The sequence below is a fragment of the Salmo trutta genome, chromosome 32, assembly GCF_901001165.1.
Source record: "Salmo trutta chromosome 32, fSalTru1.1, whole genome shotgun sequence".
NCBI lineage: Eukaryota > Metazoa > Chordata > Actinopteri > Salmoniformes > Salmonidae > Salmo > Salmo trutta.
Genome location: NC_042988.1, coordinates 43,519,849 through 43,621,484, shown reverse-complemented (window position 1 = coordinate 43,621,484; position 101,636 = coordinate 43,519,849). Strand labels below are relative to the sequence as shown.

The following is a 101,636-nucleotide window of genomic DNA, read 5'->3' as shown; positions in this document are numbered from 1 at the left end:
GCAGTCTGTTAACATTATAACACAATACTGTCTCTGGGCAGTCTGTATCATTATAACACAATACTGTCTCTGGGCAGTCTGTTTCATTATAACACAATACTGTCTCTGGGCAGTCTGTTATCATTATAACACAATACTGTCTCTGGGCAGTCTGTTTCATTATAACACAATACTGTCTCTGGGCAGTCTGTTAACATTATAACACAATACTGTCTCTGGGCAGTCTGTTAACATTATAACACAATACTGTCTCTGGGCAGTCTGTTAACATTATAACACAATACTGTCTCTGGGCAGTCTGTTAACATTATAACACAATACTGTCTCTGGGCAGTCTGTTAACATTATAACACAATACTGTCTCTGGGCAGTCTGTTAATTATAACACAATACTGTCTCTGGGCAGTCTGTTAACATTATAACACAATACTGTCTCTGGGCAGTCTGTTACATTTATAACACAATACTGTCTCTGGGCAGTCTGTTAACATTATAACACAATACTGTCTCTGGGCCAGTCTGTTAACATTATAACACAATACTGTCTCTGGGCAGTCTGTACTTATAACACAATACTGTCTCTGGGCAGTTGTTACATTATAACACAATACTGTCTCTGGGCAGTCTGTTAACATTATAACTACAATACTGTCTCTGGGCAGTCTGTTAACATTATAAACACAATACTGTCTCTGGGCAGTCTGTTAACATTATAACACAATACTGTCTCTGGGCAGTCTGTTTAATTATAACACAATACTGTCTCTGGGCAGTCTGTTAACATTATAACACAATACTGTCTCTGGGCAGTCTGTTAACATTATAACACAATACTGTCTCTGGGCAGTCTGTTAACATTATAACACAATACTGTCTCTGGGCAGTCTGTTAACATTATAACACAATACTGTCTCTGGGCAGTAATAAACTTCTGGCGTTCTGTTATCATTATAACACAATACTGTCTCTGGGCAGTCTGTTAACATTATAATACAATACTGTCTCTGGGCAGTCTGTTAACATTATAACACAATACTGTCTCTGGGCAGTCTGTTAACATTATAACACAATACTGTCTCTGGGCAGTCTGTTAACATTATAATACAATACTGTCTCTGGGCAGTCTGTATCATTATAACACAATACTGTCTCTGGGCAGTCTGTTAACATTATAACACAATACTGTCTCTGGGCAGTCTGTATCATTATAACACAATACTGTCTCTGGGCAGTCTGTAACATTATAACACAATACTGTCTCTGGGCAGTCTGTTAACATTATAACACAATACTGTCTCTGGGCAGTCTGTTAACATTATAACACAATACTGTCTCTGGGCAGTCTGTATCATTATAACACAATACTGTCTCTGGGCAGTCTGTTATCATTATAACACAATACTGTCTCTGGGCAGTCTGTTTCATTATAACACAATACTGTCGCTGGGCAGTCTGTTTCATTATAACACAATACTGTCTCTGGGCAGTCTGTTATCATTATAACACAATACTGTCTCTGGGCAGTCTGTTATCATTATAACACAATACTGTCTCTGGGCAGTCTGTTAACATTATAACACAATACTGTCTCTGGGCAGTCTGTTATCATTATAACACAATACTGTCTCTTGGCAGTCTGTTAACATTATAACACAATACTGTCTCTGGGCAGTCTGTTATCATTATAACACAATACTGTCTCTGGGCAGTCTGTTTCATTATAACACAATACTGTCTCTAGGCAGTCTGTATCATTATAACACAATACTGTCTCTGGGCAGTCTGTTAACATTATAACACAATACTGTCTCTGGGCAGTCTGTTATCATTATAACACAATACTGTCTCTGGGCAGTCTGTATCATTATAACACAATACTGTCTCTGGGCAGTCTGTTAACCTTATAACACAATACTGTCTCTGGGCAGTCTGTTATCATTATAACACAATACTGTCTCTGGGCAGTCTGTTAACATTATAACACAATACTGTCTCTGGGCAGTCTGTTAACATTATAACACAATACTGTCTCTGGGCAGTCTGTTATCATTATAACACAATATTGTCTCTGGGCAGTCTGTTAACATTATAACACAATACTGTCTCTGGGCAGTCTGTTTCATTATAACACAATACTGTCTCTGGGCAGTCTGTTAACATTATAACACAATACTGTCTCTGGGCAGTCTGTTAACATTATAATACAATACTGTCTCTGGGCAGTCTGTTAACATTATAACACAATACTGTCTCTGGGCAGTCTGTTAACATTATAACACAATACTGTCTCTGGGCAGTCTGTTAACATTATAACACAATACTGTCTCTGGGCAGTCTGTTATCATTATAATACAATACTGTCTCTGGGCAGTCTGTTAACATTATAATACAATACAGTCTCTGGGCAGTCTGTTAACATTATAACACAATACTGTCTCTGGGCAGTCTGTTAACATTATAACACAATACTGTCTCTGGGCAGTCTGTTAACATTATAACACAATACTGTCTCTGGGCAGTCTGTTAACATTATAACACAATACTGTCTCTGGGCAGTCTGTATCATTATAACACAATACTGTCTCTGGGCAGTCTGTTAACATTATAACACAATACTGTCTCTGGGCAGTCTGTTAACATTATAACACAATACTGTCTCTGGGCAGTCTGTTAACATTATAACACAATACTGTCTCTGGGCAGTCTGTTAACATTATAACACAATACTGTCTCTGGGCAGTCTGTTAACATTATAACACAATACTGTCTCTGGGCAGTCTGTTAACATTATAACACAATACTGTCTCTGGGCAGTCTGTTAACATTATAACACAATCCTGTCTCTGGGCAGTCTGTTAACATTATAACACAATACTGTCTCTGGGCAGTCTGTTATCATTATAACACAATACTGTCTCTGGGCAGTCTGTTAACATTATAACACAATACTGTCTCTAGGCAGTCTGTATCATTATAACACAATACTGTCTCTGGGCAGTCTGTTTCATTATAACACAATACTGTCTCTGGGCAGTCTGTTAACATTATAACACAATACTGTCTCTGGGCAGTCTGTTAACATTATAACACAATACTGTCTCTGGGCAGTCTGTTAACATTATAACACAATACTGTCTCTGGGCAGTCTGTTAACATTATAACACAATACTGTCTCTGGGCAGTCTGTTAACATTATAATACAATACTGTCTCTGGGCAGTCTGTTAACATTATAATACAATACTGTCTCTGGGCAGTCTGTTAACATTATAACACAATACTGTCTCTGGGCAGTCTGTTAACATTATAACACAATACTGTCTCTGGGCAGTCTGTTATCATTATAACACAATACTGTCTCTGGGCAGTCTGTTATCATTATAACACAATACTGAAGCTATGAAGTCTATTTTTTCATCATAAAATACTGAAGCTGTGAAATCTATTGTTTTCATCATAACACAATACTAAAATAAACAGATTGGAGAAGTGGTTTATCCATACATCTCCATTTTGGATAGATAACTCTTCATGTTGTTGTTTGTTTAGTGTTTTCCAATTTTCCCAGAAGTGGTTAGAGTCTATGGATTCTTCAGTTACATTGAGCTGATTTCTGACGTGCTGTTCCTTCTTTTTCCCTAGTGTGTTTATGAATTGTTTTAGTGATTAGCCATATTGAAGGCGTAGACTCAGAGTTTTCTGGTTCTCTGTGTTTTTGGTTGGATAGGTTTCTCAATTTCTTTCTTAGGTTTTTGCATCCTCTCTCCTTCTCAATTCAATTTCAATTTCAACTCAAGGGGCTTTATTGGCATGGGAATCATATGTTAACATTGCCAAAGCAAGTCAAATAGATAATAAACAAAAGTGAAATAAACAATAGAAAATGAACATTACACTCATAGAAGTTCCTAAAGAAAAAGACATTACAAATGTCATATTATGTATATATACAGTGTTGTAACGTTGTGCAAATGGGTAAAGTACACAAGGGAAAATAAATAAACATGAATATGGGTTGTATTTACAATGGTGTTTGTTCCTGTCTCTCTCTCTCTCTCTCTCTCTGTCTCTCTCTCTCTCTCTCTCTCGCTTTCTCTCTTAAACACTAACAACTAATATATATATCCATACAACTATACAGCCACCTGACTAATATATATCTATACACCTATACAGCCACCTGACTAATATATATCTATACAACTATACAGCCACCTGACTAATATATATCCATACAACTATACAGCCACCTGACTAATATATATCCATACAACTATACAGCCACCTGACTAATATATATCCATACAACTATACAGCCACCTGACTAATATATATCCATACAACTATACAGCCACCTGACTAATATATATCTATACAACTATACAGCCACCTGACTAATATATATCTATACAACTATACAGCCACCTGACTAATATATATCTATACAACTATACAGCCACCTGACTAATATATATCTATACAACTATACAGCCACCTGACTAATATATATCTATACAACTATACAGCCACCTGACTAATATATATCTATACAACTATACAGCCACCTGACTAATATATATCCATACAACTATACAGCCACCTGACTAATATATATCTATACAACTATACAGCCACCTGACTAATATATATCCATACAGCCAACTGACTACACTGCAAAAATAGAAAATAGGACCTAGATTTGTAAAATAGAATACATTTATTACTTAATACTTCTATTTCACTTACATATTGGTTAATGGTGTGTGTGTTCATGCGTGTGTTTGTGTTCATGTGTGTTTGTGTGTGTGTTTGTGTGTATTTGTGTGTCTGTGTGTTTGTGTGTGTGTGTGTTGTGTTTGTGTGTGTGTGTGTGTGTGTGTGTGTGTGTGTGAGAGAGAGAGGTCTCTGGTAAAGCCATCATGTTCTGACTCTGCTTCCCTGCCAGTGATGCATTGTGGGGAAAAAACAGATGTGTGTGTGTGCGTCAGTGTGGTGCGTTCGTGTGTGTGTGTGAGGGGGCTTCCCATCCCTGCACTGCCCCATCCCTCTTCTCTCTCCTTTACCTCTATTAGTTAGCCTCGGTAGCTCTCAGAGCTAACAACCTCCGCACCTCTAGACACCCGACCCCGGCCCTGCCCTAACCCAGCCACGCTGCACTATGACCAGCCTCAGAGCTGGACGGAGGGCCCTGGCCCTGGTTCTCCTGGTTGTCCTCCAGCTTCAGGCCTGTAGGGGACAGGGTGCTGCTGAGCTCAGGAAGCCCATCTACCAGAGACTCAGACGACTAGACGATCAGGTCAGTGTGTATGGTTTGTGTGTGTGTCTGTGGGTGTGTGTCAGTGTGTGTGTGTGTTCATGTGTGTGTTTGTAAGTCTGTTCATGTGTGTGTCGCCCTTGATGTGTTATTGTTTTCAAAAAATTCTAAAATTAGAACGTTATTATCCATAAGTAGGATACACTAAATGACCAAAAGTATGTGGACACCTGATCGTCCAACATCTCATTCCAAACTCATGGGCATAAATATAGAGTTGTTCCCCCCTTTGCTGCTATAACAGCCTCCATTCTTCTGGGAAGGCTTTCCACTAGATGTTGGAACATTTCTGCGGGGACTTGCTTCCTTTCAGCAACAAGAGAATTAGTGAGGTCGGGCACTGATGTTGGGTGATTAGACCTGGCTCGCAGTCGGTGTTCCAATTCATCCCAAAGGTATTCGATGGGGTTGAGGTCAGGGCTCTGTGCAGGCCAGTCATGTTCTTCCGCACCGATCTAGACAAACCATTTAAGTATGGACCTGGCTTTGTGCACGGAGAAATTGTCATGCTGAAACAGGAAAGGGCCTTCCCCAAACTGTTGCCACAAAGTTGGAAGCACAGAATCGTCTAGAATATAATTTTATGCTGTAGCGTTAAGATTTCGCTTCACTAGAACTAGTGGGCCTAGCCCGAACCATGAAAAACAGCCCCAGACCATTATTCCTCCTCCACCAAACTTTACAGTTGGCACTATGCATTGGGGCAGGTAGAGTTCTCCTGGCATTCGCCAAACCCAGATTCGTCCGTCGGACTGCCAGATGGTGAAGCGTAATTCATCACTCCAGAGAACGCTTTTCCACTGCTCCAGTCCAATGGCGGTGAGCTTTACACCACTCCAGCCAACGCTTGGCATTGTGCGTGGTGATCTTAGGCTTGTGTGCGGCTACTCGGCCATGGAAACCAATTTCATGAAGCTCCCGACAAACAGTTCTTGTGCCGATTGTTGCTTCCAGAGGTAGTTTGGAACTCGGTAGTGAGTGTTAAAACCAATGACAGACGATTTTTACAGGCTACGCTCTTCACCACTCAGCGGTCCTGTTCTTGTGTGGTCTACCTCTTTGCGGCTGTGCCGTTGTTGCTCCTAGACGTTTCCACTTCACAATAACAGCACTTACAGTTGACCGGGGCAACTCTAGCAGGGCAGAAATTTGACGAACTGACTTGCTGGAAAGGTGGCATCCTATGACGGTGCCACGTTGGAAGTCACAGCTCTTCAGTAAGGCCCTTATACTGCCAATGTTTGTCTATGGAGATTGCATGGCGGTGTGCTCGATTTTATACACCTATCAGCAACGGGTGAAGCTGAAGTAGCCACTCATTTGAATGGGTTTCCACGTACTGCTGTATATATAGTGTGTGTGTGTAAGAACTTGAGATTATGTTGTGTGTTTGTTTCTCAGTTCCGTCGATTCCAGGAACAGACCCTGAGCCGGTTAGAGCTTCTGTCCCATATGTCTAACGTGTCGACCTCCCTAGAGGTCAGAGTTCAGAGCCTGTCTGAACAAAACAGAAACCTCACCCAGGAACTAACACAACTCAGAGACACCACCACACAGGTTACTGTTTATATCATTTTAGCTATATTATTACTATAATATTATGTTATATTTACATGTATGTTATAGATTATGTTATATTTTAAATTAAAATATAGAAATACATATGCATATATGTTATATTATTACGTTAAAATTATTGTTATGGTTATATTTCGTTTTAATTTGGATCCTGTCATTGTTTTATCTTGTTTCTGTCCTGTTTTGTTTTTGTGGGGGGAAACATATAAAAAATCTTACCAAAACAACAGGAGCTGGACGGCCTGAAAGACTGGAGCCGTAAACTACAGAAGAAGAACAAGAGGATGGAGGGAAGATTGGCCTCGCTGGAGAGAGGACTGAGAGAGAGACACAGACAGGGACAGGTACTCTAAACAACAGACAGGGACAGGTACTCTAAACAACAACAGACAGGGACAGGTACTCTAAACAACAGACAGGGACAGGTATTCTAAGCAACAACAGACAGGGTCAGGTATTCTAAGCAACAACAGACAGGGACAGGTATTCTAAACAACAACAGACAGGGACAGGTATTCTAAGCAACAATAGACAGGGACAGGTATTCTAAGCAACAGACAGGGACAGGTACTCTAAACAACAGACAGGGTCAGGTATTCTAAGCAACAATAGACAGGGACAGGTACTCTAAGCAACAGACAGGGACAGGTACTCTAAACAACAGACAGGGTCAGGTATTCTAAGCAACAATAGACAGGGACAGGTACTCTAAGCAACAACAGACAGGGACAGGTATTCTAAGCAACAACAGACAGGGACAGGTATTCTAAGCAACAGACAGGGACAGGTACTCTAAACAACAATAGACAGGGACAGGTATTCTAAGCAATAGACAGGGACAGGTACTCTAAACAACAACAGACAGGGACAGGTATTCTAAGCAACAGACAGGGACAGGTACTCTAAGCAACAACAGACAGGGACAGGTATTCTAAGCAACAGACAGGGACAGGTACTCTAAGCAACAACAGACAGGGACAGGTACTCTAAACAACAGACAGGGACAGGTATTCTAAGCAATAGACAGGGACAGGTACTCTAAACAACAACAGACAGGGACAGGTATTCTAAGCAACAGACAGGGACAGGTACTCTAAGCAACAACAGACAGGGACAGGTATTCTAAGCAACAGACAGGGACAGGTATTCTAAGCAACAGACAGGGACAGGTATTCTAAGCAACAGACAGGGACAGGTATTCTAAGCAACAGACAGGGACAGGTATTCTAAGCAACAATAGACAGGGACAGGTATTCTAAGCAACAGACAGGGACAGGTATTCTAAGCAACAACAGACAGGGACAGGTATTCTAAGCAACAATAGACAGGGACAGGTATTCTAAGCAACAGACAGGGACAGGTATTCTAAGCAACAACAGACAGGGACAGGTATTCTAAGCAACAGACAGGGACAGGTATTCTAAGCAACAGACAGGGACAGGTATTCTAAGCAACAATAGACAGGGACAGGTATTCTAAGCAACAGACAGGGACAGATACTCTAAGCAACAACAGAGAGGGACAGGTATTCTAAGCAACAACAGAGAGGGACAGGTATTCTAAGCAACAGACAGGGACAGTTTGGGAAACACTGAGGCAGGGCCACAGTCCTGGGGCCTCCCTGGCTGCACATTTTAGTTCTTGCCCTCGCACTACACAGCTGATTCAAAGTTGGTTATTTGGTTATTTGTGTAGTGCTAGGGCAAAAACCAAAATGTGCACCCTGCCCAAATAAAAATGTCTCACTCTTCCCTATAGTGAATAATATAATGCCAGTTAGCCAAATGTGGTGGCTAGAATCTGTTCTGCTATAACTCTCCTCTCCTCTCCTCTCCTCTCCTCTCCTCTCCTCTCCTCTCCTCTCCTCTCCTCTCCTCTCCTCTCCTCTTCTCTCCACAGGGCAGCAGGCAGACCCAGGAGCAGGGAGAGTCTCTCTCCAGCCTCACCCTGGAGTTCCACAGCCAGGAGGGGCGTCTCGACTCCCTGGAAGCCCAGCGAGAGGAGCTTCTGGTTGGGCTGAGAGGTCTCCAGGAGTCCCTGAGGGAACAGGATCTCCGGATGAGCCGGCTCGAAGGGAGGCTGGGGGAGCTTTTACAGGGGAATGTAGTCTCTTCCAGGGGATCAGAGAGGACAGGAGACCCCTTCACCTCCAACCTCACCCCCCAGGACACAGCACCCCCACGGAGGACCCAGGCCTCCAGAGGACAGAGCCCAAGACAGGACACCCAGACCCAGCCCGGACACACCCAGACATATTACCAGCACCAGCCTCAGGCTAACATTCAGCCTCAGCCCTACTCTCAGCCCCAACCCCAACCCCAGCCCAAACCCCAACCCCAACCCCAGCCCAAACCCCAACCCCATTCCCAGCCAAAACACACCAAAGACAGGAGGATGAGGACAAGACTACAGCCTCCACCTCCCCACCCCACACAGCCTCCTTCTCAGTCCCAGGAGGAGAGGAAGAGGCTGGGGGAGAGAGGACAGGAGAGCCCCCGGCCTGGTCGTCCTCAACATGGGCCAAAACCACAGTCTGTGGAGGAGACGAGAGAGGAGGGAGAGATGGAGAGGAGGAGGGGGGACGAGGTGTGGAGGAAGAGTGAAGTGAAGCGGACAGAGAGGAGGAGGGGAGAGGAAGAGCGGACAGAGAGGAGGGAGGGAGAGGAGGAAGAGGAGGAGATGAAAGGAGAGGAATCACAAATCCAGAACCTTCTCCAGCTTCCAGTGAGACATAAGATCCCTCTGCAGCACATCCCCAGGAGAGAAGCTACCAGTAAGTAACTTCAGATCAACCTCTGTCAGGTGTCAATAACAGGAAAGCAAAACTCCAGTAACTTTACCACAATTCCCAGGTTTTCCATCATTTCTGGTTTTAAGATTCCAGATGTCCTGCTTGTTCCATTGTGGTTCCAGGAATCTTCAAACTGGGATTTCTGGAAACCCTCTGTCAGCACACAACACAGCATCCAGTGATGTAATGCCAATTAAACAACTATAAAATAGAGAGGTGTAATGTGGTGGGACATCACATAGTATCCCATAGAGAGGTGTAATGTGGTGTGACATCCCATAGTATCCCATAGAGAGGTGTAATGTGGTGTGACGTTACATAGTACCCCATAGAGAGGTGTAATGTGGTGTGACATCCCATAGTATCCCATAGAGAGGTGTAATGTGGTGTGACGTTACATAGTACCCCATAGAGAGGTGTAATGTGGTGTGACATCCCATAGTATCCCATAGAGAGGTGTAATGTGGTGTGACTTTACATAGTATCCCCTAATGAGGTGTAATGTGGTGTGACATTACATAGGAGCCCACAATGAGGTGTAATGTGGTGTGACATTACATAGTATCCCATAGAGAGCTGTAATGTGGTGTGACATCCCATAGTATCCCATAGAGAGGTGTAATGTGGTGTGACATCACATAGTATCCCATAGAGAGGTGTAATGTGGTGTGACATCCCATAGTATCCCATAGAGAGGTGTAATGTGGTGTGACATCACATAGTATCCCATAGAGAGGTGTAATGTGGTGTGACATCACATAGTATCCCATAGAGAGGTGTAATGTGGTGTGACATTACATAGCATCCAATAGAATAGTTAGACATTTGTGCAAACAAACAAATATCACATTTAAATAAGTATTCAGACCCTTAACTCAGTACTTTGTTGAAGCACCTTTGACAGCGATTACAGCCTCGAATCTTCTTTGGTATGACGCTACAAGCTTGGCACACCTGTATTTGGGGAGTTTCTCCCATTCTTCTCTGCAGATCCTCTCAAGCTCTGTCAGGTTGGATGGGGAGTGTTGGTACACAGCTATTTTCAGGTATCTCCAGAGATGTTCGATTGGGTTCAAGTCTGGGCTCTGGCTGGGTCACTCAAGGACATTCAGAGACTTGTCCCGAAGCCACTCCTGCATCGTCTTGGCTGTGTGCTTAGGGTCATTGTCCTGTTGGAAGGTGAACCTTCGCCCCAGTCTGAGGTCCTGGAGCAGGTTTTCATCAAGGATCTCTCTGTACTTTGCTCCGTTCACCTTTCCCTGGATCTTGACTAGTCTCCCAGTCTCTGCCACTGAAAAACATCCCCACAGCATTATGCTGCCACCACCATGCTTCACCGTAGGGATGGTGCCAGGTTTCCTCCAGACGTGATGCTTGGCATTCAGGCCAAAGGGTTCAATATTGGTTTCATCAGACCAGAGAATCTTGTTTCTGATGGTCTGAGAGTCTTTAGGTGCCTTTTGACAAACTCCAGCGGGCTGTCATGTGCCTTTTACTGAGGAGTGGCTTCTGTCTGGCCACTCTACCATGAAGGCCTGATTGGTGGAGTGCTGCAGAGATGGTTGTTCTTCTGGAAGGTTCTCCCATCTCCACAGAGAAACTCTAAAGCTCTGTCAGAGTGACCATCGGGTTTTTGGTCACCTCCCTGACCAAGGCCCTTCTCCCATGATTACTAATCAATGGGAATGGGGACCAGGTGTGCGTAATGACAGTTCCGGAGGGATCCGTGACACTTATTTAAATATGGCATTTCTGTTTTTAATTTTTTATAGATTTGCAAACATTTCTAAAAATCTGTTTTCGCTTTGTCATTATGGGGTATTGTGTGTAGATTGATGAGGAAAATAATGAATTTAATCCATTTTAGAATAAGGCCGTAACATAACAAAACGTGGAAAAAGTAAAGGGCTCTGAATACTTTCATAATGCCCTGCATGTGTTTTACATCCATAAACAACATCTGCTGAGCCACGAGAGACCAGACACACACACACACACATCTGTTAAAGGCATTGTTGTGTGTTTCCATTCAGTCTGGAGGGGAAGGGGAGTTGAACCATTACATTTGTCTAATACCAAACTAGCAACACATCTTGGGACTACAAGGTCCTCTACTCTCTAAATAGATAAACAGACAGAGAAGAGAAGGAGTGAGAGAGAGAGAGAGAGAGAGAGAGAGAGAGAGAGAGAGAGAGAGAGAGAGACAGAGAGGATAGACAGAGAGACAGCGAGAGAGAAAGAGAGAGAGAGAGAGAGAGAGAGAGAGAGAGAGACAGAGAGACAGCGAGAGAGAAAGAGAGAGAGAGAGAGAGAGGAGTTAAGTGTTGATAGATGTAGGAAACAGGATATAGTCTCAGTGAGTTTGGACCATCTGAGAGTTAAGAGTTATGTTCACATCTGTAGAATCAATATAACTATATTGTTCACGTTGAATAACCTAAGATAAATAAACCCAGTTAGAGAAACACTATATTCTGTAAGTCTAGAAAGTGATACACACTGCCTTAGCCAAGAAATTCAGAATCATCTCTACACATTGATCAGTCAGCTGGTTATAACTGTAGTCAGTTTGTGATTGACAAGTTGAGAAATGTCTGACAGATTAAGTTCTCTTCAACCTTCCTATAGTCTGAGTACCAGTCTGTTTCCTTCCTATAGCCTGGGTACCAGTCTGTTTCTATAGCCTTCCTATAGCCTGGGTACCAGTCTGTTTCCTTCCTATAGCCTGGGTACCAGTCTGTTTCCTTCCTATAGCCTGGGTACCAGTCTGTTTCTATAGCCTTCCTATAGCCTGGGTACCAGTCTGTTTCCTTCCTATAGCCTGGGTACCAGTCTGTTTCCTTCCTATAGCCTGGGTACCAGTCTGTTTCCTTCCTATAGCCTGGGTACCAGTCTGTTTCTATAGCCTTCCTATAGCCTGGGTACCAGTCTGTTTCCTTCCTATAGTCTGGGTACCAGTCTGTTTCCTTCCTATAGCCTGGGTACCAGTCTGTTTCCTTCCTATAGCCTGGGTACCAGTCTGTCTCCTTCCTATAGCCTGGGTACCAGTCTGTTTCCTTCCTATAGCCTGGGTACCAGTCTGTTTCTATAGCCTTCATATAGCCTGGGTACCAGTCTATTTCCTTCCTATAGCCTGGGTACCAGTCTGTTTCTATAGCCTTCATATAGCCTGGGCACCAGTCTGTTTCTATAGCCTTCCTATAGCCTGGGTACCAGTCTGTTTCCTTCCTATAGCCTGGGTACCAGTCTGTCTCCTTCCTATAGCCTGGGTACCAGTCTGTTTCCTTCCTATAGCCTGGGTACCAGTCTGTTTCTATAGCCTTCATATAGCCTGGGTACCAGTCTGTTTCTATAGCCTTCCTATAGCCTGGGTACCAGTCTGTTTCTATAGCCTTCATATAGCCTGGGTACCAGTCTGTTTCTATAGCCTTCCTATAGCCTGGGTACCAGTCTGTTTCTATAGCCTTCATATAGCCTGGGTACCAGTCTGTTTCCTTCCTATAGCCTGGGTACCAGTCTGTCTCCTTCCTATAGCCTGGGTACCAGTCTGTTTCCTTCCTATAGCCTGGGTACCAGTCTGTTTCTATAGCCTTCATATAGCCTGGGTACCAGTCTGTTTCTATAGCCTTCCTATAGCCTGGGTACCAGTCTGTTTCTATAGCCTTCATATAGCCTGGGTACCAGTCTGTTTCTATAGCCTTCCTATAGCCTGGGCACCAGTGTGTTTTTCCTATAGCCTCCTCGTTTGCTGTTGTTGAATGCAGAAACAGTCCAAGACTGGGATTAGATGGTCCCACTCTGCTTTTAGTCGGTCGTCATCATGGTGTGTTTGACCTATAAAACATGATTGAGAACAAAGCTGTTACCCTGACAGTCCTGTTCTCAGGCCAGAACCCCTATCCAGCCAGTCCTATAGGGACCACCACCCTGGGCTACAGTAGACTTCAGCCTTCATGATTTACTGTCTGCTTTCACTACATTGTCCTGACCTGTGGATGTGAGGAGGGAGAGAGAGAGAGATCTGGGGATATGAGCAGGAGGATATGAGAGGATAGTCGTAACAGCAGGAGGTAGGAGGATATGAGGGGATAGTCGTAACAGCAGGAGGTAGGAGGATATGAGGGGATAGTCGTAACAGCAGGAGGTAGGAGGATATGAGGGGATAGTCGTAACAGCAGGAGGTAGGAGGATATGAGGGGATAGTCGTAACAGCAGGAGGTAGGAGGATATGAGGGGATAGTCGTAACAGCAGGAGGTAGGAGGATATGAGGGGATAGTCGTAACAGCAGGAGGTAGGAGGATATGAGGGGATAGTCGTAACAGCAGGAGGTAGGAGGATATGAGGGGATAGTCGTAACAGCAGGAGGATATGAGAGGATAGTCGTAACAGCAGGAGGATATGAGGGGATAGTCGTAACAGCAGGAGGATATGAGGGGATAGTCGTAACAGCAGGAGGATATGAGGGGATAGTCGTAACAGCAGGAGGTTATGAGGGGATAGTCGTAACAGCAGGAGGTAGGAGGATATGAGGGGATAGTCGTAACAGCAGGAGGTAGGAGGATATGAGAGGATAGTCGTAACAGCAGGAGGATATGAGAGGATAGTCGTAACAGCAGGAGGATATGAGGGGATAGTCGTAACAGCAGGAGGTAGGAGGATATGAGGGGATAGTCGTAACAGCAGGAGGATATGAGAGGATAGTCGTAACAGCAGGAGGCAGGAGGATATGAGAGGATAGTCGTAACAGCAGGAGGTAGGAGGATATGAGAGGATAGTCGTAACAGCAGGAGGCAGGAGGATATGAGAGGATAGTCGTAACAGCAGGAGGTAGGAGGATATGAGGGGATAGTCGTAACAGCAGGAGGATATGAGAGGATAGTCGTAACAGCAGGAGGTAGGAGGATATGAGGGGATAGTCGTAACAGCAGGAGGTAGGAGGATATGAGGGGATAGTCGTAACAGCAGGAGGTAGGAGGATATGAGGGGATAGTCGTAACAGCAGGAGGATATGAGAGGATAGTCGTAACAGCAGGAGGCAGGAGGATATGAGAGGATAGTCGTAACAGCAGGAGGTAGGAGGATATGAGAGGATAGTCGTAACAGCAGGAGGCAGGAGGATATGAGAGGATAGTCGTAACAGCAGGAGGTAGGAGGATATGAGGGGATAGTCGTAACAGCAGGAGGATATGAGAGGATAGTCGTAACAGCAGGAGGTAGGAGGATATGAGGGGATAGTCGTAACAGCAGGAGGTAGGAGGATATGAGGGGATAGTCGTAACAGCAGGAGGTAGGAGGATATGAGGGGATAGTCGTAACAGCAGGAGGTAGGAGGATATGAGGGGATAGTCGTAACAGCAGGAGGTAGGAAGATATCAAATGTATTTATAAAGCCAATCAAAAGCCAATCAGCTGTAAGGGTGCGTGCTGGTGGCAGGGAAGTCAGGCACAGGAGAATGAACTTGGTATAAAACGGAGCAGTTTAATAAGTGCTCAAAAACTCAGAAAACCAAAATATACTAAATAATACAAGTGGGTACAAAACCCGTCGCACACCAGAACATAACTTGCACATAGCTTACAAACAAACACCGACAAGGACAATGAGGGGGACAGAGGGTTAAATACACAACATGTAATGAATGGGATTGGAACCAGGTGTGATACAAGACAAGACAAAACCAATGGAAAATGAAAAGAGGATCAGTGATGGCTAGAAGTCGGCGACTTCGACCGCCGAACGCCGCCTGAACAAGGAGAGGGACCAACTTCAGCAGAAGTCACAAAGTGCGATACAGGAACCCAGCCGAAAACCCCAAACAGCAAGCAATGCAGATGTAGAAGCACGGTGGCTGGGAAAAACTCCCTAGAAAGGCCAAAACCTAGGAAGAAACCTAGAGAGGAACCAGGCTATGAGGGGTGGCCAGTCCTCTTCTGGCTGTACAGGTTAGAGAGGAACCAGGCTCTGAGGGGTGGCCAGTCCTCTTCTGGCTGTACTGGTTAGAGAGGAACCAGGCTCTGAGGGGTGGCCAGTCCTCTTCTGGCTGTACAGGTTAGAGAGGAACCAGGCTATGAGGGGTGGCCAGTCCTCTTCTGGCTGTACAGGTTAGAGAGGAACCAGGCTCTTAGGGGTGGCCAGTCCTCTTCTGGCTGTACTGGTTAGAGAGGAACCAGGCTCTGAGGGGTGGCCAGTCCTCTTCTGGCTGTGCCGGTTGGAGAGGAACCAGGCTATGAGGGGTGGCCAGTCCTCTTCTGGCTGTGCCGGTTAGAGAGGAACCAGGCTATGAGGGGTGGCCAGTCCTCTTCTGGCTGTACAGGTTAGAGAGGAACCAGGCTCTGAGGGGTGGCCAGTCCTCTTCTGGCTGTACTGGTTAGAGAGGAACCAGGCTCTGAGGGGTGGCCAGTCCTCTTCTGGCTGTGCCGGTTGGAGAGGAACCAGGCTATGAGGGGTGGCCAGTCCTCTTCTGGCTGTACAGGTTAGAGAGGAACCAGGCTCTGAGGGGTGGCCAGTCCTCTTCTGGCTGTACTGGTTAGAGAGGAACCAGGCTCTGAGGGGTGGCCAGTCCTCTTCTGGCTGTACAGGTTAGAGAGGAACCAGGCTCTGAGGGGTGGCCAGTCCTCTTCTGGCTGTACAGGTTAGAGAGGAACCAGGCTCTGAGGGGTGGCCAGTCCTCTTCTGGCTGTACAGGTTAGAGAGGAACCAGGCTCTGAGGGGTGGCCAGTCCTCTTCTGGCTGTACAGGTTAGAGAGGAACCAGGCTCTGAGGGGTGGCCAGTCCTCTTCTGGCTGTACAGGTTAGAGAGGAACCAGGCTCTGAGGGGTGGCCAGTCCTCTTCTGGCTGTACAGGTTAGAGAGGAACCAGGCTATGAGGAGTGGCCAGTCCTCTTCTGGCTGTACAGGTTAGAGAGGAACCAGGCTCTGAGGGGTGGCCAGTCCTCTTCTGGCTGTACTGGTTAGAGAGGAACCAGGCTCTGAGGGGTGGCCAGTCCTCTTCTGGCTGTGCCGGTTGGAGAGGAACCAGGCTATGAGGGGTGGCCAGTCCTCTTCTGGCTGTGCCGGTTAGAGAGGAACCAGGCTATGAGGGGTGGCCAGTCCTCTTCTGGCTGTACAGGTTAGAGAGGAACCAGGCTCTGAGGGGTGGCCAGTCCTCTTCTGGCTGTGCCGGTTGGAGAGGAACCAGGCTATGAGGGGGGGCCAGTCCTCTTCTGGCTGTACAGGTTAGAGAGGAACCAGGCTCTGAGGGGTGGCCAGTCCTCTTCTGGCTGTACTGGTTAGAGAGGAACCAGGCTCTGAGGGGTGGCCAGTCCTCTTCTGGCTGTACAGGTTAGAGAGGAACCAGGCTATGAGGGGTGGCCAGTCTTCTTCTGGCTGTGCCGGTTGGAGAGGAACCAGGCTATGAGGGGTGGCCAGTCCTCTTCTGGCTGTACAGGTTAGAGAGGAACCAGGCTCTTAGGGGTGGCCAGTCCTCTTCTGGCTGTACTGGTTAGAGAGGAACCAGGCTCTGAGGGGTGGCCAGTCCTCTTCTGGCTGTGCCGGTTGGAGAGGAACCAGGCTATGAGGGGTGGCCAGTCCTCTTCTGGCTGTGCCGGTTAGAGAGGAACCAGGCTATGAGGGGTGGCCAGTCCTCTTCTGGCTGTACAGGTTAGAGAGGAACCAGGCTCTGAGGGGTGGCCAGTCCTCTTCTGGCTGTACTGGTTAGAGAGGAACCAGGCTCTGAGGGGTGGCCAGTCCTCTTCTGGCTGTGCCGGTTGGAGAGGAACCAGGCTATGAGGGGTGGCCAGTCCTCTTCTGGCTGTACAGGTTAGAGAGGAACCAGGCTCTGAGGGGTGGCCAGTCCTCTTCTGGCTGTACTGGTTAGAGAGGAACCAGGCTCTGAGGGGTGGCCAGTCCTCTTCTGGCTGTACAGGTTAGAGAGGAACCAGGCTCTGAGGGGTGGCCAGTCCTCTTCTGGCTGTACAGGTTAGAGAGGAACCAGGCTCTGAGGGGTGGCCAGTCCTCTTCTGGCTGTACAGGTTAGAGAGGAACCAGGCTCTGAGGGGTGGCCAGTCCTCTTCTGGCTGTACAGGTTAGAGAGGAACCAGGCTCTGAGGGGTGGCCAGTCCTCTTCTGGCTGTACAGGTTAGAGAGGAACCAGGCTCTGAGGGGTGGCCAGTCCTCTTCTGGCTGTACAGGTTAGAGAGGAACCAGGCTATGAGGAGTGGCCAGTCCTCTTCTGGCTGTACAGGTTAGAGAGGAACCAGGCTCTGAGGGGTGGCCAGTCCTCTTCTGGCTGTACTGGTTAGAGAGGAACCAGGCTCTGAGGGGTGGCCAGTCCTCTTCTGGCTGTGCCGGTTGGAGAGGAACCAGGCTATGAGGGGTGGCCAGTCCTCTTCTGGCTGTGCCGGTTAGAGAGGAACCAGGCTATGAGGGGTGGCCAGTCCTCTTCTGGCTGTACAGGTTAGAGAGGAACCAGGCTCTGAGGGGTGGCCAGTCCTCTTCTGGCTGTGCCGGTTGGAGAGGAACCAGGCTATGAGGGGGGGCCAGTCCTCTTCTGGCTGTACAGGTTAGAGAGGAACCAGGCTCTGAGGAGTGGCCAGTCCTCTTCTGGCTGTACAGGTTAGAGAGGAACCAGGCTCTGAGGGGTGGCCAGTCCTCTTCTGGCTGTACAGGTTAGAGAGGAACCAGGCTCTGAGGGGTGGCCAGTCCTCTTCTGGCTGTACAGGTTAGAGAGGAACCAGGCTCTGAGGGGTGGCCAGTCCTCTTCTGGCTGTGCCGGTTGGAGATTATAAGAGTACATGGCCATTAAGGCCAGATTGTTCTTCAAGATGTTCAAACGTTCATAGATGACCAGCAGGGTCAAATAATAACCCCAGTGGGGATCTGTATTCAAATAGTTTTACAAAGTAGTCCGTTTTTGGGATCTGTTTTCAAATAGTTTTAAAAAGTAGTCTGTTTTTGGGATCTCTATTGAAAAACTTTTAAAAAGTAGCAATTTTTTGGGATCTGTATTAAAAAAATTGAAAAATGTGTCATTTTTTGGGATCTGTATTCAAATAGCGTTACAAAGTAGTACGTTCTTGGGATCTGTATTCAAAAAGTTAGAAAAAGTAGTACATTTTTGGGATCTGTTTTCAAATAGTTTTAAAATGTAGTCTGTTTTTGGGATCTGTACTGAAATACTTTTAAAAAGTAGCCATTTTTTTTTAGATCTGTATTAAAAAGTTTGAAGAATGTGTCATTTTTTGGGATCTGTATAGTTTTAGTCCAATGTATCTACAATATTTGTTCCCTCTGAAAAGGAGATAAACCAGGTCTGATGCCACAACGAGTAGTTAAAACTAGTTATCCCAGGTCTGATGCCACAACGAGTAGTTAAAACTAGAGTTATCCCAGGTCTGATGCCACAACGAGTAGTTAAAACTAGAGTTATCCCAGGTCTGATGCCACAACGAGTAGTTAAAACTAGAGTTATCCCAGGTCTGATGCCACAACGAGTAGTTAAAACTAGAGTTATCCCAGGTCTGATGCCACAACGAGTAGTTAAAACTAGAGTTATCCCAGGTCTGATGCCACAACGAGTAGTTAAAACTAGAGTTATCCCAGGTCTGATGCCACAACGAGTAGTTAAAACTAGAGTTATCCCAGGTCTGATGCCACAACGAGTAGTTAAAACTAGAGTTATCCCAGGTCTGATGCCACAACGAGTAGTTAAAACTAGAGTTATCCCAGGTCTGATGCCACAACGAGTAGTTAAAACTAGAGTTATCCCAGGTCTGATTTGTTGCAGTGTTTTTTGTTCCAGTACTCACTGACTATCTTGTCTCTCTCTTTTCTCTCCTCCAGTCTGTAATGTGGACTCCATGCTCCTGTTTCCGTCAGCTTCCTCTGAGAACTACGTCACCTTCTCCCGGAGCTTCCCTGCTCTTCCAGAACTCTCCGTGTGCCTGTGGATCCGCGTCGACGTCGGTTACGTAGGAACGCTCCTCTCTTACGCTACGGAAGACAACGACAACAAACTAGTCCTATACGGACGCAACTCCTCCTCCTCCTCATACTCTTCCTCCACCCCCAGCCGAGCAACCCTGGACTTCGTGGTGGGAGACCCTGCGTACCGTGAGCTCCCTGTGGACTCTGTGCTGGACGGGTCCTGGCACCACCTCTGTGTCCTCTGGTCCTCTATCCAGGGACGTTTCTGGCACTACACCGACCGGCGCCTGACCTCCGCAGGGTCACGGTTCAGGAAGGGTTACGAGGTGCCGGGAGGGGGGTTAGTGGTGCTGGGAGCAGAGCAGGACAGCCAGGGGGGAGGGTTTGATCCCACCGAGGGGTTCGTGGGGCGCCTGGCGGGGTTCACCGTGTGGAACCGGGTGTTGAGTCCTGGGGAGGTGACGGGGGTGGCTATGGGGAGGGGGGTACCCCGGGGGGTGGTGCTCGAGTTGGGGGACGTTGACGGAGTTCATGGGGAGGTGCAGCAGGTAGCCTGTGAGTGCCTGGAACACTGTAGCTGAGACGTCTGATTCCAAACTGACACTAACCGCTCGTCCCTCATCTCTCGTCCCTATAGGCACTCCTAGATCTACAGTGTGGTCCTTTAGGGCAGAGTGGGCTGGTTTTTACTCCTCTGTACTTGATTGATCAATTAAGGTAATTGATTTCCCCTCACCTGGTTGTCTAGGTCTTAATTGGGTGTTATTTAAAAATAAATAATAACAAATAACAACAACCAGCCTACGGGTTTACTTGGGATTCAGCTGTCTAAATGTTTTAATATCAATCAATTAACTACCAGGGAGAATGAAGACCGGCAGAACTGCCCTTCGGACTTAATGTGGACCTATATTGAAAGAGGAACCCTAACACTTCTCTGACCTTAAACAGTGCCACTGACACACTGTAAAATGAGCATGTGAATGAAAGCCATCAATTATTACTTAAAGCAATGTTATATGGCTAAACAAAGACTGTTTCATATCATATATATTGTTACCCAGCAACAGACAGACAGAGAGAGAGAGAGCGCGAGAGAGACAGACAGACAGACAGACAGACAGAGGGACAGACAGGCAGAGGGACAGACAGACAGACAGAGGGACAGACAGGCAGAGGGACAGACAGACAGACAGAGGGACAGACAGACAGACAGGCAGAGGGACAGACAGACTGTTTAACGTTCAGATTGTTCTGTTATAAAGTCAACAGACTAGCTGCTAGTTGACCAACTGACATCTGATGTCAGTTATTATCATGCTAATAAATCAAGATGATGTCAGTTATTATCATGCTAATAAATCAAGATGATGTCAGTTGGAGCTGCTCTCTACTCTACTGGATATATAACAGTCATCATTCATGAGACAAATGATCCTTTATCTATAAACATTGATACAGTCAGTTCGTTTGTATTTGTTTGTATGTCTTTGATATGGACGGTTTTGTCTTGTCAGTATATTATTTCACTTCTGTAGCCTACTTCAACTATTCAATTTCCAAGGTCCTTGATATAAGACTGCCACAAATACCTAGATTATTCAATAATTAACCACCAACATGTAAACCATCAGTTCTTCATAATATGACATCGATATCATTGTCTGGCTCTTATGCTGTAAAATATTGGCAAAAAATGCGTCTTCCTCTCTGTTTTTGGTCTCAGCTGTCAGTTAGAGAACTATAATTCCCAGAAATCCATGCGAACAACAGTTACGTTTGACCCTGTGTGCCACCGGTAGAAACCATCACGAGTTCGCTTATGATTTTAGTCATGTGGATTTTCTTAATTGTTCCCTCTTTACGTCCTCACTCATCTCTCCTTATCTCCTTTTCAAAACCCATTGGAAGAGATGGTCAGAGGGGCGGGACCTCTGGATTTCTCCTCCAATGGGTTTTCAGAAGGAGACGAGGAGAGAGGACGCGAGGTGGTACTTATTGAGATCATCCCATAGGAAGCTAGAATGAGAGGTAGTTATCCAGACACAACTGCAAATTAAAAACAATCTCACTGATTGAGAGAGTGGAGAAATACCACGTGTAAGCATGGCTAATATCACGAAGAAAGTGTCGTGGTCGAGCCGAGGTGACGAGTCCGGTGGCGGCGAGAGAACCCCACTTCTCAACGGCTCCGAAGAAGTCCGATACACCAGACAGGTAGGGCTAGCATGCTAGCTAGCTAAACTAGCGAACACAAGCCGAACTGTCTAACGTTGCCGCTATGTGCCAGCTAGGTATGCATGATGTTTTCTAAGAGTAAAACATTATGTTTCGCTATGAGATTAATGATTTAGTTAATTTGTAGTTCTGTAAAAAAAACGAGTGCGCCGCTTGTGGTTTGTTGCATGCAGGCGTTTGCAAATGCTGCTAACAACAACAAACGTAAACGTCATAGGATGGAGTTGGAGGAGGCTTTTCAGACAAGCACGTTTCAGACGTTTAACACATCGATGCCCATTTAACAATATGCCAAAGACTGGCAGACGTAAGAAAAATAGCTACAGAAATTCGTAATCTTCAAACCAGAGTTTCAGAATAAAACCTAATATAATAACCAACACTGAACTCCGACTATTTTCTTTAATTAAGGTACTCAGGGAATCAGCCTTTAAGCCTGTAGATTCTGCTCATTGTGTCCTTCACCACTTCCTATTAAATTACACTAGAGTTAGTACTGTTTAATACATGTTACGTAAATTACACTGGCATTAAAGCAAACATGTTCACTTGAGTTAGTACAACTGACTTCTAGATGTTAATACATGTTATTTCAATTACACAGGAATTACACATGTTAACTGAGCTGTTAGTACTACTGACTGCTGAATGTTAATACATGATAACTGAGCTGTTAGTATTACTGACTGCTGAATGTTAATACATGATAACTGAGCTGTTAGTATTACTGACTGCTGAATGTTAATACATGATAACTGAGCTGTTAGTGTTACTGACTGCTGAATGTTAATACATGATAACTGAGCTGTTAGTATTACTGACTGCTGAATGTTAATACATGATAACTGAGCTGTTAGTATTACTGACTGCTGAATGTTAATGCATGTTAACTGAGCTGTTAGTACTACTGACTGCTGAATGTTAATACATGATAACTGAGCTGTTAGTATTACTGACTGCTGAATGTTAATACATGATAACTGAGCTGTTAGTATTACTGACTGCTGAATGTTAATACATGATAACTGAGCTGTTAGTATTACTGACTGCTGAATGTTAATACATGATAACTGAGCTGTTAGTGTTACTGACTGCTGAATGTTAATACATGATAACTGAGCTGTTAGTATTACTGACTGCTGAATGTTAATACATGATAACTGAGCTGTTAGTATTACTGACTGCTGAATGTTAATACATGATAACTGAGCTGTTAGTATTACTGACTGCTGAATGTTAATACATGATAACTGAGCTGTTAGTATTACTGACTGCTGAATGTTAATACATGATAACTGAGCTGTTAGTATTACTGACTGCTGAATGTTAATACATGTTAACTGAGCTGTTAGTACTACTGACTGCTGAATGTTAATGCATGTTAACTGAGCTGTTAGTATTACTGACTGCTGAATGTTAATACATGATAACTGAGCTGTTAGTATTACTGACTGCTGAATGTTAATACATGATAACTGAGCTGTTAGTATTACTGACTGCTGAATGTTAATACATGTTAACTGAGCTGTTAGTATTACTGACTGCTGAATGTTAATACATGATAACTGAGCTGTTAGTATTACTGACTGCTGAATGTTAATACATGATAACTGAGCTGTTAGTATTACTGACTGCTGAATGTTAATACATGTTATGTAAATTACACAGGAATTACACACATGTTACCTTGGCCAGTAAAACTGACTTCTAGCAAGTATGCCTAAATGTTACATGTTAAATTGAAGACACACAGACCTACAGTTGAAGTGGGAAGTTTACATACACCTTAGCCAATTACATTTGAACTCAGTTTTTCACAATTTCTGACATTTAATCCGAGTAAAAATTCCCTCTCTTAGGTCAGTTAGGATCACCACTTTATTTTAAGAATGTGAAATGTCAGAATAATAGTAGAGAGAATGATTTATTTTTATTTCTTTCATGACATTCCCAGTGGGTCAGAAGTTTACATACTCTCAATTAGTATTTGATAGCATTGCCTTTAAATTGTTTATGTCACACTCGTCGTAAAGATGGGACCAAGGCGCAGCGGGAATGTGTATGCTCATCTTCTTGTTTATTGAGAAGAAAACGAAACAAAACACTTAATCAAAACAACAACGACAGAAAAACAGTCCTGTGAGACATACAGCTACACATGGAACAACTACCCATGAAAAAACACCCCTACTAAATAGGACCTTCAATTAGAGGCAACGAGGAACAGCTGCCTCCAATGGAAGGTCAACCCAATAAACTGAACATAGAAATAGAAAGACTAGAACGAACATAGAAATATATAAACATAAACCAAAAAACCCCGAAACACATAAAACAAACACCCCCCCTGTCACGTCCTGACCAAACTACAATAACAAATAAACTGTCACGCCCTGACCAGTAAAGAGGTTAACTTGGGTCAAACGTTTCGGGTAGCCTTCCACAAGCTTCCCACAATAAGTTGGGTGAATTTTGGCCTATTCCTCCTGACAGAGCTGGTGTAACTGAGTCAGGTTTGTTGGCCTCCTTGCTCGCACACACTTTTTCAGTTCTGCCCACAAATTCTCTATGCGATTGAGATCAGGGCTTTGTGATGGCCACTCCAATACCTTGACTTTGTTGTCCTTAAGCCATTTTGCCACAACTTTGGAAGTGTGCTTGGGGTCATTGTCCATTTGGAAGACCCATTTGTGACCAAGCTTTAACTTCCTGACTGATGTCTTAAGATGTTGCTTCAATGTATCCACATCATTTTCATTCCTCATGATGCCATCTATTTTGTGAAGCGCACCAGTCCCTCCTGCAGCAAAGCACCCCCAAAACATGATGCTGCCACCCCCGTGCTTCACGGTTGGGGTGGTATTCTTCGGCTTGCAAGCCTCCCACTTTTCCTCCAAACATAACGATGGTCATTATGGCCAAACAGTTCTATTTTTGATTCATCAGACCAGAGGACACTAATCCAAAAAGTACGATCTTTGTCCCCATGTGCAGTTGCAAACCGTAGTCTGGCTTTTTTATGGAAGTTTTGGAATAGTGGCTTCTTCCTTGCTGAGTGACCTTTCAGGTTATGTCGATATAGGACTCGTTTTACTGTGGATATAGATACTTTTGTACCTGTTTCATTCAGCATCTTCACAAGGTCCTTTGCTGTTCTGGGATTGATTTGCACTTTTTGCACCAAAGTACATTCATCTCTAGGAGACAGAACACGTCTCCTTCCTGAGCGGTATGACGGCTGTGTGGTCCCATGGTGTTTATACTTGCGTACTATTGCTTGTACAGATGAACGTGGTACCTTCAGGCGTTTGGAAATTGCTCCCAAGGATGAACCAGACTTGTGGAGGTCTACAATATGTTTTCTGAGGTCTTTGCTGATTTCTTTAGATTTTTCCATGTCAAGCAAAGAGGCACTGAGTTTGAAGGTAGGCCTTGAAAAACATCCACAGGTTCACCTCCAATTGACTCAAATTATGTAAATTAGCCTATCAGAAGCTTCTAAAGCCATGACATCATTTTCTGGAATTTTCCAAGCTGTTTAAAGGCACAGTCAACTTAGTGTATGTAAACCTCTGACCCACTGGAATTGTGATACAGTGAATTATAAGTGAAATAATCTGTCTGTAAACAATTGTTGGAAAAATTACTTGTGTCATGCACAAAGTAGATGTCCTAATCGACTTGCCAAAACCTATAGTTTGATAACAAGAAATTTGTGGAGTGGTTGAAAAACGAGTTTTAATGACTCCAACCTAAGTGGATGTAAACTTCTGACTTCCACTGTACTTTGTTCTTTTCCACAGACATTACACATGTTAACTTAGTGATGCTAAATGTTAGCTAGGCCTACATGTTTACATTGAAGAAACATAGACAGATCTTTCTAATTCTCTGCGCTGTGTAATGTGTTTGGTCCGTAGTTGTCCGGAGACGGTGGTATGTTTCACATAGGCAGACTGAGCACGGTGGATCTGGAGGAGGATATGACGTCAGACGAGGTAAAGTTCAGCTTTCTATCAATGTGACATCTCATCCGTCCGCTGCAGCAGCCTTACACGCTACAAGCCTGACTGTAATCCACTGCAGCAGGTCTATAATCCTGACTGTGATCCACTGCAGCAGGTCTATAAGCCTGACTGTGATCCACTGCAGCAGGTCTATAAGCCTGACTGTAATCCACTGCAGCAGGGCTATAAACCTGACTGTAATCCACTGTAGCAGGTCAATAAACCTGACTGTAATCCACTGTAGCAGGTCTATAATCCTGACTGTAATCCACTGCAGCAGGTCTATAATCCTGACTGTAATCCACTGCAGCAGGTCTATAAGCCTGACTGTAATCCACTGCAGCAGGTCTATAATCCTTACTGTAATCCACTGCAGCAGGTCTAGAAGCCTGACTGTAATCCACTGCAGCAGGTCTAGAAGCCTGACTGTAATCCACTGCAGAAGGTATATAAACCTGACTGTAATCCACTGCAGCAGGTCTATAATCCTGACTGTAATCCACTGCAGCAGGTCTAGAAGCCTGACTAATCCACTGCAGCAGGTCTAGAAGCCTGACTGTAATCCACTACTGCAGGTCTATAAACCTGACTGTAATCCACTGCAGCAGGTCTATAAACCTGACTGTAATCCACTGCAGCAGGTCTAGAAGCCTGACTGTAATCCACTGCAGCAGGTCTATAAACCTGACTGTAATCCACTGCAGCAGGTCTATAAACCTGACTGTAATCCACTGCAGCAGGTCTATAAACCTGACTGTGATCCACTGCAGCAGGTCTATAAGCCTGACTGTAATCCACTGCAGCAGGTCTATAATCCTTACTGTAATCCACTGCAGCAGGTCTAGAAGCCTGACTGTAATCCACTGCAGCAGGTATATAAACCTGACTGTAATCCACTGCAGCAGGTCTATAATCCTGACTGTAATCCACTGCAGCAGGTCTAGAAGCCTGACTGTAATCCACTGCAGCAGGTCTAGAAGCCTGACTGTAATCCACTGCAGCAGGTCTATAAACCTGACTGTAATCCACTGCAGCAGGTCTAGAAGCCTGACTGTAATCCACTACAGCAGGTCTATAAACCTGACTGTAATCCACTGCAGCAGGTCTATAAACCTGACTGTAATCCACTGCAGCAGGTCTATAAGCCTGACTGTAATCCACTGCAGCAGGTCTATAAACCTGACTGTAATCCACTGCAGCAGGTCTATAAACCTGACTGTGATCCACTGCAGCAGGTCTATAAGCCTGACTGTAATCCACTGCAGCAGGTCTATAATCCTTACTGTAATCCACTGCAGCAGGTCTAGAAGCCTGACTGTAATCCACTGCAGCAGGTATATAAACCTGACTGTAATCCACTGCAGCAGGTCTATAATCCTGACTGTAATCCACTGCAGCAGGTCTAGAAGCCTGACTGTAATCCACTGCAGCAGGTCTAGAAGCCTGACTGTAATCCACTGCAGCAGGTCTAGAAGCCTGACTGTAATCCACTGCAGCAGGTCTATAAACCTGACTGTAATCCACTGCAGCAGGTCTATAAACCTGACTGTAATCCACTGCAGCAGGTCTAGAAGCCTGACTGTAATCCACTGCAGCAGGTCTATAAACCTGACTGTAATCCACTGCAGCAGGTCTATAAACCTGACTGTAATCCACTGCAGCAGGTCTATAAGCCTGACTGTGATCCACTGCAGCAGGTCTATAAACCTGACTGTAATCCACTGCAGCAGGTCTATAAACCTGACTGTAATCCACTGTAGCAGGTCTATAAACCTGACTGTGATCCACTGCAGCAGGTCTAGAAGCCTGACTGTAATCCACTGTAGCAGGTCTATAAACCTGACTGTAATCCACTGCAGCAGGCCTAGAAACCTGACTGTAATCCACTGCAGCAGGTCTAGAAACCTGACTGTAATCCACTGTAGCAGGTCTATAATCCTTACTGTGATCCACTGCAGCAGGTCTATAAACCTGACTGTAATCCACTGTAGCAGGTCTATAAACCTGACTGTAATCCACTGCAGCAGGTCTATAAACCTGACTGTAATCCACTGCAGCAGGTCTATAAACCTGACTGTAATCCACTGCAGCAGGTCTATAAACCTGACTGTAATCCACTGTAGCAGGTCTATAAACCTGACTGTGATCCACTGCAGCAGGTCTAGAAGCCTGACTGTAATCCACTGTAGCAGGTCTATAAACCTGACTGTAATCCACTGCAGCAGGCCTAGAAACCTGACTGTAATCCACTGCAGCAGGTCTAGAAACCTGACTGTAATCCACTGTAGCAGGTCTATAATCCTTACTGTGATCCACTGCAGCAGGTCTATAAACCTGACTGTAATCCACTGTAGCAGGTCTATAAACCTGACTGTAATCCACTGCAGCAGGTCTATAAACCTGACTGTAATCCACTGCAGCAGGTCTATAAACCTGACTGTAATCCACTGCAGCAGGTCTAGAAGCCTGACTGTAAATCACTGTAGCAGGTCTATAAACCTGACTGTAATCCACTGCAGCAGGTCTATATGCCTGACTGTAATCCACTGCAGCAGGTCTAGAAGCCTGACTGTAAATCACTGTAGCAGGTCTATAAACCTGACTGTAATCCACTGCAGCAGGTCTATAAACCTGACTGTAATCCACTGCAGCAGGTCTAGAAGCCTGATTTAGCAGTCTGAAAACTTGGATTTAACCATTGCAAAATGATCTGCCAGTGAATAAGACGACTAACCAACAGCCAGTCTTGAGTCATGGGCTTTGTAAAGCACGAGTGTGGAAAATCCATGCCCCGTTTTAGTTCCACTTCAAGCTATTCCTGTGTTTGGCAATCCTGCCCTGTTCTGTTAATCTATGGTCATTCTGAGTTTTACTTCTCCTAGTGGGGGGGGGTTCTCCCCTGGGTTCTGAAATGTTTTGTCCAAGGAGCTCTATTTTAGTGAACTGGTACATTCTAATGCCTTGATTCCATCCAAAATACACAGCGAAAGGTTTGAATACTTTATCGTGTGTACCTCCCAGATTGAAAAAATTTGTTGTGATATTGTGTAGAGACGCAATTTTACAATTTTAAATGACTGCAAACGTGTGAATTCTAGTGATGGGGGGGATTTGATGCAATGCCATTTTGGAATATTACCTTTGACGATATCATGCACCAAAATACCTGATACCTGCACCAAAACCCCAGTATTTTTTTTTCTTCATAGCTCTTTTTTAAAATAGGAAGCACTTTTATTTCCATGATTTGATCAAAACTTGTTTTCCATTGGCTCTCTCTTGTCTCTTTGCAGCTAACATTGCTTGAGCAAATAGTTTGGAACGTCGAATCGCAATGAAATCACAGTATCGAATCGCAATACATATAGAATAGTGAGAATGGAATACATATGGCGTCGGCACCCAGAGTATCTTGGTAGTATCCTGTTGTGAGGTGAATGAATTCAGTGTGTTAGTTGTTTTGGATGGTGTTTAGGTCTGGATGATCAGGACTATTTTCAAAGGACTAGAACTCTTCTCTTGAGATGTTAAAGCCTTGTTTACAGTTTCACTGCAAGATATGAATTGCCACTGTTCTTCCAGTTATGTATTTTATTAAAACAGGAAAAATTAAGTAAATTGCCCACATTATCTTGAAAAATAACTTATTTTTTTCAATTGAACCTTTAATTTATCAGTCTTCAGTATTATATCGTTGTGATTTGACACATGCTAAATGAAGAGAGTATCATTAGGTATGGTCCTATAATTTGTTGTTGTTGTCTGATTCCATTTTGTTTTGACTGATGAGCTAAGAATCACTCTCTTTAGTGTCACTGTCTGGAAAGCTCTGGCGTGGTAGGAGAGCTCTGATGTGGTAGAATGGCTCTGGCGTGGTAGGAGAGCCCTGGCGTGGTAGGAGAGCCCTGGCGTGGTAGGGGTGCCCTGGCGTGGTAGGAGAGCTCTGGCTCTGATGTGGTAGGAGAGCTCTGGCGTGGTAGGATGGCTCTGGCGTGGTAGGAGAGCTCTGGCTCTGATGTGGTAGGAGAGCTCTGGCGTGGTAGGATGGCTCTGGCGTGGTAGGATGGCTCTGGCGTGGTAGGAGAGCTCTGGCGTGGTAGGAGAGCCCTGGCTCTGGCATGGTAGGATGGCTCTGGCGTGGTAGGAGAACCCTGGCGTGGTAGGGGGGCTCTGGCGTGGTAGGAGAACCCTGGCGTGGTAGGAGAGCTCTGATGTGGTAGGAGAGCTCTGATGTGGTAGGAGAGCTCTGATGTGGTAGGAGAGCTCTGATGTGGTAGGAGAACCCTGGCGTGGTAGGAGGGCTCTGATGTGGTAGGAGAGCTCTGATGTGGTAGGAGAGCTCTGATGTGGTAGGAGAGCTCTGATGTGGTAGGAGAGCTCTGATGTGGTAGGAGAGCTCTGATGTGGTAGGAGAGCTCTGGCTCTGATGTGGTAGGAGAGCTCTGATGTGGTAGGAGAGCCCAGGCGTGGTAGAAGAGCCCTGGCGTGGTAGGAGAGCTCTGGCGTGGTAGGATGGCTCTGGCGTGGTAGGAGAGCTCTGGCGTGGTAGGAGAGCTCTGGCGTGGTAGGAGAGCCCTGGCGTGGTAGGAGAGCCCTGGCGTGGTAGGAGAGCTCTGGCGTGGTAGGAGAGCTCTGACGTGGTAGGAGAGCTCTGGCGTGGTAGGAGAGCCCTGGCGTGGTAGGAGAGCCCTGGCGTGGTAGGAGAGCCCTGGCGTGGTAGTAGAGCCCTGGCGTGGTAGGAGAGCCCTGGCGTGGTAGGAGAGCTCTGGCGTGGTAGGAGAGCTCTGGCGTGGTAGGAGAGCCCTGGCTCTGGCGTGGTAGGAGAGCCCTGGCGTGGTAGTGGAGCTCTGACGTGGTAGGAGAGCTCTGGCGTGGTAGGAGAGCTCTGGCGTGGTAGGAAAGGAAACCTGGTAAATCCTTTGGTTTATTTGTCCAGGTACGGTACCATGGACATATCCATCCACCTTCTATGATTTATGAATGGAAAAGGAATGTAGTAAATCGACTTTATTCAGGGAGTTCGAAACCTTTCATAAACTAGTCTACACTTCCATGATTTATGAATGGAAAAGGAATGTAGTAAATCGACTTCATTCAGTGAGTTCGAAACCTTTCATACACTAGTCAACACTTGCTGTTCAGTTGTCGATCAAAGCATAGTAAATAGCCTACAACTATGCATGTCTGGTTATGTGAAACACGCAAAAGAAAATAAATGAATGTGCCAGAAAACAATAATTAGTCTAAGTGGTGGATTTAGACTCATCGTTAACACGTTACATGGGACGTGCAAATTCACCAGCAACATGCTCTCTCTCTTTTAGTGTGAAGACATTTGACTGCAACCAACCACAGCTCACACACATTGTACCCGGAAGGTGGGACAGACCGCAGACTGCGTTTCCCTGTCATCGTTGGCTTTGTGACTGACAGGCACCTATCCTATCAATAGGTCTATAGGAGATGCATATCATTCAGTCTAACGGGAGAGGGCTCGACGGGCTAGCGGATTGACAGGCACCTGTCCTATCAATAGGTCTATAGGAGATGCATATCATTCAGTCTAACGGGAGAGGACTCGACGGGCTAGCGGATTGACAGGCACCTATCCTATCAATAGATCTCTAGGAGATGCATATCATTCAGTCTAACGGGAGAGGGCTCGACGGGCTAGCGGACTGGCAGGCACCTATCCTATCAATAGATCTCTAGGAGATGCATATCATTCAGTCTAACGGGAGAGGGCTCGACGGGCTAGCGGACTGACAGGCACCTATCCTATCAATAGATCTCTAGGAGATGCATATCATTCAGTCTAACGGGAGAGGGCTCGACGGGCTAGCGGACTGACAGGCACCTATCCTATCAATAGATCTCTAGGAGATGCATATCATTCAGTCTAACGGGAGAGGGCTCGACGGGCTAGCGGACTGACAGGCACCTATCCTATCAATAGATCTCTAGGAGATGCATATCATTCAGTCTAACGGGAGAGGGCTCGACGGGCTAGCGGACTGGCAGGCACCTGTCCTATCAATAGGTCTATAGGAGATGCATATCATTCAGTCTAACGGGAGAGGGCTCGACGGGCTAGCGGATTGACAGGCACCTATCCTATCAATAGATCTCTAGGAGATGCATATCATTCAGTCTAACGGGAGAGGACTCGACGGGCTAGCGGATTGACAGGCACCTATCCTATCAATAGATCTCTAGGAGATGCATATCATTCAGTCTAACGGGAGAGGGCTCGACGGGCTAGCGGACTGGCAGGCACCTATCCTATCAATAGATCTCTAGGAGATGCATATCATTCAGTCTAACGGGAGAGGGCTCGACGGGCTAGCGGACTGACAGGCACCTATCCTATCAATAGATCTCTAGGAGATGCATATCATTCAGTCTAACGGGAGAGGGCTCGACGGGCTAGCGGATTGACAGGCACCTATCCTATCAATAGATCTCTAGGAGATGCATATCATTCAGTCTAACGGGAGAGGGCTCGACGGGCTAGCGGATTGACAGGCACCTATCCTATCAATAGATCTCTAGGAGATGCATATCATTCAGTCTAACGGGAGAGGGCTCGACGGGCTAGCGGACTGGCAGGCACCTGTCCTATCAATAGATCTCTAGGAGATGCATATCATTCAGTCTAACGGGAGAGGGCTCGACGGGCTAGCGGATTGAACGGTTTAAAGAGATACTTCAGGAAGCCCTTTATCTACTTCACCAGAGTCCGATGAACTCGTGGATACCATTCTATGTCTGTCCTGTTTGAAGGACGTTGCTAACTAGGATTAGCACAGTGACTGGAAATCTATGGTAACTGCTAGCATGCTAGTAGGTACCATAGCATTCCAGTCATTGCACTAACGCTAGTTAGCATTGGCTCGCAAAACCACCTCTAACTTCCTTCATACTGGATGTAGAGGCGTATTAAAAGGGTATCCATGAGTTCATCTGACTCTTGGGGAAGTGGAGCCAAAATCCCGACGAGTCCCTTTTTAAATGATAAGTAACCTAGTTTTTATTAGGAAGTGGAAAGAGTAACCGTCCGATTTATACGATGGCCGGCGCTAATGGAGAACACTGCAAATGACACCATATTATCCCCTATATATAGGCCACTGCTTTTGGTCACTGCACTATGGACACGGGTCTACAGTAGTGTACTGTACAGGGAATAGATTTTCCTGTTAGGATGATTTGGATTTGCCTGTTTGCGTTGTGAGCCTGAGGGTCAGAAAGAATCTGATTATGGTGTTATTCTGCATGGATCCATATTGGTGTTAGTCTGTAATGATCCATAATGGTGTTATTCTGTAATGATCCATAATGGTGTTATTCTGCAATGATCCATAATGGTGTTATTCTGTAATGATCCATAATGGTGTTGTTCTGCATGGATCCGTAATGGTGTTGTTCTGCAATGATCCGTAATGGTGTTATTCTGCAATGATCCGTAATGGTGTTATTCTGCAATGAACCGTAATGGTGTTATTCTGCAATGATCCGTAATGGTGTTATTCTGCAATGATCCATAATGGTGGTGTTCTGCATGGATCTGTAATGGTGTTGTTCTGCAATGATCCGTAATGGTGTTGTTCTGCAATGATCCATAATGGTGGTGTTCTGCATGGATCTGTAATGGTGTTGTTCTGCAATGATCCGTAATGGTGTTGTTCTGCAATGATCCATAATGGTGGTGTTCTGCATGGATCTGTAATGGTGTTGTTCTGCAATGATCCGTAATGGTGTTGTTCTGCAATGATCCGTAATGGTGGTGTTCTGCATGGATCTGTAATGGTGGTGTTCTACATGGATCTGTAATGGTGGTGTTCTGCATGGATCTGTAATGGTGGTGTTCTGCATGGATCTGTAATGGTGTTGTTCTGCAATGATCCGTAATGGTGTTATTCTGCAATGATCCATAATGGTGTTTTTCTGTAATGATCCATAATGGTGGTGTTCTGCATGGATCTGTAATGGTGGTGTTCTGCATGGATCTGTAATGGTGGTGTTCTGCATGGATCTGTAATGGTGGTGTTCTGCAATGATCTGTAATGGTGGTGTTCTGCAATGATCTGTAATGGTGTTGTTCTGCAATGATCTGTAATGGTGTTATTCTGCAATGATCCATAATAATGTTTTTCTGTAATGATCCATAATGGTGGTGTTCTGCAATGAGCCATAATGGTGGTGTTCTGCATGGATCTGTAATGGTGTTGTTCTGTAATGGTGTTGTTCTGTAATGGTGTTGTTCCGTAATGGTGTTGTTCTGTAATGATCCGTAATGGTGTTGTTCTGTAATGATCCGTAATGGTGTTATTATGCATGGACACTTGGGCTGTGTCTCAATAGTCTAATTTGGCTTCCTCTACATGTATAGGGAGTACGACCAACTTAATGTCCTACCTACCTGTATGGCTCTGCTTCCACCTATCCTGTGTTCTTCCAGATAATATGTGAAGGGGATTAGACAAGGAGAGGAGATGAAGATGCTCCCTGGGCCCTGTTTTAATACTTAACCAATGCACCCTTCCCTCCTTCAGGACGCAGGCTGTCCCAAGGAGATCCCTCACAACGAGAAGCTGCTGTCACTCAAATATGAGGTAAACCCTTGGGTCTGCTGTCTCCAGACCCCTTGGACCTGGTCTGAATGGTGTTCAACGTAGCTAATCAAAGTTTTATAAATTAGAGTAACATAATGTTTATCATATTAATTGTTGTCCCGGTCTGTCATACAAATGATTTCCAAAAACATGAGCGCTATATTTACATGAAATCTGTTTTTGTTTAGTTGGTACTTTTATCAAGAGTCCAAAGTCCTCTCAGGGCACCACATCTCTCTGAGCAGTATAGATTGTGTAAAAGTGAATCGTTTTGTGTTTCAGAGTCTGGACTATGACAACAGTGAGAATCAGCTGTTTCTGGAGGAGGAGAGACGGATGAGCTTCTTAGTAAGTAGAGAACCCCCCCCTACACACACACACACACACACACACACATATTGACCCCCCCCCCATCTCTCTCGTCCTCAGGGGTTCAAGTGTTTGGAGATCAGTCGGTGGGTCATCTGTGGTCTGATTGGCTTCCTGACTGGACTCATAGCCTGTTGCATAGATATCGCCGTGGAAAACCTGGCTGGGGTCAAGTACTTCGTTGTCAAACAGAGTATCCTTCCGCTCAATGACCCACATCACAGAACTGTCATATCCTTCCACACACTGACCCACATCATAGAACTGTCATATCCTTCCACACACTGACCCACATCACAGAACTGTCATATCCTTCCACACACTGACCCACATCACAGAACTGTCATATCCTTCCACACACTGACCCACATCACAGAACTGTCATATCCTTCCGCTCAATGACCCACAGTTCAGAAGGTGTTCCATACTCTGAACTGTCATGTTAACTATTGTCTGTGTAGAAAAAGATGTTGTGATTGTGCACATCCTACAGCGGTGGTCTGTGTTCCACTGTTGTCCCATCCTACAGCGGTGGTCTGTGTTCCACTGTTGTCCCATCCTACAGCGGTGGTCTGTGTTCCACTGTTGTCCCATCCTACAGCGGTGGTCTGTGTTCCACTGTTGTCCCATCCTACAGCGGTGGTCTGTGTTCTACTGTTGTCCCATCCTACAGTGGTGGTCTGTGTTCCACTGTTGTCCCATCCTACAGCGGTGGTCTGTGTTCCACTGTTGTCCCATCCTACAGCGGTGGTCTGTGTACCACTGTTGTCCCATCCTACAGCGGTGGTCTGTGTACCACTGTTGTCCCATCCTACAGCGGTGGTCTGTGTACCACTGTTGTCCCATCCTACAGCGGTGGTCTGTGTACCACTGTTGTCCCATCCTACAGCGGTGGTCTGTATTCCACTGTTGTCCCATCCTACAGCGGTGGTCTGTGTACCACTGTTGTCCCATCCTACAGCGGTGGTCTGTGTTCCACTGTTGTCCCATCCTACAGCGGTTGTTTGTTTACCACCAACAGGCTGTCCTTCCTCTCACTCACCCACAGGTTGGTCATGTTTAGTTTCTGAAATCCCAGATCATGTAGGATTTTCTTGGCCAATTCCGGGAGGGTAGTCTTCAGAGAGACAACTCTCCCAACAAATCAAGAGTTTGGGTGGGCCGAGCTTAAAAAGAATCCCCTCGGAAACATGACAGAAGCGGACACACAATGTGGAGGCAGATAGCTAGGCTAATTTTAGCCACAGCCAACCAACCGTTGGTTGTAAGCTTGAAACGCTACAATCATAGTGCATGTAAACGCTCTCCTCCCCCGTGAGCTCCATCTAGTTGGCTAAAGGGGTTGTTTACAGCACCTAACTCCGCCCTTTTCTCTCTGCCAAACTGGCATTGGTCTAAGTACAGGCGTGTATGCTGGAACTTTGGTACATTGTGGGAGGCAACCCCTAGAGAGACCAGGTCCAGTTCAGAGTTTTCTTTGTTCAGCCATTGACATTTTGACTCTAAATGAGTTTAGGAAAGTCAAATGAACCTCTGCCATATTATGGATTCAGAGCTATCTAATAGAACTCAGAGGGGTTTCTTCAATGGAGGCTTCCCTAATGTCAAACAGGTAAAGTGTGGTGTACCGCAGGGAAGCTCTCTAGGCCCTCTGCTCTTTTCTCTTTTTACCAATGACCTGCCACTGGCATTAAACACAGCATGTGTGTCCATTTATGCTGATGATTCAACCATATACGCATCAGCAACCACAGCTAATGAAGTCACTGAAATCGTTAACAAAGAACTGCAGTCTGTTTTGCAATGGGTGGCCAGTAATAAACTCTAGAACTAAGAGCATTGTATTTGGTACAAATTGTTCCCTAAGTTTTAGACCTCAGCTGAATCTGGTAATGAATAGTGTGGCTGTTGAACAAGTTGAGGAGACTAAATGACTTGGTGTTACCTTAGAATGTAAACAATCATGGTCAAAACATATAGATTCAATGGTTGTTAAGATGGGGAGAGGTCTGTCCCTAATGAAGAGATTCTCAGCTTTTTTTGACTCAGCACTCCACAAAGCAGGTCCTATAGTCTCTAGTTTTATCTTATCTTGATTATTGTCCAGTCATATGGTCAAGTGCTGCAAAGAAAGACCTAGTTATGCTGCAGCTGGCCCAGAACAGAGTGGCACATCTTGCTTTTCATTGTAATCACAGGGCTGTTATTAATACTATGCATGCCAGTCTGTCTTGGCTAAGAGTTGAGGAAAGACTGACTGTGTCACTTCTTGTTTTTAAAAGAAACATTGTGTTGGAAATTCCAAAGTATTTGCATAGTCAAGTTACTGACACACACTTACCCCACCAGACATGCCACCAGGGGTCTTTTCACAGTCCCCAGGTCCAGAACAAATTCAAGGAAACGTACAGTATTGTACAGAGCCATGAGTGAATGGAACTCCCATCTTAACAGCAAACCTGTTTTCTAAAAACAAATAAAGCAACACCTCACTGACAACGCATCTCCTCCTTGTGACCTACTGGTTGTGTGTGTGTGTACTGACATGTGACCTACTGGTTGTGTGTGTGTGTACTGACATGTGACCTACTGGTTGTGTGTGTGTGTACTGACATACTGGTTGTGTGTGTGTGTGAACTGACATGTGACCTACTGGTTGTGTGTGTGTGTGTGTGTGTACTGACATGTACAGTGCTTTCGGAAAGTATTCAGACGTCTTGACTTCTTCCACATTTACTTATGTTACAGCCTTATTCCCCCCCAAAATCTCATCAACACATAATACCCTGAAATTACAAAATGAAAACTTTTTTTTTGAAACTTTTACAAATCTATAAAAAAAAGATACCTTATTTACATAAGTATTCAGACCCTTTGCTTTGAGACTCGAAATTGAGCAAATTGAGCTCAGGTGCATCCTGTTTCCATTGATCATCCTTGAGATGTTTTTACAACTTGATTGGAGTCCACCTGTGGTAAATTTGATTGATTGGAAATGATTTGGGGTGGCAGGTAAGCCACCCCAGTGGTTAGAGCGTTGGGCCAGTAACCGAAAGGTAGCTAGATCGAATACCCGAGCTGACAAGGTAAAAATCTGTCGTTCTGCACCTGAACAAGTCAGTTAACCCACTGTTCCTAGGCCGTCATTGTAAATAACAATTTGTTCTTAACTGACTTGTTTAGTTAAATTAAAAAAATTAAAAAATTGGAAAGGTAAATTCAATTGATTGGATATGATTTGGAAAGGCACACACCTGTCTATATAAGGTCCTACAGATGACAGTGCATGTCAGAGCAAAAACCAAGCCGTGAGGTCGAAGGAATTGACTGTAGAGGTCCGAGGTACAGATCTGGGGAAGGGTACCAAAACATTTCTGCAGCATTGATGGTCCTCAAGAACACAGTGGCCTCCATCATTCTTAAATGGAAGAAGTTTGGAACCACCAAGACTCTTCCTAGAGCTGGCCACCTGGCCGAACTGAGCAATCGGCGGAGAAGGGCCTTGGTCAGGGAGGTGACCAAGAACCCGATGGTCACTCTGACAGAGCTCCAGAGTTCCTCTGTGGAGATGGGAGAACCTTCCAGAAGGACAACCATCTCTGCAGCACTCCACCAATCAGGCCTTTATGGTAGAGTGGCCAGACAGAAGCCACTCCTCAGAAAAAGGCACATGACAACCCGCTTGGAGTTTGTCAAAAGGCACCTAAAGGACTCTCAGACCATGAGAAACAAGATTCTCTGGTCTGATGAAACCAATATTGAACCCTTTGGCCTGAATGCCAAGCATCACATCTGGAGGAAACCTGGCACCATCCCTATGCTGTGGGGATGTTTTTCACCGGCAGGGACTGGGAAAATAGTCAGGATCGAGGGAAAGATGAACAGAGCAAAGTACAGAGAGATCCTAGATGAAAACCTGCTCCAGAGCGCTCAGGACCTTAGACTGGGGCGAAGGTTCACCTTCCAACAGGACAATGGCCCTAAGCACACAGCCAAGACAACAGAGGAGTGGCTCCGGGACAAGTCTCTGAATGTCCTTAAGTGGCCCAGCCAGAGCCTGGGCTTGAACCCGATCGAACATCTCTGGAGAGACCTGAAAACAGCTGTGCAGCGACCCTCCCCATTCAACCTGACAGAGCTTGAGAGGATCTGCAGAGAAGAATGGGAGAAACTCCCCAAATACAGGGGTGCCAGGCTTGTAGCTTCATACCCAAGATGACTCGAGGCTGTAATCGCTGCTAAAGGGTCTGAATACTTATGGAAAGATATTTGCAAAAAATTTCAAAAAAGCTGTTTCTGCTTTGTCATTGTGGGGTGTTGTGTGTGTGTAATGTAAAGTATTTTGTCTGTAATGTATTTTTGTTATGTCGTAAGACTAGCTGTCTCCATTGGTGTGGGCTAATGGGGATCCTAATATATAAAATCAAAACCTTATTGATCAGAATGCTGCCAATCATCCACACTAATTTAAATATGTAGCCCTTCAGACAAAAGATCATGAAGCCATCGAGGTCCAGTGTCCTGCTCTGTGGTTGGTCGGGGAGGGCTAGACCTTGCAGCGTGGTGGCGTGTGATTGGTTGTTACCTGTCCTTGACCTCTGCCCCCTCCCAGACATCGAGAAGTTTACGGAGGTGGGCGGTCTCTCCATCTCTCTCATCCTCTGGGCTGTGCTTAACGCTGCCTTCGTCATGGTGGGCGCTGTTATAGTGGCGTTCTTCGAGGTAAGAGGGAGAAGAGGTGTGTGTGTGTAGCCTTTTGAGGTAAGTGTTCAAAGTGTGTGTTCGTTCTTGCATGCGAAAGTATGAAACTAGTGCACACTGCTGGGCAGGTGGGGGTTTGAATTGAGCCTTGGTTAATCATAGTCTAATAACAAGCTTGTGTGAACCACCATGTCAGACTACAGTCTGTTGGCCCTGGGGTGGTGAAACCACCGTGTTAGACTACAGTCTGTCGGCCCTGGGGTGGTGAAACCACCGTGTTAGACTACAGTCTGTTGGCCCTGGGGTGGTGAAACCACCGTGTTAGACTACAGTCTGGCCCTGGGGTGGTGAAACCACCGTGTTAGACTACAGTCTGTTGGCCCTGGGGTGGTGAAACCACCGTGTTAGACTACAGTCTGTTGGCCCTGGGGTGGTGAAACCACCGTGTTAGACTACAGTCTGTTGGCCCTGGGGTGGTGAAACCACCGTGTTAGACTACAGTCTGTTGGCCCTGGGGTGGTGAAACCACCGTGTTAGACTACAGTCTGTTCTCTATGACTGGAACTAACATCTCTCTCCTCCCTTCCTCATATCTCTCTTCTCTCTCCTCCCCCCTCTCCTGTATCTCTCTCTCCTCTGCTCTTCTCTCTCCTCCCCCCCTCTCTCCCGTATCTCTCCTCCGCTCCCCTCTCTCCTCCCCCCTCTCCTGTATCTCTCTCGCTCTCTCTCCACCGCTCTTCTCTCCTCCCCCCTCTCTCCTGTATCTCTCTCCTCAGCCAGGAGCAGCAGGAAGTGGTATACCCCAGATAAAGTGTTATCTGAATGGAGTGAAGATACCCCGGGTGGTAAGACTCAAGGTAAACTGATCACTGGCTGCTCAGAGACAAATGTTCCATCTTTTAAATGTTGTTGTTGGCTGTAGGAATGATGTCTCTTATGAGGCAAAGATACCAGACATTATATATATATATATATATATATATATATATATATATATGTCACTCTGTGTGATGTGTGTTTCCTCTTTGTGTGTGTGTGTGTGTGTTCTACAGACCCTGGTGGTGAAGGTGTGTGGTGTGATCTGCTCTGTCGCTGGAGGACTCGCTGTCGGAAAGGTAAACACTAGGGATGTGTGTGTGCATGTACGTATGAGTGAGTGTGTGTGTGTGCATGTACGTATGAGTGTGTATTCATTGTGTTGTGGTGAGTAGGGCTGTGACGGTCATGGATGATGGTAATTGGCCAGATGACCGTAATACAACATGAGTCCTGGTTCAAGTCAGTTAATTATTACGTTCCTCAGCAAGCAAACAATTAATGTCACTCAGACAGAAGGGGGAACTAACAAAGAGTCACTAACAACCAAAAGGAAACAGGTCTGGTTTTAGGAGGGATTCTGAAAGACACTCATGGGGATGTCTACTGAATGTTGCCTAGCAACAACAACTGGAACCTACAAGACACCCACCATGAGACCCACTAAATTTACCAAGAACAGGCAAACAAAATAAAAACCCACACCAAACTGAAAGACAGGAAGCAAACTACAAAGTTGGAGGAAAATAAAATCAGGGAAAACAGATAAAGGAATGTCTAACAATCAAATAGGGAGAGACAACTAGAGGAGTTAACCCTCCACATCTATCAAGACAACTAAAGGAGTTAACCCTCCACATCTATCAAGACAACTAAAGGTGTTAACCCTCCACATCTATCAAGACAACTAGAGGAGTTAAACCCTCCACATCTACCAAGACAACTAGAGGAGTTAACCCTCCACATCTATCAAGACAACTAGAGGAGTTAAACCCTCCACATCTATCAAGACAACTAGAGGAGTTAACCCTCCACATCTACCAAGACAACTAAAGGTGTTAACCCTCCACATCTAACCAGACAACTAAAGGAGTTAACCCTCCACATCCATCAAGACAACTAGAGGAGTTAACCCTTCACATTTACCAAGACAACTAAAGGAGTTAACCCTCCACATCTATCAAGACAACTAGAGGAGTTAACCCTCCACATCTCTCAAGACAACTAAAGGTGTTAACCCTCCACATCTATCAAGACAACTAAAGAAGGAGTTAACCCTCCACATCTATCAAGACAACTGGAGGAGTTAACCCTCCACATCTATCAAGACAACTAGAGGAGTTAACCCTCCACATCTCTCAAGACAACTAAAGGAGTTAACCCTTCACATTTAACCAGACAACTAAAGGTGTTAACCCTCCACATCTACCAAGACAACTAAAGGTGTTAACTCTCCACATTTAACCAGACAACTAAAGGTGTTAACCCTCCACATCTACCAAGACAACTAAAGGAGTTAACCCTCCACATCTCTCAAGACAACTAAAGGAGTTAACCCTCCACATCTATCAAGACAACTAAAGGTGTTAACCCTCCACATCTAACCAGACAACTAAAGGTGTTAACCCTCCACATCTACCAAGACAACTAAAGGAGTTAACCCTCCACATCTATCAAGACAACTAAAGGTGTTAACCCTCCACATCTATCAAGACAACTAAAGGTGTTAACCCTCCACATCTATCAAGACAACTAAAGGTGTTAACCCTTCACATCTATCAAGACAACTAAAGGTATTAACCCTCCACATCTATCAAGACAACTAAAGGTGTTAACCCTCCACATCTATCAAGACAACTAAAGGTGTTAACCCTCCACATCTATCAAGACAACTAACAACTCTCTTAAATATCGCCTGGGCCAGACTCTCTTAAAGATCGCATGGGCCAGACTCTCTTAAAGATCGCCTGGGCCGGCCTGGTGAAACACCTTCCCACTAATGAGGTGACAAACCAGCCAGGTAAAATACAGACTGACTAATGAGGTGACCAACCAACCAGGTGAAATACAGACTGACTAATGAGGTGACCAACCAACCAGGTTAAATACAGACTGACTAATGAGGTGACCAACCAGTGTCGGTGTGTATCTGACGGCCCTGTGTGTGTTTGACGGCCTCTGTCTCCCTACCCATAATCCTGTAGGAAGGTCCCATGATCCACTCTGGTGCGGTGGTGGCAGCAGGAGTCTCCCAGGGACGCAGTACCTCCCTGAAGAAAGACTTCAAGGTAGGAGGGTGTTGTACAGTCTGGTTGTAACATGGACATAGTGTTTAATGTGTGGTATCTACTGTCTAACATGTTCTCTCTACTGTGTGTCTTAACATGTTCTCTCTCTCTGTGTGTCTTAACATGTTCTCTCTCTGTGTGTCTTAACATGTTCTCTCTCTCTCTGTGTCTTAACATGTTCTCTCTCTCTCTGTGTCTTAACATGTTCTCTCTCTCTCTGTGTCTTAACATGTTCTCTCTACTGCGTGTGTCTTAACATGTTCTCTCTCTCTCTCTCTGTGTGTCTTAACATGTTCTCTCTCTCTCTCTGTGTGTCTTAACATGTTCTCTCTCTCTCTCTCTCTGTGTGTCTTAACATGTTCTCTCTACTGTGTGTGTCTTAACATGTTCTCTCTCTCTGTGTGTCTTAACATGTTCTCTCTCTCTCTCTCTGTGTCTTAACATGTTCTCTCTCTCTCTCTCTGTGTCTTAACATGTTCTCTCTCTCTGTGTGTCTTAACATGTTCTCTCTCTCTGTGTGTCTTAACATGTTCTCTCTCTCTGTGTGTCTTAACATGTTCTCTCTCTCTGTGTGTCTTAACATGTTCTCTCTCTCTGTGTGTCTTAACATGTTCTCTCTACTGTGTGTGTCTTAACATGTTCTCTCTCTCTGTGTGTCTTAACATGTTCTCTCTCTCTCTCTGTGTGTCTTAACATGTTCTCTCTCTCTCTCTCTGTGTCTTAACATGTTCTCTCTCTCTGTGTCTTAACATGTTCTCTCTCTCTGTGTGTCTTAACATGTTCTCTCTCTCTGTGTGTCTTAACATGTTCTCTCTCTCTCTGTGTCTTAACATGTTCTCTCTCTCTGTGTGTGTGTCAACATGTTCTCTCTACTCTGTGTGTCTTTGTGTGTCAACATGTTCTCTCTACTCTGTGTGTCTTAAAATGTTCTCTCTACTGTGTGTGTCTTAACATGTTCTCTCTCTCTGTGTGTCTTAACATGTTCTCTCTACTGTGTGTGTCTTAACATGTTCTCTCTCTCTGTGTCTGTGTGTGTGTAGATCTTTGAGTATTTCCGTAGAGACACAGAGAAGAGGGACTTTGTATCAGCTGGAGCGGCTGCAGGAGTGTCTGCTGCTTTTGGAGCACCAGTCGGTAAACACTATGCAACATGTCCCGCTCAGCACCACTGCTAAGCATACTACTGTCATGACTTTCTACATGTTCCTCCCAATAAAGTTTTCACCTGACTCTCTCTCTCGCTCTCCCCCTTCCTTCCTCTTTATTCCAGGTGGTGTTTTGTTCAGTTTGGAGGAGGGGGCTTCTTTCTGGAACCAGATGCTCACATGGAGGATAGTAAGTACAGGAGAGGAGAGGAAGGCTTGGCTCAGTCTGGTGTCTGAGGGAGAGGAGAGGAAGGCTTGGCTCAGTCTGGTGTCTGCAGGAGAGGGGAGGAAGGCTTGACTCAGTCTGGTGTCTGCAGGAGAGGAGAGGAAGGCTTGGCTCAGTCTGGTGTCTGAGGGAGAGGAGAGGAAGGCTTGGCTCAGTCTGGTGTCTGAGGGAGAGGGGAGGAGAGGAAGGCTTGGCTCAGTCTGGTGTCTGAGGGAGAGGAGAGGAAGGCTTGTCTCAGTCTGGTGTCTGAGGGAGAGGAGAGGAGAGGAGAGGAGGGGAAGGCTTGACTCAGTCTGGTGTCTGAGGGAGAGGAGAGGAGAGGAGAGGAGGGGAAGGCTTGACTCAGTCTGGTGTCTGAGGGAGAGGAGAGGAGAGGAGAGGAGGGGAAGGCTTGACTCAGTCTGGTGTCTGAGGGAGAGGAGAGGAGAGGAGAGGAGAGGAGGGGAAGGCTTGACTCAGTCTGGTGTCTGCAGGAGAGGAGAGGAAGGCTTGTCTCAGTCTGGTGTCTGAGGGAGAGGAGAGGAGAGGAGAGGAGAGGAAGGCTTGTCTCAGTCTGGTGTCTGAGGGAGAGGAGAGGAAGGCTTGTCTCAGTCTGGTGTCTGAGGGAGAGGAGAGGAGAGGAGAGGAGAGGAGGGGAAGGCTTGACTCAGTCTGGTGTCTGAGGGAGAGGAGAGGAGAGGAGAGGAGAGGAGGGGAAGGCTTGACTCAGTCTGGTGTCTGCAGGAGAGGAGAGGAAGGCTTGTCTCAGTCTGGTGTCTGAGGGAGAGGAGAGGAGAGGAGAGGAGAGGAAGGCTTGTCTCAGTCTGGTGTCTGAGGGAGAGGAGAGGAGAGGAGAGGAAGGCTTGACTCAGTCTGGTGTCTGCAGGAGAGGAGAGGAAGGCTTGTCTCAGTCTGGTGTCTGAGGGAGAGGAGAGGAGAGGAGAGGAAGGCTTGACTCAGTCTGGTGTCTGCAGGAGAGGAGAGGAGGGGAAGTCTTGACTCAGTCTGGTGTCTGCAGGAGAGGAGAGGAAGGCTTGACTCAGTCTGGTGTCTGCAGGAGAGGAGAGGAGGGGAAGGCTTGACTCAGTCTGGTGTCTGAGGGAGAGGAGAGGAGAGGAAGGCTTGACTCAGTCTGGTGTCTGAGGGAGAGGAGAGGAGAGGAAGGCTTAACTCAGTCTGGTGTCTGCAGGAGAGGAGAGGAGGGGAAGGCTTGACTCAGTCTGGTGTCTGAGGGAGAGGAGAGGAAGGCTTGACTCAGTCTGGTGTCTGAGGGAGAGGAGAGGAAGGCTTGGCTCAGTCTGGTGTCTGAGGAAGAGGAGAGGAAGGCTTGGCTCAGTCTGGTGTCTGAGGAAGAGGAGAGGAAGGCTTGGCTCAGTCTGGTGTCTGCAGGAGAGGAGGGGAGATGTTGGGTAGAACGAAAGTTGGAAAAGACCAGATTATCTCATCTAGTCCTCATTCACTGCCAAGTGGAAAGAAGAGTAGGGACTGGCAGACGTGTTGTTCTCTCTCCTTCCTTTATCAGGTGAAGCTTAATGCCCTCTCTCTCTCTCCTCTCTACTCCCTCTCTCTCTCCTCTCTACTCCCTCTCTCTTCCTTCCCTCTCTCTCTCTCCTCTCTACTCCCTCTCTCTTCCTTCCCTCTCTCTCTCTCCTCTCTCTCTTCCTATATTCCTCTCCAGTTCTTTGCGTCCATGATCTCAACATTCACTCTGAATTTCTTCCTGTCCATCTACAATAAGAAACCTGGAGATCTCTCCAGCCCTGGTCTTATCAACTTCGGACGCTTCGAGAGTGACGTGAGTGTCTGTCTGTTATTGTGTCTAGTCCTAAACCCTGTGTTATCTCTCTGTCTACAGAGTGTCTAGTCCTAAACCCTGTGTTATCTCTCTGTCTACAGAGTGTCTAGTTCTAAACCCTGTATTATCTCTCTGTCTACAGAGTGTCTAGTCCTAAACCCTGTGTTATCTCTCTGTCTACAGAGTGTCTAGTTCTAAACCCTGTGTTATCTCTCTGTCTACAGAGTGTCTAGTTCTAAACCCTGTGTTATCTCTCTGTCTAGTCCTAAACCCTGTGTTATCTCTCTGTCTACAGAGTGTCTAGTTCTAAACCCTGTGTTATCTCTCTGTCTACAGAGTGTCTAGTTCTAAACCCTGTGTTATCTCTCTGTCTACAGAGTGTGGCCTACAACCTCTATGAGATTCCCTTGTTCATTGTAATGGGAGCTGCAGGTAAGAACCCACTGCTAGTCTAGCTGTGTTGTTCTGTTTTCTAGGACCCGTGTTGGTCCTCCCTCTACAGTAGGGTTAGTCTGACCTTCACACAAGTCACATTAAAAAGGCAGAGGCTTGTTACTCATATATGTGGTTGTCATAGCTACCTTACTTACTCATATATGTGGTTGTCATAGCTACCTTACTTACTCATATATGTGGTTGTCATAGCTACCTTACTTACTCATATATGTGGTTGTCATAGCTACCTGAGTTACTCATATATGTGGTTGTCATAGCTACCTGAGTTACTCATATATGTGGTTGTCATAGCTACCTGAGTTACTCATATATGTGGTTGTCATAGCTACCTGAGTTACTCATATATGTGGTTGTCATAGCTACCTGAGTTACTCATATATGTGGTTGTCATAGCTACCTTACTTATGTGGTTGTCATAGCTACCTTACTTACTCATATATGTGGTTGTCATAGCTACCTGAGTTACTCATATATGTGGTTGTCATAGCTACCTGAGTTACTCATATATGTGGTTGTCATAGCTACCTTACTTACTCATATATGTGGTTGTCATAGCTACCTTACTTACTCATGTATGTGGTTGTCTTAGCTACCTGAGTTACTCTTATAGATGATTGTCATAGCTACCTTACTTACGCATATGTGGTTGTCATAGCTACCTTAGTTACTCATGTGGTTGTCTTAGCTACCTGAGTTACTCGGAACATGTGGTTGTCATAGCTACCTTAGTTACTCATATAGGTGGTTGTCTTAGCTACCTGAGTTACTCATATCTGGTTGTCATAGCTACCTTACTTACTCATATGTCGTTGCCATAGCTACCTGAGTTACTCATGTATGTGGTTGTCATAGCTACCTGAGTTACTCGTGTATGTGGTTGTCTTAGCTACCTGAGTTACTCGTGTGTGCGTGTCGTTGTCTTAGCTAGAGTTGAATGCACTTGACTGTGAGGCCCAATTCCAAATGGACCCCTAGACCCTACACCCATATGCACTAGTGGAGATCTGAGAGGATTTGACAGGTGTAAGAAACATGGTAATGACTCCATCTTGCCTTCTGATAGGCTAGGTGAATGTTTAACCATATTGCTTCTACCAATCAAATCCTCTCAGATCTCCACCAAGTGCACATTGTTTAGGGGTCCATTTGGGATTGGGCCTACGTCTCTATGGATTAGAGTGTCTGCTAAATGACCTACATGTTATATGTTGATTGATGTCTTTCTATATGTCCATCTAAAACAGGTGGATTGCTGGGAGCCCTGTTCAATATCCTCAACTACTGGCTGACTATATTCAGGATCAGGTAACTGTTCAATATCCTCAACTACTGGCTGACTATATTCAGGATCAGGTAACTGTTCAATATCCTCAACTACTGGCTGACTGTATTCAGGATCAGGTTCAATATCCTCAACTACTGGCTGACTGTATTCAGGATCAGGTTCAATATCCTCAACTACTGGCTGACTGTATTCAGGATCAGGTTCAATATCCTCAACTACTGGCTGACTGTATTCTGGATCAGGTTACTGTTCAATATCCTCAACTACTGGCTGACTGTATTCAGGATCAGGTTCAATATCCTCAACTACTGGCTGACTGTATTCAGGATCAGGTAACTGTTCAATATCCTCAACTACTGGCTGACTATATTCAGGATCAGGTAACTGTTCAATATCCTCAACTACTGGCTGACTGTATTCAGGATCAGGTTCAATATCCTCAACTACTGGCTGACTATATTCAGGATCAGGTAACTGTTCAATATCCTCAACTACTGGCTGACTGTATTCAGGATCAGGTAACTGTTCAATATCCTCAACTACTGGCTGATCAGGATCAGGTTCAATATCCTCAACTACTGGCTGACTATATTCAGGATCAGGTTCAATATCCTCAACTACTGGCTGACTGTATTCAGGATCAGGTTCAATATCCTCAACTACTGGCTGACTGTATTCAGGATCAGGTTCAATATCCTCAACTACTGGCTGACTGTATTCAGGATCAGGTTACTGTTCAATATCCTCAACTACGGGCTGACTATATTCAGGATCAGGTTCAATATCCTCAACTACTGGCTGACTATATTCAGGATCAGGTTCAATATCCTCAACTACTGGCTGACTATATTCAGGATCAGGTAACTGTTCAATATCCTCAACTACGGGCTGACTATATTCAGGATCAAGTTCAATATCCTCAACTACTGGCTGACTGTATTCAGGATCAGGTTACTGGCTGACTCTATTCAGGATCAGGTTACTGGTTGGCTCTATTCAGGATCAGGTTACTGGTTGGCTCTATTCAGGATCAGGTTACTGGTTGACTATATTCAGGGATCAGGTTACTGGTTGACTCTATTCAGGATCAGGTTACTGGCTGACTCTATTCAGGATCAGGTTACTGGCTGACTCTATTCAGGATCAGGTTACTGGTTGACTCTATTCAGGATTAGGTAGGGTTGTGGTCTATGTTTTTTAAGAACACACTCCCCCTGAGGGGTAGACTACAAAACAGATCAATGAGTTAACCAGCTTACGTTAATGAATATACAGAAATATCTGTTGATTTTCTGAAGAAAACAACAACTCAGATATGTGTTTTCAAGACAGGTGTGGTGGTGTGAGACAGGTGTGGTGGTGGTGGGAGACAGGTGTGGTGGTGGTGGGAGACAGGTGTGGTGGTGGTGGGAGACAGGTGTGGTGGTGGTGGGAGACAGGTGTTGTATGTAGTGGTAGTTTAGACAGGTGTGGTGGTGTGAGACAGGTGTGGTGGTGTGAGACAGGTGTGGTGGTGGTGGTGGTGGGAGACAGGTGTGGTGGTGGTGGGAGACAGGTGTGGTGGTGGTGGGAGACAGGTGTGGTGGTGGTGGGAGACAGGTGTGGTGGTGGTGGGAGACAGGTGTGGTGGTGGTGGTGGTGGTGGTGGGAGACAGGTGTGGTGGTGGTGGTGGTGGGAGACAGGTGTGGTGGTGGGAGACAGGTGTGGTGGTGGTGGGAGACAGGTGTTGTGGTGGTGGGAGACAGGTGTTGTATGTAGTGTTAGTTTAGACAGGTGTGGTGGTGTGAGACAGGTGTGGTGGTGTTAGACAGGTGTGGTGGTGTTTGATTAGACAGGTGTTGTATGTAGTGGTAGTTTAGACAGATGTGGTGGTGGTGGTGGGAGACAGGTGTTGTATGTAGTGGTAGTTTAGACAGGTGTGGTGGTGTTAGATTAGACAGGTGTTGTATGTAGTGGTAGTTTAGACAGGTGTGGTGGTGTTAGATTAGACAGGTGTTGTATGTAGTGGTAGTTTAGACAGGTGTGGTGGTGTTGTATGTAGTGGTAGTTTAGACAGATGTGGTGGTGGTGGGAGACAGGTGTTGTATGTAGTGGTAGTTTAGACAGGTGTGGTGGTGTTAGATTAGACAGGTGTTGTATGTAGTGTCAGACAGGTGTTGAATGTAGTGGTAGATTAGACAGGTGTTGTATGTAGTGTCAGACAGGTGTTGAATGTAGTGGTAGATTAGACAGGTGTGGTGGTGTTAGATTAGACAGGTGTTGTATGTAGTGGTAGTTTAGACAGGTGTGGTGGTGTTAGACAGGTGTGGTGGTGTTAGATTAGACAGGTGTTGTATGTAGTGGTAGTTTAGACAGGTGTGGTGGTGGTAGATTAGACAGGTGTTGTATGTAGTGGTAGTTTAGACAGGTGTGGTGGTGTTAGACAGGTGTGGTGGTGTTAGATTAGACAGGTGTTGTATGTAGTGGTAGTTTAGACAGGTGTGGTGGTGTTAGATTAGACAGGTGTTGTATGTAGTGGTAGTTTAGACAGGTGTGGTGGTGGTAGATTAGACAGGTGTTGTATGTAGTGGTAGTTTAGACAGGTGTGGTGGTGTTAGACAGGTGTGGTGGTGTTAGATTAGACAGGTGTTGTATGTAGTGGTATATTAGACAGGTGTGGTGGTGTTAGATTAGACAGGTGTTATATGTAGTGGTAGATTAGACAGGTGTGGTGGTGTTAGACAGGTGTGGTGGTGTTAGATTAGACAGGTGTTGTATGTAGTGGTAGTTTAGACAGGTGTGGTGGTGTTAGATTAGACAGGTGTTGTATGTAGTGGTAGATTAGACAGGTGTGGTGGTGTTAGACAGGTGTGGTGGTGTTAGATTAGACAGGTGTTGTATGTAGTGGTAGTTTAGACAGGTGTGGTGGTGTTAGATTAGACAGGTGTTGTATGTAGTGGTAGTTTAGACAGGTGTGGTGGTGGTAGATTAGACAGGTGTTGTATGTAGTGGTAGTTTAGACAGGTGTGGTGGTGTTAGACAGGTGTGGTGGTGTTAGATTAGACAGGTGTTGTATGTAGTGGTATATTAGACAGGTGTGGTGGTGTTAGATTAGACAGGTGTTATATGTAGTGGTAGATTAGACAGGTGTGGTGGTGTTAGACAGGTGTGGTGGTGTTAGATTAGACAGGTGTTGTATGTAGTGGTAGTTTAGACAGGTGTGGTGGTGTTAGATTAGACAGGTGTTGTATGTAGTGGTAGATTAGACAGGTGTGGTGGTGTTAGACAGGTGTGGTGGTGTTAGATTAGACAGGTGTTGTATGTAGTGGTAGATTAGACAGGTGTGGTGGTGTTAGATTAGACAGGTGTTGTATGTAGTGTTAGATTAGACAGGTGTACTGTCCAGGTGACTGTTGTCAGGTACAGGTGACAGGTAGCTATGTGAGAACACATCTCGGCTCCTTACTTTTATACCTGCAACACTGTGGGATAAAAATAGACATCACGTCACTCTCCTGCTTCAGACATGTGAGAGGACACTTCACTTGAAAGGCATTTGAGTTTCTTCCTTGTTTTAGTTTCTTGACTTTTCCACCCTGCTGCTCGTAAACCATGGTGCCATTCTGAAATGTGTGTGTGTGTGTGTTCTCAGGTACGTCCACCAGCCCTGTCTCCAGGTGATGGAGGCCATGCTAGTTGCCGCGGTAACGGCGACGGTGTCGTTCGCCATGATCTATTTCTCTAATGACTGTCAGCCTCTCGGACCTGACCAGTCAGAGGACTACCCTCTACAGGTACACACACACACACACACACACACACACACACACACACACACACACACACAATTGTGGAGACACAATTAAGTACCTTTCAAAGTACTATTTTCCTTAACCCTCACCCTAGCTCCTAGCTCCTCACCCTAGCTCCTCACCCTAGCTCCTAGCTCCTCACCCTAGCTCCTCACCCTAGCTCCTAGCTCCTCACCCTAGCTCCTCACCCTAGCTCCTAGCTGCTCACCCTAGCTCCTCACCCTAATTCTAGCTTTAACCTTAAACCCCGTAGAAATAGCGTTTCACGTTGTGTGGACTTACAAAATGTCCTTAGTTGGTTCATATTTGTTTGTTTATTTTTCTTGTGGGACTTCTGGTCCCCACAAGTATAGTTAAACACGTCCAAACACACTCCCACTCACTCACATGCTCTGTCTCCAGTTGTTCTGTGCGGATGGAGAGTATAACTCCATGGCAACGGCCTTCTTCAACACACCTGAGAGGAGCGTCCGCAGCCTCTTCCACAACCCACCAGGTAGACTGTTTGTGTGCCTGGTTGATTCACCATTATCAGTGGTGTTATGGTGCACTGTGTCTCTGCTACGTGATAGTGCCCCCTGGTGTTGAAATACCAGACTGCTTCACCACTGTTCCCAGTGGTCTGTTTACACTAGACCACACTATTCAGTTGGAAAGTCATTCGTTTTAATTACTATGAATGTACAAAGTTTGCAATGACACATTTTTGTATTTCTGTCTTGCTCTCGCTCTCTCTCCTCTCTCTCTCTCTCTCTCTCTCTCCTCTCTCTCCTCTCTCTCCTCCCTCTCCTCTCTCTCCTCCCTCTCCTCTCTCTCTCTCTCTCCTCCCTCTCCTCTCTCTCCTCCCTCTCCTCCCTCTCCTCTCTCTCCTCCCTCTCTCTCTCTCCCTCTCTCCCTCTCTCCCTCTCTCCCTCTCTCCCTCTCTCCCTCTCTCCCCTCTCCCTCTCTCCCTCTCTCCCTCTCTCCCTCTCTCTCCCTCCCCCTTCCAGGTTCCTACAACCCTCTGACTCTAAGTCTGTTTACCTTGACCTATTTCTTCCTGGCCTGTTGGACCTATGGCCTGACTGTTTCAGCTGGAGTCTTCATCCCGTCTCTGCTCATAGGAGCTGCCTGGGGAAGACTGTTTGGAATACTGCTGGCTTCTATCACGCCTGACGGATCGGTGAGTGTGAGGGGGTTATATGACATCATTATGGGGGTTATATGACATCATTATGGGGTTATATGACATCATTATGGGGTTATATGACATCATTATGGGGTTATATGACATCATTATGGGGTTATATGACAACATTATGGGGTTATATGACATCATTATGGGGTTATATGATATCATTATGGGGTTATATGACATCATTATGGGGGTTATATGACATCATTATGGGGGTTATATGACATCATTATGGGGTTATATGACATCATTATGGGGTTATATGACATCATTATGGGGGTTATATGACATCATTATGGGGGTTATGTGACATCATTATGGGGGTTATATGACATCATTATGGGGTTATATGACATCATTATGGGGTTATATGACATCATTATGGGGTTATATGACATCATTATGGGGTTATGTGGACATCATTATGGGGGTTATGTGGACATCATTATGGGGTTATGTGGACATCATTATGGGGTTATGTGGACATCATTATGGGGTTGTATGACATCATTATGGGGGTTATGTGACATCATTATGGGGGTTATGTGGACATCATTATGGGGGTTATGTGACATCATTATGGGGGTTATGTGGACATCATTATGGGGGTTATGTGGACATCATTATGGGGGTTATGTGGACATCATTATGGGGGTTATGTGACATCATTATGGGGGTTATGTGACATCATTATGGGGGTTATGTGACATCATTATGGGGGTTATGTGGACATCATTATGGGGGTTATGTGGACATCATTATGGGGGTTATGTGGACATCATTATGGGGGTTATGTGGACATCATTATGGGGGTTATGTGGACATCATTATGGGGGTTATGTGACATCATTATGGGGGTTATGTGGACATCATTATGGGGGTTATGTGGACATCATTATGGGGGTTATGTGGACATCATTATGGGGGTTATGTGGACATCATTATGGGGGTTATGTGGACATCATTATGGGGGTTTTATGACATCATTATGGGGGTTTTATGACATCATTACGGGGGTTATGTGGACATCATTACGGGAGTTATGTGGACATCATTACGGGGGTTATGTGACATCATTATGGGGGTTATGTGGACATCATTATGGGGGTTTTATGACATCATTATGGGGGTTTTATGACATCATTGTGGGGGTTTTATGACATCATTGTGGGGTTATATGACATTATGGGGTTATATGACATCATTATGGGGTTATATGACATCATTATGGGGTTATATGACATCATTATGGGGTTATATGACATCATTATGGGGTTATATGACATCATTATGGGGGTTATGTGGACATCATTATGGGGGTTATGTGGACATCATTATGGGGGTTATGTGGACATCATTATGGGGGTTATATGGACATCATTATGGGGGTTTTATGACATCATTGTGGGGGTTTTATGACATCATTGTGGGGGTTTTATGACATCATTATGGGGGTTTTATGACATCATTATGGGGGTTATGTGGACATCATTATGGGGGTTATGTGGACATCATTATGGGGGTTTTATGACATCATTGTGGGGGTTTTATGACATCATTATGGGGGTTATGTGGACATCATTATGGGGTTATATGGCATCATTATGGGGTTATATGGCATCATTATGGGGTTATATGGCATCATTATGGGGTTATATGACATCATTATGGGGTTATATGACATCATTATGGGGTTATATGACATCATTGTGGGGTTATATGACATCATTATGGGGTTATGTGGACATCATTATGGGGGTTATGTGGACATCATTATGGGGGTTATGTGGACATCATTATGGGGGTTATGTGGACATCATTATGGGGGTTTTATGACATCATTGTGGGGGTTTTATGACATCATTATGGGGGTTATGTGGACATCATTATGGGGTTATATGGCATCATTATGGGGTTATATGGCATCATTATGGGGTTATATGGCATCATTATGGGGTTATATGACATCATTATGGGGTTATATGACATCATTATGGGGTTATATGACATCATTATGGGGGTTATGTGGACATCATTATGGGGGTTATGTGGACATCATTATGGGGGTTATGTGGACATCATTATGGGGTTTTATGACATCATTATGGGGTTATATGACATCATTATGGGGGTTATATGACATCATTATGGGGGTTATATGACATCATTATGGGGTTATATGACATCATTATGGGGGTTATATGACATCATTATGGGGTTATATGACATCATTATGGGGTTATATGACATCATTATGGGGTTATATGACATCATTATGGGGTTATATGACATCATTATGGGGTTATATGACATCATTATGGGGTTATATGACATCATTATGGGGGTTATGTGGACATCATTATGGGGGTTATGTGGACATCATTATGGGGGTTATATGACATCATTATGGGGTTATATGACATCATTATGGGGTTATATGACATCATTATGGGGGTTATATGACATCATTATGGGGTTATATGACATCATTATGGGGTTATATGACATCATTATGGGGGTATATTATTCTCCCCATTGTGCCACTCTTTGTATGGCATGCTCAAATCTCCCAGTCAATTAATCCCAACACAATGACTGGCTGGCCCCAATACAGTAGTACACGTTACTCTGGTTTGAACCCCGTAGTGCTCTCTGGTTTGAACCTCGTAGTGCTCTCTGGTTTGAACCTCGTAGTGCTCTCTGGTTTGAACCCCGTAGTGCTCTCTGGTCTGGTTTGAACCTCGTAGTGCTCTCTGGTTTGAACCTCGTAGTGCTCTCTGGTTTGAACCCCGTAGTGCTCTCTGGTTTGAACCCCGTAGTGCTCTCTGGTTTGAACCCCGTAGTGCTCTCTGGTTTGAACCTCGTAGTGCTCTCTGGTTTGAACCTCGTAGTGCTCTCTGGTTTGAACCCCGTAGTGCTCTCTGGTTTGAACCCCGTAGTGCTCTCTGGTTTGACCCCGTAGTGCTCTCTGGTTTGAACCTCGTAGTGCTCTCTGGTTTGAAACCCCGTTGTGCTCTCTGGTTTGAACCTCGTAGTGCTCTCTGGTCTGGTTTGAACCTCGTTGTGCTCTCTGGTTTGAACCCCGTAGTGCTCTCTGGTGAACCTCGTAGTGCTCTCTGGTTTGAACCCCGTAGTGCTCTCTGGTTTGAACCCCGTAGTGCTCTCTGGTTTGAACCTCGTAGTGCTCTCTGGTTTGAACCTCGTAGTGCTCTCTGGTTTGAACCTCGTAGTGCTCTCTGGTTTGAACCTCGTAGTGCTCTCTGGTTTGAACCTCGTAGTGCTCTCTGGTTTGAACCTCGTAGTGCTCTCTGGTTTGAACCCCGTAGTGCTCTCTGGTTTGAACCCTGTAGTGCTCTCTGGTTTGAACCTCGTAGTGCTCTCTGGTCTGGTTTGAACCTCGTAGTGCTCTCTGGTTTGAACCTCGTAGTGCTCTCTGGTCTGGTTTGAACCCCGTAGTGCTCTCTGGTTTGAACCTCGTAGTGCTCTCTGGTCTGGTTTGAACCTCGTAGTGCTCTCTGGTTTGAACCTCGTAGTGCTCTCTGGTTTGAACCTCGTAGTGCTCTCTGGTTTGAACCTCGTAGTGCTCTCTGGTTTGAACCTCGTAGTGCTCTCTGGTCTGGTTTGAACCTCGTAGTGCTCTCTGGTTTGAACCTCGTAGTGCTCTCTGGTTTGAACCTCGTAGTGCTCTCTGGTCTGGTTTGAACCTCGTAGTGCTCTCTGGTTTGAACCTCGTAGTGCTCTCTGGTTTGAACCCCGTAGTGCTCTCTGGTTTGAACCCCGTAGTGCTCTCTGGTTTGAACCTCGTAGTGCTCTCTGGTTTGAACCCCGTAGTGCTCTCTGGTTTGAACCTCGTAGTGCTCTCTGGTTTGGTTTGAACCTCGTAGTGCTCTCTGGTTTGAACCTCGTAGTGCTCTCTGGTTTGAACCTCGTAGTGCTCTCTGGTTTGAACCTCGTAGTGCTCTTTGGTTTGAACCCCGTAGTGCTCTATGGTTTGAACCCCGTAGTGCTCTATGGTTTGAACCTCGTAGTGCTCTCTGGTTTGAACCCCGTAGTGCTCTCTGGTTGAACCTCGTAGTGCTCTCTGGTTGAACCTCGTAGTGCTCTCTGGTTTGAACCCGTAGTGCTCTCTGGTCTGGTTGAACCCCGTAGTGCTCTCTGGTCTGGTTTGAACCCCGTAGTGCTCTCTGGTCTGGTTGAACCTCGTAGTGCTCTCTGTTTGAACCTCGTAGTGCTCTCTGGTTTGACCCCCGTAGTGCTCTCTGTCTGGTTTGAACCTCGTAGTGCTCTCTGGTTTGAACCTCGTAGTGCTCTCTGGTTTGAACCTCGTAGTGCTCTCTGGTTTGAACCTCGTAGTGCTCTCTGGTTTGAACCTCGTAGTGCTCTCTGGTTTGAACCTCGTAGTGCTCTCTGGTTTGAACCTCGTAGTGCTCTCTGGTTTGAACCTCGTAGTGCTCTCTGGTTTGAACCTCGTAGTGCTCTCTGGTTTGAACCTCGTAGTGCTCTCTGGTTTGAACCTCGTAGTGCTCTCTGGTCTGGTTTGAACCTCGTAGTGCTCTCTGGTTTGAACCTCGTAGTGCTCTCTGGTCTGGTTTGAACCTCGTAGTGCTCTCTGGTTTGAACCTCGTAGTGCTCTCTGGTTTGAACCCCGTAGTGCTCTCTGGTTTGAACCCCGTAGTGCTCTCTGGTTTGAACCTCGTAGTGCTCTCTGGTTTGAACCTCGTAGTGCTCTCTGGTTTGAACCCCGTAGTGCTCTCTGGTTTGAACCCCGTAGTGCTCTCTGGTTTGAACCCCGTAGTGCTCTCTGGTTTGAACCTCGTAGTGCTCTCTGTTTTGAACCTCGTAGTGCTCTCTGGTTTGAACCCCGTTGTGCTCTCTGGTTTGAACCTCGTAGTGCTCTCTGGTCTGGTTTGAACCTCGTTGTGCTCTCTGGTTTGAACCCCGTAGTGCTCTCTGGTTTGAACCCCGTAGTGCTCTCTGGTTTGAACCCCGTAGTGCTCTCTGGTTTGAACCTCGTAGTGCTCTCTGGTTTGAACCTCGTAGTGCTCTCTGGTTTGAACCTCGTAGTGCTCTCTGGTTTGAACCTCGTAGTGCTCTCTGGTTTGAACCTCGTAGTGCTCTCTGGTTTGAACCCCGTAGTGCTCTCTGGTTTGAACCCCGTAGTGCTCTCTGGTTTGAACCCCGTAGTGCTCTCTGGTTTGAACCTCGTAGTGCTCTCTGGTTTGAACCTCGTAGTGCTCTCTGGTCTGGTTTGAACCCCGTAGTGCTCTCTGGTTTGAACCTCGTAGTGCTCTCTGGTTTGAACCTCGTAGTGCTCTCTGGTTTGAACCCCGTAGTGCTCTCTGGTCTGGTTTGAACCTCGTAGTGCTCTCTGGTTTGAACCTCGTAGTGCTCTCTGGTTTGAACCTCGTAGTGCTCTCTGGTTTGAACCTCGTAGTGCTCTCTGGTTTGAACCTCGTAGTGCTCTCTGGTTTGAACCCCGTAGTGCTCTCTGGTTTGAACCCCGTAGTGCTCTCTGGTTTGAACCCCGTAGTGCTCTCTGGTTTGAACCTCGTAGTGCTCTCTGGTTTGACCCCCTAGTGCTCTCTGGTCTGGTTTGAACCTCGTAGTGCTCTCTGGTCTGGTTTGAACCTCGTAGTGCTCTCTGGTTTGAACCTCGTAGTGCTCTCTGGTCTGGTTTGAACCTCGTAGTGCTCTCTGGTTTGAACCTCGTAGTGCTCTCTGGTTTGAACCTCGTAGTGCTCTCTGGTTTGAACCTCGTAGTGCTCTCTGGTCTGGTTTGAACCTCGTAGTGCTCTCTGGTTTGAACCTCGTAGTGCTCTCTGGTTTGAACCCCGTAGTGCTCTCTGGTTTGAACCCCGTAGTGCTCTCTGGTTTGAACCTCGTAGTGCTCTCTGGTTTGAACCCCGTAGTGCTCTCTGGTTTGAACCTCGTAGTGCTCTCTGGTTTGGTTTGAACCTCGTAGTGCTCTCTGGTTTGAACCTCGTAGTGCTCTCTGGTTTGAACCTCGTAGTGCTCTCTGGTTTGAACCTCGTAGTGCTCTCTGGTTTGAACCTCGTAGTGCTCTCTGGTTTGAACCTCGTAGTGCTCTCTGGTCTGGTTTGAACCCCGTAGTGCTCTCTGGTCTGGTTTGAACCCCGTAGTGCTCTCTGGTCTGGTTTGAACCTCGTAGTGCTCTCTGGTTTGAACCTCGTAGTGCTCTCTGGTTTGAACCCCGTAGTGCTCTCTGGTTTGAACCTCGTAGTGCTCTCTGGTTTGAACCTCGTAGTGCTCTCTGGTTTGAACCCCGTAGTGCTCTCTGGTTTGAACCTCGTAGTGCTCTCTGGTTTGAACCCCGTAGTGCTCTCTGGTTTGACCCCCTAGTGCTCTCTGGTCTGGTTTGAACCTCGTAGTGCTCTCTGGTTTGAACCTCGTAGTGCTCTCTGGTTTGAACCTCGTAGTGCTCTCTGGTTTGAACCTCGTAGTGCTCTCTGGTTTGAACCTCGTAGTGCTCTCTGGTTTGAACCTCGTAGTGCTCTCTGGTTTGAACCTCGTAGTGCTCTCTGGTCTGGTTTGAACCTCGTAGTGCTCTCTGGTCTGGTTTGAACCTCGTAGTGCTCTCTGGTCTGGTTTGAACCTCGTAGTGCTCTCTGGTTTGAACCTCGTAGTGCTCTCTGGTCTGGTTTGAACCTCGTAGTGCTCTCTGGTTTGAACCTCGTAGTGCTCTCTGGTCTGGTTTGAACCTCGTAGTGCTCTCTGGTTTGAACCCCGTAGTGCTCTCTGGTTTGAACCTCGTAGTGCTCTCTGGTCTGGTTTGAACCCCGTAGTGCTCTCTGGTTTGAACCTCGTAGTGCTCTCTGGTTTGAACCTCGTAGTGCTCTCTGGTTTGAACCTCGTAGTGCTCTCTGGTTTGAACCTCGTAGTGCTCTCTGGTTTGAACCTCGTAGTGCTCTCTGGTTTGAACCCCGTAGTGCTCTCTGGTTTGAACCTCGTAGTGCTCTCTGGTTTGAACCTCGTAGTGCTCTCTGGTTTGAACCTCGTAGTGCACTCTGGTTTGAACCTCGTAGTGCTCTCTGGTGTCAACGCTTGGGGGGGCCTGCTGCTTTACCCATTGGCTCTTCAACAGCTGCTTTGACAAACACAGCATAGCATAGTACACTGGCCAGATTGTTGTCAATAGTGTGTGTGTGTGTGTCTCTCTCTCTTTCTCAGATTTGGGCCGATCCAGGGAAGTATGCTTTAATAGGAGCTGCAGCACAACTGGGTGAGTGGCATTCCTGGAGACCTCTCTCTGGTTTAGAGATGTCACACTGACTGGTTACCTGATAGTATCAGTCTGGTTTAGAGATGTCACACTGACTGGTTACCTGATAGTATCAGTCTGGTTTAGAGATGTCACACTGACTGGTTACCTGATAGTATCAGTCTGGTTTAGAGATGTCACACTGACTGGTTACCTGATAGTATCAGTCTGGTTTAGAGATGTCACACTGACTGGTTACCTGATAGTATCAGTCTGGTTTAGAGATGTCACACTGACTGGTTACCTGATAGTATCAGTCTGGTTTAGAGATGTCACACTGACTGGTTACCTGATAGTATCAGTCTGGTTTAGAGATGTCACACTGACTGGTTACCTGATAGTATCAGTCTGGTTTAGAGATGTCACACTGACTGGTTACCTGATAGTATCAGTCTGGTTTAGAGATGTCACACTGACTGGTTACCTGATAGTATCAGTCTGGTTTAGAGATGTCACACTGACTGGTTACCTGATAGTATCAGTCTGGTTTAGAGATGCATTTTAATGTAATAATGCAATACCTCCTCCTGTCCAGAAGGGGGCATAGTGAGAATGACTCTGTTTAAGTCATGATGTGTTAGTAGTAGATATGGTTAGTACTAGTTAGTAGTAGTAGATATAGTGTGTGTGTGTGTATGTGTGTGTGTGTGTGTGTGTGTGTGTGTGTGTGTGTGTGTGTGTGTGTGTGTGTGTATGTATATATATGTGTGTGTGTGTGTGTGTGTGTGTGTATATATATATATATATGTGTGTGTGTGTGTATATATATGTGTGTGTGTGTGTGTATGTATGTGTGTGTGTGTGTGTGTGTGTGTGTGTGTGTATGTATATATATGTGTGTGTGTGTGTGTGTGTGTGTGTATATATATATATATATGTGTGTGTGTGTGTATATATATGTGTGTGTGTGTGTGTATGTATGTATGTATGTATGTATGTATTATAATAACTAATGTAATGTCTCCTCTAGGGGGCATAGTGAGAATGACTCTGTTTAAGTCATGATGTGTTAGTAGTAGATATGGTTAGTAGTATATAGTGTGTGTGTATATATTATAATAACTAATGTAATGTGTCCTCTAGGGGGCATAGTGAGGATGACTCTCAGTTTAACAGTCATCATGGTGGAAGCAACAGGAAACGTAACGTACGGTCTACCCATCATGTTGGTGCTGTTGACGGCCAAGATAGTAGGAGACTACTTTGTGGAGGTGAGTCTGAGGTACATATACTATACTGACTGGGCCAATCCGTAGTGGACTAAAACAAGGCTCCCCGCCACTGTCTTGGCCTGAAGACATGTTACCCCTCTTAAATAGACACAAGTATTAATGCAAGGAGTGACCATGAAAGATATCAACATAGTTTGAACCATATGTCGAGGCTGTACAGTGTTTATGTTACAGATAATAGACTACTGTAGCTTATCGTTTGGTTCTGATGGGGTACAACAGTTCAATTAATATCAGCTCATGATGCAAGTTATTTTCTAGAACAATCAATTAGTATTTATTATTCATCTAGAAATCCCAAAATGGATGTAGCGACTGCGCATTGTGTTAACAGCAATATCCTGTCAGTGAAGTGTGTTGAAGGGTGGGGCTAAACTCCTCCGTTGTCTTGGTGACGTAGCTACCATGTAGTAACAGCCTGAAGCTCTCCCCTGCACACCCACTGACACTGTGGGAGACTGTGGGAGAGTTCCCTGCCCACTGATACTGTGGGAGACTGTGGGAGAGTTCCCTGCCCACTGAGACTGTGGGAGACTGTGGGAGAGTTCCCTGCCCACTGAGACTGTGGGAGAGTTCCCTGCCCACTGAGACTGTGGGAGAGTTCCCTGCCCACTGACACTGTGGGAGAGTTCCCTGCCCACTGACACTGTGGGAGAGTTCCCTGCCCACTGAGACTGTGGGAGACTGTGGGAGAGTTCCCTGCCCACTGATGCTGTGGGAGACTGTGGGAGAGTTCCCTGCCCACTGATGCTGTGGGAGACTGTGGGAGAGTTCCCTGCCCACTGATGCTGTGGGAGACTGTGGGAGAGTTCCCTGCCCACTGATACTGTGGGAGACTGGGAGAGTTCCCTGCCCACTGAGACTGTGGGAGACTGTGTGAGAGTTCCCTGCCCACTGAGACTGTGGGAGACTGTGTGTTGCATCTCATCTCAGTATCTGTGGTGCTGCTCGTGGCAACGGAAGTCTGTGGACCATTTGTCGTTCTGAGGTTCAGTTTGTGTGTCTCAGTGGACCATGTGTTGTTCTGAGGTTCAGTGTGTGTGTGTCTCAGCTTGACCATTTGTCGTTCTGAGGTTCAGTGTGTGTGTGTCACAGTGGACCGCTTGTCGATCTGAGGTTGTGTGTGTGTGTGTCTCAGCTTGACCATATGTTGTTCTGAGGTTCAGTGTGTGTGTCAGTGGACCATGTGTCGTTCTGAGGTTCAGTGTGTGTGTGTCTCAGCTTGACCATTTGTCGTTCTGAGGTTCAGTGTGTGTGTGTCACAGTGGACCGCTTGTCGATCTGAGGTTGTGTGTGTGTGTGTCTCAGCTTGACCATGTGTTGTTCTGAGGTTCAGTGTGTGTGTGTCTCAGTGGACCATGTGTTGTTCTGAGGTTCAGTGTGTGTGTGTCTCAGCTTGACCATTTGTCGTTCTGAGGTTCAGTGTGTAGTAATCCATCTGGTTGTTTCTTAGGGTCTGTATGACATCCACATCAAGCTGCAGAGTGTTCCCTTCCTGCACTTGGAGGCCCCTGCCACCTCCCACTGGCTAACAGCCAGGTAAGCCACTCTCTCATTGGCCGACTGCTGAGTAAGCCCTTCTCCTATTGGCTTACTGGCCGATGAGCCTGTTTCCCATTGGCATAACTACCAGTTGACCCTCTGACCTCACTACTCTCCTTTTTCTCTCTCCATCTCACCCTCCCTCCATCTCTCTCTCTCCATCCGTCTCACCCCTCCATCTCTCTCTCCATCTGGCCCCCCTCCATCTCTCTCTCTCTCTCCATCTGGCCCCCCCTCCATCTCTCTCTCTCTCTCCATCTGGCCCCCCCTCCATCTCTCTCTCCATCTGGCCCCCCCTCCATCTCTCTCTCTCTCCATCTGGCCCCCCCTCCATCTCTCTCTCTCTCCATCTGGCCCCCCCTCCATCTCTCTCTCTCTCCATCTGGCCCCCCCTCCATCTCTCTCTCTCTCCATCTGGCCCCCCCTCCATCTCTCTCTCTCTCTCTCCATCTGGCCCCCCCTCCATCTCTCTCTCCATCTGGCCCCCCCTCCATCTCTCTCTCCATCTGGCCCCCCCCTCCATCTCTCTCTCTCTCCATCTGGCCCCCCCCTCCATCTCTCTCTCTCTCCATCTGGCCCCCCCTCCCTCCATCTCTCCATCTGGCCCCCCCTCCATCTCTCTCTCCATCTGCCCCCCCCTCCATCTCTCTCTCTCCATCTGGCCCCCCCCTCCATCTCTCTCTCTCTCCATCTGGCCCCCCCTCCATCCATCTCTCCATCTGGCCCCCCCTCCATCTCTCTCTCTCTCTCCATCTGGCCCCCCCTCCATCTCTCTCTCTCTCTCTCCATCTGGCCCCCCCTCCATCTCTCTCTCTCCATCTGGCCCCCCCTCCCTACATCTCTCCATCTGGCCCCCCCTCCATCTCTCACTCTCCATCTGGCCCCCCCTCCCTCCATCTCTCCATCTGGCCCCCCCCTCCCTCCATCTGGCCCCCCCCTCCATCTCTCACTCTCCATCTGGCCCCCCCTCCATCTCTCACTCTCCATCTGGCCCCCCCCTCCATCTCTCACTCTCCATCTGGCCCCCCCTCCATCTCTCACTCTCCATCTGGCCCCCCTCCATCTCTCACTCTCCATCTGGCCCCCCCTCCATCTCTCACTCTCCATCTGGCCCTCCATCTCTCCATCTGGCCCCCCCTCCCTCCATCTCTCCATCTGGCCCCCCCCTCCATCTCTCACTCTCCATCTGGCCCCCCCCTCCATCTCTCACTCTCCATCTGGCCCCCCCTCCATCTCTCACTCTCCATCTGGCCCCCCCTCCATCTCTCACTCTCCATCTGGCCCCCCTCCATCTCTCACTCTCCATCTGGCCCCCCCTCCATCTCTCACTCTCCATCTGGCCCCCCCTCCCTCCATCTCTCCATCTGGCCCCCCTCCCTCCATCTCTCTCCATCTGGCCCCCCCCTCCCTCCATCTCTCCATCTGGCCCCCCCTCCATCTCTCACTCTCCATCTGGCCCCCCCTCCCTCCATCTCTCCATCTGGCCCCCCCTCCCTCCATCTCTCACTCTCCATCTGGCCCCCCCTCCATCTCTCTCTCCATCTGGCCCCCCCCTCCCTCCATCTCTCTCCATCTGGCCCCCCCTCCCTCCATCTCTCTCCATCTGGCCCCCCCTCCCTCCATCTCTCTCCATCTGGCCCCCCCTCCCTCCATCTCTCTCCATCTGGCCCCCCTCCATCTCTCACTCTCCATCTGGCCCCCCCTCCATCTCTCACTCTCCATCTGGCCCCCCCTCCCTCCATCTCTCTCCATCTGGCCCCCCCTCCCTCCATCTCTCTCTCCATCTGGCCCCCCCTCCCTCCATCTCTCCATCTGGCCCCCCCTCCCTCCATCTCTCCATCTGGCCCTCCCTCCATCTCTCTCTCCATCTGGCCCCCCCCCCCTCCATCTCTCTCTCCATCTGGCCCCCCCCCCCCTCCCTCTCTCTCTCCATCTGGGCCCCCCCTCCATCCTTCCTCTCTCTCAGGGAGGTGATGAGTGCCCCAGTCACCTGTTTTAACCGTATAGAAAAGGTTGGCACCATCGTGGACGTCCTTAGCAACACCTCCACCAATCACAACGGCTTCCCTGTCGTCGTGCCGGTCGCCGCTAGCGACGATGTATGGAAAGCTCCACCCGAAGGCCATTAATGTCTTATAGTTGGGCTTGACTTCTAATTGGCTGAGAAAGTTGATTATCTCTGAACGGTCTATGACTCTTCTTTCATTCATCCCTGCTTTCTGTCTTCTCTTTCACTCATCACTTCATCCTCTCCTCAGATGGGGAAGGTCTGTGGACTCATCCTTCGTTCTCAGCTCATTGTTCTGCTCAAACACAAGGTGAGAGAAGCTCTAGGTGTCTGTCCTGTCTGTCCTGTCTGTCTGTCCTGTCCGTCCTGTCTGTCCTGCATGTCTGTCCTGTCTATCTGTCCTGTCTGTCTCTGTATTAATCTCTCTCACCTTCTCTCCCTCCCTGTTTCTCTCTCTCCTCTCGGTCTCTGTCTCTGTCCAGGTGTTTGTAGAGCTGGCTCGATCCAGGTTGACCCAGAGGAAGCTACAGCTGAAGGACTTTAGGGATGCCTACCCTCGCTTCCCCCCCATCCAGAGTATCCACATATCACAGGATGAGAGGGAGTGCATGATGGACCTTACAGAGTTCATGAACCCTACACCCTACACCGTACCACAGGTATATACAGTGCCTTCAGAAAGTACTCATACCCCTTGATGAATTCCACATTGTGTTGTTATGACCATCTACACACAATACCCCATAATGACAAAGTGAACTTCAATGTTATCTCCTATCACAGCCATTAAACTCAAACTGTTTTAAAGTCAACTTTGGCCTCTTGGTGAATTTCATGAGCGGTTTCCTTCCTCTCAGGCAACTGAGTTGGGAAGGACGCCTGTATCTTTGAAGTGGCTGGGTGTATTGATGCACCATCCAAAGTGTAATTAATAACTTCACCATGTTCAAAGAGATGTTCAATGTCTGCTTTTTTTAACATTTTGACCCGTCTAGTGTTTGGGGAGTAACAGATTACATTTAGAAAGTCATCTACCAATAGGAGCCCTTCTTAACGAGGCATTGGAAAACCTCCCTGGTCTTTATAGTTGAATCTGTGCTTGTAATTCACTACTCGACTCAGAGACTTTACAGATAATTGTATATGTGGGGTACAGAGATGAGGTGGTGAATCAAAAATGATGTTAAACACTATTATTACACACAGACTGAGTCCATGTAACTTATTATGTGACTTGTTAAGCACATTCTTACTCCTGAACTTATTTAGGCGTTTCCATAACAACGGTGTTGAATACTTATTGACTCAATACATTTCAGCTTTTCATTTGTAATTATATGTACAAATGACTAAAAACATAATTCCACTTTGACATAATGGGGTGTTGTGTTTAGGCCAGTGACACAAAATCTACATTTATATAGAGATTTAAACTGTAACACCTCTACATTTATATAGAGATTTAAACTGTAACACCTCTACATTTATATAGAGATTTAAACTGTAACACATCTACATTTATATAGAGATTTAAACTGTAACACATCTACATTTATATAGAGATTTAAACTGTAAAACAACATAATGTGGAAAACGTCAAGGGGTGTGAATACTTTCTGAAGGCTCTGTACACACAGACACACACACACACACACACACACACAGTACACACTTTTGATCGTCCCCCCTCTCTCTCCACCCCAGGAGACGTCTCTTCCTCGAGTGTTTAAGTTGTTCAGAGCTCTGGGTCTCAGACACCTGGTGGTAGTGGACAGCGAGAACAGGGTGAGTTACTGTGTGTGTGTGTGTGTGTGTGTGTGCACCTACGGTACTGCGTGTGTGTGTGATAATATATGTGTATATATTAGCTGGTGTGTATAGGTTCAACTATATAGATTTTGTATCTGTTAATAGCATATATTCAATATTTTGTTAAGAATTCATTTTTCTACAAATGATGTCCTATTCCCTATATAGTGTACTTATGCCATTTGGGACCAGTCCTTGTTCTCTAATGATGATGATGATAATAATGTATTAAACGAGGCTGCAGATGGGAGTGTTTCAGTCTTACAGTAACATACTATGCTGTTATATTGTTATGTAGAATACTGGGATCCTGATGTGATCTTTGCAGACACTGATTCAGCTTTATCTAACGTTATTAAACAGCACCATTCTGCTGTGTAGCCTGTTCTCTGAGCCTAAAGCAGAGCATATGGACAGGACGTGATCAGTAGCCTGTTCTCTGAGCCTAAAGCAGAGCATATGGACAGGACGTGATCAGTAGCCTGTTCTCTGAGCCTAAAGCAGAGCATATGGACAGGACGTCATCAGAAGCCTGTTCTCTGAGCCTAAAGCAGAGCATATGGACAGGACGTGATCAGTAGCCTGTTCTCTGAGCCTAAAGCAGAGCATATGGACAGGACGTGATCAGTAGCCTGTTCTCTGAGCCTAAAGCAGAGCATATGGACAGGACGTGATCAGTAGCCTGTTCTCTGAGCCTAAAGCAGAGCATATGGACAGGACGTCATCAGTAGCCTGTTCTCTGAGCCTAAAGCAGAGCATATGGACAGGACGTGATCAGTAGCCTGTTCTCTGAGCCTAAAGCAGAGCATATGGACAGGACGTCATCAGTAGCCTGTTCTCTGAGCCTAAAGCAGAGCATATGGACAGGACGTGATCAGTAGCCTGTTCTCTGAGCCTAAAGCAGAGCATATGGACAGGACGTCATCAGAAGCCTGTTCTCTGAGCCTAAAGCAGAGCATATGGACAGGACGTGATCAGTAGCCTGTTCTCTGAGCATAAAGCAGAGCATATGGACAGGACGTCATCAGAAGCCTGTTCTCTGAACCTAAAGCAGAGCATATGGACAGGACGTCATCAGTAGCCTGTTCTCTGAGCCTAAAGCAGAGCATATGGACAGGACGTGATCAGTAGCCTGTTCTCTGAGCCTAAAGCAGAGCATATGGACAGGACGTCATCAGAAGCCTGTTCTCTGAGCATAAAGCAGAGCATATGGACAGGACGTCATCAGAAGCCTGTTCTCTGAACCTAAAGCAGAGCATATGGACAGGACGTGATCAGTAGCCTGTTCTCTGAACCTAAAGCAGAGCATATGGACAGGACGTGATCAGTAGCCTGTTCTCTGAGCATAAAGCAGAGCATATGGACAGGACGTGATCAGTAGCCTGTTCTCTGAGCCTAAAGCAGAGCATATGGACAGGACGTGATCAGTAGCCTGTTCTCTGAGCATAAAGCAGAGCATATGGACAGGACGTGATCAGAAGCCTGTTCTCTGAGCATAAAGCAGAGCATATGGACAGGACGTGATCAGAAGCTTTCGGAAGCACCGGCTCGTTTAATGTGGTGGGATAAAGATACAGAGAAAGTGGGATCCTCAGTCACTCTGTTCAATTTATAACGCCTTCAAAAACAAACAAGCGTCATATACAGCTTCAGAATGTAAAAACAGCAAAGAAATCATAAGTAGACTTTAAAAAATTAGACTGATGTGTGATGTCAGTGGAACCTGTGGGTCTCTTCTCTCTATAGGTTGTAGGTCTGGTATAACCTGTCTCTCTATAGGTTGTAGGTCTGGTATAACCTGTCTCTCTATAGGTTGTAGGTCTGGTATAACCTGTCTCTTCTCTCTATAGGTTGTAGGTCTGGTATAACCTGTCTCTCCTCTCTATAGGTTGTAGGTCTGGTATAACCTGTCTCTCCTCTCTATAGGTTGTAGGTCTGGTATAACCTGTCTCTCTATAGGTTGTAGGTCTGGTATAACCTGTCTCTCTATAGGTTGTAGGTCTGGTATAACCTGTCTCTCCTCTCTATAGGTTGTAGGTCTGGTATAACCTGTCTCTCCTCTCTATAGGTTGTAGGTCTGGTATAACCTGTCTCTCCTCTCTATAGGTTGTAGGTCTGGTATAACCTGTCTCTCCTCTCTATAGGTTGTAGGTCTGGTATAACCTGTCTCTCCTCTCTATAGGTTGTGGGTCTGGTATAACCTGTCTCTTCTCTCTATATGTTGTGGGTCTGGTATAACCTGTCTCTTCTCTCTATAGGTTGTAGGTCTGGTATAACCTGTCTCTCTATAGGTTGTAGGTCTGGTATAACCTGTCTCTCCTCTCTATAGGTTGTGGGTCTGGTATAACCTGTCTCTTCTCTCTATAGGTTGTAGGTCTGGTATAACCTGTCTCTCTATAGGTTGTAGGTCTGGTATAACCTGTCTCTTCTCTCTATAGGTTGTAGGTCTGGTATAACCTGTCTCTCTATAGGTTGTAGGTCTGGTATAACCTGTCTCTCTATAGGTTGTAGGTCTGGTATAACCTGTCTCTCTATAGGTTGTAGGTCTGGTATAACCTGTCTCTCTATAGGTTGTAGGTCTGGTATAACCTGTCTCTTCTCTCTATAGGTTGTAGGTCTGGTATAACCTGTCTCTCTCTCTATAGGTTGTAGGTCTGGTATAACCTGTCTCTCTATAGGTTGTAGGTCTGGTATAACCTGTCTCTTCTCTCTATAGGTTGTGGGTCTGGTATAACCTGTCTCTCTATAGGTTGTAGGTCTGGTATAACCTGTCTCTCTATAGGTTGTAGGTCTGGTATAACCTGTCTCTCTATAGGTTGTAGGTCTGGTATAACCTGTCTCTCCTCTCTATAGGTTGTGGGTCTGGTATAACCTGTCTCTCTATAGGTTGTAGGTCTGGTATAACCTGTCTCTCTATAGGTTGTAGGTCTGGTATAACCTGTCTCTTCTCTCTATAGGTTGTAGGTCTGGTATAACCTGTCTCTTCTCTCTATAGGTTGTAGGTCTGGTATAACCTGTCTCTTCTCTCTATAGGTTGTAGGTCTGGTATAACCTGTCTCTCTATAGGTTGTAGGTCTGGTATAACCTGTCTCTCTATAGGTTGTAGGTCTGGTATAACCTGTCTCTTCTCTCTATAGGTTGTAGGTCTGGTATAACCTGTCTCTTCTCTCTATAGGTTGTAGGTCTGGTATAACCTGTCTCTCTATAGGTTGTAGGTCTGGTATAACCTGTCTCTCTATAGGTTGTAGGTCTGGTATAACCTGTCTCTTCTCTCTATAGGTTGTAGGTCTGGTATAACCTGTCTCTCTATAGGTTGTAGGTCTGGTATAACCTGTCTCTTCTCTCTATAGGTTGTAGGTCTGGTATAACCTGTCTCTTCTCTCTATAGGTTGTAGGTCTGGTATAACCTGTCTCTCTATAGGTTGTAGGTTTGGTATAACCTGTCTCTCTATAGGTTGTAGGTCTGGTATAACCTGTCTCTTCTCTCTATAGGTTGTAGGTCTGGTATAACCTGTCTCTCTATAGGTTGTAGGTCTGGTATAACCTGTCTCTTCTCTCTATAGGTTGTAGGTCTGGTATAACCTGTCTCTTCTCTCTATAGGTTGTAGGTCTGGTATAACCTGTCTCTTCTCTCTATAGGTTGTAGGTCTGGTATAACCTGTCTCTTCTCTCTATAGGTTGTAGGTCTGGTATAACCTGTCTCTCTATAGGTTGTAGGTCTGGTATAACCTGTCTCTTCTCTCTATAGGTTGTAGGTCTGGTATAACCTGTCTCTCTATAGGTTGTAGGTCTGGTATAACCTGTCTCTTCTCTCTATAGGTTGTAGGTCTGGTATAACCTGTCTCTTCTCTCTATAGGTTGTAGGTCTGGTATAACCTGTCTCTTCTCTCTATAGGTTGTAGGTCTGGTATAACCTGTCTCTTCTCTCTATAGGTTGTAGGTCTGGTATAACCTGTCTCTTATCTCTATAGGTTGTAGGTCTGGTATAACCTGTCTCTTATCTCTATAGGTTGTAGGTCTGGTATAACCTGTCTCTTCTCTCTATAGGTTGTAGGTCTGGTATAACCTGTCTCTCTATAGGTTGTAGGTCTGGTATAACCTGTCTCTCTATAGGTTGTAGGTCTGGTATAACCTGTCTCTTCTCTCTATAGGTTGTAGGTCTGGTATAACCTGTCTCTCTATAGGTTGTAGGTCTGGTATAACCTGTCTCTTCTCTCTATAGGTTGTAGGTCTGTTATAACCTGTCTCTTCTCTCTATAGGTTGTAGGTCTGGTATAACCTGTCTCTCCTCTCTATAGGTTGTGGGTCTGGTATAACCTGTCTCTTCTCTCTATTGGTTGTAGGTCTGGTATAACCTGTCTCTTCTCTCTATTGGTTGTAGGTCTGGTATAACCTGTCTCTTCTCTCTATAGGTTGTAGGTCTGGTATAACCTGTCTCTCTATAGGTTGTGGGTCTGGTATAACCTGTCTCTTCTCTCTATAGGTTGTAGGTCTGGTATAACCTGTCTCTCTATAGGTTGTAGGTCTGGTATAACCTGTCTCTCCTCTCTATAGGTTGTGGGTCTGGTATAACCTGTCTCTCTATAGGTTGTAGGTCTGGTATAACCTGTCTCTTCTCTCTATAGGTTGTGGGTCTGGTATAACCTGTCTCTTCTCTCTATAGGTTGTAGGTCTGGTATAACCTGTCTCTTCTCTCTATAGGTTATATGTCTGGTATAACCTGTCTCTCTATAGGTTGTAGGTCTGGTATAACCTGTCTCTCTATAGGTTGTGGGTCTGGTATAACCTGTCTCTCTATAGGTTGTAGGTCTGGTATAACCTGTCTCTCTATAGGTTGTAGGTCTGGTATAACCTGTCTCTTCTCTCTATAGGTTGTAGGTCTGGTATAACCTGTCTCTTCTCTCTATAGGTTGTAGGTCTGGTATAACCTGTCTGTCCTCTCTATAGGTTGTGGGTCTGGTATAACCTGTCTCTTCTCTCTATTGGTTGTAGGTCTGGTATAACCTGTCTCTTCTCTCTATTGGTTGTAGGTCTGGTATAACCTGTCTCTCCTCTCTATAGGTTGTGGGTCTGGTATAACCTGTCTCTCTATAGGTTGTAGGTCTGGTATAACCTGTCTCTTCTCTCTATAGGTTGTAGGTCTGGTATAACCTGTCTCTCTATAGGTTGTAGGTCTGGTATAACCTGTCTCTCTATAGGTTGTAGGTCTGGTATAACCTGTCTCTTCTCTCTATAGGTTGTAGGTCTGGTATAACCTGTCTCTTCTCTCTATAGGTTGTAGGTCTGGTATAACCTGTCTCTTCTCTCTATAGGTTGTAGGTCTGGTATAACCTGTCTCTCCTCTCTATAGGTTGTGGGTCTGGTATAACCTGTCTCTCTATAGGTTGTGGGTCTGGTATAACCTGTCTCTCTATAGGTTGTAGGTCTGGTATAACCTGTCTCTCTATAGGTTGTAGGTCTGGTATAACCTGTCTCTTCTCTCTATAGGTTGTAGGTCTGGTATAACCTGTCTCTTCTCTCTATAGGTTGTAGGTCTGGTATAACCTGTCTCTTCTCTCTATAGGTTGTAGGTCTGGTATAACCTGTCTCTCTATAGGTTGTAGGTCTGGTATAACCTGTCTCTCCTCTCTATAGGTTGTGGGTCTGGTATAACCTGTCTCTTCTCTCTATAGGTTGTAGGTCTGGTATAACCTGTCTCTCTATAGGTTGTAGGTCTGGTATAACCTGTCTCTTCTCTCTATAGGTTGTAGGTCTGGTATAACCTGTCTCTCTATAGGTTGTAGGTCTGGTATAACCTGTCTCTCTATAGGTTGTAGGTCTGGTATAACCTGTCTCTTCTCTCTATAGGTTGTAGGTCTGGTATAACCTGTCTCTCCTCTCTATAGGTTGTAGGTCTGGTATAACCTGTCTCTCCTCTCTATAGGTTGTAGGTCTGGTATAACCTGTCTCTCCTCTCTATAGATTGTAGGTCTGGTATAACCTGTCTCTTCTCTCTATAGGTTGTAGGTCTGGTATAACCTGTCTCTTATCTCTATAGGTTGTAGGTCTGGTATAACCTGTCTCTCTATAGGTTGTAGGTCTGGTATAACCTGTCTCTCTATAGGTTGTAGGTCTGGTATAACCTGTCTCTCTATAGGTTGTAGGTCTGGTATAACCTGTCTCTCTATAGGTTGTAGGTCTGGTATAACCTGTCTCTTCTCTCTATAGGTTGTGGGTCTGGTATAACCTGTCTCTTCTCTCTATAGGTTGTGGGTCTGGTATAACCTGTCTCTCTATAGGTTGTAGGTCTGGTATAACCTGTCTCTCTATAGGTTGTAGGTCTGGTATAACCTGTCTCTCTATAGGTTGTAGGTCTGGTATAACCTGTCTCTTCTCTCTATAGGTTGTAGGTCTGGTATAACCTGTCTCTTCTCTCTATAGGTTGTGGGTCTGGTGACTAGGAAGGACTTGGCTCGTTACCACCTGGGGAAGCACGGACTGGAGGAGATGCAACTGGCTCAGACATGATACACATACTACTATTATTATTACTACTACACACACACACACACACACACTCAGACATGATACACATACTACTATTATTATTACTACTACACACACACACACACACACACTCAGACATGATACACACTATTACACACACACACACACACACACACACACACACACACACACACACACACACACACACACATGATACACATACTACTATTATTATTACTACACACACACACACACACACACACACACTCAGACATGATACACATACTACTATTATTATTACTACTACACACACACTATTACACACACTATTACACACACACACACACACACACACACACTATTACACGCACACACACACACACACACACTCGACCGAGAGACTACAGTGGTCACCTGTTGCCTAGTTACCTGTGAGACCCCCCCATCTATGCATTCTGATACTCCTGGTGGTTAGAGGTCAGAGGTCCTGTCAATCACCGCTGCCAAAACAGTCCGTCTGACTTTCACCATAACATCTACAGCGTCTCAGTCTCTCTCTCTCTGCCTGCTCAACAAGGCTATAATGCATCATATCGCAGTTATAATGCTTCATAAGACTTGTAAGATGAGCTAATGTCTTTCTGTCATTTTATAATGATCCTGACTTGTTGCTGACAGCCGTTTTGAGTCCGTTGATTAGTGGCCTTATCGGCGTCATGAGTTTACAAAGCGTTATAAGGGCTCCTATAGATGCACTATAATGCATTATACCTGTTGGCGCTCACGTTCTGTCCCTTTAATGAAGACTCTCCCTGACACCTTAAGCCTGTTGATTAATCTGTTTTGCACTGTGTGAAAGAAGGAAGAAGCTTTTATTTATTCTGGACCTGTTTTAAAGTAGAGTCCGTAGACCACTGGGAGATGCTGCTGAGCTACAGACTACAAACCTTTGTTTTCTGTTGTAGACTTCGTTCAGTAGGAAATGACATGAGGTCAGAATTGCAGGTATATTTTGTACTTTGTGGATGTTTCACAACGTGGAGTTAGAATGAATGTATTGAAATGAATAGAATTAATTGTTATTCATTGATCCCTCATACTGACAGTTGGCCTGCAGTGATCGTCTGCGTCCACTAAGTGGGGCTGTTGAGATCTGTAGCTTTCGTAGCAGGACCACAGTGGTTGTGGGATTGAAATGAAGGTTATTTTAACCGTCTATACAACATGGCCAGGGGTTTCTCCTGACATAACCAGGGAGACCTCTGGCTGGGCGCTAGCCACACTTTCATACTGTTTCTGTACCATACTGGGGCGTACAATACTACCAGGAGTGCACACAAAGGACACTGTTTCAAATTCCTATTATTATTTTAAACATTTTACGGTATGGAAAATCATGCCGGGGGTATTCTGAAATACGGCGGTATACGGTATATCAGCCAAGCCTACTCTGGACCCTCATTATATACTACTGCCTGTATAGATGTTACGGTACCGACCCAGAACTCTGCTTGTGTTCTAGATGGAACCCTATATAGTTCACTATATATCTCTGTCTGTCTCTCTCCGTCTGTCTGTCTGTCTCTGTCTGTCTCTCTCTCCCTCGCTCTCTCTCTCTGTCTGTGTCTATCTCTGTCTGTGTCTATCTCTGTCTGTCTCTCTCTCTGTCTGTCTCTCTCCCTCTCTGTCTCTCTCCCTCGCTCTCTCTCTCCCTCGCTCTCTCTCTCTGTCTCTCTCTCTCTCTGTCCCTCTCTCTCTCTCTCTCTGTCTCTCTCTCTCTCTGTCCCTCTCTCTGTCTCTCTCTGTCTCTCTCTCTCTCTGTCCCTCTCTCTGTCTCTCTCTGTCTCTCTCTCTCTCTCTGTCCCTCTCTCTGTCTCTCTCTGTCTCTCTCTCTGTCTCTCTCTCTCCCTCTCTCTGTCTCTCTCTCCCTCTCTCTGTCTCTCTCTCCCTCTCTCTCCCTCTGTCTCTCTCTCCCTCTGTCTGTCTCGCTCTCTGTGTCTCTGTCTGTCTGTGTCTCTCTCTCTCTGTCTGTCTCTGTGTCTCTCGCTGTGTCTTTCGCTCTCTGTGTCTGTGTCTCTCGTAGGGTACCATTTGGGACACAGACTATTTATTATTTTCTCTAGATGTTTTGCACTTTGACCTCCTACTATAGAAACATCTACATTTACATGATGAATGTAAAAACCGATGCTGTGTTTCCCTGATGTGAAAACATATGTCCATCTGAATGACAACATACAGACAGTGTGGGCTCTGGTCAAAAGTAGTGCATTATATTGGCAATAGGGTGCCATTTGGGATACAGATGGTCTGTTTGAATTTCAGTTGGTGTGTCAGTCATTGCTAGCCAGGATGCCAGATATGTTTGTTGTGTTTGTCTGCAGAAGCTGGCAGTGCAGAGACGGGCCTGGCAACCCGGCTGAATCATTTTAAACAGGGATGACTAATCGTCTCTACAAAAGGTCTGCTGTATTGCCTGGCTACCCAAACTCCCCGACCATTTCTAGAATGGAAATCCATACTAGACCGTCTGATTGGTCCAACCCATCGCTTTCTGGGACCAGAGCCAGAACACATGTGGCTAAAGCTTCATTTTGATACTCTGATTGGTTAGAGATGAGCCAATCGCTGATGACTTTGTTTTGTACAACAGCCCTCATTTTGACATCACCACAAACTACTTCAACGATGTCAGTCTGAGACTGAAGTATGTAGGGAACATAAAGCAGTGGAAGAATTCAGTTTGAGTCGTCAGGCCAAGCACTAACAGAACCTGATTCAACTAATCAATCTAAAATAAATAAATAATAATTCATAGCATTTCTATAATAAAGACCTTGATTAGTTGAATGAGTTGTTACAGTAGGAACAGAAACCTGCAGCTGTAGGGTTAGATTGGACCCCCTGGATTATTCTTTGTGATGTTGGTCATTCAGATTTACAATTGACTCCAAACCCTCAGATGTGGAATCAGCAAATCAACTCGTTTTTCTAGATATTTCTGACATGATTTAAAATCAGTTTTTCTTTCAATCCTCTGTTGTTTTGACACTTTGCCTCGGTCACTGGATGATTTAGGCTGCGTCTGAAATGGCACCCTATTCCCTATGCTGGGCTCTGATCAGAAGTAGTGCACTATGTCGGGAATAGGGTGCCATTTGGGATGTAAGTTTACTGTCTCTTGCTTGTTTAGTTTGTTTTTGTACAGTTCTAGATGCTCAGTAAAGATGATGTCCTGTTTTGTAACTATTTGAAAAGGCCGTTTTGTGAACTAATAAAGTCATGTATTACTATCTGCCTCATGTTGTCTCTTAAAGAGAAAACGCAGCGCTGGGAGTCGCAGACCAACTGTGATCAGCAGCGGGGGTCTGTCCTATCGCCTTGTCTCTTAAAGAGAAAACGCAGCGCTGGGAGTCGCAGACCAACTGTGATCAGCAGCGGGGGTCTGTCCTATCGCCTCTGACCAACCAATATTGGTCCCCATTTTCTATACATTTTCTTGACGATTCTACATGTTGGACCCAGCAGGTGATTTACTGCGTTATTGAATCTCTGACTCTCGTTCTCTCTCCCTCCACTTTGTTCTCGTTGTTACACATGCCATTACTCCATGTGGTTAAGACAACAATGCGAAACAGATGACAAAAGCATGTTATACTGCACTATAAATCAAGGGACTGGCAGAATGACAAGAAGGACAAAAACCGTTCAGCAGCACAGAGCAATCTGAAGTCAATAAGGAAGTAGTTCATATTTAATAGACTGCAGGAGGTGTAAAACACACACCTCAATACATCTCAAAAATAAATATTTCAAAACAAAGCTACATTTTAAGGCCATTAACCTTACCAGACATTTTAAGGCCATTAACCTTACCAGACATTTTAAGGCCATTAACCTTACCAGACATTTTAAGGCCATTAACCTTACCAGACATTTTAAGGCCATTAACCTTACCAGACATTTTAAGGCCATTAACCTTACCAGACATTTTAAGGTTTAAAGTATAAGAACCAATGTCCCAGATCATGAAGAGACAGGAAACACTACTGACTATAGAAACACTACTGACTATAGAAACACTACTGACTATAGAAACACTACTGTAGAAACACTACTGACTATAGAATCACTACTGACTATAACACTACTGACTATAGAAACACTACTGACTATAGAAACACTACTGACTATAGAAACACTACTGACTATAGAAACACTACTGAAACACTACTGACTATAGAAACACTACTGACTATAGAAACACTACTGACTATAGAAACACTACTGACTATAGAAACACTACTGACTACTGAAACACTACTGACTATAGAAACACTACTGAAACACTACTGACTATAGAAACACTACTGACTATAGAAACACTACTGACTATAGAAACACTACTGAAACACTACTGACTATAGAAACACTACTGACTATAGAAACACTACTGACTACAGAAACACTACTGACTATAGAAACACTACTGAAACACTACTGAAACACTACTGACTAGAAACACTACTGACTATAGAAACACTACTGAAACACTACTGACTATAGAAACACTACTGAAACACTACTGACTATAGAAACACTACTGACTATAGAAACACTACTGACTATAGAAACACTACTGAAACACTACTGACTATAGAAACACTACTGACTATAGAAACACTACTGACTACAGAAACACTACTGACTATAGAAACACTACTGAAACACTACTGAAACACTACTGAAACACTACTGACTAGAAACACTACTGACTATAGAAACACTACTGACTATAGAAACACTACTGAAACACTACTGACTATAGAAACACTACTGACTATAGAAACACTACTGACTATAGAAACACTACTGACTATAGAAACACTACTGACTATAGAACTACTAGAAACACTACTGACTATAGAAACACTACTGACTATAGAACACTACTGACTATAGAAACACTACTGAAACACTACTGACTATAGAAACACTACTGACTATAGAAAACACTACTGACTATAGAAACACTCACTACTGACTATAGAAACACTACTGACTATAGAAACACTACTGACTATAGAAACACTACTGAAACACTACTGACTATAGAAACACTACTGAAACACTACTGACTATAGAAACACTACTGACTATAGAAACACTACTGACTATAGAAACACTACTAAAACACTACTGACTATAGAAACACTACTGAAACACTACTGACTATAGAAACACTACTGACTATAGAAACACTACTGACTATAGAAACACTACTGACTATAGAAACACTACTGAAACTACTGACTATAGAAACACTACTGAAACACTACTGACTATAGAAACACTACTGACTATAGAAACACTACTGACTATAGAAACACTACTGACTATAGAAACACTACTGAAACACTACTGACTATAGAAACACTACTGACTATAGAAACACTACTGACTATAGAAACACTACTGAAACACTACTGACTATAGAAACACTACTGAAGCACTACTGACTATAGAAACACTACTGACTATAGAAACACTACTGACTATAGAAACACTCCTGACTATAGAAACACTACTGAAACACTACTGACTATAGAAACACTACTGAAACACTACTGACTATAGAAACACTACTGAAACACTACTGACTATAGAAACACTACTGACTATAGAAACACTACTGAAACACTACTGACTATAGAAACACTACTGAAACACTACTGACTATAGAAACACTACTGACTATAGAAACACTACTGAAACACTACTGACTATAGAAACACTACTGACTATAGAAACACTACTGACTATAGAAACACTACTGACTATAGACCGATAACATTGTCTTGTCTGAGCAGGTTATGTTTAATCACATTCATTTAGAGGACTCCCTGTTCTGACTGGTTTTATTTCTCTCTCTCTCTCCCCCCCCCCCCCAAATAAAAAAAAGATATATGCATTTGTATATTTTTTTACCAGGATATCAGTTACAATTTATTTACATTTTGGAAATTTGTTCCCAAGTATTCCCATTCATAATAGAGAGACGTGATCGTACACAAATGTAAGCAAAGTTTGAAATTATGTTTTAGTCAAATATTATATTTGTGGTCAATTTGCAGTCTATAAATGATTTGTAATTATGTGTGTTCATACATTCATTCTGGAGTGTCAGAGCACACTCTGTGTGTTTGTAAATTCAGAGCGCTGTCAGATTGTCGGTTCAGAGCGGTTCATTCTTGGATGGAATAGGTGAGCGGAACGTGCCCAATTTGTATGGAGCCCAGAGTGAGATTCCCAAAGGCTGGAGCATCGACCTTCTCCACCCTCTAATTTCGCTCCAGTAGCGAGGGCCCTGCCCAGCATTGCAGTCTGCTATAGCCCCTTGCTTTAGCTGTCATGGAGTTCGCTAAATATTTTAATAAAAAGACTGATAAAATACACAGGTGCTAAATCAAGGTGACTTACAAAGATGAGGACCAAGAGCAAGAGAGGGAGTGTGGTGATGTAGTGTCCACAACTAAAGAAGAGAGGCAGTGTGGTGATGTAGTGTCCACAACTAAAGAAGAGAGGGAGTGTGGTGATGTAGTGTCCACAACTATAGAAGAGAGGGAGTGTGGTGATGTAGTGTCCACAACTAAAGAAGAGAGGGAGTGTGGTGATGTAGTGTCCACAACTAAAGAAGAGAGGCAGTGTGGTGATGTAGTGTCCACAACTAAAGAAGAGAGGGAGTGTGGTGATGTAGTGTCCACAACTATAGAAGAGAGGGAGTGTGGTGATGTAGTGTCCACAACTAAAGAAGAGAGGGAGTGTGGTGATGTAGTGTCCACAACTAAAGAAGAGAGGCAGTGGGGTGATGTAGTGTCCACAACTAAAGAAGAGAGGCAGTGTGGTGATGTAGTGTCCACAACTAAAGAAGAGAGGCAGTGTGGTGATGTAGTGTCCACAACTAAAGAAGAGAGGCAGTGTGGCGATGTAGTGTCCACAACTAAAGAAGAGAGGGAGTGTGGTGATGTAGTGTCCACAACTAAAGAAGAGAGGGAGTGTGGTGATGTAGTGTCCACAACTAAAGAAGAGAGGGAGTGTGGTGATGTAGTGTCCACAACTAAAGAAGAGAGGGAGTGTGGTGATGTAGTGTCCACAACTAAAGAAGAGAGGGAGTGTGGTGATGTAGTGTCCACAACTATAGAAGAGAGGGAGTGTGGTGATGTAGTGTCCACAACTAAAGAAGAGAGGGAGTGTGGTGATGTAGTGTCCACAACTAAAGAAGAGAGGGAGTGTGGTGATGTAGTGTCCACAACTAAAGAAGAGAGGCAGTGTGGTGATGTAGTGTCCACAACTATAGAAGAGAGGGAGTGTGGTGATGTAGTGTCCACAACTAAAGAAGAGAGGCAGTGTGGTGATGTAGTGTCCACAACTAAAGAAGAGAGGGAGTGTGGTGATGTAGTGTCCACAACTAAAGAAGAGAGGGAGTGTGGTGATGTAGTGTCCACAACTAAAGAACAGAGGCAGTGTGGTGATGTAGTGTCCACAACTAAAGAAGAGAGGGAGTGTGGTGATGTAGTGTCCACAACTAAAGAAGAGAGGGAGTGTGGTGATGTAGTGTCCACAACTAAAGAAGAGAGGGAGTGTGGTGATGTAGTGTCCACAACTAAAGAAGAGAGGCAGTGTGGTGATGTAGTGTCCACAACTATAGAAGAGAGGGAGTGTGGTGATGTAGTGTCCACAACTAAAGAAGAGAGGCAGTGTGGTGATGTAGTGTCCACAACTAAAGAAGAGAGGGAGTGTGGTGATGTAGTGTCCACAACTATAGAAGAGTGGGAGTGTGGTGATGTAGTGTCCACAACTAAAGAACCATTGTGGAATCTGAAAGGACACCTATCCTGAAAGTATGATGGTGTTCTTACTGTGTACATGCCAACAGAAAGAACGAGGTGGGTAGATAACTAACTGTGTTATTGTAGCAAAGTATTTATTAACAAAAATTCAGATCTCTTAAACATTTCAGTTCATTGTTGTTCTATTATCTATACGATAGGGCATAATTGATTTTAGCCCAATAGACCTGGCAGTCCCATGTTCAAGGAGCTTTCTGTTTTGATTGGGTTGTTTTGCCTAAAAGCCTTTAGGCCTACCTATAGATATAATAACTCTGCATCTCTGCCCAGCCTGGATAGAGTGGCCAAAAGGGTGTTTATCATCCCCAGTGGCTCTGAAATTGAGGAGAGGACGTTCTCCACCGCTGGTTTGCTCTCCAAAGAGCATGAAGCCACAGACTGGCCAAACTCCTGTTTCTAAGAATGAATTATGAAATTAAATTCAAAGGCACTAATAAGTTATTGTTTGTTTCATTTGTATTTCATTCTTAGTAAGTCAGAGCCCACATGCGCAATTTACAGACCATAATGATTTAATACAACGAAATGTTGTTTAGGGTACTAGGGGGTAACTAGCCCCCTCCACCTGTAATTCACATTAACACCACAAGATGTCACCAAATTATTTTCCCAACACTTTTCCTGGCTGCCACTGCTCTTGCTCAACAAACAATTTAGTACTTGTACATATTACAATGAAGTTAGATCTATAATAGTTTAAAAAATATATACAAGTAGATAAATACTCCACATTTTTTAGAGAGACATTTTTTAGAGAGATCATTTTTTTTGTAAAGTAGTAATATGTTGGATGAGTGTGTTGGGAGCAACTTGCCACCCCCCTCCCCTCCTGGTTAGTTACCCCTTTATGGTTATACATGTGTTTCTACCTGTTATTTAGACAATGACGAGCACCGATAGTTTCTGCTAAATTACTAGTTAGCAACTTCACTAGCGGTAAATGCTAGCTAGTTAGCATTAGCTGCTAAGAGTGCAACCAGATCGTCTGAGGTAAAATACATTAAAAAGATAACGTAACTTCATTGCAGTTGTTGCCACTAGTGACTGATAGGTTTAGAGGTAATGTTACTTTATAGCCTTTTACCTTTATTTAACTAGACAAGTCAGTTAAGAACAAATTCTTATTTTCAATGACAGCCTAGGAACAGTGGGTTAACTGCCTTGTTCAGGGGCAGAACGACAGATTTTTACCTTGTCAGCTCAGGGATTTGATCTTGCAACCTTTCGGTTACTAGTCCAACGCTCTAACCACTAGGCTACCTGCAGCCCCAATACAGCTAGATAGTTAGCGTTTTTGAGAGAGCTTTTCAACTGGCATCTGTCCCCCTGTTTTCAGTCACAGGTGGGGACTGGATTAGGTGTGAGCAGTGCAGGACGTGGGCTCGTGTTGTGTTCACGTTTTTACTGGGGACAGCTTTATTTGTGACCTATGTACGAATTAGAATCGTCCAATAGCAGAGCATAAGAGAGTTGCCACATCAATTTTACACTGAGTTTATTAAGTTATTGTTATTAAATGTTATTCCAACGTTAAATTCCAATTAATCTTTTTTTTTGTATGAATTTAAAAACAACTATTGAAAACCTTTTGCTCCTGAATGTAATTTTAAAGACTGTTGGGATTTAAAATCTTACATTATTCAAATAATATTTAGTACAATTGTACATACAGTAAAGGATTGTATGGAAAAGGACCAACAAAGAAAGAACAAAGAAAATGAATGTGCAGGTGAGTTAAAAAGAGGGACTTTACATCAAATCTCCTCATAGTGCGGACATTAATGGTGACATGTGCAACACCCCCCCCCCATATTTTATTTAAATCATTAAAATAAGACAACTAGACTTAGCATTTAAGTATTACTTACTAAAGAATGACTAAATAAAACTGATATAAATGGATTTCAGAACACTTGTGTGAACCCCTATGCCATGACTGTCACGTCCTGACCATAGAAAGCTTTTATTTTTCTATGGTAGAGTAGGTCAGGGCGTGACAGAGGGTTTTGTCTAGTTTATGTCTATGTTGGTTCTAGTTTCTTTGTTGTTTTTTTGTCTCGTTTATGTATTTCTATGTGGGGTTCTAGTTGTTGTATTTCTATGTTTTTTGGGGGGGGATGATCTCCAATGTTTTTTTGGGGGGGATGATCTCCAATTAGAGGCAGCTGGTCATCGTTGTCTCTAATTGGGGATCATATTTAAGTTGTTGTTTCTCCCACTAGGAGTTGTGGGAGATTATTTTGAGTTAGTGTATGTTGCACCTCTTCGTCACGGTTTGTTGTTTTGTTCATTAGTTTATTTGTCTGTCTTGCATAGTTTCACAGTTATAATAAAATGTGGAACGACACACACCCTGCGCCTTGGTCCTATTCTTCAGACAACTGTGACAATGACCTTCTACATCTCTAATGCCAAGAGTCTTCAGAGCTGTCATCCAGGCAAAGGATGGCTACTTTGAAGAATCTCATTTGTTTAATAACACTTTCTATTGGTTACTACATGATTCCATGTGTGTTATTTCATACTTTTGATCTCTTCTATTATTCTACAATATAGATAATAGTAACAATAAAGAAAAACCCTTGAATGAGTAGGTGTGTCCAAACTTTTGACTGGTACTGTATGTACATACACACACGTGTGTGTATATACACACCTGCTCCCAAATGGCAGAGAACCAGGAATGTGTTTCCAGAAAAGCCCTGATTCAACAAGACCTGAGACATGTAATTACAACCACTGCCTCCAGACACACACACACACACACACACGTTTTGGCCATTTCTCATACTTCTGCTCAGAAGTCTCTGTGTGTGTGTGATCTATGCCATGCCCCAGGGTAAGGTTTTTCTCCCATCAGCGTTTCTCCCGTCTTTCATGTCTCCCTCTGTTCACTCCTCCGCTCTCTCCCTCTCTTTATCTGTGAGCTCAGATAAGGGTAGGAGAAGGTACGCACACACACACACACACTCTCTTCTCCCTCTTCCCCCCGTCTCTCCTCTCCCTCTTCCCCCCCGTCTCTCCTCTCCCTCTTCCCCCCGTCTCTCCTCTCCCTATCTCCCCTCCTCTCCCTATCTCCCCGTCTCTCCTCTCCCTATCTCCCCCCGTCTCTCCTCTCCCTCTCCCCCCGTCTCTCCTCTCCCTCTCCCCCCCGTCTCTCCTCTCCCTCTCCCCCCGTCTCTCCTCTCCCTCTCCCCCGTCTCTCCTCTCCCCCCGTCTCTCCTCTCCCCCCGTCTCTCCTCTCCCTCTCCCCCCGTCTCTCCTCTCCCTCTCCCCCCGTCTCTCCTCTCCCTCTCTCCCCGTCTCTCCTCTCCCTCTCCCCCCGTCTCTCCTCTCCCTCTCTCCCTCTCCCCCGTCTCTCCTCTCCCTCTCTCCCTCTCCCCCCGTCTCTCCTCTCCCTCTCTCCCTCTCCCCCCGTCTCTCCTCTCCCTCTCTCCCTCTCCCCCCCGTCTCTCCTCTCCCTCTCTCCCTCTCCCCCCGTCTCTCCTCTCCCTCTCTCCCTCTCCCCCCCGTCTCTCCTCTCCCTCTCCCCCCGTCTCTCCTCTCCCTCCACTAGGTGGCAGTACTACCTAAAAGTAAGATGACCAGAACTCAGTCTGAATGACTTGATGGATGGTAGAGACATAGGAATAGATATAGGATCAATGCCATACAGTATCTAGAGTAAATTATATTCTATTCACTTGGTGGATGATACATACATAGAAATAGGTAGAATAAATAGGATCAATGCCATACAGTTGGTGTCATCTAAAGTAAATTAAATTATATTCTATTCAGTTCATGGATGGTGCAGACATAGAAATATGTAGAATAGATAGGATCAATGCCATACAGTTGGTGTAATTATCTATATTATATTCTATTCACTTGATGCATGGTACAGACATAGAAATAGGTAGAATAGATAGGATCAATGTTATACAGTTGGTGTCATTATCTAGAGTATATTCACTCCTATCCACTTGCTGCATGGTAGGCCTACAGACATATCAAATCAAAGTTTATTTGTCACGTGTGCCGAATACAACAGGTGTAGACCTTACAGTGAAATGCTTATTTACAGACTCTAACCAATAGTACCAAAAAGGTATTAGGTGAACAATAGGTAGGTAAAGAACTAAAAACAACAGTAAAAAGAGTGAAAAATTACAGCAGTGAGGCTACAAACAGGCACCGGTTAGTCGGGCGGATTGAGGTAGTATGTACATGTAGGTATGGTTAAAGTGACTATGCATATATGATAAACAGAGAGTAGCAGTAGCATAAAAAGAGGGGGGGCTCACAATGCAGATAGCCCGGTTAGCCAATGTGCGGGAGCACTGGTTGGTCGGCCCAATTGAGGTCGTATGTACATGAATGTATAGTTAAAGTGACTATGCATATATGATAAACAGAGAGTAGCAGCAGCGTAAAAAGAGGGGTTGGGGGGACGGCACACAATGCAAATAGTCCGGGTAACCATTTGATTACCTGTTCAGGAGTCTTATGGCTTGGGGGTAAAAACTGTTGAGAAGCCTTTTTGTCCTAGACTTGACACTCCGGTACCGCTTGCCATGCGGTAGTAGAGAGAACAGTCTATGACTGGGGTGGCTGGGGTCTTTGACAATTTTTAAGGCCTTCCTCTGACACCGCCTGGTGTAGAGGTCCTGGATGGCAGGCAGCTTTGCCCCAGTGATGTACTGGGCCGTACGCACTACCCTCTGAAGTGCCTTGCGGTCGGAGGCCGAGCAATTGCCGTACCAGGCAGTGATACAACCAGTCAGGATGCTCTCGATGTTGCAGCTGTAGAACTTTTTGAGGATCTCAGTCTTTTTAGTTTCCTGAGGGGGAATAGGCCTTGTCGTGGCCTCTTCACGACTGTCTTGGTGTGTTTGGACCATGTTAGTTTGTTGGTGATGTGGACACTGGAAATAGACTGTAAATAATGTCCCCGGTCTCATGTCTAGTCTACTCTATTGCATTCCCTTTCAAGCCTGTTATCAAAGTGTACATTATCTATTGTCACAGACCCCAGGTCGACGCACATATAACATCTCCACACTGCTTCTATACCTGACACGAGATTCATCCCAAAATCACAATCCTAACAATGGCTAATCCCCCCCCCCCCCATTTCCCTTCCTTATCGCCAATATGCAGAAAGTGCTGTCTCCACTTGGACACCTTGACCAAAGTGCTGTCTCCAGTTGGACACCTTGACCAAAGTGCTGTCTCCACTTGGACTCCTTGACCAAAGTGCTGTCTCCAGTTGGACACCTTGACCAAAGTGCTGTCTCCACTTGGACTCCTTGACCAAAGTGCTGTCTCCAGTTGGACACCTTGACCAAAGTGCTGTCTCCATTTGGACTCCTTGACCAAAGTGCTGTCTCCACTTGGACACCTTGACCAAAGTGCTGTCTCCAGTTGGACACCTTGACCAAAGTACTGTCTCCAGTTGGACTCCTTGACCAAATTGCTGTCTCCAGTTGGACTCCTTGACCAAAATGCTGTCTCCAGTTAGACTCCTTGACCAAAGTGCTGTCTCCAGTTAGACTCCTTGACCAAAGTACTGTCTCCAGTTGGACTCCTTGACCAAAGTACTGTCTCCAGTTGGACACATTGACCAAAGTGCTGTCTCCAGTTGGACACCATGACCAAAGTGCTGTCTCCAGTTGGACACCTTGACCAAAGTACTGTCTCCAGTTGGACACCTTGACCAAAGTGCTGTCTCCAGTTGGACACCTTGACAAAGTGCTGTCTCCAGTTGGACACCTTGACAAAGTGCTGTCTCCAGTTGGACACCTTGACCAAAGTGCTGTCTCCAGTTGGACTCCTTGACCAAAGCGCTGTCTCCAGTTGGACACCTTGACAAAGCGCTGTCTCCAGTTGGACACCTTGACCAAAGTGCTGTCTCCAGTTGGACACCTTGACCAAAGTACTGTCTCCAGTTGGACACCTTGACCAAAGTGCTGTCTCCAGTTGGACACCTTGACAAAGTGCTGTCTCCAGTTGGACACCTTGACAAAGTGCTGTCTCCAGTTGGACACCTTGACCAAAGTACTGTCTCCAGTTGGACTCCTTGACCAAAGCGCTGTCTCCAGTTGGACACCTTGACAAAGCGCTGTCTCCAGTTGGACACCTTGACCAAAGTACTGTCTCCAGTTGGACTCCTTGACCAAAGTACTGTCTCCAGTTAGACACCTTGACCAAAGTACTGTCTCCAGTTGGACTCCTTGACCAAAGTACTGTCTCCAGTTGGACACCTTGACAAAGTGCTGTCTCCAGTTGGACTCCTTGACCAAAGTACTGTCTCCAGTTGGACACCTTGACAAAGTGCTGTCTCCAGTTGGACTCCTTGACCAAAGTACTGTCTCCAGTTGGACACCTTGACAAAGTGCTGTCTCCATTTGGACTCCTTGACCAAAGCACTGTCTCCACTTGGACTCCTTGACCAAAGTGCTGTCTCCAGTTGGACACCTTGACCAAAGTGCTGTCTCCACTTGGACTCCTTGACCAAAGTACTGTCTCCAGTTGGACACCTTGACCAAAGTACTGTCTCCAGTTGGACACCTTGACCAAAGTGCTGTCTCCAGTTGGACTCCTTGACCAAAGTGCTGTCTCCAGTTGGGCACCTTGACCAAAGTGCTGTCTCCAGTTGGACACCTTGACCAAAGTGCTGTCTCCACTTGGACTCCTTGACCAAAGTACTGTCTCCAGTTGGACACCTTGACCAAAGTACTGTCTCCAGTTGGACTCCTTGACCAAAGTGCTGTCTCCAGTTGGACACCTTGACCAAAGTACTGTCTCCAGTTGGACACCTTGACCAAAGTGCTGTCTCCAGTTGGACTCCTTGACCAAAGTACTGTCTCCAGTTGGACACCTTGACCAAAGTACTGTCTCCAGTTGGACTCCTTGACCAAAGTACTGTCTCCAGTTAGGCACAACTTATTCTGTCAAACAAGGGATAGTACTAGTTGCCCCCTAGAGAGAACAACCCTGCTTTATTTAATGTCTCCTCAACAAACAACGCAACCTGGTCTCAGAGCATTTCATATGATTCTTTACGTAAAAACGAGACACTCCATTTAGTATGATACGTTATGTTTAGCAACTTTATCAACTTTTCAACTACTTACTACTTTTTTGCTACTTTTCAACTACTTGGCATGTTAGCTAACCCTTCCCCTAAACCTAACCTTGACCCTTTTAACTAACCCTAACTTTAATCATTTAACCTAACCCTAACCCTAGCCCAGCTAACGTTAGCGAGCTAGCTAACATTAGCCACCTACCTACAATTTGTAACATATCATACATTTTTTTCAGCTTTGTTACCCAAGTTCTGCATTTCGTAACATAACATAATACTAATTGCAATTCGTGAACTATCATACATGTTTTGTAATTTTGTAACATTTTGTATGTTTTTCAAATTCGTAACATTATAATGAAAATTGTAATTTGTAAAATATCATACTAAATAGGTGATGGACATCCACAAAATAATACATACATAACATATCATACAAAAGAGACGGATCTCGGATTTGCGTTAAGAATAATACGAAATGCTCTGAGACCAGGTTGAACAAAGACACCACAGTCTTTTCTTTAACCGGGGAGAGACGTGTACAGCTACAGAAGACATCAGTAACGAAGTAACGGATGTAAAAAAAAGACTGGTGTCATTTCGTATGTACCGATCTTATTGGTAGATACGTGTATTTCCTGCTCAGAGAGCGTGAGAGATAGAGACGCAAGACAAATAGTTTGATTTCTGCGCAAGTAAAGTTTTAAAGAACAAGTGTCCTTTGCTAAAAAGGTAAGAGTAATCATTTATCATCTAATGCAAGAGTATAACGTCGTGTTTGTTGTTTTGCGTGTAGGTTTGATGAGTTTCCGTGGTAAATTGTCGGGTGATGGACGCAGTTGCAGAGAGATTTGGTCATTTCATGCGCGTTGATTGTCTATACATGATTTTGCGCGCATTGATAAAGATGAGGGAAAGCACCTGACATCAAAAAGCCTGCCGTGGGCCTATCTGTAAACAGTTTTTGTACTTTTGAAAGACATCAGATACAGAAAACTTTTCCCATTCGGGAAGGAGCTAGGCCTACACAGTGACCCCTTTTTAAATGTTGCTCTAAATTATAGCAAACGTTCTCCCCTGCTTATTGAGTGTAGGCCTACACTCATCTCTCTATTGAGGTCAGGCTTAGGTAGTGATTTAAGTTGCGGAACAAGTAGAGTCTGAACCAGAGACTGTCAGCTGACCCTGCCTTGCTCTAATGGCTAGTGATGAGTCCTTCGCGAACTAACGGAAAAACGTGTTTCTGCAAATAAATTACAAAATGATTCTCTGAAGAGGGTGAATCCCCAGTGCAGGAACATTAAATAGAGAGCTTATCAATCTGGTCAACGCTGATATTTTCAGTAAAGGCCGTCTAATAATTTGGCCAGCTAAAAATGTATTTCAACGCGCATTTCCCCATCTGACATAATGGTAGCCTCCCTTTTTGGCTTTCATTGGAGATTTTAATTTTTTTTTGGTTCTTGACCGATTATTAAGCAGTTTGAACTAAGATCCGTTTGGGACCCATCCCTACACGTTAAACCAGCACCCTAGATTGGTCCCCTCCCTACACGTTTAACCAGCACCCTAGATTGGTCCCATCCCTACACGTTTAACCAGCACCCTAGATTGGTCCCATCCCTACACGTTTAACCAGCACCCTAGATTGGTCCCATACCTACACGTTTAACCAGCACCCTAGATTGGTCCCCTCCCTACACGTTTAACCAGCACCCTAGATTGGTCCCATCCCTACACGTTTAACCAGCACCCTAGATTGGTCCCATCCCTACACGTTTAACCAGCACCCTAGATTGGTCCCATCCCTACACGTTTAACCAGCACCCTAGATTGGTCCCATCCCTACAGAAGTGTTTAACCAGCACCCTAGATTGGCCCCATCCCTACACGTTTAAACAGCACCCTATATTGGCCCCATCCCTACACGTTTAACCAGCACCCTAGATTGGTCCCATCCCTACACGTTAAACCAGCACCCTAGATTGGACCCATCCCTACACGTTAAACCAGCACCCTAGATTGGTCCCATCCCTACACGTTAAACCAGCACCCTAGATTGGACCCATCCCTACACGTTAAACCAGCACCCTAGATTGGTCCCATCCCTACAGAAGTGTTTAAACAGCACCCTAGATTGGTCCCATCCCTACACGTTAAACCAGCACCCTAGATTGGTCCCATCCCTACACGTTTAACCAGCACCCTAGATTGGTCCCATCCCTACACGTTTAACCAGCACCCTAGATTGGTCCCATACCTACACGTTTAACCAGCACCCTAGATGGGTCCCATCCTTACGTAGGTGTTTAACCAGCACCCTAGATTGGTCCGATCCCTACGTAGGTGTTCAACCAGCACCCTAGATGGGTCCCCTCCCTGCGTAGGTGTTTAACCAGCACCCTAGATTGGCCCCATCGCTAGGTAGGTGTTTAACCAGCACCCTAGATTGGTCCGATCCCTACGTAGGTGTTTAACCAGCACCCTAGATGGGTCCCATCCCTGCGTAGGTGTTTAACCAGCACCCTAGATTGGTCCGATCCCTACGTAGGTGTTTAACCAGCACCCTAGATGGGTCCCATCCCTGCGTAGGTGTTTAACCAGCACCCTAGTAGGCCTAGAGGGCATTAACCTCTCTGGGGTATGTGGGACGCTACAAACATACAACTATTATATCCCATTTTAAAGATACACTTCTCGTTAATCCAACCACATTGTCCAATCTCAAAAAGGCTTTATGGCGAAAGCATAGCATTAGATTATGTTAGGACAGCGCCGAGACAAGAAAAACCACACAGCCATTTTCCAAGCAAGGAGAGGCGTCACAAAAACCAGAAACAAAGCTAAAATTAATCACTAACCTTTGATGATCTTCATCAGATGGCACTCATAGGACTTCATGTTACACAATACATGTATGTTTTGCTCGATAAAGTTCATATTTATATCCAAAAACCCAATTTTACATTGGCGTGTAATGTTCAGAAATGTTTTGCCTCCCAAAACTTCCGGTGAATTAGCACATCAATTTACAGAAATACTCATCATAAACGTTGATAAAATATTCAACAGTTATTCAAAGAATTATAGATACAATTCTCTTTAATGCAACCACTGTGTCAGATTTCAAAAAAGCTTTACGGCGAAAGCAAATTTTGCAATAATCTGAGTACAGCGCTCAGATATCAAAACAAGCCATACAGATACCCGCCATTTTGGAGTCAACAGAAATGACAAAAATTACATTATAAATATTCACTTACCTTTGATGATCTTCATCGGAATGCACTCCCAGGAATCCCAGTTCCAGAATAAATGTTTGTTTGGTTCGATAAAGTTCATCTTTATGTCCAAATACCTCCATTTTGTTCGCGCGTTAGGTTCACTATTCCAAATGTAAGGCACGCGCTTACTAAGTCCAGACGAAAAGTAAAAAAAGTTATACTACAGTTTGTAGAAACATGTCAAATGATGTATAGAATCAATCTTTAGGATGTTTTTATCATAAATCTTCCATAATATTCCAACCGGACGATTCCTTTGTCTTCAATGAGCTAACTCTCATGTGAGCGCGCGCCAATGAGCTCATGTCATTTTCTCTGTCAGCTACTTCCAGGAGCTCTTATTCTCTCCCTATTCACAGTAGAAGCATGAAACAACGTTCTAAAGACTGTTGACATCTAGTGGAAGCCTTAGGAAGTGCAAAATGAACCCTAAGTCACTGTATACTGGATAGGCAATTACTTGAAAAACTACAAACCTCAGATTTCCACACTTCCTGGTTGGATTTTTCTCAGGTTTTTGCCTACCATATGAGTTCTGTTATACTCACAGACATCATTCAAACAGTTTTCGAAATGTCAGCTTGTTTTCTATCCAAATCTACGAATAATATGCATATCCTTACCTTCTGAGCCTGAGTAGCGTGCAGTTTACTACGGGCACGCCTTTCATCTGGACGTCAAAATACTGCCCCCTACCCTAGAGAAGTTAAAACTGACATCACCACTCTGCCTGCATCCTAAGGGAATAGGGTGCAAAAGTAGTGCACTATAAAGGGAATAGATTGCCATTTAGGGCACCGCCTTTGACCACTGCCTGAGTGTAGACACAGATAGATTAAACAGATTGGCTTTAAAGAAAAGATTCACCATCATTAAATATTGATTCATAGGGACTATTTATTATTCATCTGAATAATCTTACATTATTGATGTTGAACGCTGGTCAGAAATATCAGGTCCAGGGTAGAAGGGTTGGTGAGATCTGCACTCCAAATGGCATTCTGTTCCCTATATAGTGCACTACTTTTGACCTGGTTCCATAGGATCCTGCATCTGGTCAAAAGTAGTTCACAATATAGAGGAATAGCAGGGTCCAATTTTGGGACGCAATTCATCGCTGGAAGTGTGGAGGGAGTAATATGAAGTAGCTCCTAGATACACTGATCTAAGGTCAGTTTTATGTCCTGTCCTCTAATGGTTCAGGTTAGTATTGGGGGGGAGGGGAAGCTGATCTTAGATCTGTAGTTCAGGTTAGTATTGGGGGGGAGGGGAAGCTGATCCTAGATCTCTAGTTCAGGTTAGTATTGGGGGGGAGGGGAAGCTGATCCTAGATCTATAGTTCAGGTTAGTATTGGGGTGAGGGGAATCTGATCCTAGATCTCTAGTTCAGGTTAGTATTGGGGGGAGGGGAAGCTGATCCTAGAGCTGTAGTTCAGGTTAGTATTGGGGGGAGGGGATGCTGATCCTAGATCTCTAGTTGAGGTTAGTATGGGGGGGAGGGGATGCTGATCCTAGATCTATAGTTCAGGTTAGTATTGGGGGGAGGGGAAGCTGATCCTAGATCTCTAGTTCAGGTTAGTATTGGGGGGGAGGGATGCTGATCCTAGATCTCTAGTTCAGGTTAGTATTGGGGGGAGGGGATGCTGATCCTAGATCTCTAGTTCAGGTTAGTATTGGGGGGGAGGGGATGCTGATCCTAGATCTCTAGTTCAGGTTAGTATTGGGGGGAGGGGATGCTGATCTTAGATCTATAGTTTAGGTTAGTATTGGGGGGAGGGGAAGCTGATCTTAGATCTGTAGTTTAGGTTAGTATTGGGGGGGAGGGGAAGCTGATCCTAGATCTATAGTTCAGGTTAGTATTGGGGGGAGGGGAAGCTGATCCTAGAGTTGATAATAAATGATCATCTTACTATGATAAGTATATATAATAACTAATAACTTATTATATCCAGTAATAATGCGTTAGTCTTTTCTGTTGGCAGTTGGTATGAAACTACAAGTTAATATTGTTGATCAACCCATTGTTGAGAAATGTTGGTCTGTCTTCCTCTTTTGAGTCAGCATGAGTGTGCGTGGGTGTGCGTGCCTGCGTGCGTGTGTGCGTGCCTGCGTGCGTGTGTGTGTGCCTGCGTGTGCCTGCGTGTGTGTGTGCGTGCCTGCCTGCGTGCGTGTGTGTGTGCCTGCGTGTGTGTGTGCCTGCGTGTACCTGCATGTGTGCATGCCTGCGTGTGTGTGTCTGTGCCTGCGTGTGTGTATGTGCCTGCATGTGTGTGTGTGCCTGCGTACGTTTGTGAGAGAGAATACACCATATTATTTGTTAAATCTGTGTGTGTGTGTGTGTGTCTTCCGCTCCTTTGAGAATCTTTTTTTGGCATCTTCATTTCCTCCTGAACTGTAGCTAACAGAAGAACAAGTCAGATCAGCTTCTCACTCTCTCACCATCCTCACTGAACAGGCCTACAAACAGACTTACAGTCCTGGAGAATTATTGTTCTCCATCCATTAGGTGTGTGTTTGTCTTAATATGACCCGCCTCACATCCCTCTATACCAGCCCCTGATACTCCTTAAACCAGTTCATTAACCCCTATCTAACCATCCCTCTATACCAGCCCCTGAGACTCATTAAACCAGTTCATTAACCCCTATCTGACCACCCCTCTATACCAGCCCCTGATACTCCTTAAACCAGTTCATTAACCCCTATCTGACCACCCCTCTATACCAGCCCCTGATACTCCTTAAACCAGTTCATTAACCCCTATCGGACCACCCCTCTATACCAGCCCCTGAGACTCATTAAACCAGTTCATTAACCCCTATCTGACCATCCCTCTATACCAGCCCCTGAGACTCATTAAACCAGTTCATTAACCCCTATCTGACCACCCCTCTATACCAGCCCCTGAGACTCAATAAACCAGTTCATTAACCCCTATCTGACCATCCCTCTATACCAGCCCCTGCGACTCATTAACCTGTTTGGGATAGGGGGCAGTATTTTCATGTCCGGATGAAAAAATGTACCCGATTTAAACTGGTTACTACTCTGGCCCAGAAAGGAGAATATGCATATTATTAGTAGATTTGGATAGAAAACACTCTGAAGTTTCTAAAACTGTTTGAATGGTGTCTGTGAGTATAACAGAACTCATATGGCAGGCAAAAACCTGAGAAAATTCCAAGCAGGAAGTGGCCTGTCTGTGAATTTGTAGTTCCTCTTTTGCTTCTCTATCGAAACTACAGTATATGTGGGGTTACGTAGCACTTTCTAAGGCTTCCATTGGCTCTCTAAAGCTTTCAGAAAGCGGATTGAGGCATCTCCTGTCTCTGGGCAGAGTATAGGAGCTCAGTTTCTCAGTGGTCTGCCCGGTGACTCAGAGATTGGATATGCGCGTTCACGAGACCACCCTGTTTTTTTCTTTTCCTTTGAATGAATACACTATTGTCCGGTTGGAATATTATCGTTATTTTACGAGAAAAATACCATAAAAATTAATTTTAAACAGCGCTTGACATGCTTCTAAGTACGGTAATGGAACATTTAGATTTTTTTTGTCTCTAATGCGCTCCTTTGGATAGTGACCTGAACGCACGAACAAAACGGAGGTATTTGGACATAACTATGGATTATTTGGAACAAAAACAAAATTTATTGTGGAAATAGCAGTCCTGGGAGTGCATTCTGACGAAGATCAGCAAAGGTAATACCATTTTTCTAATACTAATTCTGAGTTTAGGTGGCCCCGAAGTTGGCGGGGATCAAAATAGCTAGCCGTGATGGCTGAGCTATGTAATCAGAATATTGCAAAATGTGCTTTCGCCGAAAAGCTATTTTAAAATCTGACATAGCGATTGCATAAAGGAGTTCTGTATCTATAATTCTTAAAATAATTGTTATGTATTTTGTCAACGTTTATCATGAGTAATTTAGTAAATTCACCGGAAGTTTTCGGTGGGGATACATTTTCTGAACATCACACACCAATGTAAAAAGCAGTTTTTTGATATAAATATGAACTTGATTGAACAAAACATGCATGTATTGTATAACATAATGTCCTAGGAGTGTCATCTGATGAAGATCATCAAAGGTTAGTGCTTCATTTAGCTGTGTTTTGGGTTTCTGTGACATATATGCTTGCTTGGAAAATGGCTGTGTGATTATTTTGGGCTATGTACTCTCCTAACATAATCTAATGTTTTTAGCTTTCGCTGTAAAGCCTTTTTGAAATCGGACAATGTGGTTAGATTAACGAGAGTCTTACCTTTAAAATGGTGTAAAATAGTTGCATGTTTGAAAAATTGAAATTATTGAATTTTTGAGGTTTTTGTATTTCGCGCCACGCTGTTCCACTGGCTGTTGAATAGAGTGGGACGGTGACGCCCAGACAGGTTAAACCAGTTTAATAACCCCTATCTGACCACCCCTCTATACCAGCCCCTGATACTCCTTAAACCAGTTCATTAACCCCTATCTGACCATCCCTCTATACCAGCCCCTGAGACTCCTTAAACCAGTTCATTAACCCCTATCTGACCATCCCTCTATACCAGCCCCTGAGACTCCTTAAACCAGTTCATTAACCCCTATCTGACCATCCCTCTATACCAGCCCCTGAGACTCATTAAACCAGTTCATTAACCCCTATCTGACCACCCCTCTATACCAGCCCCTGAGACTCATTAAACCAGTTCATTAACCCCTATCTGACCATCCCTCTATACCAGCCCCTGATACTCCTTAAACCAGTTCATTAACCCCTATCTGACCACCCCTCTATACCAGCCCCTGAGACTCATTAAACCAGTTCATTAACCCCTATCTGACCACCCCTCTATACCAGCCCCTGAGACTCCTTAAACCAGTTCATTAACCCCTATCTGACCATCCCTCTATACCAGCCCCTGAGACTCATTAAACCAGTTCATTAACCCCTATCTGACCACCCCTCTATACCAGCCCCTGATACTCATTAAACCAGTTCATTAACCCCTATCTGACCCTCCCCTGAGACTCCTTAAACCAGTTCATTAACCCCTATCTGACCATCAGTACAGTGGCATGGTTATGGTTGGCAGTAAGCCACATCATTAATCCCAGTTATCTATATAAACATTATAGAGATATATCTCCTACATGACTTTGGTTTATTACATAGACATCCCATTACTCATTGGTGGACATTGGTATCCTAGCAACAGGACAAACAAAATCTGCCTTCTTTGTCAGGAAAAGTGAACATAGGTTCTGGTGAGTGTAAACTGCTCCTAGATCTGTGCCTGCTAGAGGAAACTTCTACCCAAATCAATGTTTTATTGGTTGCATACACAGATTTGCAGATGTTATCGCAGGTGCAGCGAAATGCTTGTGTTTCTAGCTCCAACAGTGTAGTAATATCTAGCAATACAAAACAATACACACAAAATACAGGAAATTAAGAAATATCAGAACGAGAAATGTCAGTATCAAAAAATATATATAAATATATTTATAATCCGGGTAGTTTTGGTCCTGGATGCTGATTGGCTGAAACCCGTGGTATATCAGACAATATAACATGGGTATGAAACTAAACAACTTGTTTACTGGTCTAATTACATTGGTAACCTGTTAATAATAGCAGTAAGGCTCATCGGGGGTTTGTGGTATATGGTCAATAAACCACGTCTAAGGGCTGTATCCAGGCTGTAGACTCTGTGATGCGTTGTGTCTAAGAACGGCCATATACCACACCTCCTCTGGCCTACATTGCTTAAATATACACTGATTGTACAAAACACTAGGAAAACCTGCTCGTTCCATGACATTGACTAACCAGGTGTTATACATGACATAGACTGACCAGGTGTTATACATGACATAGACTGACCAGGTGTTATACATGACATAGACTGACCAGGTGTTATACATGACATAGACTGACCAGGTGTTATACATGACATAGATTGACCAGGTGTTATACATGACATAGACTGACCAGGTGTTATACATGACATAGACTGACCAGGTGTTATACATGACATAGACTGACCAGGTGTTATACATGACATAGACTGACCAGGTGTTATACATGACATAGACTGACCAGGTGTTATACATGACATACATGACATAGACTGACCAGGTGTTATACATGACATAGACTGACCAGGTGTTATACATGACATAGACTGACCAGGTGTTATACATGACATACATGACATAGATTGACCAGGTATTATGCATGACATAGACTGACCAGGTGTTATACATGACATACATAACATAGACTGACCAGGTGAATCCAGGTGAAAGCTATGATCCCTTATTGATGTCACTTGTTAAATCCACTTCAATCAGTGTAGATGAAGGGGAGGAGGCAGGTTAAATAAGGATGTTTAAGTCTTGAGACAATTGAGACATGAATTGTGTATGTGTGCTATTCAGAGGAGAATGGGTCAGACAAACTATTTGTGCCTTTGAACGGGGTGTGGTAGTAGGTGCCAAGTGCTCCAGTTTGTGTCAAGAACTGAAACGCTGCTGGGTTTCCCACGCACAACAGTTTCCTGTGTATATCAAGAATGGTCCACCACCCAAAGGACATCCAGCCAACTGGACACAACTGTGGGAACCATTGGAGTCAACATGGGCCAGAATCCCTGTGGAACGCTTTCCAATTGAGGCAGTTCTGAAGGCAACTCAATATTAGTTCTTGTTCATGTTTGTACACTCATGTATAATGGTGTGTATAATGGTGTGTATAGATGGTGTGTATAGATGGTGTGTGTATAGATTGTGTGTATGGACAGTATATGAATAGAAACGGTGTGTACAGCAGTAGTTATACAGTAGGATGAACCATGACTAGAATACAGTATATACATATGAAGTGGACAGCAGTAGTTATATAGGATGAACCATGACTAGAATACAGTATATACATATGAAGTGGACAGCAGTAGTTATATAGAATACAGTATATACATATGAAGTGGACAGCAGTAGTTATATAGGATGAACCAGGACTAGAATACAGTATATACATATGAAGTGGACAGCAGTAGTTATATAGGATGAACCAGGACTAGAATACAGTATATACATATGAAATGGACAGCAGTAGTTATATGGGATGAACCAGGACTAGAATACAGTATATACATATGAAGTGGACAGCAGTAGTTATATAGGATGAACCAGGACTAGAATACAGTATATACATATGAAGTGGGTGAAACCGTATGTAAACATTATTAAAGTGACCAGTGTTCAATGACTCTATGTACATAGGGCAGCAGTCTCTAAGGTGCAGGGTAGAGTACCTGGTGGTAGTGGGTTAGTGACAGTGGTATTGGGCTGAACAGGCCAGGTCTCAGGGGCTGAGGTCCTTGAAAACTTCTTACCAAAGTAATTCGAGCAGTAAATAAGTAATTGTGTTTCATTTAAATGAATTACTGTTGTAATTATGTGCTGTAGGTGTCCTGGAGGGAAGGCAGTGTGCCCCCGGTGACGCGTTGGGCAGACTGCACCTTGCAGCTTGCTGTGGAGCAGGACAGCTATGTACATGGACAGACAAGTGTAGTGTAGTGTAGTGTGGGGTAGTGTAGTGTAGGGTAGTGTAGGGTAGTGTAGGGTAGGGTGGTGTAGGGTGGGGTAGTGTAGTGTAGGGTAGTGTAGGGTAGTGTAGGGTAGGGTGGTGTAGGGTGGGGTAGTGTAGGGTGGTGTAGGGTGGGGTAGTGTAGGGTGGGGTAGTTTTGGGTAGGGTGGTGTAGGGTAGGGTAGGGTAGCGTAGGGTAGCGTAGGGTAGCGTAGGGTAGCGTAGGGTAGGGTAAGGTAGGGTCGGGTAGTGTTGGGTAGTGTAGGGTAGGGTAGGGTAGTGTAGGGTAGGGTGGGGTAGCGTAGGGTAGCGTAGGGTAGGGTAGTGTAGGGTCGGGTAGTGTTGGGTAGTGTAGGGTAGGGTAGGGTAGTGTAGGGTAGGGTCGGGTAGTGTAGGGTAGGGTAGTGTAGTGTAGGGTAGTGTAGGGTCGGGTAGTGTAGTGTAGGGTAGTGTAGGGTAGGGTAGGGTAGGGTAGGGTAGTGTAGGAGATATCACTGGGCATGTTGTTATCTGAATTAGGCCAACAAAATGATACCTATGGCGGAACGGCTTCTATGAAGGCCTCTCGTACAAGACAGTACACCGTAAAATAGAAAGTGCCATTTTTCCTGAAGAATTGTGTGCTTGCGTCAGCTGTCCAGAAGTATGTCATTCAGAGGTCAACAAACTGACATCATAAAGCAAACATTCCCAGAAGTTATTTTCCCACCATGATAGTAGAACTCGAATGGAAACAAAGAATAGCAATGCTAGTATGTATTCAAATAACAGTGTAATCTGATCCCAGGGCCGGGTTCAATCCGTATTTAAAGGGGATTTCTGATTGAGTGGGGCATCTGCAGTGTTTACTGTGAACGTTAGGGTTGATTCTAGATCAGGGTCCTGTTTCCAAAGCTCTCTACTACAGAAACTTCCAACATACCTCAGTTCATTGGGCTCCCGAGTGGCGCAGCGGTCTAATGCACTGCATCTCAGTGCTAGAGGCGTCACTACAGACCCTGGTTCGATTCCAGGCTGTATCACAACCGGCCGTGATTGGGAGTCCCATAGGGTGGCGCGCATTTGGCCCAGTGTCGTCTGGGTTTGGTTGGTGTAGGCCGTCATTGTAAATAATAATTTGTTCTGAACTGACTTGCCCAGTTAAATAAAGGTTAAATAAAACAGTTATTACTCCCTTCTCGTTTCCCAAGTTCCACTAAACAAGCTGCCAACATACCTCACTTCTTTGTTGAAGTATAAAAATATGAGGTGCCAAACCCCTTCACAGGGTTGGTTAACTCTCCAGGTACCTCTGAGAGAGATGCAAAAGAGAGAGAGAGGAAGAGGGTAATGACTGTGTGAGAGAGGGTAATGACTGTGTGAGAGATGCAGGAGAGAGAGAGAGGGTAATGACTGTGTGAGAGATGCAGGAGAGAGAGAGGGTAATGACTGTGTGAGAGATACAGGAGAGAGAGAGGGTAATGACTGTGTGAGAGATGGTAATGACTGTGTGAGAGATGCAGGAGAGAGAGAGAGGGTAATGACTGTGTGAGAGATGCAGGAGAGAGAGAGGGTAATGACTGTGTGAGAGATGCAGGAGAGAGAGAGAGGGTAATGATTGTGTGAGAGATGCAGGAGAGAGAGAGGATAATGACTGTGTGAGAGATGCAGGAGAGAGAGAGAGAGGGTAATGACTGTGTGAGAGAGGGTAATGACTGTGAGAGAGATACAGGAGAGAGAGAGGGTAATGACTGTGTGAGAGATGCAGGAGAGAGAGAGAGGGTAATGACTGTGTGAGAGATACAGGAGAGAGAGAGAGAGGGTAATGACTGTGAGAGAGATGCAGGAGAGAGAGAGGGTAATGACTGTGAGAGAGATTCAGGAGAGAGAGAGAGGGTAATGACTGTGTGAGAGATACAGGAGAGAGAGAGAGGGTAATGACTGTGAGAGAGATGCAGGAGAGAGAGAGAGGGTAATGACTGTGTGAGAGATACAGGAGAGAGAGAGAGAGGGTAATGACTGTGAGAGAGATGCAGGAGAGAGAGAGGGTAATGACTGTGTGAGAGATGCAGGAGAGAGAGAGGGTAATGACTGTGTGAGAGATGCAGGAGAGAGAGAGAGGGTAATGACTGTGTGAGAGATGCAGGAGAGAGAGAGAGGGTAATGACTGTGTGAGAGATGCAGAAGAGAGAGAGAGGGTAATGACTGTGTGAGAGATGCAGGAGAGAGAGAGAGGGTAATGACTGTGTGAGAGATGCAGAAGAGAGAGAGAGGGTAATGACTGTGAGAGATGCAGAAGAGAGAGAGGGTAATGACTGTGTGAGAGATGCAGGAGAGAGAGAGAGGGTAATGACTGTGAGAGATGCAGAAGAGAGAGAGAGGGTAATGACTGTGTGAGAGATGCAGGAGAGAGAGAGAGGGTAATGACTGTGTGAGAGATGCAGAAGAGAGAGAGAGGGTAATGACTGTGAGAGATGCAGAAGAGAGAGAGGGTAATGACTGTGTGAGAGATGCAGAAGAGAGAGAGAGGGTAATGACTGTGAGAGATGCAGAAGAGAGAGAGAGGGTAATGACTGTGAGAGATGCAGAAGAGAGAGAGGGTAATGACTGTGTGAGAGATGCAGAAGAGAGAGAGGGTAATGACTGTGTGAGAGATGCAGAAGAGAGAGAAAGAAAGGTTGAATAAAGGTAGTGAGAGGGAGAACAGACATTTGATGAAAAAGTAATACATAGAGGAATAGAGAGGGAGGGAGGAGAGTGGATGGATGGAGGAGAGGGAGAGTGGATGGAGAGGGAGGGAGGAGAGTGGATGGATGGAGGAGAGGGAGAGTGGATGGAGAGGGAGGAGGAGAGGGAGAGTGGATGGAGAGCGAGGGAGGGAGGGAGAGTGGATGGAGAGAGAGGGAGGAGAGGGAGAGTGGATGGAGAGGGAGGAGGGAGAGGGAGAGTGGATGGAGAGCGAGGGAGGGGAGGGAGAGTGGAT

At 45.2% G+C, this 101,636-nt stretch overlaps 2 protein-coding genes across 2 annotated transcripts; both read left to right on the top strand.

Moving 5' to 3' along the window:
• Positions 1-5,144: 5,144 nt before the first annotated feature.
• Positions 5,145-20,168, top strand: LOC115170525 (pentraxin-4-like). The gene is made up of 6 exons (XM_029726740.1): positions 5,145-5,295; positions 6,715-6,870; positions 7,122-7,235; positions 8,791-9,500; positions 9,651-9,664; positions 19,504-20,168. Exons 1-6 carry the CDS (start codon positions 5,158-5,160, stop codon positions 20,166-20,168), a joined length of 1,797 nt encoding a protein of 598 aa, XP_029582600.1. The 5' UTR covers positions 5,145-5,157.
• A 1,408-nt stretch (positions 20,169-21,576) lies between these two features.
• LOC115171977 (H(+)/Cl(-) exchange transporter 7) lies at positions 21,577-72,926 on the top strand. Its single transcript, XM_029729214.1, has 25 exons — positions 21,577-21,804; positions 25,746-25,823; positions 34,388-34,447; positions 34,730-34,795; positions 34,877-35,009; positions 39,429-39,538; positions 40,294-40,374; positions 40,570-40,632; positions 42,538-42,621; positions 43,662-43,755; positions 43,892-43,956; positions 45,650-45,766; positions 46,144-46,198; positions 47,467-47,527; positions 51,140-51,281; positions 51,702-51,795; positions 52,289-52,461; positions 59,662-59,713; positions 60,836-60,963; positions 62,438-62,523; positions 64,493-64,625; positions 64,785-64,844; positions 65,017-65,193; positions 66,239-66,319; positions 72,764-72,926. The coding sequence occupies exons 1-25, from the start codon at positions 21,694-21,696 to the stop codon at positions 72,848-72,850; spliced, it is 2,391 nt and encodes a 796-aa protein (XP_029585074.1). The 5' UTR covers positions 21,577-21,693; the 3' UTR covers positions 72,851-72,926.
• Positions 72,927-101,636: the final 28,710 nt, after the last annotated feature.

Bases quoted from the DNA above. Each gene is read 5' to 3' on its own strand.
- LOC115170525 (XM_029726740.1), top strand. From the start codon at position 5,158: ATGACCAGCCTCAGAGCTGGACGGAGGGCCCTGGCCCTGGTTCTCCTG. The intron at 6,871-7,121 runs GTTACTGTTTAT...CCAAAACAACAG, and splicing joins TCAGAGACACCACCACACAG to GAGCTGGACGGCCTGAAAGA. The intron at 7,236-8,790 runs GTACTCTAAACA...TTCTCTCCACAG, and splicing joins AGAGACACAGACAGGGACAG to GGCAGCAGGCAGACCCAGGA.
- LOC115171977 (XM_029729214.1), top strand. From the start codon at position 21,694: ATGGCTAATATCACGAAGAAAGTGTCGTGGTCGAGCCGAGGTGACGAG. The intron at 35,010-39,428 runs GTATCCTTCCGC...GCCCCCTCCCAG, and splicing joins GTACTTCGTTGTCAAACAGA to ACATCGAGAAGTTTACGGAG. The intron at 39,539-40,293 runs GTAAGAGGGAGA...CTCTCTCCTCAG, and splicing joins TTATAGTGGCGTTCTTCGAG to CCAGGAGCAGCAGGAAGTGG.